General features: G+C 42.7%; 6 protein-coding genes across 9 annotated transcripts in view; 2 read left to right on the forward strand and 4 right to left on the reverse strand.

The window, feature by feature from the left end:
- slc12a5a (solute carrier family 12 member 5a) overlaps positions 1-6,639 on the forward strand; it is a gene marked incomplete at both ends in the record, with an annotated part of 140,143 nt that extends 133,504 nt beyond the window's left edge. For 2 of the 3 annotated variants that reach the window (XM_079741739.1, XM_079741740.1), the window contains 7 exons: positions 365-496; positions 1,862-1,969; positions 3,127-3,252; positions 4,749-4,939; positions 5,130-5,144; positions 5,658-5,791; positions 6,548-6,639. In XM_079741739.1, the coding sequence (XP_079597865.1) occupies positions 365-496; positions 1,862-1,969; positions 3,127-3,252; positions 4,749-4,939; positions 5,130-5,144; positions 5,658-5,791; positions 6,548-6,639 (798 nt within the window). Of the gene's footprint in view, positions 1-364; positions 497-1,861; positions 1,970-3,126; positions 3,253-4,694; positions 4,940-5,129; positions 5,145-5,657; positions 5,792-6,547 lie in introns of all 3 variants that reach the window. The other variant, XM_079741738.1, reaches the window with a different exon arrangement.
- Positions 6,640-12,050: 5,411 nt separating this feature from the next.
- Positions 12,051-36,500, reverse strand: ncoa5 (nuclear receptor coactivator 5). 2 transcript variants are annotated; one of them, XM_079741589.1, is made up of 12 exons: positions 36,429-36,500; positions 34,120-34,186; positions 33,104-33,372; positions 32,505-32,612; positions 31,722-31,785; positions 30,077-30,409; positions 17,408-17,526; positions 16,478-16,607; positions 14,426-14,625; positions 13,991-14,195; positions 13,712-13,803; positions 12,051-13,584 (listed from the first exon to the last, which is right to left on the reverse strand). In XM_079741589.1, exons 3-12 carry the CDS (start codon positions 33,270-33,272, stop codon positions 12,956-12,958), a joined length of 2,049 nt encoding a protein of 682 aa, XP_079597715.1. In that variant the 5' UTR covers positions 33,273-33,372; positions 34,120-34,186; positions 36,429-36,500; the 3' UTR covers positions 12,051-12,955. The 2 variants fall into 2 exon arrangements, with proteins under 2 accessions (XP_079597715.1, XP_079597714.1); XM_079741588.1 differs by having other exon boundaries at positions 14,426-14,628.
- A 603-nt stretch (positions 36,501-37,103) lies between these two features.
- Positions 37,104-40,368, reverse strand: LOC307079000 (uncharacterized protein). The gene is made up of 3 exons (XM_079741047.1): positions 40,022-40,368; positions 38,951-39,182; positions 37,104-38,234 (listed from the first exon to the last, which is right to left on the reverse strand). Exons 1-3 carry the CDS (start codon positions 40,172-40,174, stop codon positions 37,594-37,596), a joined length of 1,026 nt encoding a protein of 341 aa, XP_079597173.1. The 5' UTR covers positions 40,175-40,368; the 3' UTR covers positions 37,104-37,593.
- A 607-nt stretch (positions 40,369-40,975) lies between these two features.
- Positions 40,976-46,029, forward strand: capza1a (capping actin protein of muscle Z-line subunit alpha 1a). Its single transcript, XM_079742083.1, has 10 exons — positions 40,976-41,044; positions 42,450-42,513; positions 42,924-42,975; positions 43,065-43,128; positions 43,243-43,449; positions 44,034-44,113; positions 44,277-44,355; positions 44,435-44,506; positions 44,635-44,697; positions 44,788-46,029. The coding sequence occupies exons 1-10, from the start codon at positions 41,006-41,008 to the stop codon at positions 44,926-44,928; spliced, it is 861 nt and encodes a 286-aa protein (XP_079598209.1). The 5' UTR covers positions 40,976-41,005; the 3' UTR covers positions 44,929-46,029.
- A 2,177-nt stretch (positions 46,030-48,206) lies between these two features.
- On the reverse strand, positions 48,207-57,025 carry rhoca (ras homolog family member Ca). The gene is made up of 5 exons (XM_079742467.1): positions 56,860-57,025; positions 52,514-52,671; positions 50,963-51,083; positions 50,604-50,734; positions 48,207-49,554 (listed from the first exon to the last, which is right to left on the reverse strand). Exons 2-5 carry the CDS (start codon positions 52,667-52,669, stop codon positions 49,384-49,386), a joined length of 579 nt encoding a protein of 192 aa, XP_079598593.1. The 5' UTR covers positions 52,670-52,671; positions 56,860-57,025; the 3' UTR covers positions 48,207-49,383.
- A 1,655-nt stretch (positions 57,026-58,680) lies between these two features.
- ppm1j (protein phosphatase, Mg2+/Mn2+ dependent, 1J) lies at positions 58,681-73,599 on the reverse strand. The gene is made up of 10 exons (XM_079742473.1): positions 73,120-73,599; positions 68,963-69,077; positions 66,219-66,569; positions 63,858-63,970; positions 63,346-63,430; positions 61,961-62,079; positions 61,698-61,761; positions 61,352-61,459; positions 59,828-59,979; positions 58,681-59,140 (listed from the first exon to the last, which is right to left on the reverse strand). Exons 1-10 carry the CDS (start codon positions 73,368-73,370, stop codon positions 58,993-58,995), a joined length of 1,506 nt encoding a protein of 501 aa, XP_079598599.1. The 5' UTR covers positions 73,371-73,599; the 3' UTR covers positions 58,681-58,992.
- Between the last annotated feature and the right edge of the window lie 41,401 nt (positions 73,600-115,000).

The following is a 115,000-nucleotide window of genomic DNA, read 5'->3' on the forward strand; positions in this document are numbered from 1 at the left end:
CATACACATTTAGACACACACATATAGACATACACACATACGTATAAACACACACATATATATATATATATATATATATATATATATATATATATATAGAAACACACACATATAGACACACAAAAATATACACACAGACATACATATAGACACACACACACATTATGACATACATACAGCCTACTGTGTACGCAGAAACATACAGCCAGCCTGCTGTGTATATCTGTATACATACAAGGCCTACTCTCTTCTAGACACCCATTTGCCCCCTACACTTCACTACACTACACAATAGCTCTGCATGTTTCAATTATTACCCCTGGCCGTTATCTGACCCTGCCTGCGTCCACATGTTGGTCCACAGGTGTGGAGGAAATGCAAGATGCGCATCTTCACCGTGGCCCAGCTGGACGACAACAGCATCCAGATGAAGAAGGACCTGACCACCTTCCTGTACCACCTCCGTATCGACGCCATGGTTGAAGTGGTGGAGATGGTAGGGCCGCTGCCTAAAGCTTGCCTAAAGCTGACCCTGCTTTACGTCCACTACATTCGATAAATACAAGAACAAACAGTGATGAGCATCCCAGCCAAAGACCGAGACAGACCCAGAGCCAGAACCAGAGTCAGATCTACACTCAAGGGAGGTGGAAATACAATAGAATCTCAAAGGAGTTTGAAAGAGCTCGTTCTGGAAGGCCATTTATTTTAATGATCGCGTTCGAGAGAGGCTTGGGCTTCTCAGTATAACACTACGGTGTGTATGGATGTGTGGAGCTCTGTCAGAGCAGCGTCTGTGTGAGGTTTAAAGGTCCCATGGCATGAACATTTCTAACATTAATATGAGTTCCCCTAGCTTGCCTATTGTCCCCCAGTAGCTAGAAATGGCGTTAGGTGCAAAACGAGCACTAGGTATCCTGCGCCACCTTTGAAAAAGCAAGGCTCAGATGCGCCGATTTGGAATTTTCCCAGTATGTCGTCATACGGGGACATGTTACCTCCCCTTTCTCTGTTTTGCCCCTTTAATAGCTCCAAGCTTTGTCCGCCCAGAGAATTTGGCCCGCCAATGAGACAATGAGCTACGACCGTGTGAGCGCCACGTGTGTGTGTGTGTGTGTGTGTGTGTGTGTGTGTGTGTGTGCATGTGTGTGCGTGTGTGTGTGTGTGTGTGAATACACACACTAACGCAAGTGTTGTGCACTCCTTTTTGGGGTTTTGGTTATTTGGATAACCGTTCTGTTGTTGGTGTGGGGCATAACACGTCGGGTTCTCTGGCGACAACACAACTCGTAGTGGGGGTTATCTCGGCCATGGTTGAAAAGGAATTGGGGGAAAGGATGTTTGGCTTTGACTCCCTGAAGCACATGAACTGCGACATGGAGGAGAAAGGGATTGTTGCCCTCGATTGTTGACCACGATTGTCTCCCGCCAGAGCCCCCGGGCATGGAGGGCTCCTCCATGCTCGCTGCCCGCTGCCCCTTGCCCGCTGCCGAGACGGCGGTGCCTCGGCAGCGGGAAGCGGGTACTGTATTAGGGGCCCACTAACACCTATATAAAAGCATCCATAAAGTAGCATGCCATGGGACCTTTAAGCTCAGTGTATCCCCAGTGTATTCACCCACCCTCTATAACACACATACACATACAGGCTGAGGAACCATATCATTTGCTATCTTGGTCAAAGTCTACTTCATTTGATCTTGTCATACCTCCGGGAACAGACCACCATGTTCTATCTGACACCTTGTGATTTTATAATGCAAACAAGGCGGTTCCACGAGGAAGAACATGATAAAGAGAATGAGTCATTCACATACATGATAAGTGAAAGTGCTAATAATTTGATTTTTTTTTCCCCAAGCATGACAGCGACATCTCGGCCTACACCTACGAGAAGACCCTGGTCATGGAGCAACGCTCCCAGATCCTCAAGCAGATCAACCTGTCCAAGAACGAGCGGGAGAGAGAGGTAGAACAGGTTTTGAGTTCAATACTGAATCAAAATGGAAATGGATTTAGCTCCTTGCAGACGTGTGTGTGTCAATATGTGGCGATCAATAGAACATCTAGCACCCCCACTGAACAGCAGGTCCACCGTGAGAAATGTAAACCTACCCGGGATCGCCTGTGGCGTACACTACGAAGCGCGCTAAACATACCCAGGCTTTTTTGTGAAAACCTGGATCGGCAAAGACGCAATTCGCAATCAGAGTAAAATATCTCCTATGAGGAGTTCAAGAATCAGATAACAGCTAGGGGCAACACAGTTGCACATAATAAGTCTAGGTAGGCGTGCTGGCAAAAAACAACCGATAGTGTAAATTCGTAAGTGAAAAGATTCTGCATATTGTCTAAAAAAAAACTATGCCAAATGCAGAATTGTAGCGGCGGTGGCATGGTGGATTACTATAAGACCCGAACGCCAGCGACCAGGGTTCATTTCTCGCCTGTCATCATCATTCCTTTTACCCACATAGATGTGGTGCCAGCACGGCCTAGAAAACATTGGTTTAAGTTTGAAATAAGTAAGATAATAATAATTAAAATTCCATAACCTTTAGTGAATAAGTATTCCATATGACATAAGAATTTGGACTTTGTAAACTACACATAAATGCGCATCACTTGAGAGACGAACACCTCACGCAGAATTTCAAGACTGACGCACTACCTTCACTCTACCACTCTCTCACGGAGACTCACTGCGCAACATTCAGCATAAGGTCCAACAAGGAAGATCAAATAGCGAATACCCTCTGATGAGAACCTGTATCTCGCATAAAGAATATTCTCAGGCAATGCCAAGGGATCGGTCCCGAAAGACCCTCTGTCTCCCTAGAGACCCCTGTACGATACCGGCTCCGAGGTCCACAGAAACATCCACAAATGGTTACGCCATTGTCAAAGGAGGGGCTAGGAAGCTGAGCATGCCAATCCAACCCAATAGACTTAGCTGATAACCTCCTCCCGACCAGGTTTGGTTGACAGCATAAGTCACCATGGTGATACAGCGACACTAAAAGAGAGCGACTTACGTGTCACACTTGAGGGGAGGCCAACTCAGTATTTGAGCCAATCAAAAGCCTCCTTTCAGAACTCACTCTCTTTGTTCTGTCCCCATCTCAGATCCAGAGCATCACTGACTCGTCCCGTGGCTCCATCCGCCGCAAGAACCCTGCTGCCGTGACAACCCAGCTCAGCGTGACCGAGGACCAACCAGGAGCCAGCAAGGAGGAGAAGCCAGAGGAGGAGGTCAGACAGACAGGCAGACAGACACACCAGCAGGCAGACAGACAGACAGGCAGACACAGAAGAAGACAGACAGACAGGCCGACAGACCAACTAACAGACAGATAGACAGAAAGTCAGACAAATCATGACTATTGAGTTCTACATGAACTCTAAACCCACCAGACTATACAACATGAAGCCTAAACCCACCAGACTATACAACAGGAGGTCTAAACCCACCAGACTATACAACAGGAGGTCTAAACCCACCAGACTATACAACAGGAGGTCTAAACCCATCAGACTATACAACAGGAGGTCTAAACCCACCAGACTATACAACAGGAGGTCTAAACCCACCAGACTATACAACAGGAGGTCTAAACCCATCAGACTATACAACAGGAGGTCTAAACCCACCAGACTATACAACATGAGGCCTAAACCCACCAGACTATACAACAGGAGGTCTAAACCCACCAGACTATACAACATGAGGTCTAAACCCACCAGACTATACAACATGAGGTCTAAACCCACCAGACTATACAACATGAGGCCTAAACCCACCAGACTATCCAACATGAGGTCTGAACCCACCAGACTATACAACATGAGGTCTAAACCCACCTGACTATACAACATGAGGCCTGAACCCACCTGACTATCCAACATGAGGTCTGAACCCACCAGACTATACAACATGAGGCCTAAACCCACCTGACTATCCAACATGAGGTCTGAACCCACCAGACTATACAACATGAGGTCTAAACCCACCAGACTATCCAACATGAGGTCTGAACCCACCAGACTATACAACATGAGGTCTGAACCCACCAGACTATACAACATGCGGTCTAAACCCACCAGACTATCCAACATGAGGTCTAAACCCACCAGACTATACAACATGAGGCCTGAACCCACCAGACTATACAACAGGAGGTCTAAACCCACCAGACTATACAACATGAAGTCTGAACCCACCTGACTATACAGCAGGAGGTCTGAATCCACCAGACTATCCAACATGAGGTCTAAACCCACCAGACTATACAACATGAGGTCTAAACCCACCAGACTATACAACATGAGGTCTGAACCCACCAGACTATCCAACATGAGGTCTAAACCCACCTGACTAACTGCACCATGGTAACAGCAGCCCCCCCTTCCCCTCCCTCCCCTCTCACATCGTGCTTCCTGTAACCTCTCCATGTTTACCTGTAACTCCGGTCATGTCTCTGAACTGTCATCGATTATGTCCCCACTTTACGTGTGTGAGCTTGTGCGTGTATGAACAAACGCGATTGTGTGCGTGTGTTTGTGCATGTGTGCGTGCGCATTTGTGTGTGTGTGTGTGTGTGTGTGTTTGTGTGTGTGTGTGTGCAACCTCACCTGGGTTTCTCGGGCTGCGTCCCACTCGCTCTCATCGCCCCCCCCCCCCCCCCCCATCGTAGTCAACGCCGGCCTCTCCTCCCGTCTCCCCCCCGCCCCTCGCCCCCTCCGACCAGGTGCAGCTCATCCATGACACCACCACCCCGGTCAGCCCGGCCACGCCCGCCACCCCGCTCACCCCCGAGGCCGTGCAGAGCCCCGGCCAGCAGGTGCAGATGACCTGGAGCGAGAAGTGTGACGGGGAGCCCGCCAAGCCCCCGGGGGCTGCCACCCCCGAAGGAATCAAAGACATCTTCAACATGAAGCCGTGAGTCCCCTCCCCCCGGCCTCCATTTGTCCGTCTTCTGACTGGTCGTGATACATCGTGATTACAATGTTCAAAACACAAAAGGAAACGTGATAATCGTCAGTCTCAGAAAATGCAGGCACGTCCAACGACTACTAAGGTGTGTTAAGCACTCAACCTCCCTGTCTCTCTGTCCCTGTCCGCGCTGCAGGGAGTGGGAGAACCTGTGAGTATCAGTCTCTCTCCGGAGCTCTGCCACATCCCACCTCCATCCACATCCCACACAGCCACCGCCCCAGTCACAGTGCACGCTACTGAGTCATTTACACACAACGCTTGCATGTTTGCTGCTAGCAAAAACATTTCATATCGCATATTGAAAGCAATATGCGATATGAAATGTTACATAATGCTATTATTTGTATGCATGGGTGTTATATAAATATAATACATAAGGAAAAATAAGTGCACTGAGGCGAATATTTGAGACCCCTTATTTAAGACCCACCGCAAACTCATCCTTAATGAGCTCTACGTAGAACTCTATGTAGAGAGAGTGAGCTGGACTGCCACCGCGCCCCCCCAGTGTTCCTGCCCACCGCACAGTAACATCAAGAACCCATCCAGGGAAAGATTCCCACTTGTTCCGATCAGCCGTCCAATTGCCATTCCGCATCGGGACTTCCGGTCGTCCGCTCTTCCGATCCCTCTCGACCGCTATGATTCTTTTGTTCCTCAGGAACCAGTCCAATGTGCGTCGCATGCACACCGCGCTCCGGCTGAACGAGGTGATACTGAAGAAGTCGTCCGAGGCCAAGCTTGTGCTGCTCAACATGCCCGGACCCCCCAAGAACCGCAGCGGGGACGAGAACTGTATCCTTGGTCAAAGCGCCGCACAACGCCAGCATGTCTCACTAACCCCCGCCAACCTCCTCTTAACAGTAGGATCATAGGAGAGTGGTTGTGGAGTCATTTGAATGTTATCCCTGGAGGTGCTGAGCACAGTCTCCACAGTCACACTGATTGGAGTTAAATGTTATATGTTTTAAATTGAATGGAAGCAAATTCAAATTTTACAACACAGCAGAAGACAGCACATAACTCAGTACAGTACGTACACTACGACAGTACAATGTGAAAGTACACTATGACAGAACACTATGACAGTACACTATGATAGTACACTATGACAGAACACTATGACAGTACACTATGACAGAACACTATGACAGTACACTATGACAGTACACTATGACACTACACTATGACACTACACTATGATAGTACACTATGACACGACACTATGACACTACACTATGACACTATGGAACTACGCTATGACACTATGACGCAACACTTTGACACCATGACAGTACACTATGACACAGCAAATTAAAAAACACACAAAAGCCATTAACTCCAGTATAGAAATGATATTTTTGCGTGTATTGTTTAATGTGCTGTACAGCTACTGGTTGTGTAGATGTAAAGAAGTCGTTTCATCTAACAGGGTGGAGGTTAAAACAAAGGCCAGGGGTTGTTCTGGTTGACCCGGAGCCCCATGGCTGCTGGACTGAATCTCCTGAGGTATAGAACCTCTGGTTTGGTCTTTAACCCTTTCCCTCCCAGACATGGAGTTCCTGGAGGTCCTCACAGAGGGCCTCAACCGGGTCCTCCTGGTCCGCGGCGGCGGGCGCGAGGTCATCACCATCTACTCTTGAGAGGGTGCTCCCTCCATTCCCCCAGCTCTCCCCCCGAACTCCCTCCCCATCTGCCATGCCTTCCCAAATCCCCGCATTTTTTTTTTCTGAGTCATTCATGGTCACACAGACTTGTTTTTCTGTTTGTTTGTGTGATCACCCCTCCCTCATGTTGACCTGATTACCAGCGCTGCTTCAGAACCCCCTCCCCCCCTTCTGTTCCCCGCTGTAGACCCGTCAGCTAGAGAAACATTGTTCCCCATCCCCTTTAGAATCATCTAGACACCATCTAGAGCACACTCCTAAATCAACATGTTTTTGTACTTGAAGCTTGTTTCTTTAGCGGTTTGCATCTTGTCATTTATTGATGTATTTATTTATTCAATGATCCGGAGCAGTGGAGCTCACCTGTCTGTGGTGGAGCTCACCTGTCTGGTGGTGGTCTGTGGTGGAACTCACCTGTCTGTGGTGGAGCTCACCTGTCTGGTGGAGCTCACCTGTCTGGTGGTCTGTGGTCGCGTTGTCCCTCCATCTCACGGTTAGCTCTTCTGTTGGGATTTTGATTCTTTGCTGGCATGTTTGCTAGCCTCCTGAGCCCGGAGGGGCGGGGGGGCGATCCGGCTGCCATGATGATGATGATTTCAGCGCATGGAGATTGTGGGATGTTACGCTCTGACTCTAGCATGGAAAAGGTGCTGTACTACCCGCAATATTCCAGTCTTTTGGTTATTATTGATGTTTATTATATATATAAAAATATGTATAATATATGTATCAATATATATTATGCACACTTTTTGACATTATCATCAGCACGGATTCACCCCCCTGTCCTCACCCCCCCGTCTCCATCGTCTCCTTCCTCACATCCGTAGTGGCTATTCACCCCCATGGCCACTGATAGTGCCAAAAAAACAACAACAACCACCAACAACAAGGCTAGCTTGGTCTTTATAGAGATTGATGTGACTAAACTGTGAATTACTGGGGTCTATGGAGGAGAAGTGGTGGTCTGAGCAGCTGGGGGGGGGGGAAACACCTCTATACATCCGGGGGCAGAGATCGTCATATAGTCAGATGCCAGCAGACCCAGTCAGCCCCTCCTCCCCCCTCTCTCTGTGGTCCGCCCCTGGGCCGTGGTGTGGATCACTGTAAATAACGCTCTGACGAGTCCTTCTGAGTGTCGTATCCTATGTGACAAAAAAAGTTGAAGTACATAAGCTTCAAGCTTGGAAACCGTTGGGCCACGCTCTCTCTCGGAGGGACGGCCTGACCACCACTTTGATTTGGGACTGGCTTTGGGCGTGTATCACCATGGTAACTGTCACTGTCACCCTTTGACGAGAGCTACACTGCACTCACTGTCTGCCACTGTGCAAAAAGTGACATTTTTAACGGTCCCATCGAGTTCATTGAGTGAACTTTAAATGTGTTATTTTTTCATCTAGAGAAGAATATATGTATTTGTTATGTTTATAGACAGAGGTGAAACATATTTATGAAATAGTTCTATATCATTTAGATTATCACTTCAATATTAACTTAGTTACTTTTGCCAAACTTAGATGTTATATGTGCCATATCAAAGTATTTTTCAAAGATAACTGCTATACAAATTATATTGATCAAATTGAGGAGAGGAAAGTGAGCTCAATGCCAATTTGTCTACATTGAATATAGAAAAAAGGATAACACTAAAGTTAGTAAGACACCCTATTAGAACATCAATATGTATTGGTTAATTTTGTATAGGGTGTAACTTGTAGTATACTTGTATCTTCTGATGGCAGAGACCTGTGGCGCTAGGAATCACTTTGTTAATAAGGTTGAACTCTATGCAGTAGACTCTGTGGAGATTTTATATCCTCTAGACTGATTTGAGCCAAACATATCCCTGACCATTGGAATGAATCATTAGAACAGAATACTTATGTTTAAAAGTGTTGAAAGGAAGAATGTGCAAAAACTGAAAATCTGGACACATGTTAGCATTTATTTCTAGATTTTTGAAACACACACATATATTTTGTTAAGTAGATTTCATATGTCTTATGCATTAAGGATCATATCACTGACCATTGACCGATGTCCCTATGTATTCATTTATTTAGATCCAAGAAAAAAACTGTTTAAGGTAATTTGCACTCGTAGTAGATCTATAAATATAAATAAATACATATTTATTACATTTATATGTTTATATTTATTTGTATACATATATGAATATTATTTATATACATATATGTATATTTATTTATATATATAAATATATTTAATTTATATATGTATGTATATGTATATATATACACATATATATATACATATATATATATATATATAATAGTAAAGCGAAACACATGAAATTAGTTTCTAGAACTATTTAAAACCAGTATTTAATGTTTTTAGTGTTGTTTGAATGTCAGATCATGTGTTGTGAATGCTGCTAGTATCGATATATCATTTATTTGTACTGTATATAGAGACAAGTGAAGAGATTACCACGCGCAGGAAGACCAATGCGGGCTTTCGCTTGACATACATATCAGGGCTGGTAGATTTATTGGTGTGCGATCTATGGACAGGGTTAACTTTGTTATGTTGGAGATTTACAGTTAATTGAGTAAAGTAAGCCTAATGCAATATTAAACGATTGATGATTTTTTGGTGGGCTGGGTGGAGGGGGTGGGGGACGGTCACAATTAGTAAATGTAAATCTTTCCCCAGTCATTTTCGAAAGCTGCTCTCTGAATTAATCCCGTCAATCGACGGCAACAAAACGCTAAACTCAATCCCTGTGGATGGCGTCACCTCTGTTTGAGCCTTGGTCATCACAATCTCCTCATTTGAACCAATCAGAGCAGTGGTACAGCCCCTGTGTGCGACTGTACCTGGGAGGTGTTAAGTAGCCTTCTAAAGGTTGAGGATCCTGGGAGAGCAAAATGGATCATCAATTTGAACAGAAAAAGTACAACCAACTTGATCCAGAAACAGATTTTGTTATATTTATTCAAATTGCTTGCAGGTTACAGATATGTAGAAAATGTATCCCCACCACATGATTAGAAGATAACATTCATCAACAAGCGTTCCCCATCCCACTCAATAGATGTTCCTGTCTCCTTTAAATGCGATGATAGCACTTGTATTAGGTCAGCGCTGGGGTCCTCGTTTCAAATAACATGGCTATTATATATTCAACCAGAACATTGCCTGCATCAACTGAGCCTTTTTAAACCTCTCCACGCTTAAGATAATGTTGGGGGGCAAGAAAAGTATGTTTATTGAAGAAGAATAACTTATTTATTGAGTTAAAAATGTGTTTTATAATTACTGTTTGCATGGTCTTATGTGGCAATATTTGTTTTAGTGGTTTCTACAGAGTTATGATGTGATTAAAGCAGGAGACTAGGAGGTCAGAGGCACATGAAATGTTACCTCAGTGGAGAGTTTCCCCCCGTGGGAAAATGGCTAGACCTTGAAAACGAGTCTTTTGCTAAAAAAATATATTTCAGAAAAATAAATGAGTTTACTTTATTGTTCCATGTCCTATTTCGATCTTGCTCAAGTAGTGTTATGTAATATCAAAGCAGACTTTGAGTTAAGTATATGAATGGGCTGAGAGATAACATTTCACATTTCATTTCAACTTTTGTAAATATAGCCTATATATCACTGCAGTCAAAGACACTTTAACCTACTATGGTGTTGTCTTTTGTTGTGCACTGTTCTATCACTGTGGAAAAAGTCTTGAGAGTTTTGTATTATGTGCAATTTTGTTCTTGTATGTTTGTTTTGTATTTTCTTTAGCAACTCAGTCAGCAGTGAGTTCTTACATCAGAATGATTGTCACCATATGTTACACACCGTTAAGGATAAAGTGTTTACCCAAATTTTGGCAGAGACAACAAAGCACTTTAAACTACTAAATCAGATGAACAGGGAACAAAACGTCTCTCTCAAAACCGCCCCACGGGGACATCTGGTGGCAGAGAGACGTATTGCAGCCTGCCGTCAAGTCAAATGTACCTGAAATATAAACTTAATTAGTTATTTTGCTGCAGTTATAAACTGCAATGAAACTACCTACCTGTTGCTTTTTTGTTTCCATTTTATGATTTATTTTTAGTCGAGGACACCTTGGAATGCATCATATTTGATTATTTTTCGTGACAAATCAAAAATATATATAGATCATGGTAGTTCATTGTTCATTTCTTAGTGCTTGTTACCCAATTTGTTTGGTGAGGCTCCCCCAAAAAACCCCACCCAGCCCCAACCATCGGCCCACAACCATAGCCTCCTCCCATTCCACTCATAACCCCTCCCACATCTGTACTTATATGTGATTGCAGTATAATTCAGAAAAAATTATCAAAGAATATAAAACAAGCGCTTCCAATTCTGGTACTGGCTCTGCTTGGGCCACAAGCAGATTAAAACAACACAAACAGTCAGCTTCTAGTCCCCATTTGATCCATGAACACAGATCTTCACCTGCACTACTGTAGCATGAGACTTACCTGCCGGTGATCTGACCAAGACTCCATCCTCCAATGGATACAAAGGGCTCTGCAACACATCTGTTAACGGTGAAAGGATGTCAAACTAAAAAGGAAACACAAACAAACCCTACAATCTGAACACAGTCCCACGATCCTGCTTTTAGAGCTAGGCCTGATTCATTTACGAACTCCCTTTCTTTCCCCCGTCAATATCTGCGCTAAAGCAGTTATTGCTGATCAGCGGCTGGTTTTATTTTAGTTAATGATCCAGATGTGATTAACACCCAGAGGCTGTTCCCTGTTCGGCCCAAGCAGAGCCCCAGTCCAGTTATGTTGTGTAACTTAATGCATGCATGCAGAATACCCTCAACAAACTGTAGTATTGACAATATATTGAGTGTTTGTTGTATCCAAAGTATTTTGTTTGTAATGTTTTTTTGGAGTTTTCTTTTTCAGTAGTATGAATCGTTTGCTACCTTTTTCTTTTTGACTGGCCATGTGTATCCAAGATGAATGAGTAGAGCCTAAGTTACAGTACAAGATTCTATTTTTTGGTAGATTTGTTGAAAAGATTAGTTCACATTAAGTGTCGTTTGTGTCAAATTATATATATAGATATATCTGCAGATACATTACCAAAGTATATTTCAATGACCTACATAAGTGATGTGTGCTCCGATAAAGTACTCTGATGAATTAATACAAACTCTGAGGAACGCTAGGTTAAAAGGCATGCCAGAATATTTTGATGTTAAACCCTTTTCTTTATATAGAAAAGCCCACACTGAAATTAATCTACAGTCGGGTGTTTCAGATTAGTCAAGGTTTACCTAAAAATTCTAATGAACAGCAAATCACTAAAATATTGTATTAATCTAAAAAGACAGTCATTCTTAAATGATTCTGAAAAAAAGTCTTGCTTTCCTGGGATCCTGAAACTTAGGGTTTGTCTTTAATTCACTGCAGTTTGGGGTACAATTTTGTACAAACAGTTGAGATGGATGTAGGGTTGATTATATATATATATATTATAACAAACACAACTATAGAAATGCATATATGAATATGACAATTTTTTTTCATTCCAAACCTTTCATTAACCCTCCTGGATTGTGTACCTAGTCTTAGGGTAAAAGATGTAGTTGTTTCCTTTCAGTTCTGTGGGGGTGTATATGTACAAGTGCACTCGTATCTGCTAGGAGGGGTGTGACTGGTTGGGTGGGGGTTTGTGTAAATAAATCAAGTACAGTTAATGTGGAGGTGTTTATTTTTTGTGTCAGTGTAAGTTAAATATTCTAATTAAAAAAAAAGTGTATTCTCTATTGTGTTTCATGGTACATAAAAAAAAAAGGAAAAAAGTAGTTTTATCTTACATTTCAAATGCTTCTATATCTCTATGGCTTCTGGCGATACCGTTCCATTTTATAGATTTGTCAGCACAAAATGCAATAAACCAATACCATTTTATTACACTAATTGTGTTTGAGTCATCAATCATGTTTTGGACAATATCTGGAGAAAAATAATAACTCATGATGTAAAACATAAAAATAACGGCACCGACTACGGTTAATGGTTTGAAAACAACTCAGGATTCCATCTCACATCTTCTGTACACATGTAATTCATCGTGTTCGAATGAGAACAATCACAACTACACAGGCTCCAACACATCAACTGAGCTGAACAAAACAAAGGGTTTAAACTACTAAGGGTAAAAGCATTTACACGTAGGAAAAACACTGGTCTACACACAGCTGGTGAATCAAATCATCATAGTTGTACTTCTTGTGTCCCCCGATCAGTCAGAAGCGACCTGATTGGCTGTGTGGCCCTCAGTAATGGCGGGGGTACATTGACATGGGGGGCGGCTGGCCCATGCCCGGCGGGCCCCTGGGGGCCGGCACCTGCTGCTGCTGCTGCTGCTGTGGGCTGACAAGGTGGTTGAGTGACGGCCCGCTCTGGATCAGAGTGTCCAGCGCCTTCTTGACGCTGGGGCTGTCGAAGTTGATGCCCGAGGCGGAGCAAGGGGGCCGCTGGCTCAGCGGAGGGGCGGGGCCCCGGCCCAGGGGCACGCCGTAGCCGGAGGCCCCGGCGGGCGGAGGGGGCCCCGCGAGGGGCATGGAGGACCGGCCACCTCCCAGCACCTGGGGGTTCTGGGAGGGAGCGGGCAGGCCGGCCGACGAGTGGGACATGCTGGGCAGGCCGTGCTGGGGGACCATGGAGCCGTACGTCTGAGGCTGGGGGGCCATGTTGGGGCCACCGGCCGGCAGGGCCCCCCCGGCGCCGCTGTTGAACAGGCTGAGGATCTTGGCCTGCAGCTCCTGCTGGTTGGGGCTGGCGCTGGGCTGGGGGGCCGAGGGGGGCGGCAGGCCGGTGTGGCTCTGCTGGACGGGGGCGTGGACCGGGTGGCCGTGGGGGGCCGGCGCCACGTGGGGGGCCGCAGCAGGCGGGTGGATAGCCGCTGTGGAGGCAGAAACAGTTCATCCATCAGAGAGGAACAGAGCGGTCGGTTCCCGCGGGGGGAGGGGGCCTCAGCGCCACCTTCCTGCCCAGCTAACGGGGCTGGGCCCGGGGGTGGAGCTACACACCTGCATGTGGGTCTGCACTGGGTCGCACCAAGCGCAGCCTCTTGTCCTTCAAGTAAGCGATTAGACTGTCCAACTCCTCCGGCGTCACAAACCTACCAGGTGGGGAGACGCATGACATTCACATTTAGGGTTTTTTCGTCAGGACCAGTTAGGGTGAGGTGTCTCGCTCATGGACACCTCACCACTCTAAGGGGAGCCAGGGATCGAACTAGCAACCTTCCGGTTAGCAGCCAACCCGCTCTAGCCTCCCAGATTGATGAGCGACCAGGGGTTAGTCACCTGTTCTCGGAGAGCAGAGTGATGGCGGTTAGCAGGGACACGGGGTGGGCCTCTCGGTCCGCCTCTCGGACCAGAACGTCGTCCGCCATTTTGGCGGCCTTCCTGGCGATCTCCTCGCGCTCCTTCTCGCGGTTCTCCACCTTGAAGGTGTCGTAGTTGTGCGCCACCAGCACCATGGCGTCCTGCATGGGCATGTTGCGGTGTTCTGCAACCAGGAAACTACACATTTATATCATGGACATTTACTCTCTGACCATCAAAGCGCCAATTGCATAGAATCGCGGTGGAAAGCTTTTCTGGTGATTTGGAAGGCTCTGTGTCTCGTACTAATACAACAATCAAACTAACGGGAACAAACTAACGGATTAACGGAAACAAACTCATGTCCTAACTAGTGCCCAGCGGGGATGCTTAGGCCGCGTCCGTGGCGCTGACCTTGAGGGGTGCCAAACAGGATGTTGACGGTGCAGGAGCGATGCACCTGGTGCTGCTGGGTGATGATGATGGCGAAGGGCGTGCGGGCGCGCCCCACGTCCTCCAGCGCCTGCGTCAAGGACACCTCCGTGTTGAGGAAGATGAGGTCCACCACCATGCCCAGGTCCCTCACCTTCCTGCCCACCGTCTCGGCATACTCCCTACAGTTGGGTTGCAAACAGAAAGACGCACAGACGGACAGACACACACACGGACACACAGGGGGTATATGAAATGACTACGATCCGTGTAGTGGCGGGAGACCTCCAGGCAGCGTTGGTAAACAGTAGGGGTGTGACAGAATATCTACGCGGCGATATAGCGTCGCCCTTCTTCATGCGATACCAGAATCCATATACTGGCGGCAAATATCAATATATAGATTAGAGATGGGCGATATGGCCTAAAATCCATATTGCGATATACATTGCAGCCTCTTGCGATAACGATGTATATCACGATATAAAATCATAAAATAACCGTTTCAGAACAGGTTACATAGACCCTAAGGAAAGCCAAACTGCTAAATGTATTTAAAAAAAAGAGAAATATAGTATGTCATTTCGAGAACATTTATTGTGAAACACTGTAATCATACAACATAATGTTGCAGATAAATAAAATTAGTATTTGGTTTCTTTTCTTTAGTGCAAACCATTCTAAAAGGCACTACACTTAGTTTAAGTCCTTGGTTCTTAAAGGCCACCCAAGATGCAGAGAACAGGAAAAACAGGTGTCTTTCTAGATAAGGAACAGACACTGTACTGACAATTAGGGATGGGCATGATTAATTGATGATCGATCATTGATTGTTAAGATTTTTGTCGATAACGTGATATTTTTAACCATCAAAAGGAGGTTGACCCAGCCGGAGAGGTGGTATCGGAGACGTTGCTCAACATGGAGCAAAGAGGAGACGGAACATCTTTTGGATATTTGGGTCCGATATCCAAAAGACATTCCGTCTCCTCTTTGCTCCATGTTGAGCCACCACCCGACGGTCCGACAAAAGCAAGTAAAAAGTATGCTGTAAAACATAACTTAAAAATGCCGATGCATTTAACACATTCCGAGTCAGGATGAGGGAGAAGGAGTTGGACCAGTCCGCAGATCAATGAATATCACGCTGGATATCCATGATTGTTTACTTTCACCGGTGCTTCCCCGCCCCCCCTTTTTCTTTAACGCTTTACAACGCCCCAGACCTTTTTGTCCAATGATTTAACCCATTCAGACCGGATCACGCATCTGTGCGTGTTTACCTTTAAGACCGGATTGCGCATCAATGCGTGTTTACCATTAACCCATTTGTATGGCCGCACAGCAGCCATACAAATGGGTTAACGTTCTTTACACATGCAGGTTTGTTGACGAATTCTGGCACTGTTGCGAAAATTGCAATGTGAAAAGGAATTGCACCAAACCAAATATTAAACATTGTATTTTGCGTCATCAACATGCATTATCGCGATAGAGTGATAGAATTAAAATCTCTATCGTAGGTCATTTTTTAATCGTTTATATCGTATATCGTTTATATCGCGCATTACTAATATAGATATATATTTATTTTGCATTTTTATCCTTTATCCTGAAGTGTGGGAAAATAAATATTGCCCCATTATCGACATTTTAATTAATTAATAAAATAAGGCACTCCAAATCGATTTCCCTGCGTCTCCAGGTGGTTCTCAACACATGAATGAAGGAAACTTTAACGGAACGTTAACTCACCAAATCAGAGTAAGTGAAAACTCAAGTTTGGACTGTGAATAAAGACCGAAATCTAGCACTTTTCCTTTTCACATTCATTTTGTATTCATCGTTAAGACTTATATTGTGATGTTTCGTTAAAGGATTGTCTAGCAATATTGATTATTGTGGAATCACTGTATGGCCATATTCTCAGTATGGCGGGCCATGCACCGTGTATGGTAAGGTACCCTGTGATCCCCAACCCTAGTGAACAGGTCCATGGGTCAGACTGGGCCGTAGGCCGGAGAGCGGACATACTTCTGCACTTTGTTGACGACGATGACGGAGCAGTCGACGGGCCGCTCCGTGTCATAGCGCCGCTGCAGCTCCTCAAAGTACTGGCGGTACAGCTCGTTACGCCGCAGGTCCTCGGGCCGCCCGCGCTCACCTAGAGAGACCAGCGTTAACTCTACACATATACACAGGGACACTGAACAATAGGCTCACCTGGAGAGACCAGCGTTAACTCTACACATATACACAGGGATACTGAATAGGCCCACCTAGAGAGACCAGCGTTAACACTACACATATACACAGGGATACTGAACAATAGGCTCTCCTAGAGAGATCAGCGTTAACTCTACACATATACACAGTGATACTGAACAATAGGCTCACCTAGAGAGACCAGCGTTAACTCTACACATATACATATGGGTACTGAACTCCTGATCCTTCATATTGGACAATATTGAGGAATATTCCAGCACGTAAAAAACCCTCTGCACTGCAATCAGGAACATTGATATGCTGATATTAGGGATACTGATATTAGGGATGCAAGAACTTGTTAATTCATTAAACGTTGTTCACTACATGAATACACTGCACCAACAACATCCATTATGGGACATGGTCTGCCTTGGTGTCACGCATCTAAATGAGGAGGTCTGGAAGTTCCATCAAAAGGAGAATGCTAAAAGAGTGGTGGCATCGGGACCAGCATGTTGTGACCACTGCGACGAAGCCTCATATGATGTGGTGCTGAGAAGGGATGGGATTGTAGATAATCGAAGGGATTCAAGTGCTTCATGTCTAAAGAGTTGACCTGGAGACACGGTTTGGATTCAAGTCCATGCGGAACAGGACATCTGGTCCTACATGCCCATAATGCATCATAAATATATTTAAATACAAGGGAATGCGTTTCATTAGGACTGGAAGCCTTGTATTGCCAACACGTACTCTCTGGGTCTCGCCGTCCGTTCCACGGGTCTCTGAACGAGTCTCTGTAGGGATCTTCCTTCTTGCGGTAGAAGTCGTCGGGGGCAGCTGCACCGCGGTAGTATCGGTCATACTCCTCCCTGCAAAACATTGGATTGATCCTTTTATAATAGACCAAGAAAGTTGCTGGCAAAGGGTAACGCCAGCGACCGACGATGCTACAGACCAGCGAGGGGCCACATCGATCGCATCTGCATTCAACATGCATCTGCAATAGCAAACACTCTATAAACTATAAATATTTATACATTTTCAATAATCAAAACCTACAAAAACGTAACAAAAAAATGGTCAAATCACAATTCAAACATAAAATATGTAACATATAAACAAAGAAATAACCTTCCCTATATTCATTACCAACTAGGAGTTCTGACTGACAGGTGAGGGAAGGTCGGATTTGTATTTTTATTTTAAATTACAGATTTGGCGAGTGGGAAATTGGGTACATAATGTCAAATGATGGTCATAGGGGAGAGTTTCAAAGGTGCCAAATGAATCATTTGTAAACCGGTCGCACTCTTGATCTGCATTAGGGATCGACCGATTATCGGCCTGGCCGATTATCGGCGCCGATATTCGGCATTTTGACGCATATCAGCATCAGCCTTTTTTTTTTTGATCCGACGGCCGATAAGAGATCAATTTAAAACTGGGTTATTTTGGCTCTGATGCAGCCGTGCCTCTCTGTCTGCTGTCACTACGCTGTCTCCAGCATTGTCCCACCCACAGCACCATCTGATTGGTTACACACTCTAGTTACACGCAGAGCCATGACGGGTAACAGCCAATCAGCAGTGAAAGCTGTGCATGCACAGTGCTCACACACACGGCGGAGAGGAGAAAAGGTTTTGCCTGGTTTGGTTTCGAGGTAAGTTAAGGCAGCAGACTCTCCCGAAATTGTCATAAACATCCCAGTCCTCTACAACTCACAACTACTAGTAACATTACTGTGAGCCCATTAACGTTATATAAACATAAGCGGCAGCTCTGCTCACTTGCAGTCCGTCCAGGCATGCCTGTTAATCACTCGAAACAAGGTTGCTGATAATATCGATATGGAAATAGTCTGTGATAGTAGAAGTGTGTGAGTGAGTGGGAGGGTAAAAACCAAATAAACTCAATTCAGTGCAGTTTTATTGCAGGGAAGCACGTTAAGCGGTGGTTATACTTCTACAACTGCATAATGCGCTATCCAACTGCGTAACCACGGAGCCCCTCGAGCCCTTAGGCTTTAAGGTGAAGGCTGGACGCTCCGCAGACTAGCGAAACTCTACAACTCACGACTACTAACGTTACTGTGAGGCCCAATACGTTAGCAGCAGTTGTCTGTTCCTATGATAAACACTGATTATTAAAGTGAAGATGCTGTAGGCTATTTAGTGTTTTTTAACGGTTTAATCACTTGAAACAAGGTTGCTGATAATATCGATACGGAAATAGTCAGTGATAAAAGTAAGGTGTGTGAGAGAGAGAGTAAAATTCAGTTTTATTGCAGGGAAGCACGATGTGTGTGTGTGTGTGTGTGTGTGTGTGTGTGTGTGTGTGTGAGCCACATGAGAAGCTGCAGAAACTGATTTCAGTTCAGTTCAGGAAAATTTTAGGGAGCCATTAAACATATGCTTAAAGGCATTTAAATGAAGTTAAGTGTTGGAGTTTGTATTATTCAAAATTTTGACACCAATATTTTCCCTTTTTCTGTAAATTAATATCGGCTCCAAATATCGGTTATCGGCCCCCTTGACTACTAATAATCGGTATCGGCCCTGAAAAAAACATATCGGTCGATCTCTAATCTGCATCAAGGCGACTAGAAATTATATAGAAAAAAAACGTTAGCGATACAAAACTTGACCAAAAAGGTTTTGGAACTTCTGTCCTCAGTAGGGATTTTTTAAACCCCTTCCTAGAACAGTTGAGTTTTAGTTGAGGTTTCAATCCTATAATCCTCAAACCCTCACTAAATGGTTTGAGTAATAGGTCTGAGAGACTTAACATTGTGGTCCTTCACAGATCATTGAAAACCTGTTGGACGTACAGCGCTCCAAATGACAGCCAAACCTGTACAATATGCAATTGAATAGTAATGACAATCTTTTTTTGAATTAAATTAAGTTCACATTCTGTTTCTCTCTGGACATCAGTCTGGCATTGAAAACCTTTTTCAAATGTAGACAGTGATACGATCTTCCAGTTATTGTTTACAAAGTTAATACGCACAATACAGATCAGAAGAGAAAAGTAGAAAGCAAGTACACTCCTTGCTCCTGACTCCTGACTATGTCTATAGAGTCCACCACAAGACCACATTATGTTGCTCAAATTTAATATTACCCTCCACCTTGAGCCTCCAGAAATGTCTTTACACTTTGTTGCTCAAACTTAATATTACTCCCCTTCTTGAGCCTCCCGAAATGTCTTGTGATATTCTGCCTGTCTTGGCCCGGACACTTGAAGAGATGTTTAATCTCAATCATAATTATTATTTTCAACTAACCAATAGTAGTTGCTTAAAATATCAATGCACTTTTCAGCCCTGATTAACAGTAACAACTATTGAATAATTGATTTGCATGCATAGTATACTACACTTTCCATTGAACAATTACCCCTGATACCCATAAATTGATTCATTTTATAATGTAATCAAATGCTCACACACTAGCTGCTTTCAGACACACGTGTAAGTCCTGATTTTGTCCTGCTATACTCCTGATGAGCCGTATGTGTGAACAACATATCCTGACATTTGTACCCTGAAAATCTCCTGAATAATACTACCCCTGAGGTAGTATTTTCTCCATAGGAAATGTAAATTACCTTATATGTGAATGAGGAGTAGAAAGTCTGTATTTCTCAACACACTTCAGTGGGCGTGTTGATGACGCTTCTGCATGTCATTGAGTGGCCCCCTAAATTATAATCAGCCTGTTGCCTTTTGTTCGCTGAATGGTTCTGCCTCCATTTTGTCCATGGTCAAATCAAAACAAACTACAGTGACAGCGGCCACACTTATCCCGCCTCTTGTTAACTTAGACCCTACGTCATATCCCACCCCTTGCAAGCCCAGCCCCCTAAACCCCCCGTTGATTCTACTGATGTCTAAACGACATCGATGTCCGCATAAAAGCATCAAGTGTGAATCACCCTCAGGGTCGAATCTCCTGATAATCAAATGCGGCAAAATGTGTAAAAACGGCTTATAAGTAGAAAATTATTATGCTTGCTTTATAATGTAATAGGTGAACCAAAATGTTGTACGTTGTAACATTATAGGCAAAATGTTATTATATTGTGCACTCAGAAATTTGTTACATTATCGATTGTGGTTTCTACATAATTGCTATGGGTATAATTACAACTAGAGGTCAGACACTCTAGTCTAAATAAATGCAGTACTGATATCACCAAAAAAAGAGTCAGCATTACGGAGTTGGAAGCCTAACCTGCTATCTTCAATGGGCTACGATGTGAAGCACTGCAACTTCTGCTGCATACTTTAAGCATCACGCCCCCCCCCCCTCCTCCTACACGCTCTACACAGTAGTGTTGCCCGGTATACCGATGCTAGAAAGGTATCACGATACCCTCACGCAAAAAAACGATACGATACGCTATTTTTTTTAGTAACGATACTTTTATATAAAAAAAAAAGAATAGTTTTATTTAAAAAAAAAAAAGAGAAAATATGCAGGAAAAAAAATACTTTGAACGAAAGGACTTGCACATACACAAGCAGCATCAACTCTCAGTCATACTCCTTGCACGCAGGGGCTGGTCAGTGGGCGTGCCCATGGACGTTACCCTCGGCTCGCACACAGCAGCAGCAAACAAAACAATATCTTCACAAGGTGTGTCTTTTTACAATTACCATTCAAAAGCCAGAAAAAGGAAATAAATGTCCTGATATAAAGTAATTACCACTTAGTGAATTATTAGTTGGTAGCCTATGCCATAGCACAATATCTGTTCAGTACCTGCAGGATTTTTCCTGCATTGAAAGCGACGGCGGCCCACCCAAGGCATTTCCCTCAACCTAAGCCTTCGAGGAGCAAAATGTGTACAACAATTGTATAACGTATTTATTGCTGCACTATGTTCTACTGACGTCTATTCTTTTCACCAAAATAATCACATTGTGGTCTTGCCAAAGAATTGTTTGCAGTTTAAAGTGTAATCAGGTATGTGTATGAAGTGCATATAGGCAATATTGTTTGTGATGTTCCGATGTTTACGGCTCATGGTCCACACTAGGCAGCTGGGAACAAGCTGGAGTACACACATACGTAGGGAATGTAGGGTAACACATCCACATACGTAGAAAGTCCACCACGTCACATTGTGACATAGGGCTGTCGCAACCAGACGTTTAATTTCAGAAACGGTCAAATTGGTACAAAAACAAGATAAAAACAAGATTTAGGGCACTCAAACACAATAGACTAAAGCTTCAAAAAGAAATACTGCAATATAACTCAGATTCTGCGTGGAGGAATTCAGTGGCTTTCTGATTCGCTCTTGAGCCGAGTTTTCCAGCATACTTTATGTGGGCGTCTGCCCAAATATCCAAAAGACATCCCGTCTTCGCTTAGCTTCATGTTGAGCCACAACTCATTTTCAACCGACGTTCCGACAATGTGCTGTTAATCTTGGAGCTACCGCTAATCAAACAATATTTCCCATAATGCGCGCGGCAACGGGAGCCTGTTATGTTCAAGAGGCGTATGGTTTTAAGAACTGGATCGGACCGAGGTGCGTTCGCTTTCACATTAGTGAGATTGGACGCAGCAGGGTTCGTTTGGAAGCGAACCGAGACCACCTCTCCGGCTGGTTCTCGGCCCGACTGTTGGTCCGCATCAGAGTTCGATGGTTTGTATTCGCTCCAGCCCAAAGGGATTGATGGACTGATTCGCACCAGGGATTTTTTGGATTAGTCTGAACCAAACAAGGCAGGTGTGAATACGCCCTCAATGTAAAGCAGGACGCGCACCAGCAAGCCACGGAGCGCCACGTCAGGCTGGGCGATTTGAGGTCTTGTTCTGTGTTTAATATAATGAGTGGTAATATGATGACTTTAGGTCTTGATCTGTTTGATATAATGAGTGGTGATGTGATGACTTTAGGTCTTGTTCTGTTAAATATTATGAGTGGTAATGTGATGACTTTAGGTCTTGTTCTGTTTAATATTATGAGTGGTAATCTGATGACTTTAGGTCTTGATCTGTTTGATATAATGAGTGGTGATGTGATGACTTTAGATCTTGATCTGTTTGATATGAGTGGTGATGTGATGACTTTAGGTCTTGATCTGTTTGATATAATGAGTGGTGATGTGATGACTTTAGGTCTTGATCTGTTTGATATAATGAGTGCTAATGTGATGGCTTTAGGTCTTTTTCTGTGTTTAATATAATGAGTGGTAATGGCACTGTGATGCGCGCCAAGGGGTTTTGGCGCAAAAAATGTGGTTCGTATCAGCACTAATCGCAATTAAAGAGCAAGAATACATTACCATAACAGCCTGTTATTATTTATTAGAGGTCCTATGAAGAACTTAGGGACCCTATTGTATTTAATCAGTATCATTATAGTTGGGGTCCTATGAAAAACGTAGGAACACTATTGCATTCATTAGTATCCATAGGGCTGGGCGATAAAACGATAACGATATGTATCGCGATAGACACGTAATCAATATCAATGAAAAATGTGTTCGATAGAACGTTTCGATATTGTATTTATTCCTCGTTGTAAGAAACCGGAAAAAAAATTCTATTTCTAGCTCCGCTTTGAACGAGAGGTCGCGAAGCAACGTTGGTTGCACAAACAAAGGCACTCGTACTGGTACTTAGCAACGTATGGGGTGACACGCTAATAGCCAATCATGTAACAGTATCACGTTTGGTTGCGCCCTCTCGTTGTCTCGTGTTTACACTGAAACAGCGTGCTGTCAGATGTGAAAGATGAGTACCGCAACGAGGGAGGAAATTATCGACAAAAATGGAAGTGTCAGCTCGCCAGTATGGCAGTTCTTTGGATTTTTTAAGTCAGACCGTAGTCAGACTAAAGTTGTCTGTAAATTATGTAAAACCGTAGTCCCCACCAAGTCTGGGAATACAACAAACCTATTTTACCACCTTAGCCGCTCTCACCCTTTGGAGCACAGCCGTATAAAAAAACGGCCAACAACGTCTACAAATGCAACGCCGCAAAAGCAGCAGCAGACCACCATGGAGAGGTACTCGGCATCAGTGCCTTATGACAAAGATTCCAAACGCTACAGAGACATAACCCAGGCAGTGGCATATCACATAGCTAAGGATATGCTTCCGCTCAGTACCGTTGAGAAGCCCGGTTATAAAAATCTCCTTCACGTGCTTGACCCACGCTATGTGATTCCAGGGCGAAAGTACTTTTCTAAGACTGCCATTCCCAAACTGAATCTGATGTTTAAAGAATCTGTGCAAAAAGAAATCCTGTTGGCCAGGTACTTTGCCACAACTTCTGACCTGTGGTCAAGCCGTACTTCAGAGCCATACATTAGCTTGACCATTAATTTCATAGACCACGAATGGAATCTGAAAACCCGATGCCTCGAAACGGCATATTTCCCCGACGATCACACAGGAGAAAATATAGCAGAAGGCTTGAAGGAGGCACTGTTGACCTGGTCTCTAAATGAAGAAAAAATGGTGTGCATCACCACAGACAGTGGGGCAAATGTAGTGAAAGCAACTTCACTGAACGACTGGACCCGGCTACAGTGTTTTGGCCATCGTTTGCACTCAGCTATTGGTGAGTACCGTATTTTCAGCACTATAAGGCTCACCGGACGGAGTATAAGCTGCAGCAGCTAAATTGCATGATGTGTACATATATAAGCCTCACTGGACTATAAACCGCAGGTTTTTTTTATGTTTAATTACCATTAGGGCTGGCCCGAGTGCCATTTTTCAGGCTAAGAATACTCGAGCGAATATTCGAATACTCGTTCCAGAAAAAAACAACATTAATAATCCCTATATACTCCCTGGAACCGATTTTGACAGTATCTGCATATTTTGTTGAAGATTTAATAGCTTTTGAACGTTAATAAGTATGCCTAAGTAGGTCGAAGTTCCTTAGTTTTTCCCCGCGAAAGCGAACAGCTGTTGTTCCGTTCCAAATCAGCTGTCCTCTGCCATCTCAGCCCTTACGGGAGCTTTTCAATTCATCCTGGAACGTGCATCTTTCCAGGGAATTTGTACAATAAATCCATAACAAATACCGAAAATCGATTGTCTTATGTGCCCATATTATATCCATTATATTGACCGGGTATTCCCAAGACGCTCACGCTCGGCAGCAAGCCAGTCAGTTGATTGGCGCGGCGCTGTACAGCGAACGTAAACAAACAACTAAGCTAAGGATTGCATTTCGCTAAGTATTACTTTTCCTCCCGAGATCCCGCTAATGTTGTGTTATAAAGTAAAGGGAAACAAGATATCTATTCTTCCTCCACCTCTCTCGCTTCTCTGCTTGGTGTCGCTGACGCTTATAGTTTGCGTCCCTCGCTCTGGTTACGTCAGTACATGAAAAAACAACAACGAAGCTCTGAATACTGATTCAAGCTTCGAATACTAATTTTCCGAGTGGCCGTTAGATGTAAAAATCCATAGATTAGCCGCACCGTTACATAAGCCGCAGAATCGAAAAATGGGAAAAAGGCGCGGCTTATAGTCCAAAAATTACTGTACTACCATTGTCATTTTGATGGTACTCATCCATGTTGGTTCATGTATTGATTTTATTAGCCAATACATTAAGATGATATAATTATTCTTAAGATGATATAATTATTAATATATTGAGTTTTTATTATTATCCATGAAAGCAGCTTTACACTGAATTACTGACTGACTCAACCTCATCTATTATCTGTAATATACGCTGTCATTCTTTTTCTGCAGGTGCCGCAGGAAAGGACAAAAGAGTGGACAGGGCTGTAGGTGTTTGCAAGAAAGTGGTCTCTGCCTTTTCTTACTCATGGAAGAAAAAGAGTGCACTCTCCAAAGCACAGCAACGTCTCAATCTTCCCACACACCAGCTGATCACAGAGTCACCAACCAGGTGGGGCTCGAGACAAAAGATGGTGGCAAGGGTCCTAGAGCAACAAAAGGCCATCATTGACGTTCTGTCTGCTGACAAAAACAACAGGCACCTGATCCCAACGTGGCAGGACATTGAGGTCCTTGAGTCCATGAATGCGGCCTTAACTCCTCTCCTGGAGTTCACAGACTCCCTTTCTGGGGAGTCATATGTGACAGTGTCTTACGTGAAGTCTGTGCTCCACCTGTTCCGCACCAATTTGCTTAAATTAAACAAGGAAGACACTCAGCTCACAAAAGAGATGAAAACAAAAATAATGACCTATCTTGATGAGAAGTATGCTGGCCCTGACACAGACGATCTCCTTGACATGGCTACCTTGATGGACCCCAGGTTTAAAGTCCAATACATTAGACCAGAGAGGGTAAGGGCCATTAAAATGAGAGCAGTGTCTGAGGCATTGAATGAAGGCCAGTCAGAGGCAGGGGCTTCTGAGGGAGCAGCAGACCAAGGTGCAGAAGGAGGAGCTGCGGCTGCCACTGAACCACCTCTACCACTGGGCGTGAAGAAGCAACGCAGGTCATTGGGGAGCTTCTTCAAAAAGCAGAGTCAAGATGAAGATGACTTGCCTCTCACTGAAGAACAAAAAGTGGAGAGTGAGCTAGAAAGGTACCTGATGTGCCCTGATGCAGACAGTGAGTCTGAACCCCTGGACTGGTGGAGGCTCCATGGATACAACTTCCCAAGATTATCTCAGCTGGCAAAAAAGTATTTATGCATCCCAGCCACCAGTAGCCCCTCAGAAAGAATTTTTAGTACTGGGGGTAATATTGTTACATGCACCAGGTCAGCTTTAAAACCAGAGAAGGTCAACCAGCTGGTGTTCCTAGCACAAAACCTTGAGTGAAATATATATTAGTAGTTCAGATGTTAGTTCCGACGTTAGTTCCGACGTTAGTTCCGATGTTAAGGTTAAGTCTACCTCAGTTTTTCTTGAAGTTCTTCTTTGTTTACTAAACACTGCATATATTTAAAAAAAAAAATGTTATTCACCAGAGGGTAAACTTTTTTGCACTAAATTTGCAGTAAAAAATATATATGTAGATAGTTCTTCTCGGGTCTCAGGTTTCTATATGTTTACATTTTACACTTTGCACATGTTTTTGTAACACTTTATTTTTGTTAAGCACTTTGTTATTGATAATTGTTAAGTTTTCATTGTGATGGTATTTATTTGAGTGTTTTCCATAGCTGTGTTGTTTACATTCATTTCCATTGTCTGCCTACAACCAGAGTAAGGTCAAGATTAAAATTAAAATAATAATAAAATAAAATTGTATGTTTTTCTCCTGGTCCTTATTTTAAATACCGTATTTTCCGCACTATAAGGCGCACCGGAGTATAAAGCGCAGCAGCTAAATTGAATGATGTGTGTATATATATAAGCCGCGCTGGAGCCCGCCGCTTAAAGGTCGGGGGGCGCTGACTGGTCATAGAGCCCATAGAGTTAAAGTTGGTGGACGGTAACCTGTAAAATCCATAGATCTAGGAGGTCGCTTAGTGGCCGTTAGCTATAAAGTTCAAAGATTAGCCGCACCGTTATATAAACCGGAGGATCGCAAAATGGGAAAAAAGGCGCGGCTTATAGTCCGAAAATTACGGTAGGTCATACAAATTATCGATAATTATCGATATCGACCGATATGAAACACTTATATCGTGATACAGTTTTCAGCCATATCGCCCAGCCCTAAGTATCCATATTATTTTCTTTCTGATCAATCTGGTTTGTAGAACTCGTTAAAGATAAAAAGGATGGGCCAGAATAATCCAAGTGGCGGTATAATAAGGCATGGTAGTTCAACATTCCAACAGGCTGCTATTACCACTAGGAAGGTGCAATATCCATGAAACTTGGTACACATGCACCACTCGTCATGAACAACTTTCAATTGTCACCCATATGGTCAGAACATTTAGAAATAGTGCAGTGACCACAACCAAATACCCACACTCAAACTGATTTGGTGCCAGAGGTGGTAAAAGCTGCCAACTCGCACTGGGGTTGGGTATCGTTTGGGTTTTATCTGATACCGGTGCCTACTCGGGTACTTTTTAAACGGTTCCGGTGCTAAAACAGTTCTCGAACCGGTACGTAAAAAACGAAACCCCCCACACTTGCATACATGCACTACTTGTTATGAGTTTCACATTAAGCAGAAAGTCGGGTTGGGTATCGTTTGGGTTTTAACCGATACTGGTGCCTACTCGGGTACTTTTTAAACGGTTCCAGTGCTAAAACGGTTCTCGAACCGGTACTTAAAAAAGCGAAACCGCACACACTTGCATACATGCACTACTTGTTATGAGTTTCACATTAAGCAGAAAGTCAGCGGACACTGAGTTGAATGGCAACGGCGTTTGCTAGCCTACTTGATATGATAAGATTTAGCATTGGTTGGCATTAAATTACTTGATTTACCCGAAGAGAAAAGGCTGCTGTGAGTGCTGTGACTGATGATATATATTTTTTAAATAATAAAAATTACAAATAATAATAATTACATGTTGAAAGCAGGCAGGCACGCAGCTATGCTGCTCGCGTTTACACTTGTGTGCATGGCGCAACATTAGGCTACTTCCAAAGACATATTAAGTATATAACGCAGGTGCGCAAGGCCACAGGAGACGCCAACATTGTTTTCAACCGCTCGGTACCACGCCGTATTAGTTCCCAAGTTTTGAAAATAAAATAAAGTATTTGTAGCGAATAAGCGACTCTGTTTTTGATTTGTTTATTTGGTTTTGAACAGATAGTTTTGGATGCATGCATCGGCTTTGAGTTTGTTTAATTGTTTGTTACTTTGAAATTACGTTCGCTCGCAACACACACACACACACACACACACACACGTGCACCCACTACAACCTGCCAATCTTCAATCAAAAGAACATCAAGTAAGTGGTGCCGTTGACAAGTCTGTCCCGAGTCTCGAGGCACCCATAGGCTTTATGGTTTATATGTTTGAAAGCCGTGACACACTCCAGTTGGCCTGAAATACCACGCCTCGCAGTCATGGACCTACAAATAATATCGCAGTCATAGTCGTACCATGCGTGTTTAGCTCAACATTGAAAAGGGTCCCGTTTGAAACAGGGTCGCGGCGCTGCGTTCCGAACGTTGTGTAATCAAATACACCGGTATGGCGGTATATAAAAAAAATCATATCCTAATGAAAATACACACCGTTATTCGGTGTGAACCGGTATACCGCCCAGCACGAACGCAAGTTGACGCCGCAACACCATGGGGGCGGGGCAGGGGGGCGTTAAAAAAAGTCAGGCACCGTTATGAGGCACCGAAATGTGCGTTCTTATTCGATCTCGTAACAACTGTTTACGTCGGAACCGGTTCCCTACTGGAACCGAGTTTCGGTGCTCAACCCTACTCGCCACACATGTACCAGGTGACAGTCAGACAAAATGGTCTTAATCTCATAATGATAATGCCAAAGATGGCAGAGATATACAATTTAAAGTGAAATCTATGCATTTGTAAACTGCTTTACAACACATTTAAACAGCTATAACATTGCATCATAACAATGTAGGCTCAGTTATCGAAGATGGCTACTAAGAGGAGATTCCAGAGTATACTGGGCCATACCAAATTTATGTCCGAAGTCTATATCTGAAATAGAAATAAATAAACAATTGTTTTAAGTTCACCGATCTGAACCGCGGCCTCTCAATCGATCGGCCGATATTAGCAAAAAAATTGCTTGTTCAGAGAACCCCAAGAGCACCGATCAAAAAAGTCGCTCACGTGATTACTCGCAAAACTTTTTTTTTCTCTGCATGCCGAGTGCGCACATCTAAGCGGAACTTACCAGTGGCAGCATGAGTTCTCCAGACCAATGTGCCACTGAAGGAGATTTGATCCATGATGAATTAGTCGAGCTGGCGGTGACTGAACATAGTTCAAGTGGCTGTGTCCCTGCACACATGCGTGTGTGTAACGTAAAAGTTAGTTAGTCAATTAGGTTGCATTCAGGTGTTTATTGTGCTCACCATTGGTCTTATACATGCCTTTTAGTTTGTTGTGTGTAATGTCATCTCATTGACGAAAGACCCATTTTCTGCTGCTTTCAGTGTGTTCTTTACACAGACCTTATGGGAATTGTGTGCATGAGTAGATGAGGTTCCTTGGATACCATATAAAGTCATAGTTAATAATCAGGTTGCGTTCAGGTGTGTATTTGTATGTGATGAATCGGTTTTCTGGCAATACAGGTTTTTGGTTGATTGGGTGGTTTTTAGTCTATAGTTGGGCTGGAAATTGCCAATCCGATACACATCCAATACACATGCTATCTACACAAACTATATGCCATATGAAAGCTGAGACTCAAAACAGTCATAGTCTAAGCCAGTGACATCTGGAAGTCGGGGAGGGAAGCACCATAGCATATGTATAAAAAACTAATTAGAGTCAAGTTGTACTCCAATTTCAAAGCAACCGTTCCAATTAAAAACACTTACCTGAATGAAGGGTCTCCCCTCGGGTCTCCCCTCGGGTCTCCCCTCGGGTCTCCTCTGGGGTCTCCTCTGGGGTCTCCTCTGGGGTCTCCCCTGGGGTCTCCCCTGGGGTCTCCCCTGGGGTCTCCTCTTGGGTCTGCCCTATGGTCGCTTCTTGGGTCCTTCTCGCGGCTCTCGGAGCCCCGGTAGCGGTCATCGTGGTCCCGTGGGGGACCCCCAGGCCTGGGCTCCCGTGCTTCTCTGCTGTCCCGGGGTTCTCGGGCGTCTCGGCCGTATATGGGAGAGCGAGAGCGTGGGCGGCTGTCCCTGCCATCTCCGTAACCTCCGTACGGTCCTCTGCAAACATCAACACAATAAGACCAAGACAACTACCCAATGAACCACCATCGGTTTATGAAATGGGGAAAAAAAATACTAAAGAAAGGTTAGGATGCAACTGCACCGTTCTTCTTTTTGTGGTCCGGTGTTTTGGTTGGTTTTAAGCACAACAATAACTGCGCCCTCAGGTATACAGATGTCTTTGTTTGCCCGAAAGGACAAAAGTGAGGCGGCCTTGTGTGTATTTGTGTGACAAGACAGAAAAAAAACACAAAGGACAAAAGGAGAACATAAATGTTGATTTTGAATTCCCAGACGTAACGTATTGAGCACTGGCTTTTTTCTTTCCTTGTGAACGCACTCATTTGCAGCAATAGCTTTATAACTTTTAGACACCATTAATAAAAAGAGGATTGCCGATGCCAACTCACTTTTAGTTGAGGTCTTGAACCTGTTTAGGAACATCTGCCAAAAAGCGCATTTTATTTTACGTTAAAATCGAAAAATCTTGTCGAGTCATTTTGGAATGATCCAATCTAACCTTTATGGAACTAATCGCATTTCTCCATTCCAGTTTTTTTTTTCTCAAATGCAGTTGAGAGAGACTGGTGCAATACGAATGCCAGGTTTCTTTGTCTTTAAGGATTTTTAAACACACAAGACTGTGGTTAAATCACATATGCATGAATCATTAGAGATGCTGCCATTGAAGACGGTCACTTCCAACACATGTGGTCTTTGTAGCGCAGCTCCTCGACCGATTCTACTGATGCCATCGTAAAGTTAAGTGATAATTCCACGCATTCAATCTGTTGGCTACATTCGGTGATCCATAAACCAACACAAGTTGACGTCGTTGAAAAACCTAGTAGGCACGGAAAACTGACATCATAGTTCAGACTTCGTTGTTCCTGATGTATAGATTTTGTTTTTGCAAAACACCATTGTTATTACACTCAGTTAAAATCCAACTGATACTTCATGTTTAAAAGAAAAAAAAACTTTGCAAAGAAGAAAAAACTGTTCAAGTCAAACATCAACTTTGAAGATTTTTGTGAAGCAAGTTATTTTTAAATTAGAGAAATTTGGGGCCAACTCTGATCGCAAAAAAAATAAGAAAACTGGAAAGCAAACATCTTTGGAGACAAAGACACTTGGAATTACTTCTTGATTTTCTTTGCTTTATTTCAACACCTCTAAAAACGCAAAGATAAATAAAATGTCGACATGGCCCATATACTGTCCTAGCCACAGAGCGCTTTCCGGACACTTTCTTCTTATTTGATACTACCAGAGCTCCGAGCTAGTTCTTCTTTTTGCGTTACTTTACCTTCGTGGAGGGCTCGGCCGGGATTGCGGTTTAGGTTGACGTCCCTCCACGGCCATATTTACATCTGAAAATAAACCAATCCAAACTTTACATAGCAACAATTACCATGCCTGCTTTTCACCTAAAATGGGACTGGCGACGGGAAACACTTCCATGATCCAAAAGGAAAATCAGCTTGAGAATTCCATGTCCGAAAAATCCAAAATTGTACGATTGAAATTTCTGAAAGTTTGCAGGCATATCTGCTTGTAACTCATGACTGCAATCGAGAAGAAAAATATTTTCTGTCGTCAACGGCGACTTTCCAATTGTTACTTTATAAAAGACAAAAATGGATGTATTGTTGGAGCTAATGGCACAGTACTTGGATTTAATATCGAGGTTTTACGCCAAATTTTGTGTTACTAAAGAATTCCACGTTTAATTTCAATTTTTTTTGCATAATTCTCTCACACACACGCACACACACATACACACACACACACACACACACACACACACACACACACACAAAAACAATCAAGATACAACTTTTTTGGAACAGCTTGTTACGGTTTCTATTTATTGCATATGAAATACTGGGTGAAACATTCAAAGATACTTGTTTCGCAATCACATTTAAGAAGGTATAAATGTTCCTGTATGCATATAGGCCTGAATAATTGTACATCTGTTCTACAGTGTTTCCTTTCGCTATTTATTTGCTGCTCTGCCATACCTTGATTATACCAATAAGGATTGCTTCTTCTTGAGCCAGTCACATCTATGATTGTTTGGTCTTACCTATTTTATAACCTTTAAATATTCGACCTTTATGGCCCGCCTTTGCAGCTTCCGCTTCCTCTACACGTTCAAATTGCACAAATCCAAACCCACGGAACATGGACACCCCTGTAAAAGGACGAGTTCAGTTGGACACTTTCCAGGTCATACTTTAGGTTTGCAAGGCCTTAAACCAATTAAAACAGTCTGAAAAAGCATAAGTGTTTCCTCTGCATTCACCCACCACTACCAAAAGAAAAATAACTTGAAGGACAAAAGTGGTGCGGGTGATCAAACCATCATACGCCCGTTTTCACAACTCTATTCTCAACCAGGTAAATAGATTATATAATGATTATATGCTATACAACGTTATTTGTTCTATTAAAGTCGAATGTGGTGTGATTAAATGAATATGAATCCACAGAAAACCATTTAAAATTGTATTGAATAAATGGCCACAGAGGAAACACTGATGCATACAATAGAGATATACAAAGCAAATACAAAAAACAAAAGTTGAAATATTCTATTAACAACCAAGCAATATCCTACCAGACATAGATAAGTCAAAAATAAAAATGTATGTACTCTTCACCAACATTGCCCCAAATACTGACCGATTATTTTTCCATATTGGCTGAAAATGTCTTCTAATTCCTTTTTCTCCATGTCCGATGTGGGCAGATTCCCAACAAAAATCCTCCTCTCCATATCTCTGGGATCTTTACTGCTGCAGGAGCGGGAGAAGTTTCCTGGAGACGAGCTGTGGCTTCTCCGGCGAGACATGACTAATTCCACGGGATTCCTTTAAGGTTTCGGTTTTTAAATGTTTTAAAAATGCTTGCTCAAACGTACGTGTTACGTCTGTAAAATGCCGTCCACAATCCTGCAAAGTATCAGCGGGGCAACAGAAACATATAATAATTCCATGGATGGACAAATTAAAACTTGAGCAGAACTTCCAGATGGCTAGAGTTGTGAAAATCGCGAAATTCAGAGTGCGAAATTTTCGAGTTTTCGATAGGTTGAATCGCAAATTATTTTTAGACAGGGTCAGCAGTTAAGTGTTGAAATACGTCATATTCAAACACATTTGATTTGTTCAAATATTAATTGTTAGTTGTGTTCATAAATAAAAGTTTGTTCTGCAACATTCTTTGATGCAAAAATACTGGCCATTGAGATTCTCAATCAAACAGATCCAGATGAAATTTGTTCTTCTGTGGCCTTTTTCTTCGTAGCCATAGCCAAGTTCTAAAGGTTACCACAATTTGATGTAAATTATTTTCGAAACTTAAGAAATGGATAACTTAAACAAGGAATGTCTTGCAAAGTTAAAAGAAAACTCCAGAAAGGTTTCCGTAAACAATTTAGCAGCATAAAACGTTATAATTCTGCAGTTCCATTAATATAATACAACATGAAAATGGTCAAAGAAAAAGAAGCAATTGTCAATAATGCAGCCTTTTAAAATATAAGGCTTATTATGTTGCCTTTATGTGTGCTGGGTTTCATAGTATCGACATTTTATATTTAGTGGATAGATTACATTATGAAAATAGGAATGTGCATTTGCACCTTTGTATTGATACGTTTCACAGTTCAGGGAGTAGCCTGATGCATAGTAGCATACCTTGTTTTCTCTCTGGCTGTCCTGTGTGTTGCTCCCGCATAATAATGAAACTGGTGTCTTGATAACTCTGTAAGATAAAAAATATATAAATCAACTTGATGGATAAGAATACCGGCTTTATTTCAAGATTATTCCCATTCACAGTTTGGCCATTTTCTTCAATTAAATAAGAATGACTTTTGTTGATGTAAGATTAATTAGGGTTATAGGGTTCCTACTAAAACCGTAGGAACCCTATTTTAATTGTCAGTATTATTAGGGGTCCTACAAAATCCGTAGGAACCTAATTGTAATCGTTAGTATTATTTTATTTTTTTCCAGAAAAAATCTGCCATATTTCAAAAACTACATGGTCAAAAGTTATAACACGTGAAATTAGTTAGGGATAACAAGGAGGGGCCAGAATGAACAATAAGTGTCGCTATAACAAGCCTTTGAAGTGCAACATACTCAAAAGGCTGCCATTTCCACTAGGAAAGTACAATATGTATGAAACTTGTTGAACATGCACCATTCGTCATGATGAACAACTTTCAGAGCCTGACCCATATGGTCAGATCATCAAGACTTAATGCAATGGCTACAACTTGACCAAACACCCACACATTAACTGCTTTGGTGCCTAAAGTGGGAAAAGCTTCAAACTAGGCACACATGTACGAGGTGACTGTGGGATTATATGGTGGGAAATTCATAGTAATAAGGCCAAAGACGGCAGAGATGTTATTTCCTTTATTTCACACAAGTGAAATAATTGAATATCTCCGATATTAAAACATCTCTAAAATTGTATCAAAAACTTAGGCTCGGCTGTCGAATATGGCTACAAAGAGTAGATTCCATAGTGTAGCCATGCCAAATTCCAAGTCTATATCTGAAAAAAAAAAAATTGATTCTACATTTTTTTTGAAGTTGCCTTTCTGATTCGCGTACCGTCTCCAAAGCAGGCTGGGCCTTAAAGCGGTACACACGTAATTTCGTAAATGTCGGTTTGACAGTGGGCTTTGACACAGTATGCTTTAGAAACACGGTTGGTGATTGTTTTGATATGTCTACCTCCGTTAAACCAGTTTTTAGGGCATACTAATGCCATATTACCTGAACAACCAGGCTCACCAGAACTCCAACAACGAAATACTTATATTTCTCAAAATACCCTTAGCACTCGACACGTCCACATAGTGTAGTGGTATTGCTTCGGATTCATGACCATAGGGTCGCTGGTTCACGTACAACCTCAACCAAACAATTCTGTGAGACCTGGCATGGAATGATATCAAATAATGTTTACATTCGTTAGGCAACCGTCATGTCATGGTTGCACGAAAATACATTTATATATATTGTAATATATGCAGTTGTCATATCAGGTTTAAGATTAATATCTAAAGTGGCCAAATCTGGGTGAGCTTTTGCATTTGTTTCAACTAATCGTGTTGGCTGTTGACATCTGTTAGCGTGTAATTAGCGAACACAATGTCACCCAACAGTAGTCAATTCGTGAAATGTGTCTAATGTTTTCCAATCAACACCCTGTAGGACTGGCAACTGTAGAATTGGAGTCAGCAACCCCTTCTGAAATCTTAATTCACTCGAGCAATTTAATTTATTTATGTGAAATATCTCTGTAAATAAACAGGACGTAACACCGCCCCCTTTAGTTGATAGCTTCCGCCCCAGGCTCTATGCTGCCTCCCCAAAAAATTCTGCAAAAACATACGATTGTTTACATTGTGAAATTATAAATGAAGCCATACATTTACAGCTGGTCATTCTTTATACAAACATGTTTTCCTAGGAATAGGTAACAAACTTAAATTATGTTTAGACGGCCACATTTTGTATCCGAAATGAACACGGCATATTTCAGTACAGGTATTACATTGCCCACTTCTTCTCGAAACCTACACAAAGGGGAACTCAGCTTGGTGAAGGCGGTTTAGTCAGAGTTGGTTATGGTGAGCTCACCTTGATGTAGGGTTAACTTCACCAAGGCGCCGTCAGCTGGGCGCCAGGATGAGGAATGACAGGTTTAATTATACCTATTGATACTAGATATTTGGTAACCTTACCGCTTTTAAGTTAGAAACACGACAGTCATCTCTCCAGTGTCTTTTTAAACCGGTCTTTTTAAAGCGGGTCCTCGTGTTTTGGTCGTTTTAAGAGCTACGATGAGCTAACCTGTTAGCCGTCAGCTAACTCAACTAAAATGGCACAATTCCCCACCTTCAATTTAATTTGCCTAAAAACGTGCTCGAATATCGCTTACCCGTATTGTGTGTGTGTTGATTTGGAACCGACGTATTTACCTTGAATTTTCCTTTATCCTTTAGTTTAGATTATGTCAAAGCAGACATGTAGCTCATCGCCTCTTTCCCGGCGCAGGCACAATGCTCTTCTTCTGTCGGAATCCAAACGGCCAACCCTGGTGTTCTGAGAGGACTACTGCCATTTAGTGGTCGACCATCGTGCTCTGAGGGGACTTCTGCCGCCTAGTGGCCGATCCTTGTGCTTTGAGGGGACTACTGCCACATAGCGGTCAACCCTGGTGCTCTGAGGGGACTACTGGTTCTGAGGGGACTACTGCCGCCTAGTGGTCGTCCCTAGTGCCCTGAGGGGACTACTGGTTTTGAGGGGACTGCTGCCGCCTAGTGGCCAACCCTGGTGCTCTGAGGGGATTAGTGGCCATCCCTGGTGCTCTGAGGGGACTGCTGCCGACCCTGGTGCTCTGAGGGGAATACTGCCGCATAGTAGCAGGTCCAATTACACATTTCATGATTTCTTCCACAACGTAATCAAGCATAATTTTGTATTGTATTATTAACGAGTGTCATCTGTCTTCAAATACAGTATAAAATACAGTTTGATTTACTGCAAAAGTATAGGCAACATTTTATTCTAAGGCAAAAATGACATCCAACATTTGATCCACAATGCATATCTGTTCATCTTAATTCACCTTAATATATTGCCTATGGGATATTGCCAAGAAAAGTGAGGAAACTTATACTAACCCCAACAAAATGTAACTTGCGTCTTGGTGTGGACATGTATCTTTCGGCTAGGCACACACCCCATGGTTTAGGGACAAGGGAAAGTCTTGCACTGTAAGGCAGCTATTTTCTGATTAAGGGCTAGGCTATTATTTTATATTATCTTTCCATATTTGATTGGCATCATACAGACCCAAACTAACAATGATGATATACATTTTTACAGTACATTTTGATGAGAGTTATGTTAAACTCCTAATTAATTTAAAAATCAGTCATCGGATATTATACCACATTCTTATTGCAAACTTGAATTTAATTATTTACGATGGGATACGTTTTTTATTTTCAAGAGCAGCTATTCAGATATGCTGAAACCATGTGAAATGCTAGAATTCTTTTCAATGATAAATACTTCATTTTGCCCAGCCCTAATCCGTTTGTAACGGGAAAGCCCCATCACCCCTACGACGGAGCCATTCTATGGCGTTGACTTTGCAGCATAGGCACCCTTTGCACCAATGGTGGCTTGTAAACTGTCCCCCCCTCCTGTGGTCCGCTGTGGCCCCCTGTCCAGTCCGTTCCTCCTCAGGGGGGTCAGCTTCCTGAGGCAGCGTAACGACGGCAGAGGCTGATTCTGTGCCCTGAGCATCATGTACCCCTTGACCCCGCACGCCGCCCTGAGCTGCCGTGCCTTTTCCATGGTCTCACTCGACCACTTGACGCCTCGGCCACTCTTCCGGCCGAGCCTGGCCAGCTGATTGGTGTTGAACACCTTCTCAATGTTCTGCACCAGGTTCTGCTTCTCCCGCTCCAGCCTGTGTTTCTCCCGCCGCTCGGTCACCACTGCCCTGAGGAGAATCCCGATTCGCTCGTCCTTCTTTCTCATGGCGTCCTTCAAATGTGCTATCTCACAACCCGGCAAATAAGTGTTTGTGTTTGCTGTGGATTGGCTGTTCTCCTTTGGTTGTTCTGATGGCTGCTCTGGTAAAGGCTCGCACAGGGCTGGGGGTAGGTCCTCGTTGTCGAGTGGTCGTAGAAAAACACAATGTAGAGGCAGTCCAAAGTTCTCTGGTTTTAGTATTGCATCACCTTGGCCATCGTCCGTATTGAAATGGTACCCTACAATAATGGGGACAATCTACAATTAATAATGATATGGTTGTCATTGATCTACATGTGGTACCAAATGTAAAGTATCGATTGATTACATTGACCAAAGCAACAGGCTGCTTTGCTGTCTGCTGTGAGCAATAAGTAAAAGTCAGCATAAGAAAAGAATAAATTGATTAATTGATTAACTGTATAGTGTCTGTATAGTTGTCATCCGGTCGTATTGAAATTTGGTCACTACAATTTATTGTTGGCCAAAGTGTTTTGGGTCACAAGTCGGGCTGTGATTGGATTTTGCACTAAAGAAAGGCAGATGGAATGCAGACAACATCTAGCCAGTTGGCCTTTTTAGGGAAAGCCCATACAGAAGAATGCAAACACACCTTTTGGAAAACCGGGGAAATCTGACATAGAAATAACTAAAAGGACATGGTCATTTGAAATGATCAAACTTGGCTATTTTCTATTATAACAGCGTGGTATAATAAGAATGTTGTGAAAACATTGGAGTCTGCAACATCTACTTTATTTCTACAAAAAACGCGATTAGTAGTTATCTTAGGTAATATTTCCAAATGGGATGAATGGAGTACACAAATCCCGGACCAATTACGTCAATGGTCCAACTTCCAACTTGGTCCAACACGTGTACGAAGCAGTACTCTCATATATTAGCAAGCAATAGGACGCTTTACATTGGACATTTCATCAACAGCTGTTCTTACCATTATCTTCTTTCTCTGTGGGCCCCTTCTCTGAACTCTGGCTATAGGAGTGTTCAACACTGTGTCTTTCTGGCAGAGGGGAGTGAACTAGTGTTTTCGTCAGATTCTCCACTATTTGTCGTAGCGTCTTGTTTTTCTTAAAGTGGTTGAACTTGGTTGGAATTGCATTGGGCTTCAACTTCCTTAAGTTGTCCATGCGCCTGGACTCGTACTGCGACTCCTCAAAGTGGTCCTAAGCAGGGTAGCAGAATAAAAATAAATTTAGAACAAACAGATTATAAAGCAAAGAGATCATTGACAAAAGGCAGATGAGGCAGTTAATCAAAATGTAACGATTTAATCTTTTAGGTTGCTTTTCTGGACTGTTCATGGGTTACCTATTCAATCTTCTCTAGATACCAAACATTTCAATGATCAGCTGTTGAGGCACCAGTTGCTTAGCAACAGACCCACTGCATAATTAATAGGATTGAGTGGGTGGGAGAACGGAAATGTATACATCTGTTTTTCTCAAACAAATCAAAAGTAAATTTTCTAGATATTAATTAATAATTAGAGTATTGTAAATCATAATTAACATACTTTGTTTATTTTGAGCATAATGATTTATGAACTTCAATTGTTAATTTTTGACAATCCGCATATCAGAATAATACAATATAGCCTTATAATTCGATGTAAATACTGCATTAGGCATGTCATGCCTGTTATATGATCACCTGGCATTTACTATGACTTATCTCAAAATTATGTAGCAAGACAACTAAAGCAAACATTTTGCATGATGTATTTTAGGTTCAAAATAAAGTGCAGCAACGTTACCCAAGGGGGGCATACTTTCCAATAGATTTTAATAATATCTGTAAAATGAAAAGGGTTTGTAACGATCGGCCCAATGATTAGTCCAGTCAAACGTAATGGACTAATTATTGACTCAATAAACCACTGCAGAGAGGTGTGGGTCGGACTCGGGACCCACAGAGAGGTGTGGGTCGGGACCCACAGAGAGGTGTGTGTCGGGACCCACAGAGAGTGTGGGTCGGGACCAGGGAGTCTGTAGAGACAGATCACCTCGCAGAGCCTCGACCTGTCGTGGGCTTTCCAGTTGCGCCTTCCAACCATTTTCTCCCATATCTCTCTTCTGACAGGATCTCGGGGAAAACAATGCAGTTTCTTCCCCTTCTCGTTGCGACTGGAACAGCCTGTGGCCGAGCAGCCTCCCATGTTGACAGCCCTCACGAGGAGCCAACACACGCGGATCACTGGCGTTAAACGACCAATGCGATTTAGGTCTCCAACACGTTATGTAATTTGGTCTCCCAGCTTGTATTCGCTTTTTTTTAACCAGGAGGAAACTCATTAAAACACGTGTTATGAGATTGCTGAAGGTTAACTCCACCATCCCGTCACATTGTTGGTTTGTTGCTGCTGTGGTGGCCCGTCGTGAAAGTGTTGCCAGATTGGGCCAGATTTCCCGCCCAATCTGGCAACACTGGCTGTAGGGCGCTGCATCCAGTGTTGCCATCAGTGTTGCCCAATCTGGCAACGCTGCTTTCGTCACGTGACCACTGGGCTCTTCCTGCCTCAGGAATCAGGGTTGCCAGATAAGGACAATATGTGGGTTAGAAACATAAGCTTTTTTAAATGACAGTAAAACGGTTAAACTCAATTCCAGTTTAATTTCAGTTATTTTCCCCAAATATAAAACATGAACAGGCATTAGTATAATATTCATTTGATACTGGTATTAGGTTGGAAATGTTGCAACCACGTGAATATATGACATTGTATTCCTCTTAATGTATCCACTAAGCTGTATTCATTAACAGACACCACTCAATGGTATCTATCGTTTGTCGGATGCATGTTTATGGTATGTGATGCACTATATGATATATAATATATAAATATAATGATAGATAATATATATAATATACCTAATATATTATAGATAATAATATGTAAATAAATAAATAAATAAATATTATATATGAACAGGATATATCCTACCTGGCAACCCCAGCGCCTGCTCTGTTAACAGTTCAATGAGCCAAGATGGCGGACTGCGAAGACCAGCTCACCGATGAAGAGAAGGTATTCGTTTAACATTTAACAATGCACATTACGATATCTTTACCCTAACGTGGCCATGTCAGTGCTGTTTTCTAAACGATCCCGATGCATGAGGGCGAAGAGGATAAAGTAATAACATGAATCCGGGCTGGCTATCGAGCTAAGCTAACATGGCAGTGTTACGTTTCAGAGTTGACAGTGTGCATCTGGATAAATTTCGGTGTTCACATCAAAGGGCCGGGTTATAGTGCACCTAGCTCTCAGTCGTTTGCTAAACACCAGGATGGTCCACATGGTTGATAAGTAGAGGACGAATGTTTAATGTTTAGAATGTGTACATGAGGGAAGTGGAGCTACTTCCTGCACTGATCGGCGAGTAGTGACCTGAAACCAACTCTACTCATCTAACCAGAGAATTGTGTGTGTGTGTGTGTGTGTGTGTGTGTGTGTGTGTGTGTGTGTGTGTGTGTGTGTGTGTATATATATACTCTCTCTGGCTGACATATTTTCGTTGTCTTATAACGTTACTGCTATTGTTTATAATGGTCATATCACAATATCTTGGTTCAATACGGGGCGTCACTGGGTGATGCTGCTCCCTCCTGCAGGAACTTGTTTAATAGTTAAGTCTACATTCCTCACCTCAACCACAGTCTGACAGCATTGATTCGGGGACCACAGCCTGACACTAGTGATACCGGGACCACAGCCTGACTCTAGTGATACTGGGACCACAGCCTGACTCTAGTGATACTGGGACCACAGCCTGACTCTAGTGATACTGGGACCACAGCCTGACTCTAGTGATACTGGTACCACAGTCTGACAGAATTGATACAGTGATGGCCCTTCTGTTGGGTACATATTTGTATAAGATTTCTTGTTGATTTGTTCGTAATGCACGTTCAGCTGAGCATGGATTTATACAGTTTCAAAATGGCTTTGTGTTTTAAAAGGTTTCTTTATGGGACAGATTTTCTACATTCTAACTTGATTATCAACTATCAGTTCAGTGCTACTACCTGTCCTGGTGTACCATGGAGAAGCCCTATTTACATAGCTGCTGAACTACAACGTAGTACATACAACTCTACATGCTTACACACACAGAACGGGTGCTAAGAAAAGACCTGCTCGGCCACAGATCCTGTTGGCCATTTAAGGAGTGGTCAAAGTAGAGCTAACAAGCTGGGGGCTAACAGCTAGCCCACGGCACCCCTGTGGGCCACAGGTGTCACGGTAGTCGCCTGGATCCTAAAAAGAATCTTTACCATTGATCAAATGCAGAGTAAAAGGGATTGTGACAATGAGAGCATTATGCTACTCATAGATCCTCTTCCCTGAGGAAGTGTTTTTGACAATTTGTTTTTGACAATGAGCCAAATAAGGCATACTAGTAGAAAACTAATGATAATATCCTTTTTAGGTGCGAATTGCAGCCAATTTTGTTATCCATGCCCCTCCTGGAGAGTTTAATGAGGTCTTTAATGGTAAGTCTTGGTCCTTTAAACTTCCCTAGGCTTCTGCACTGGAATAATAATAATTAGTTTGTAACTGAGGGTATCGAAATTGAAAGCCTGTTTCAATCACTGAGCACACAGGCTCGAAGCCAATCCATGCATAGAAAACAGTCCACTCTATGCAATCCCTGACACATTTCCCTGAAGAGAAACCAATGCTACAAAAGACCGCAAATAAGTTTTGGGTTGCAAAGCCCATTTGAAATTGTAACAAGGCTTCATTGTGGGCTTGCGTTATAGGCAATAGGCAAACATGTGTCTCCAACGGTGGATTAGGAAAGCCAAGTGTTTTGATTTGATTTTTATGACCTTTAGAAAATTTAGAATTGCTTTGTTCAAGCAATAACAGCTATTATTGATTACTATGCACTCTTTTTCAGATGTGCGACTGCTGCTCAATAATGACAACCTTCTCCGAGAGGGCGCAGCCAAGTAAGCAAGATTTATTATACATCCAGAGTAAAATAATGTTGGTACACCAATGCATCCAATTGATTCACAACATTTCTGTTTGAACACAGTGCGTTTGCCCAGTACAACATGGATCAGTTCACCTTGGCCAAAATCGATGGCTATGAAGATCAGGCAAGTCATTTCCAAAAGACAAGATAGTCCGATTATAACATAATACAAGCGGTCATCATGGAACAAGATACTACTCACATACAGAGGTCCTCACCATCCTCCGACCCTCTGTAGGTTCTGATCACAGAGCACGGCGACCTGGGGAACGGACGCTTCTTCGACCCCCACAACAAGGTGTCCTTCAAGTTCGACCATCTGAGGAAGGAGGCCAGCGGCCCGCAGCCCCATGAGGGTGAAGCTTCGCTGCGACCCTGGACAGAGGCCTGCGACGACGCGCTGCGGGCCTACGTCAAGGAGCACTACCCCAGCGGAGTCTGCACTGTAAGGCCCGTCTGGGGATCCATGCGGTGCACATAATGCCCTACAGGCACTCCATGAACAGCAACAGTACAGTACAATAAAGAGGGGGGCTTAGCTCAGGAGGTAGAGCAGTTGCCTCGTAACCGAAAGGTCGCTAGTTCGATCCCCAGCTCCTCCTAGCTGATTGTTGATGTGTCCCTGAGCAAGACACTTAACCCTAACTGCTCCTGATGAGCTGGCTGTCGCCTTGCATGGTTGACTCTGCCGTCGGTGTGTCAATGTGTATATTAACCGATGTAAGTCGCTTTGGATAAAAAGCGTCTGCTAAATATTGTAATTGTAAACCCAGGTCTGGGTTGAGGGCTGGTTGAAAGCAGCTTAAGGCTTCACTGCTCCTATTTTGGGATGGTATGTTTGTATTTCAAACTGCAGACGCATGAAAGAATGCTTTATCGTAAAGATTGGAGAACACTACATTTCCAAAAGGTCAACGGAAGTGTTTAATTGGGAGAGATTATGTTGACATGGCAAGAATATTTTCAAAGGGCTCCTTGATCCACAAATAGAAAGAAGCATTCACCTTACTGTGTTGTGATCTGTCTCAGGTTTATGGGAAAACCATAGATGGCCAGCAGACCATCATTGCTTGTATTGAAGGACACCAGTTTCAACCCAAAAACTTCTGGTCAGTTGACATGTGAAATAAAATGATTGTGTACAGTGTTATTCCTACAAATGTACTTGAAGAACTTTTTTTTTTTCTGCTAAAGTTAAGCGGATGAATTTCAATTTTTTATTGTTTTTATGTATATTCAGCAAGTCGCAATTTGAGCCCTTCTCGTTTGTAGGAACGGCCGCTGCCGCTCTGAGTGGAAGTTCAGCATCTCCCAGTCAACCGCCCAGGTGGTCGGCGTCCTGAAGATACAGGTACAATCACATGGAAGCTCTCGTTACAACGATGCCAGTGGTTATGTCTTCTGGGTTAAACATTCTGCTTTTGATCCAGGTGCATTACTATGAGGATGGAAACGTCCAGCTTGTCAGTCATAAAGACATTCAAGAAGTACTCACAGTGTCTGTAAGTATGGCCCACTCAATTGTTTAAGGTCCAAAGTTCGATAATATCTTGCATTTTACTATTAAACTCCCATTCGATAACTATCAAAAATTGAATGCAATACTTAATGCAGACCTTGTTTTGAGCAGAACGAAGTGCAGACCGCAAAGGAGTTTGTTAAGATCATCGAGGACGCGGAGAACGAATACCAGGTAGGCGTCCTCTCATAAGGGGAGCCCTCAGTGGACCTTTTCCAGCTGTTATTCAGAAATGTTGATCTGCCTCCCTCTGTTAACCTGCAGACGGCCATCAGCGAGAACTACCAGACCATGTCGGACACCACGTTCAAAGCTCTACGCAGACAACTCCCGGTCACGCGTACCAAGATCGACTGGAACAAAATCCTTAGCTACAAGATTGGCAAGGAGATGCAGAATGCTTAGAATGCAGTGCCTGTGACGGCTGTGCTTGTTGTGTGTTCAAAGACATAACAGGGAGCGGGGCGGGGGGGGATCGTAAATGGGGGCGTAATTAATTTAAATGTCAATGAAAGATGCTTGACATCTCATAAGAAAGTTAATTTTTTCTTTTGTTTTTGTTTTGTTTTTCTTTTTGGACTTCTGCCAGGGAATGAGCTTCACTTTAAGGACCTTGAGCGGTCTTATTTGCAAACAACTTATCTTGGAACAATTGATGCCTTCGGTGACACTGTGAAGGCTTGGGTTAGTTCCCTGCCACAAACACACACACACTCTGTCTGACACCCCCCCTGTATAGTATGGTGTCATACTGTCACACCACACCTCATGTAGCAAACATTTTAGATGGTGTATCGTAAAATGACATCCTTAATGGAGCTTCCATCACCACCATCATATAAAAAGACTGGTTGGTTGGTATAATGCCTGATATTTAATGACCCAGCTACCAACTGCGTTGCATGATTTCCTCTTTTTATATGAGAAATAACTGCAGTGTTTGTCAGCCAAAAGCCTCATTGGCTGACTGGATTTCATTATTTGTGGAGCTCAAGGTGCAGGCTGGTTCTGGCTGCTCTCCTATGCAGAGTAAGGTCTCAGATATTGAGTCTGAAAAACGTACACTCCCCTTGGCTTAAAAAGTATTCCCTGCCCACTGTTTGCCTTCAGCTTTTGCTATATTTTTTTATACAAAATATAAGTACATACATTTAATATTCAAAAGGAATAAGTAATTAAACCAAATATTATCTTGTATCTATTGGGTTATGCGAATTGTGTCCTAGTGTAACCATGTAGGAGCTGAAGATTTTGGGTGCCAAATGTTAACTGTTAATTGGCATAACTTTTTTTTCTTTAAATGGCAAAACAAAAGATCATCCCATATCTATTAATGCAAATAATCAGTAAATGAAGAAAATTCAATCGGATGCAATTTTGTTACAATGAAGCACACATATAGATGAATATGAACACTTTGCATTTGTATAATATATCGTCTGTATGTGGGATATATATTTCTTGTGTCCAAAAATGTCAAAACATGAATAAAATATTCTGCCATCAGTGTTTTGGTTTTGACACGTTTGTAGACTAGTGCCAGTTTTTTTAAGGATTTAATTGCTAATGGTCTTTATGAGTATTCAAATATGTATATATATTTATATATAACTAATTATTTTACATTCTTATCAAAACGTATAATTTCAATAACTATAGTTATTGATTTCTGATGTTTGATTTATTTAACATTTAGCCTAATCATCAGAGCAGACGTGAACAAGCAGATAAATAAACAAAAAACTACATCAATTTTTATTTTCTAAACTATTCAATTTTCTTCTCTAGTTAATAATGAAGAATTATGTATAGTATTTGTATTTTATATATTTCACAATCATCTTTTGAATTGCCTTCAACGTTTGACCACTTGGGAATTACTTAAATACTGGGGCTGGTATGGAATCATGAGGAATTGTAGTCTTTCTGGTTGAGCCACCCACAATGAAGTTATTTATAGAAAGTACTTAACTCCCCCATTATTATGCGATACCTCTGTGTTTTTGTTTGTATTAATTAATCTCATTACTTGTATACATACTAATACTAATTATTTGTATTACTCATTGTTTTCTCGTAGTCCTTAAACAAATATTGAAAGTCACCTATGTATAGACAATACAATATCCCGACAATTCATAATAGTGCTTAAACAACACAAGGAAGAAGCAGTTTGGAATGTAATGAGTCAGTGCTACGATATCTAAACTGTACTGTAAGGAATAATGCATACATTTGACTGTCATGAGGGCAACTTTTAATAAGGCATGAAATGGGTATGAATACAGTAGACATGCCCTAGTTATATGCCCAAAGACCATAGACCTCCTTTGTTTTGGAAATGCCTTCATTCATATTTTTTCGTTTTCTTATAAACAGTGAACCCATATAAAAGTATGGTCTGCTTCTAACTTCTGCCATCGTCAGTGTTTCTACACCACCCACGTTATCTAGTTGGTTACGGTACATCTACTTGACCACTAGAGGGCATGTCTTTGCGTACCAATGGGAGTATGTTCATCCCAAATGTAGACCCAAAAGACCACTCTTTAATTTATTGTTTGAGTCCTCTAGCTCTATATAACTATATCTATATTCACAAATATATATATATATATATACATATATACATATATATGCACACATAAATATGTATAAACACGTATATATGCATATATATATATGCATATGTTTGTCAGTTTGTTGTAACTAAGACACTAAAGAAAATCAACCAAACCACTAATCTCAAGCTCATGCTATTAGTTGAGATGGTTTGTTATATTTATGAATAAAAATGATTGTATCCCCTATTCACAATATCTAAGCAAATCAAGTATTAAAAACATCAAAAGACATTCATTTTTTGCAAGTGAACCTAAAGAAAGTAGAAAATGCAGAGTTGTTCCCCTGTGTGTTTTCCACATTTTGCTTAATAACATTCTCAATATGCATCTAGGTGTATCAGAGAGGAACCGATACCATATATCCGCTACATGCCTGTTGAAGGCCCCACACACACCAACCCCCACACTTTTAAACCTTGTCGAAGATGTTTGCTCTGGTTAACCCAAAAGAGACGGGTGCTTAGAAATCCACAGGCTCAGCTAAAGGCACAGCGACCCAGAGTCTGAAGTGAAGGGCTCTGGACTGGGAGAACACGCTCTTCAGAGAAAATAATCAAGAAGGAATCAGTCATGAATGTTGCCCCACTGGAACGACGACCAGTTAAACAAGATGTGACTCCTGAGAGTGCACCATTACTTCACAGATAATAACAACTGTTGATGCATGTGAGCATGAAAGCCTTTCATTTATAGACCAGTTGTACTACGCCCTGCTTCTGAAGAAACTTGCTTGTATATGTATTTATATACAATTTTTTTTATTTGTGTGTACATAAACCGTATTTCATAACTGAGTGGCCTGCATCCTGACATTAAGCCTCCTAATAGGCTGTCATCACAGAGGTGGAATAGGGGGAAGAACTTCACTAATGAAGCTCATTTGGCTAATTATTTGCCTGTAAGCCAGTGTCCATTATTAACATCATGAGATACACCTGTGTTCATAACTTCCATTACACCTGATTGATTGAGGCCTCATGAACCATATTGGGTTTTAATGTTGGTCAGTCAGAGGATATTTAACGTTCTCCATCCCTCCTTTAATTCAGCGTCCAGGTCTCATTTCTGCTCAGTGTTTCTTTTAATAATGACAATTATCCATGATCCCTTGAATCCCACAACAATCATCTTTCCTTAAAAACAAACAAAGTCCATGTTCGGTTGCCATTGCACAATACATTGTAATAGCAGGATTTAAATGTTAAGAGACAAATACTTCAAATGTAAAATCTCCTATGCCATTTTTTTAAATGTGTTTAAATGATTGAAACATCTTGTAAAACCCCAAATACTTTGGCTTTCTTGCATGCATCTGGGGGCTCTATCCCAAATCTGTTCCTGCATCGGTGCACACACACACACAAACACACAAACACACTCACACAGCCATTACCTGTGACTCACCAACCTCCCTCCGAGCCAGCTTTGGAATGTTGTTTCATATCATATTCTTCATAAACGCATTCTTGTAAAGAATATGTTTCAAATAGGGGGCCCACCGTTGTAGCTTTTAGCATGAAGTAGCTTTTAGTGCAAGTTTAAAAGCGAGTAATGGGGCAGAGCGCCACTGGGGGAGCTATAAGGTATAGCTATAAGGTAGGGACCTGACAGTAAACCAGGGTACACTGGGGGAGCTATAAGGTAGGGACCTGACACAAACCAGGGTGTAGTAGGCCACCCCTGGTGACTTTCAGCAAATGGAATTTGTGATATAATATAATGAGCTGTTGTTGCTATGGATACAAAATAAAACAAAAAGAATAATGAAAAAGGCACCGGCAAAGCCAAGAAGGTGTCTTCAGTAGGCTCCCTCCTCGGACCACACCTACTGGGATTATTAAAACGAAATCTGGAGAGCGTGAGCGTGTGTACAGATATATGTATCTTCAGCAAGCAAGGATAAATGCACATGGAAAACAATTTTAGAATACAAACGTGGACATTTGTGTTGCATTTTCAAAATGGCGAAGCAAAAGAAATACATGGGGAGACAGCTTGTGCTATAAAAGGAAGGAAAAACAAAGTCCAGAATTTTCACTTCTAACTGATGCTATAAACAACGTCCGTGGTATTGGTCCGCTCTGCTCTTCTCCCATCCACCCGACCTGACACTGTGAAATGGGAGATACGGTACAAGGATGCAATCTGTAAGGTCAGTCCACGTGGTTCTCAGGATGTTTTCTTGGGTCACTTGACTTCCATCTCTAGCCTAGCCTAGCCTAGCCTAGCTACATGATCACAGCAGCAGGCAGCCGCTCTTCTTGCGTTTGCGAACTTGCAGCGCCGCCCTAGTGGCCATCTCAAACACCTCCCGCACGCCGTCCTTGGTCTTGGCGGAACACTCGAGGTAGCCGAAGGCGTTGATCCGGTTCGCCATCTCTCTCCCTTCGTCTGGCTTAACCGGCTCCTGTCCAAACCATAGTCACACAAATCACATACAGCCTGGTTTTAGGACACATTGGAAAGTCTCATGGTTACAGGTTCAAGACACAGCCCAAGGGGATGGTAATAGTAGGGGAAAGAAGATGAGTTCATAAGGAAGACAGAATAACTTGACCTGCATTATCCATACACTTTCACTGAAGCCGTCACTTTTCATAGAATTGTGAAATGACTTTTTGCTGAACTCTAGAAAATAATATGCCTCCTCAAAGAAAACTGGGAAACATTTTATCAGTAGCTGTGAAAAGATTTCATACATAAAAAACTAAAATCTGGTTTTGAGAGATATCACACTAACATCATGCATGTTGGGGCATTTGAAACATTTGAAAGGCGATAAAACGCCGATGAGTCCGGTGAGTCACTGACCGCTGCCAGGCCACAAAGAGAAAGGAAAAGCTGACGGGGGCGGCTTGGAAAAAGATCCTGGGCTTTGTCTCCATGTTCCTATTATTATGACCAGCTACACCAGAGAATGTTGGGAAATGACAGGTTGGTCCACTCTGACAAATGATGAGGGCACATGCTCAATGTGCCATTTAAAAAGTTAAACAAAGCTTAATATAGTCCTTCCAGGGTGTGTGTGTGTCATTAGTGTCCTTAAGGGGTTGACATTTGGCAGATCCCGACTTTGAGCGGTAGTTTTGGTTTTGCCTTGACCTAAATAATGATATGAATATTATATTATTATGAACATATTCTCTGAAAACCTAAACTCTCTCTCTCTCTCTCTCTCTCTCTCTCTCTCTCTCTCTCTCTCTCTCTCTCTCTCTCTCTCTCTCTCTCTCTCTCTCTCTCTCTCTCTCTCTCTCTCTCTCTCTCTCTCTCTCTCTCTCTCTCTCTCTCTCTCTCCCTCTCTCTCTCTCTCTCCCTCTCCCTCTCTCTCTCCCTTTGGTTTGGCCAGGACTTCTGGTTTGTTTGCATATTTTCGCCCCCTCGGCCCCAGCTGTTAACAGTGCTTCAACAAAACGCGTCAGCCAGCCATGGCCGGCTTGAGGACTTCAGTAGGTGTACCTGTTTCATCTTGGCTAGTTCTCGCCGCGTGTGCTCATCGTTGCGCAGGTCCTTCTTGTTGCCCACCAGGATGATGGGCACGTTGGGACAGAAGTGCTTAACCTCAGGGGTCCACTTTTCAGGGATATTTTCTGAGAAGAGGAGAATAAAACAAGAGAAATACTAGTGGTTATAAATATGACAGACAACACTGAAATAGTCTCTGGAGAAAAACTATGAACAGGCCAAACACAATTCCTGCTGTGACTGCAGCAGACTAAGCCCTGAGGCAAAGACGTTTATAGCAACATTATTTCTCTCTCATCAAAGACCATTTCCTCCTCAAGGGCCCGGAGACGGACGGCTGGCCGGTCAATCACCTAGACTGTCGGGGCTGTCGATGGAAAAGCACATGAGGATGACGTCTGTGTCGGGGTAGGAGAGCGGCCTCAGTCTGTCGTAGTCCTCTTGGCCCGCAGTGTCCCATAGAGCCAGCTCCACCTGGGGTCAGACCAGAAAGAGAGAGAGAGAGAGAGAGAGAGTAGGAGGATGAGGAAGGAAAACAGGCAATCCACCTCTTATCTCAAACAGTTGACACACACACACACACACACACACACACACACACACACGTATGATAACAAAACATTTGTGAAAAGAATTTGAAAAAAAAACTCCAGAATAACCGATCATCAGCCTGAAGCCGGTGTAATAAAAGACTGGCACCCAGAGCTGGATGAAGCAACTGGCTTTTGTCACGATTGTTTAGAAAGTGTTAAAATATCAAAGTGTAACAACATCCGGTCCTTAGGCGGCTGACGTTTGTTTTTCCTCTGGAAGAGCAACACTCAGCATGTCTCTGGTGCGTTTATCTGACAGAAAAGTCTCACGCAGCCAGGAGAGGCTGCTCTAGCTAGAGTCCCTTCCCAACCGGTCAAGGTGTTCTAATTAGATTTGGTTTACACTGCTTGCTTCACACATGTTTTTCATGCAAAATAACTTCAATTAAGTTTTACTTTACTGATAAGATATAATTCTACCAAATCAGTATTCATAGTTCAGCCGGGTATTTGAAGCGGGGTGCGGGCGTGGTACAACAGCAGATCACATCCCACAATAACCACCCCAAAATGGATTTGATTCTCTATTCAGACTCTCATTAGTGCTTCTGATTGGAATGCATTCATTGTTCATCACTTTAATTCTGTTATCAGAGTTCTGGAAGCAAACGCAGTGACAGAGTCTTATCCAATCATGATATAGATTAATTCAATCAGTGCAAATCTGAGATTAGGGACCGTGCCTTTCCTTCCAAATGGGAGCACAATCCATTGGCAATCCTGAGGCGGTGAATCATGGTCCAGAAAAAAACTAAGAAGAACAACCCCCCCCCCCCCAAAAAAAACAAAAACAATTAGCAGGCTGTTTGCGGGCTGTTTGCAGGCTTTAGCAGGGCTGTTAGCATGGCTATTAGCGGCACTGTTATTGGGCTGCGATGCCGACATGAGGAATGAGCACAGTGGCGTTCCCTCTGGACCTGCTGCAGGACACCAACTGTTTTGGGAGGAAAAGGACAAACTATTTTTAGTAAGTCCTTACAAGTCACCCAAGACAAGAATGCCATAAGAACTGCCCTGTGCTGTACTGTGGGATAAATAATAAATAAATAATAAAATAATATGATCTACAGGAGGAGGGAGGGTCTTTAGAGCTCGGTGGTTACTTCCCTGGACATCCCTGCTCGCTGTCTGTACAGGAAGCGAGGGAAGTTGAGTCACTTCCTGTTTTGCCAAGTGCTGGACACGAAGGAGTTGGTCAGCAGAGGCCAATGACAAAAGGCTTTTGTCAGGCCCCCAAGGGAGCACACACAATCACACACACACGCACACGCACGCACGCACGCGCACACGCACACGCACACACACACACACCTGTTTTCCGTCCACTTCGATGTCAGCGATGTAGTTCTCAAACACGGTGGGCACGTAGACTTCGGGGAACTGGTCTTTACTGAACACGATGAGCAGGCAGGTCTTACCACACGCTCCATCCCCAACAATCACCAGCTTCTTCCGAATGGCGGCCATCACTGAAGGGGAAAGCACAGGAAGAGGCGTTATATCTCTACTTGATGTCGCTGGCTCGGTGAGCAATAATACAATTAGCCACACGAATCACACAAGACGTTGTTCTAGCTACACGTCTGCCGTGTGAGCGAACTATAGAAGTAAAAGGAACCATCTACACATACAGATGGTGGATTCACATACATTTACTCTTCATTGAAAGTTGAATGAATTGCAGCTTGAACGAATGAATCAACATGCGGTTCCAGGGTTCTCCGCTGTTAAAATAATGACCAATTGATGCACGGCAAAGACTTCACCTGACCAGCTGAACGCAGGGGCCAAGGGTGAGTGTGTGAGAGAGGGCAGAGTGCTGCATTAGAAGACCTTGAGTCTCCATCAAGTGGAGGGCAGAAACTCCCTGCAGAGAGCAAATTGAACTCAATTCCTTGTTCACTATAAATAATAGAAACAACCAATCCCACTGAGTCTCTGGAATCTTAAGTGATGTGGTGTGAAAAACAATAACTCCACTCTGGCTTTTTGTCTCCGTGGATTGACTGTTTGTGTTGAGTCTATGGAGTACCACAACACAGACAGCACCTGCCAGCCAGGCAGTCAGTCGTCGCCTCCCATTGTTCAGCAAACACAATGACTGAAGCCAAACATGGAACCATGGTCGGCAACTAATATATTTTAATATAAAACAAATTAATTAAACCGAACAAATACGACCTCCAGCAGGGATGAGTGACCGAGCCGTTACTGTCTCCCTGTAAACACAGGACGATTCAGCGGAACAATCCTAACACTGGCGACCAACCCCACACCGGGCTTCACCAACAATAATACTGATCATAATGGAGAGCTTCACCAGGGGGCCAGGTGCTCATATAATGAGCAGGGCGGCCACAGGGTGAGCCAGGAGATGATCTATAGGGGCCGCCATGCAGATTGTGCAAGGCTGCACAGCGACTCAGCCTCCCACTCAGTCACTTCCTGACAGGCACACTCCAGACACTCCAGTTCCTCCCCTGCTCTGTTCCTCTTCCTGTCACCAGACACTCCTCTCACCCTTCTTTGGATGTTAGACCTTTAGGTTGTTTTCTTGCAATTTCAGGAACTTCCCTAACTTTGTGACAACTAATTTTTGTGTAAGATTATCGAGCCATGACGGTTGCTGTACAAATGTTGAATCAAATACCTTTTAAATTTCAATAATTACATTTTCCAAAGATGTTGGCTTTTTGGACATCCTAAAATGTATGTCTATTTTCTAAAATCCCCTATCCCCGATACTTCAGTACTTATTGTTTAACCAGGTCAAACTTTAGTGACATGCCATCAGTAACTTACCATACAAGGTTATTCTCTTCTTGTTAAAGTCTAACCATTAACTACTGCTTTACAGTCCCAATACACATATAAAGCCATGGCGTTGGTGTGGTAAATATTTAGCTGAGATTAGTTCTCAGTATTATCGTATGACACATTGTGACACACACAACACAACCAGAAATAAACCTTCAGTAACCTACTTGAGAACATGGAAACCTATCACCACCTCTAGGGACTACAGGTGGACAATAGCAATTTGCTAAAACCTGGTACAATGCATCTCTCCTTGCTCTAAACAAGGTTAATGTTTCTTTTGTACATTGTCCCTGTTTAAATAAAGTTACATTACAATGAAATAAATTCTTATCTGAGAACTGTGAGAAGGCTTAACTATGGTTGGGCACTCAGGTTTAAAGCCAAACAAGTGGGAGCCAGAAACAGTATCAAGACTCCTAGAGAACGGCCCTGTGAAACAAAACAGTCCACTTCCTGTTCTCTGGAATCTGCTCTTTTTGGCCGCCGTTCTGTTTGAATGAGCCTCAGTAGAGGCTGGTCGACGTGTGTGTGTGTGTGTGTGTGTGTGTGTGTGTGTGTGTGTGTGTGTGTGTGTGTGTGTGTGTGTGTGTGTGTGTGTGTGTGTGTGTGTGTGTGTGTGTGTGTGTGTGTGTGTGTGTGTCTTAGTCTTAGGATGCAGGCCAGCTTTGCTACCACATATCGTTAGGTCTCATTTGGCCTGTTGCAAAAAGGCGATCACAGACCTGCCATTAGACTCTATAGGGATTGCATACTTGGACACTTTGTGTTTTAAGAAAACAAACACCACCACCAACAACAGAAAATACAGGCAGGTAAGCAATTCTGCGGTAGATTATGTAACAGTTCAAGTCAATTGGGTTAATAAATGACGACCTCCCAAACCACCCATCGGCCCCTCAAGAGGTCTTACTGGACTCAGGGGCGACAGGAAGATAATCAACAGGCTGTATAGCGCAGCGAGAATGAACCTCTTTACACTCTCAGCGTTGGTCATACCTGACAGGACGCACGTCTGGGGCTTCATACAGAAACAATCCTAACTTCTCACCCTAATTTAAATTAGGGACTCAAAGATAGGAAAAATCCTAATTTCCTATTACAGAAGCAGTCCCTAAGCTGTTGGCAGTTTCCTATCTTATTTTAACTTAGGTAATTCTAACTGTTCTTTCAATCCGATTTTTCGATTGGCAACCGTCAGGTTATGTCTGTTTCTGCACTCAGAGTGTGCATGAGATTGATAGAACGAGTTACTTTTAACTTTAACAGAGACTGTTGAGGATCTTTGTTAATACGGCAAGCTAGTAGCACTAGTACTACGGTCATGGCGGGTATTGGTGCAGAGAACAAGAAGAGGTAGTAATAAAGTAGTAAAGTAATTCTTCCACCAAATTCAAAATTAAATGTATTTGCAGGCGATAAGATGAAATTAAAATATGGTCAGAAAAATGTAACAAATCATTATGCGGTCTCGGTAGCCTTTCCGCCATCACATTTCTGTTGGGATGTTCCTCGTCTTCATTGTCATACAGACCTACAGGCAGTGCTGCTACCATTTTTTTCAGTTATTTTGAATTTAGGACAGGGTGTGTGACCACCTAACTTAGGGATGCTAACTTAAGAAATCCCTAAAATAGGATAGTTCTGTAATGGCTAAATTCCTATCTTAAAATAAGATAGGATTTCTTCCTAAGTTAAGTTAGGCAACCTCCTTCTGTAATATCAAAACCCCTAAATGCCGGTTTTGGTTTACATGCAATAGGAAGAGGATGAAGAGGATGGAGTCATTGCAGGAGAGCTAATATAGTAGTATATATCAACATAATGTAAGGTCAGGTGATGTTCTCCCAGCCAGCTTCTGATTGGACAGCCTAGTTTTGTTATTTGCCCTATTTTCCAAAATATGCAGTGCATGCCAGCAAGTCATTCCTTGTGAAGGCATGCAGGCACAGACCTACACTGTAGTCACAATAGCATATTCAATAGAAGATCTTGGAATTTCCCCGTCCTTTGCCTTGTTGCTAATGTTCATCGCCACATCCGTACCCCACTTTGTGCTTGGTTAATAAAGCATGTCAGACAAGCAGTGACTTAAACCCAGACCAATCTACATCCAGGACTACAGCAATGACGTATGTGAGACTCTGAGAGGGTGAACAAGGGGACAGAGTTCAGAAGCAGGGCTGGGCTGAGAGCTGAGAGGTGAGAGAGCAGAGAGGTTAGAGCCTAAACCGAGAATTAAACATCTTACAGTGAAACTGTAAAATAGTTTGTTCAAAATAGTTTATAGACTAAATGAGGCCTTCATAGCATTCCTTATAAGGACACCACAACATTAAAGCTGTGTTTTTGAACTTTGACCCAAAAGTTGTTGGGTCATGTTGGGCCACATTAACACGTCATTGGATCGACACGATAAGAGGCTTTTTTAATATATATATATATATATATATAAATTGCCAACTCTTTTAGCCGTGTATTGCTTCTGCTTCTTCTCTGTATGGTAATAGGTACTTTCAATTCATAGGAGGAAGTATTCTGCCTATAGGCGGAGATGCGTTCAGTAAAGACACACAGTGCTTTTACTTTGAAACACCATATCAACAGTTGAAATACGCCCAGCAGTGGACTGCAGTCAGAGGGGATTCGACCAAAACCTTAGGTTGGGCGACCCAAAGAGGAAAAGAAATAAGACATGCGAACGTTTTTAAGTAGGGCCAAAACCACAGTTGTTTCACCGAAGTAATCCGAAGCTTCCTGATCGCCCTAAGTGAGCCATGTCCAAAGGCAGGCGCGTTAAAACCACAGAGGAGGATTAGTTCACATGTACTTCGCCTTACCTTTCGTCCTACGGCGAATGTGCGTTTAGGAGATGCTAACTTCCCACTCGATGTTCCTCTGGATGGTGACACGCACTCACTTGGTGCAGTATGGTGTAATTGATCGAGGATAGAAGAAAAACGGGAAAGGCGAACAGGATCGTCCCACAGAGCTGCAACTACCTCCCCTCCTCTAGCAGGATCCTCCCACTGAGAGCTCTCCCAGTACCTCCCCTCCTCTCCCAGTACCTCCCCTCCTCTCCCAGGATCCTCCCTCTGAGAGCTGCCTTTACCGCCCCTCCTCTCCCATTCCGAGATGACATCATACCTATTCGTGGTGGTGTGTCGCACCCCGCTGCAGGCAGAAACACAGCCAAACAATTTGGTGTTCACTTTGCCGTGTTAGTTATAAAAAAGCATTATCGGTGTATTCATGTCTTTAAATAGCAACAATATTATTAATGGAATCAAATATAAGTTCATTTATTTGTTGAATGTGGTTTATTTCGTTAACTAGAGAAATAATATAAGCAATGCGTCCAGGTACTCATTGTACATTTGTTAAGTTGTTGTGTGATGAAAAAAATATAAATGGGGGGAAAAAAAATCGTATTTATTTCCAAATTGGTACACATTCTCCTTGTACCGCTTTCCTCCTTCTCTTCAGCTTTTGTCCAAACAATTAATTGTGGAAAAATTATGTGTTTTCAAGTATTGAAACACATAAAACAAATGTTATAAAATAAATGATGGCAAGACAAAATTATTGTTAAAAATGAAGAGGTATACATTTAAGGGCATACAGTTTAATTGTATCTTCTAAAAACGTAAGTGCATTTGAAACTCAGCAGAAACGTATCCTTAATTTCTTAATCATAATAAGGCATATCTGTGACAAACATCACTTCTAAAAATACCAACCGTTTTTGGGACGTTTTCAGGCCAGAAAAAAGAAAAGCCAAACTAAAGCAATGTTCACATTCTACCATTTATGAAGATCAAAACGCCTTCATTTACCTGTGCGGGAACGGTCATAAAGTCATCAATTTACCTGTGCGGGAACGGTCATAAAGTCACAAAACAGGATCATTATTACATTCAACACCAAAATTGTAAATCTCAGTTACCAAAAGATGAACCAATTGATCATGTAGGACAGTCTTAAAGTGCTTCAGGCCTACAGCTCCCATCATTCATCTGGGCCTGGAGGGAGCCTACTGAGTTACTGACTGAAACTGTAACGTACTTGTCACAGCCTCATGGTTACCTCATGAGCCAAACTCCAGTTGTATCCAATGTACAGGAACTGAGGTCTCGCAGGGCCTTTTCTTCACACTATTGCTGTCCCGATACACCAATATTCCCACACAAACTTTTGGTTGTTATCTCTCTTTCTAGTTTGCAAAGGGCTCATACAATGAATATAACGCTGTAAAACAACGCTTTAAACTTTTCTTTTGGAAGAGACTGAAATCCAGCTGGGATTGCTTTGAAGTTTGGGCTCCAAAAGGACAAATAAAAATATACTTGGATTTAATTCTCATTGGCAACGGTCACATTAAGCAGGCTTTAAAGAGGGAGTGTAACATTCATCGGCATTGAAAGGTTCTCATTGTTTTTTAGTTTTGAGTCACATGTGGGGAAATCAGACTACATGGGTTCTGTACAGGGTCCTGGTCCTGGGTCCTGGTCCAGTGGTTGGGGTCCTGGTCCAGTGGTTATTGTCCTGGTCCAGTGGTTGGGGTCCTGGTCCAGTGGTTATTGTCCTGGTCCAGTGGTTGGGGTCCTGGTCCAGTGGTTGGGGTCCTGGTCCAGTGGTTGGGGTCCTGATCCAGTGGTTGGGGTCCTGGTCCAGTGGTTGGTCTAGGGTCCTGGTCCAGTGGTTGGGGTCCTGATCCAGTGGTTGGGGTCCTGGTCCAGTGGTTGGTCTAGGGTCCTGGTCCAGTGGTTGGGGTCCTGGTCCAGTGGTTGGGGTCCTGGTCCAGTGGTTGGTGTCTAGGAATCTTCACAGACCTACTCATCCTCTCCATAAAGGAGAACAGTTATTTTGAGCTCTTCTTCCTCTCTCCTTTCCTCTGAATAGTCTTGACGTCAGGGACCATTGGGGACGTGGGGACGGAACGGGGAGGGTCCAGGGGGTCAGGCTGGGGGGAGTCATGTCTCTCCCTCATGGCCCGCCAGCGGGATCACAAACACAGTGATGTCATCGCCGGAGCCCAACCTATCGCTGGGTAACCGCCAGCCGCGCTCCTTCAGCACGCCTCGTGACCTCATCAGCAGGTCCTGGGCGGCCAGCGTATACCTGTGTGTGTGTGTGGGGGGAGGGTTAACCAACACATGTAGAACCTTTGTAAACCTTTATATTACCCTGATATTATATATTAGCACAGATGGGAAATGTAAGTCAACTGGAATTTGACCACAGTTGGGTAAAGAATGGCGTGCTGCATGTTACAATCGATATGCAACACACCAAAATGATACAACGTGTTCGTCTGCATGGTGCCGTAATATCTCCAGACCAATCAGGGCGTACATCTTGCCTGTGTACATCTTGCCGTGGGTGCGTGAGGTGCAAAACTTTAGGGCGGAGCAGGGGGATTGGACCTTTCTTGGTTGTTTCAAAATCAGACTCTTCTGCTCTTTTCTGCTATCTCTCCTTACAACTCTGGAATATCACCAACAGCAGCTTTAATGCTCAAACTGATATAAACTGTCTCATAAACTTTCTATAGAGAAGTCCCCGCTACAGCCTGCATGGGGGGGGGGAGTTGACCCAAACATGACCTGCTATGTTCCAGGAAGCTCAGGAACTCTCCAAATTCTTTCTGGAAAATGAGCCCCATCTTGGAAACACAGTTTTCTGAATCAGGTCCCATGTTTACAAATGGAAACTGTAAACTATGGCTAAAGGGTGTCCCCTAGTGGACATAACACAACGGAAGACCAGTATCCTAACCAGGACCAGTGCAGAGATGGTGACCTGTACCTCATGGGATCGGAGGGGTCACAGCCAGACAGAAAGGTTGATACAGCATCCGCCACTTCCTGGTCGGTGGTCACGTCCCACAGTCCATCTGTACCCATGACCAGGACATCATCTGGGCCGTGCTTATTCTCAGACAGATCGTACACCTTCACCTGGAAATGCAATGCAGTCAGAGAAACACAGATTCCACCATTATTGTTAGAGGTTGACATTGTAAATGCTCCTTATTTTTGTGTCATTTGTGATATCGGTGCACTAAAGCCGACAATGTTTATCTAGCAGATGCTGGATCAGATTGAGACTGAAGGGTGAAGGAGACCAGTGCGAACAGCAGGGGGCAGCAGAGGGCCTGAACTATATTCATTACATATCAACAGGCATGCTCAGAAACATTATTGTGCTTATGATTGCACCAATGCTTGTTTTCTCTCAACCAATGACAGCTGGTAGTAGTAGTAGTAGTAGTAGTAGTCAAGTATAATATAACTAATAGCATCCCCAAGTATTGACATTTAACACCTTTTTTCTAGGGCTGGAAATCTCTTCGATTCGATTCAGATTCAGAGGTCAACGATTTAATTCTAAAATGACTATCGATGCATCTCGATGCAAAAAATGTTTTTATGAACATTTCCATGCCGGATTTTCAAAAACATATATACACATCTTAGTTTGCTACTCAGAGTTTGCTAATCACTTCCTACTTTTGTGATGATAATTAAAGACATCAACAGATGAATTACCTTATCTAATATTATATTAGAAAAAAAGCTTTAGTCACAAATATGACTTTCTATGAACAATGCAATAATCATATGCAGTTCATGCAGCTTGCATTATAGCAAGCTGCATATGGAAGTATGTAAAAAATAAACAGATTCAGTTATCTTTTCTTTCTAATCTTTCTTTTCTGTCATTAAAGAAAAAGCTGCTCTTAGTCAATTCTAAGAATAAGAACTTGTTTGTCGTTCTTGTGTCTTGCTGTGAGTTTGCTTGCACACTATGCGTAGGCTGAATCGCAATTGCGTCAATACAAATCTGATTGGCCAATACACATTGAAGAAATTTTTGAAATGACTAAAATGATCCCTCTCTGGCGAACATAATGTTGCAGCAGACGAACAAATGTAATAAAACAAATTAAAAAAAAGAAAATTATAAATTATAATTTTTCTAATTAAAATTACGATTATTAACTTATCTGCATCGAGACAGAATCGTTCTAGAGAGAATCGCGACGCATTGAAGAATCGATTATTTTTCCACCCCCTACTTTTTTCTAATAACTATGGTCTCACTACAGTAACACTACAGCATCACTATAAAAAGCTGAAAATTATAAAATATTACAATTATTGTAATAACACAGATATTTCCGTTGCAATCAAACAAATGTAGCCTGCCGTTGGACCGATATACAATATGATTATCATTGTATATCGGTGATTGGTTACCATCGTTGGCAATAAAAGTTGTCCATAAAAAGCTGAGCTGTCAATCATCTCCTACGTGTCTGGCCCTCACCTCCGGACAGCATGAGAGGAAGGGCTTGATGTGGATGTTGGAGTTGTACACCTTGAGGTCGTGGTCCCCCAGACCGCGAGTCACCCCAATAGTCGCCATGACGCGGGCCTACCGTAGAGAGTCAAAGGCAGAGGGCAAACCCCTTTGTAAGCGCACAAGCAATTAAGGGTGCATGCACAAAACAAATATGGTTACCAGGTGGAAAGACAGACAGTCAGTAAGAAAAAAGACGTTTCAGCAACATCGTGATCTTTTGATGCTAGAAGAGAGTGAAACTAAGTAATAATTATCATAACCAGTGAGACATGAAAACCCATTTGAAGACTTTAGTACGATTTCCTTTTACCTTTTTGCCCTCTCCGTAGATCAGGGGGAATTTCAGATCGTCTTCAACAATAGTCCTATAAGCCCTAGGACGCAGACACCAAACAAATTGTTGGGATTAAAGCACTGTCAAAATCCAGCTGCATTTTGGGTACATTCACGACCATTGGTCGAGCCAGTATCGTTCTTTACAGTCCCGAACGGCTTGAAAAGTCAGCCATTCACATCATGTTCTCCTTCACAGGAAATAATGTAGAGGAGTGATGGTTTGGAGCAGGTCATTACCAGCCTGTCATGGTGTGGTCTCTGAAGAGCATCTTCTTGCCTAGCTCACTGTGTTGGATCCTGCGAGGGAACTCCATGTGAGTGAACTCATTCCCCAGCAGCTCTGGCCTCAGGAAGCCCTAGAGGGACAAAGAACAGGAACATGCATTACTCAGAATGACATTCTAACAACAAAACCACACACAAAACATGGGAGTCATTCTCATCTTCTTCCTCTGATACATTCTATTTCAAAAAAATATTTACAAGAAACAAACTAAAATGTTTGCTTGTCCATGAGCTTAGTAGTTGCAGAAGTGGGTATAGGGACTTCCTTCTTGTCATCCCAGAGCAATGTGGAATGTTCTGGTGTGAGGCACAGCATTGGCAAAAGATGACAGAACCAATTGTGTATATCGGTAGTAATGAATGAATTGTGAAAGCAGGTGGAACACAGAGGGCATTAACCAATGGTGGATGTGGAACACCAAATCAACCCAAACTAAATAGAAACAAATAAAATAGATACCTCAATGAATATTGAAATTACGAGTTAATAAATGGTATTTATTTGTTTGAGTTGGTTAAAGCTAAAAATAAAAGAACTGTCGGATCATCACCAAATTAAGGAATTTAAAATCAAATTCAAAACATTCCAGGTAATGTTTGCAAACCTCAGCTCCATAAAAGTCCTTTATTGGACCACATCAACAGTAATACTTCAAACCAAGAGAGAGAATGTAGAAACTATATCCAATTGCATATCTAGTTACAAAACTCCTCTGGCATATCCACTCCACTGTTTGAGCTGCAGTACTTTAACCCTCCACCCTCTATGACTCAGAAAGACAGTTTACATAACTGCACATCCCACTAGCATTTATTGGAAGTGGTTCAATGTTTTCCTTACAATAATTCTAAAGGATTTTTAAAGATGGATGATATGGATCTCAAATAAATATACAGAATGAGCCATTTAATAAAATGTACACCTATTTAACGTTAAACTCCAATGACCTAAATCTCCTCTAAAACAGAAAGTTGTTTTGATCGGCTTGCAAGCAGAGGGGCGTCACATTACTGTCACCAATCAAATTATGAAAGATTCAACCACATCCCCATATTGTACTAAAAAATACCTTATATTATGGAAGATACCCCCTTTCATGTGGTCTTAACACTTAAGCACATGCCTTTATAGTCAGAATATTTTCATCAAACAACATAAAAAAAAAAAATGATGCTATCCCTAAAAGGTGGTCATGCATTTGACATGTAACAAGGGGAAAACGTAATAGTATGAAATGGAACTAAATATAATTTTCCTGTAACCGGAAAAATAAAGATCCTTTCTTTTAAATATAGGACAGTTTCAGATGTTCAACATAGAATGTTTAAGATAATACCAGATACTGTAGCCGCTGCCTCTCTGATTCAGGAGTGAATTCATTAGACATTGGAATAACCTCATCGTTTCGTATAATTATGGCCCTGGAATATGAGAGAGAAACAGAGACAGACGAAGAGAAAGAGAGGTAGACCAATAGAGAAAGAAAGACAAGACAGACAGAGCACAACAGTGGGGTCACATAGACAGGAGGACGACAGCCAGTGGGTATTACAATCGCCAAACTAGGACGTTCAAAACATTTCATGGACACTGCAGTGCACTAAACAGAACCCAGATGGCGCCAGATACTGTTGTCTGACGTCATCACGATGGGTTGGCAATGTTATGAACATTTTTATTTTTATGTTTTCAGAACACTATGTCACAAAATAAATATGAGATAAGCTAATTAAGGGACGAAGATATAGCATGAACCTTATAGCAATAATGTTTTATACTTAATCTTAATTTATGCATCAACATTTACGATCAGAGCAACATCGCAAGGAGAACTTCCTGTTGCCTTACCTGCTATCTCCAGCATTTGCCACATAAAGTTTCCCCAACATTTGGACCGCAGCTAAGGCACAACATCCACCAGAGATTGTGTAGGATGCCTTCTCCTTTTCAATAAGCTCATCCTGGAACCAAGAGAAGAAGAGAATCAAAAGAGTAGCATGCAGCCTCCACCTCTTTCTCTGGGCAGCGTGGAGCCTTTTATACTCCTTTTATTAAGACTATAGAGCAGCAATTTATGCAAAGTGATGCCATGATACTGACCAAACAAACTCAAAACAATGTATGTGTATGTGATAATAGCTTGGATGGGCTAGTTTAGCTATTGATAAGTGGAATGTTGTACAAGGGTCATGGTGAGGGGATGGCCTCAAGGCCCTGACACACCAAGCCCACGGTTGGCTGTGGGCTGATGTCTGCCCATCAGTAGCCCTAGGTCTGAGTTGTGTCCCCTAGTTCTGAGTGGGGCTGGGCGATTAATTAATTAATTGATTAATTCATTTTGATCTCGATTTAGATTTTAGCGTCAAACGATCACAAAACTAATATAATCGAGTTTTCAATTTTTTTTATTTTTTATTATTAAATGTTTTATAGAAAGTGCAAGAACAGCTGGATACATATCTGTACATCGTTTTAGATTTGAACATTTTTCTTTTTGACCATTTTGTGTATTTTCTTAAGTCGAAATTTCAAAGTACTCAGTTACAAAGTGTTTTTTGGGAGAGGAATGCTGAATAAATACATCATGTTTTCGAACTCAAAAATAATCGTTTGAATAATCATGATTTCAATATTGGCCAAAATAATCGTGATTATGATTTTCCCATAATCGAGCTGCCCTAGTCCTGAGGTGTGTCCCCTAGTCCTGAGGTGTGTCTCCTAGGTGTGTCCCCTAGGTGTGTCCCCTAGTTCTGAGGTGTGTCCCCTGGTCCTGATTTTCAGCTTAAGTGAATCAGCACACGAGAAGAGAAGTGGAAGTTATCAAAGCAGCAAATGACCTCATCAAGAGGGCACACGCAACAATATAGTCACATTTTCCACTTCCCCTTATCTAATCATTCGTCATTTTCATATGTTGCCGATATGATATCAGATCGACAGTGGTATGAAATGGTAGGCTTACCCTGCTTTGTTTCACGTTTGTATATCTCTGCAGTCCTAGTTCTGCTTTCCCATTTTGAATGAAGAATACAGACTAGTGCCACCTGCTGGTAGGGAGGGTCATTTCCTCTCCAGCAGGCGAACAAGACCGTGCTAGTTGGCCATTAGCTGTGGTATTTTCGGTGTGTTCAAGTGCAAACTTTTGGCAATGTTTGATTCCACTAGCATTATTTACTTGAGTTGGCCAAAGTGCTGTTCAGTAAAATAATTACAAATGCATATCAACCAAACATCTGCACTGTAGAATTCAGTTAACTATCACAGGCGATGTGAGGCGACACAACATTCATGGCTAGTTCTTTGACGTCACTTTGGTGTGTCAAGGCCTCAGTTTGGTGTGTCAAGGCAATGCATTTGTTTCAGCTAGTCTGATCCAAACAGCCAAATAAAATACCACAATCACTTAACAATAATTAAGCATTAAACAAAAGGAAAAGCAATACAGCCTCAAAACTATATTGTGAACGTAGAATTCCAAACCACATCACCGTATTCATATATCATACTTACGACAATGGACAAAGCAACCAAAGTGTACTGCAAACATTGAGCATGTTTGCATAAACAAAAGTGCCACAATACAACAATATTGCCTGCACCTGAACGGATTAATGGAACAGGGAGGGCACTTGTCCCAACAAATCACGTCTCCTCTCCACTGGCATCACACTGTAATTGCTTTAACAGTCAGCAGCAGGTCAAAGGTCGACTTGGTTAATCTTTCCGCAGTGCGCTACAAGATGTGTTTTAGGCGCTGTGCAACTCCAGACCTCATCAGAATCAATCAACCTATGAAGCTTTGACCCTGTGTTTGTCTGTCTGTCCATGTGTGTGTGTGTGTGTGTGTGTGTGTGTGTGTGTGTGCGCGTGTAGATGCGCGCATGCCTGTGTGCACTTGGGTCATTAAAGGACAGGGCATGGGCATGACGACATTGTTTTTCACCTGACCAGACTTTGCAGTATACATTTTGCGCACAAACGCCACTATGTACATAGTCACACCTGCTTCACACTGGCTGAACGCAGAAAGCTCCTCGTATGTTCAGAACGTCAAAAAGCAAGTATTGCGAGTACCAAAGCAGCAGCAGGCCTTGTTCTGTCATGTTTGCTGGAAGCCTGCATGGACCACGGTGGCTGGCTGCCTCCACACATACAGGGCTAGGGTTAGAGAGGGAGGTTGGCTTGGGACGTACGTCTGCTCTTACTCACCATCTGTCGAAAGGCGTTCTCCAGCACGCCCATGACCAGGCTCTCCATGCTCACCACCTTCTCCATGTGGTAACGGATGGTGGGGTCGCTGATGGCGTCCGGCTCCTCCGCTGCGGCGCCTTCCACCTGCTGCTGGGCGGCACCCTTCTTGCTCTCCGTGGCCTGGTAGGGGCTGCCGTTCTTGGCCAGGCAGATGGGTGGAGGGCTGGCCGGGTTCTCCAGCAGGTGGGCCACCTCGCCCAGGCGGTCCCGGATCAGCCGGTGCAGCAGCTTGGAGGCGGCGATGGCGGCGCCCGACCCGGCGTGGCCGTCGTACACGCCCCAGAAGTGGAGAGGGATGCCCGTGGTGTCCTAAGGCCGCGGAGACGTTGTCCGTGGTTAAGAAGGTCATGATGCAGGGTTGATGTACATGCATATAGTGCTGTATGAGTATCATATATATATCTGTTATCACAGCTTCCCTGCCATCAATAGTATCATTGGAATGTTCACTGAATGGTTTGAAACCATTTCCTATCTCCCAGTGTCCAAGTCGAAAGCATGTTGGACATCTCTTGGTCTCTCTTTCACAAAACATAAATGATCTCAATGAGACCAACCTGGTTAAACAAAGATTAGTTTACAATATATTATTAATATTAAATACAGTTCTAGTTCTAAGTTATAGTGGTATTCAATATTTCCCGGCATAATAAACCACTTATTCATGTTTATAAATAGGGCAAATGTTATTGAAGCAATTAACAAAAGGTAATTATTGTGGATACCTGCACTGCTAATAAGGTTGGCATAACCCAGGGCAGTGAGATGTCCAACTCTACTTATCCAAAACGAGGTTACGCAATGCATCAAATAAAAGCGCCTCACCAAACTTGTTTAAGCGACAAGCTGGCCTTGGAACAGGTGATTTACACCGGACATCTGTGTGCGCGAGTGTGCGTGCGTTGCATGTGAAACTGCCTACGTTTTTCGTTTTAGGGCAAGTAGACGCAGATTCAGTGTATACGTGTGTGGGGGATGGTAGTTTCCTCAAAAGACAATCCTGATATTGATCAGGATTGTCTTATTTATGGATGTTGATGAGAGCTGCTTTCAATCCTCAGACGATAAAAAGGCCAAAGTGGAAGAAAAAAGTCAAATCAATCACAGTCCCAATAAAAACATCCTTGTGTCAGGAAGAAGGATGCAGTTCAGTGAATCCTGGAGCTTTCCACTTCCCACATTGGAGAAACTCAGATGGAATACTAAATGACATGAGGTATGAACGTTTCATCATTGTTATCCTTGACTTGGGTCTCAGCCGTAGGGACATAGTACAGGCTAGACAAGAATGTATTTTTGTGGATGATTAACAAACAATAATACATGACAAATTTGATAGCTGGAATTTCAGTTTACACTGGGCAAATAATCAAATGTTGTTACCTAACCGTGATGGTATAAATCAGGTAAAAATCAAAACTTAAAAAAATTCACCCAGCTCTCCAACCGAGTTGGAGAAGGAGAAAATCTGGGGGGAGATGGCATGGGACTTAAACGAAAAACACAACGAGGTTTCCGGCTTCACCATAAGGGACGCTATGCTGTGTTCTCTGTTATGTTATAGGGATATTCTTAAATACCCACTCAAGTGGCTTAGGCTTCCAGAAAGGGATTTAAATAACATGTATTTATAAAGTGGCAAATCTACACTGTGTTGATTTGTAAAGGTTCTAAGACTGGGTCCAGATAAGAGGTTTTAGCTTGCCTTCCCACTGGGAAATGTGTGATAATTCTGTCCGAGTTTGTGTTTACTGTAAGCCAATTCTGCACTTACAAATCTCTGCCTCCAGCAACATGACTGATCTAAACTAATGTGAAGTGAAAGAAAGTGAAGTAAGTTGGACTTCTATCAGACAGAGTATTAATCTTACATCCGATTTGTGGGACGAGGTGAAAGTAAAACACAAGGTCCAGTTTCATGAAAACAAACAATGTCCATTCTAAGATTGATTGTAATTGGCATGGTACCTTATGCTTAGGGCCTTATCTTCTCCTAACCGTGGTTATCTGCTGAATGCCTTATCTCAAGGTCCTACAATGTAACGCAGAACAGAGAGCATAGAGCCTTGGAAGGAAACCAAAAAACTAAAAGGTGCAGGGTTATGCCTTGCTTCCTGTTTTGCTACTGAAATATTCAACCACGAGTGGATGAATGTTTTATTTCAGATTTTTTAAGTAAACTAGTGAATATTGGTAATGATTGGTTGGAATAAATATGAAGCAAAGAAAAAAACAGGCCTGTTCACCCCACATATGAGATCGTCTGCTATTTAAGAATTAAGATGAATAATCTTCAGTCTGATTTTTGGGACTACTGGATGCCTAACATTAACCGTGAGCAGTAGACTGTTAGCTGCCCAAAGTGCTAGATCAGACACGGTAGATTGGGCTTCAACATTTAAGGTTTTTCTCTTTTGTTTTTACTGACCACACTATAGCTAGGTTAATAACAGCCTACCATCAGCCTCTTAAAGGGTTCATTCACTCTTTCCTAATATAAGGGAGTACTGCTTCCTATTCATGGTCAAAATTCTCTACAAATTTCTTTCACAGAAACGGGGAGCTGATGTTGCATATGAAGCAGTACCATATAAACAAACAGCTGAGCCCAGTGGCTCCAACTTTACACTGCGGCCCTACACAGGGCTCTCTGAGGCGAGGGGAACCACAGGAGGTGTGTCGGCCCCCCACTGGCCCCTTACCCCAGTGTCCTCCTGGAGAGGGGAGCTGCGGTGCTTCCCCGAGGGCTTCTTTACGAACAGCATCTCGCAGGAGGCCTGGTCCTCATTCAGCATGCTCTTGCCCGCATTGATCACCCTGGAGCACAAGTAAAGAAGGGGGGGTGGAGAGGAGAGGGCAGAAGGGAGTTAGACTGTGAACCATGTTTGTTCACACCGCACTCCGCTTACTTCATTCTGTGGAACCAATACAACAAAATAAAGAAAGGGAGAAGAAGAGGGTAATAGAGAGAAATAAGAAAGATGGAGGGAGCTAGACCGCAGGAGAGACAGGCAGGCTAGCATACAGACGGCTCGAGACAAAGGGTGAAAGCGTGGGCAGGAAGCAGACATAGCCCATAGGGGAATTGATTGAAGGGATGCAGTGGTTTTTGTTATGAGCCACGGCCCGTGGAAGATAATAGCCGTACAGTAATGCATCGCTCTAGGTGCTCTGCTGATGGCGCGGTATTCACTCTAATACTAAACGCTAATCTCTAGTGTGGCAAACCTAGACCCACCTGACAGGAAGCCACTCTTCAATTCCTCTTTCAAAGGTAACCTCGCCCAAATGGTGGAATTCACGTATTAGGTTAACGTAATTATACCTGGGTGGAAAAGGTACGATTCTGATGTTATGATTTAATAGTTAACTGAATTCTGCAGTGCAGATGTTTGTTTGATATGCATTTGAAATTATTTTACCCAACGGCACTTTGGCCAACTCAAGTGAATAATGCTAGTGGAATCAAAGTTTCAAAAAGGAAACAAAGCACGTTTTCACATCCGGATACGAAGCAGCCCTTGCACAGTGACTGTATCCTGCACCATGCTAAGTAGCATAGGGCTTAAAAGACCTAGGCTAAGAGAAGCAGGAGGTTTTAACTTTGAAATGACGATGGGATAATGGCAAAATGCTATGTAGACTAATTATTTGGCTCTTCCTAGCCTAGGACTTGTTGTTTGTCCTAAAGGCAACTTGTACTTAAATCATTGGAGGAATTTGAAAAGATAATACACACACACACACACACACACACACTCACACACATATATATATATACAAACATACATATATCTTCTTGTATGCTAGAAGTTGACGTAGCAACCGACCGAACTGTAAGAGTGCGTGCATCCAAACTATTATTACAATGCAACTAAGTAGCTGTTTTTTTTAATGAGTAACAGCTGGTTCAAGCCCTGCTGTGACTGCTGGCATAGTGCGTAAGTCACATGACCTATGATGAAAGTAATGCTGGACGTGAGGCAGAAGGGGATTCCTTCAGCAGCAGTTTAGCCCTTACTTGAATGTGACTTATTTTGGGATTCATTCAGAAAGGAACATACGAAAATAATGCAGATTACATTCCACCACTAGTCATATGTGGTTAGTGTATGCCTCAAGAGTGGCATTGACAGTTTCAGAAAATAGCCCTAATAAAACAGCCCAAACCTTTAGGGATGAATTATGACAAATCTCTATGTGTAAGAAAGATGTGTTGTTACGAAATTGTTGTAATGAAATCCTTTGAATTGACACATACAATTCACTTGAATGCTTATGATTTTCTTACCTTGAGTACATGCTGTAACAGATATGTTTTTTAAGCTACATGGCAAACTTGCAGATAATTTTTAAGTCAAAATTCTATTTAGAAAAGAGATGCCCTACATGCAAGCCATTGCTAATGTATCAGCATGCTACTTGTTCAAAACTTGGAAATTGATTCATGAAGTTCATGAGTCGTTTTGACCCATTTGTGGAGGTTTATCACCTTCCAAAGCGGCCAATTAATTTGAAACTGCATTAACGGAATGGATAGTTTATCAAATTAAATCTGAAAAAGGAACATCAATTTCCAGGTTGCTGCTCGTTAAAAATATAGATAACTAACAAATCAAGTGGAGAACTGCAGATGGAAAAAATACTGACAGGCCTTACGCATAAACCTTCATATGCTGCATCATGGCAAACATAAAGGCTTTTTTTTTGGTCAAATTACATATTATAGAATCCTGACATTATGCAACACATGATTAAAGTGCCCTTCATCCACCACTGCAGCATCAGTGGGAAACCACGCGCATCCGCCGGACCTTCAATACAAAGTGAGGTCTGGGAAATATTTTGGCGTGTCAGACCCGTCTCTCGTCATATGTGCTTTAAAGCCCTAAATAAAGGCGATTACTATTTCTTAAAAGCCTAAGGGCCGCTTACCGTAAGCACACTCAAACGTGAAAGCTGACATAATGCTGTGCAGCTGCATTCTAATATCGATGGGAGCATTGTCTTTTTCATCGTTTTTCTACAGCGCACTGACAAAATGGCAGACTTTTGTAATCTCAGCCTTATTATGGTAGAGAGGGTAAATACATTGACATGCAAAAAATCGAATAGGAGCAAACTCAGAACTTGTTTTCCTCTTGTTTCGGCATCCAAAGGTATCTGAGGGGTTTCAAAGAAAGAGGAGGTGAAGCTCAGTGGGACTAACCTGGGAACTCACATTAAAACTGGTATGAATCACATGTTGTCGTCAGATGCACTGATGTGTCCATCAGTGTGCTGAATGGTTGAACTTTGGTTGACATTTGGAGGAACATATATTTCAAGAGATGGGTCCTTGTATATTGGTTACAATTATCAAGACAAAAATTTAATTGCATGTGCAAAGGGACATGAAAATTAGAATGAAACGGATGTGTTGGAACATAGATAGCTAAAACGCTGTAAAACGGTACAAGGAAATGGTTGCTGCCACTAGGGAATGAGGGATAGAGTGTATCCCTGGCCAAGAGTATGTGGAGCCAAGCCAACAGACTCCAGCTGGACAGCTTCCACCTACTGGTGTCAGGCCATCATGGTACCTACCTAGTATAGCCAACACATACTAGGTAGAGGAGAAGGAGAGGGTTTTGCAGGCATGTTCCGGTACAGAACAGGCCTTAAGAAACAATAAAGTGGAATATCACATCTCTAGGGGTGCATCAAGTGTTGTTTTTCTTTATTATGATGGATAAATGACTTAGTCCAACATATGTTCATTGGACCACAGGTATCATGGCCCAAAGCCTTAAATTTGCTTGCTTTTAGACATTTACCTTTATTCATAAAAGCTATAATCTCAGACAAATATCTACATTTCTGAAGATCTGTTAAGCATCTGTTAATCATCTCAAACCGATAAACTAATTGTTCACGCATCCTCATTTCAATCCACCATCCCTCTCGCTATCTCCTGAAAACCTCCCCTTGATAGAGGCCCTGGAACCCCCGTCACAAGGAAGAGTTATTCTGCCTTTGGTTGTTCCTGCTTCAGGGCTTGGTCCAGGGGCCGTGGGCCATGAAGAATTAAACAGGACTAGCTTGGTCTTATTGTAGCTTGATAAAAAACACCAACCTTTATTTAATGTGGAATTAACTGAGCTGAACATTCTGGTCAATTCAATCTATTGCTCTACCTTGTTGGACTGTGTTGCTTTCACCCTAATAAGTATACAGACGCAGGAGTATAGTATAGAATATAATTTAGCATCTTTAATGCATGGAGCTTTCTTATGCAGTTTGCTAAATTAACAGGGACATATTGTCATGTTATTGTAGCGTTATTGTGTTGCTCATACTGGTTGCCTATGTTGTAAAAGTAAAAGACAGTCAGCATCCGCTAAATAATTCAAGTAAGGACAAAATCGGGATTTTAATTCCCTTGGTTATTTTGGTATATTGAGAGAATACTCAATACCAGGAAATGTAGGCATATAAAGCCATTGCACAAATATGTTTCAGGAAGTAGGCCATCCATATCTGGATCACTGGATCAGTATCATTCCGTCACGTGTGGAGATACTTAAACATATACCGTGGAGCATAATCATAGGGCAGCCACACGTACAACGCCACCGACTTGGGGGGATGGCTGTGAAGGCATCCTAGGAACTAGAAGAGGGCCAGACTCGCCGTCACCTGGGCTGCTGCAGTGAGGAACTGCTGAGGCTGCTGTCACACTAATCATGTGATGATGGTTTCAAGACGGGGAATCCCAACGCACGACAATCTCCATGTATCTTTTGCTGAACTTGCACCCAATAAAAACACGTTCCTCTGCGCTCAGCAATGAAATGTAAACAAAATGCTCATCGCTCACTCTGCGTATCCCGTGCGCCATGGCAGCCTGCTGTCCCTCCTCAGCATCAGCACCGGGCGCGAGGCGTGCTCGGTGGAGTACTGGAGCAGCTCCGGGGTCAGGTCCAAGAAGTCCGGTCGACCGTAAGGGAACCGCAGTGGTAAGCCCTCCGAGTAGCCGCTTTTCTGCCCGGTACCGGAAGGGTGGTGTTGGCCGTGGGGGATCATTCCTCCCACCAGGGTAGACATCGCATTTTTAACTTTGCTGATCATTGTGTTTGTAATGATCGGTGAACCGTGTGAGCGAATTAACGAGGATCAATGTGACGATGGCCGAACAGAAAATGAAGATGCAACGTCGACGATCATTTCAGGAAACGGTTTTCCGAGCCCCATGTGACGCGTGATGGACGGCAGTGTTCCTCATTCAGAAGACCAGCTGCAGCCTGCAGCGTGTCGGTCGGAGCGTAAGACCCAGCTCTGCTGGGAGGAAGGCTTCACTCACTTCTGCATTGTATGCACTTTACGTCCGGACAAGCATTGCAAGGGGCGGCAGTAGATCAGGAGGAAGCGCGGGTTGACTGTTAACCGAAACGTTGATGGTTCGATCCCGGTTCCACCTAGCTGACTGTCGAGGTGTCTCTGAGCAAGACGCCTCACCCTTATTGCTGTCGAAAAGCTGCCTATCACCCTGCGTGGTTGACTCCGCGGTCGTTGTGAATCGTTTTAAATCGCTTTGGATTAAAGCGTCATCAAAATCCCCTAAATGTAAATGAAACGTCAAAAAATGTATGAAATTGATAAGCCCAAATCTTTATTTTAAAACATGGTGGTCACAGTGCACAGAACAGTCTATAAAATACTGTAAACAAGTCCACCTGGCTCTGACTCACAGCAAAACGCACTGGGTTCGTTGGATCATCCCGGTGGTTAACCCTAAATAACCCTAACCCATTTCTCAGCACACCAGAGAATGCTGAGCGAACATGAATAGACACATTGCAACAAAAGTTCTTTTTTTTACTCACAGATATTTCCTCCCATAATAAGCACTGTTAGAATATCCTGCAGTTTTAGACATGAAGGTTGTATTACTGCAGGATAATATTTTGGAGACTTCTAATGTTTGTAAGCGGTTACCATATCCAAATCAAACATTACTGTATGCATAAGAGATGCATACATTATCATGGGCATCAAGTCAATGCATCGCATTTTAATTGGATCTAATTCGTGTCTTCTTTGAAAATGAAATTCTAGAGTATATGCCTTTCAATGTAAAGATTGTGTTGCTGAATCATTATTTAATGTTTATTTTTATTTAGCAGATTGTTTTTCACTTTTTTTATTATTTGAAACAGGAAAACGTTGCTATGTTTTTAGAATTGGTGTTGTTAGAAATTGTATTCTTATAATCACCCTCCTTTTTCATCATCAGTACAAGCTAAGCTTAGACCTAGCTTTATGGTGTGTCAGGGCCATAATGACCCTGACGCGCCATTCCGACTGCCGATCGCCGGCAGAAAGGGCAGTCGGCCCGATTTGGTCATGGCAGATTCAACATGTGCATTTGGCGGGACAGACTATGGTCACCGAGCTCACCAGACTGTCCAACAACCGATAAACTGGCTGGTGTGCCAGGGCCTGACACAAACAGAGAGTAACACTGCCATCTAGCGGGTAAGTAAGACTTGATACTTAAAATGTTTGCCGCAAAATTGTTATTTAATTGAACCATTGAACCAAATGATTCAATGTGTTGATTTGTGTTCCCTACCCTTTTCCCCAGGTGTCAAGCACAGGGCCTGACCTTAAGCGAGACAAGACAGAAGACAGCGACCAACTGAATACCGCCTGACCCCTGATTAGCCAAGTGACAGGCAATGAGGTTCATTGATTTATATTTTGCATTTAGTTATTTTGTCCAAAAATACAGATCATAGATTTGACGTAAGATAGCGATTAGGATACAAAATAAAAAGTGTGTTGTTTCTACACTAGAGCCATTTGTGTTGGACAAATGGCTTCTGAGAGGACAAATATTTTATTGTAGCAACATGGCGGGCCGCTCCTTATGTAAGGGCTCATTCTAAGGCACCAATCACGACCATTCTTACTTTCATGGGATTCATAAAAACATACTTCTCCTCTTTACCAAAGGATCTACCATCCTGAACAAGAGAAACAGAACTCAGGCCTGTCCTTCCCCCTTTTAACCGAGCTAATGGAGAAAACAACTACGGTACAATTATGAATTATTTCTAACTATAGTCGTAAAGATACAGTAACAAACAATTCACAAAATGAATGTACAAAATAACATATATTTTTCTCTATAATATGAAAAAAGCCAAGACACTAATTTCAAAGATGACATACTTAGCTTCTTAAAAATTATGAATAATAGCTATGATAGAATAGTTCTATAATTCGCTCTGTGTGTGTGCCTCTGCGTAGGGCTCCGTCCTGGGCTCTCATGCTTTGCCCTCATGCTGGCCTAGATTCCTGGGCTTCAGTGCTCACAGGTCCGCCTTCGGGGGGACTTCCGTGTCAATCTTGTTTTGGTTAATCTTTATCAACATTAAACAACAAAGCGTGAGTAGCATCGCCTTAACACAGTTTTCCCTTGCCTGCAACAGGATCTCAGAGCCTTCAAGGGCCCAGAAGAACAGCCAGCTTTCCTGGTGGTGTGTTTGGTGTTATCCACCAAGGAAATAGGGCACCACTGTGGGAGTCAAGGGCAAGGGCAACAGGGGTCTTGGAAACAGGTGTGTGGGAGCAATAGAAGTCCTTGAACACACACTCTTCAAGGCAGACTTCAAAAAGGTCCACATGGGGCAAACAATCGATGCCTCTGTACAGGTGAGGGACTACGTGCGATATGGAAGAATGTCCATGAGGTGATAATGAGCTGCAGACTTCACAGACTCTGTGGTAGTTCCAAGTCAATACAACCTCATTAACTTCTTCATAGGAGGCAAATCATATTCAGTCAAAAAGAGTTTTCACAAATATTGGGCAATGGTGGTGACTGCCTTAGTCAAGTTGTCCTAAGCCACGGGTTGTTTAATTTCTGGGATTTCACTTCTGAACACAGCGCCTTAGACCGATCGGCCATTCTGACGGGATTTCACGTCTGGTCGTAGTATGATGGGTTGGCACAATATTATTAATACCAAAATGCAAAATGTTATTTGCTTAAGTAGAACTAATTTTGTAATTAGTGGTATATCACAATGGCTGCTTGGGGTGACGGTGAAGGCACCAATGTAGCAAGCAGCACGGGAATAAGGACCTGGAGCCCAGGTTCAGCAGTTTGCAACTCTTGTGCCCCTTACACCCAACCCAGTCTCACGGAAATACGTGACACTGTCACGTCATTTAATCTATTCATCCGTGATGTGGGACACGTAATTTCGATTTTTTTCGTGCCAAAAAGCACAAATTTCGAACAATATGACAGCTTTTGACCACCCGTTTCTACTTTCACTTTTGATTCTGAGAAATTGTGACAATTCACGGATATATTTAATGCAGGTGCGCTGCTCTGTAGGCAAACCGCAACGGGAAAAAAAAAGGTAGCTGCTTCATCTCTTCCTTTTAGAATGAGTTGTGCTTTTGGCACGAAAAAATTTAAATTACGTGCCCCAGATCACGAATGTATAGATAAAATGAGGTGACGTGACAGTGTTACGTATTTCCGTGAGACTGGGTTGTTACACCGCACATCCCCGAGAGCTGCCTTTATTTACGCAAACCCACACAGCACAACCGACTCTATTTTACTCACCCACCATGAGCATCTCAGTGACAGTGTCAATGCTTGCCAACTCCACCGTCCGAGAGGTGGAGTTAAATAGATCCCGCATAGTGTCAATGCCGCAAAGGACCCTTTCGGGCCCCAAAGGTCCAACTAGCGATACTCCAAACCTTCCAAGGATCCTCTGCGATCACACCCCGTGGTCACCACATCATTGTCTTTGCCAACCAGGAACAATCATTTATGTATTATTCATTCTCTGCACAGTACACAGGCAATGACCCTTTTACACATGTTAATTTGTGGCTCTTAAAAATTTGATTGGGCAATTCTGTATCTAATAATGTGTCAATTACCTGTATTGTTTGAAGAAACCATGCGGCATAAGCATTGGTCACAGCATCCATAAAGCAGCTAGCAATGATCTTTGGTGTCAGAACCTCTGTTTGGACTCAGCGACTCTGTGGCCTCCTGCTGGATGTTCTGTGTTTGTCCACCATCTATTTTTGTTGTGCCTCGGAGTCTGCTTTCACCTGTACCTCCTGCCATTGTCTGATTCTCGCCTTTTTCCCTGCTCACTTGTTCCTCATTCTGTGTGTATTACTCAGCCTATTTATATCCTGTTCTGTTATTGTCAACTGTTAGGGCTCTGAACCTTTCCTGACCCTGGACCACACCTCGGACGGTGACCTGGCATTTCTTTATTTTTTCAGCAGCCGCCTTGTGCCCTTTAATTGTGCTTTTTGCATTTTTTGCATTTTAGGTTTGTTATTGAAAGAGCTGGAGCCCTGCCCTGTCTCAAATAAATGTTTAATCTGCTTTGGGTTCAGATGTCATACACCCCTGACATTACAATGCTCCATGCATGTTGGAAAAAAAAAATCTGTCAGCTAGACTATGTTTTTCCACAAGACTGGATACAATTGCTGCTTGCATGTGGCGTACATTAATTAGTACCATGGCATATTAGACCACACAATATTAAAGCTAACATTAGCTTTAATAAATTTGTAGTGCTAATACTAGCTCTGACTAGTTTCTGCTTCTACACATAGCGTGGTTAAAACAACACTATACATAGTCGTATAGGTCTGAGATAGGTCGGACCCTGTAGGCTTGGCTTCTTTACCATTCCGCCCATGCACTGAATCTTTACCTGGATCTGGCAAATGCTTCATGAGCAACCACCAGCGTGCATTGAAACGCGACATGGAGGAGAAAGGGATTGTTGCGCGCCATTGTTGACCGCGATTGTCTCCCGCCGGAGCTCGCTGTCCGGTACCGAGGCACCAACGCCTCGGAAGCGGGAAGCGGGCAGCGCTGAGGCGCTGGTGCCTCGCGGGCAGCGGGCAGCGGGGCTCCGGCGGGAGACAATCGCGGGCAACATTCCCTTTCTCCTCAATGTCGCGGTTCATGTACTTCAGGGAGACAAAGCCAAAGTTCCTTTCCCCCAATTTGTTCTCTACCATGGCTGAGATAGCCCGTACTTCTATCGCCGCATCTGAGCATTGTTTTTTCAAAGACAGAGCACGATAGTTAGTGCTCGTTTTACACCTAACGCCATTTGTAGCTACTGGGGGACCATAGGCAGGCTAGGGGAACTCCTATTAATGTTAGAAAACATCATTAAGTGAAATTTTCATGCCATGGGACCTTTCAAATCCTTTCAAGTTGTAACTTCATCTGTTGTGAAGTATTTCATCTGTTTTAGCGCAACGTTTGAAGTTATCCTCAATGTACTCTCCATCCATTTGCTTGTCAACCTGAATAGGAGAACTCACATCTCATAATTTCGACTTTTTATATTTATCTTTGTCTTAAACTTTATCTCAATATGTTATTTCGAATATTTAGCTCATAATTATGACTAACCATGGGGATATCTTTTTCTTTAATGGCCCTTCCATAAAAATGTGTATTTGCGTATCATAAAATATCAGTGTGGATGCTGTCATGCTTGGAAGTTGTCTTCCATTAGAAGGAGCCAAATCATCAGACATACACAAGAAAAAGAAATAAAGAGAACTAGAGAATATATATATATATATATATATATATATATATATATATATTCATGGTCAGTGTGGTACACAGTCCAGACTGCTGACTGTTGCTCCCTTGAGACAGCAGTACACGATAAGCAACTCCTCCATTCTTCACAGCAAATGATGAATTTTTTAAACTTATTTTCTCTCCCAAGATAAAGTACTCCCAGCACCCAGCAGGAGTTGATCAAAGATGTAATCTATGGACTGATGAACGACCCACTAGTTGTTTGTCAGCTGGAACTGCCAGGGGCATAGTGTTGTAGACCCCAAGACTACAAATATTTGAATTGTTTTGAGTGTTTGTGTGTGCGTGTGTGTGTGTGTGTGTGTGTGTGTGTGTGTGTGTGTGTGTGTGTGTGTGTGTGTGCGTGCGTGCGTGCGTGTGTGTGTGTGTGTGTGTGTGCGTGCGTCCGTGTGTGTGTGTACTGCCTCTGTTAGTAAAGTACATTGTTAGTCAGTAAATCCTGGATGCGCAATATATAATGTAATAAGATATATAAGATGAATAAGAAGACAAATGAGATGCATGCTGCATTCCCACAGAAGTAAATATGACCAGCAATGATATTACATATAGAACAGATAAAACATTCATACCTGCATGAGCCAAAAGAAAAGTGTCGCTGAGCATCTAGTCCACCGTACACGGGTCAGCTCGGATGCACGTGCAATAAAACTCTTAAAATGTGCCTCTTCAAAATTGTAGGTTGAAATGATAGCGCTGCTGCATGTTCACAGCCTTAATTCTAACAACTTAAGTTGCACATTATACATTTTCATTGTCTACAAAGCAAATTACATGCTCAAATGTGACGAAATAAACCAACTGAGCTTTGCGCATTATAGACGTGGAAAACGCAGACTTTTCTTAAAGCGACAGTACAGGTATAGTATTAAAAATCCCATGGCATGAAAATTTCACTTTATGAGGTTTTCTAACCTTAATATGAGTTCCCCTAGTCTGCCTATGGTCCCCCAGTAGCTAGAAATGGTGTTAAGTGTAAAACGAGCACTAGCTTTTCTGCTCTGCCTTTGTAAAAACAAAGGTCAGACTGATTTAGATTTTTCCCCGTATGTCGTCCTGCAGGGAAATGTTTCCTCCCTTCTTTGCTTTGCCCAATGAGCTACGGCCGTGCGAGCGCCACGTGTGTGTGTATGTGTGTGTGTGTGTGTGTGTGTGTGTGTGTGTGTGTGTGTGTGTGTGTGTGTGTGTGTGTGTGTGAATAAACATACTGTAACGCAAGTGTTGTATACTTCTTTGTTATTTGGATAACCGTTCTGCAGTGGGTGTTATGGCGCATAACACGTCGAGTTCTCTGACGTCTCTGGTATTTCCACAACAAGACTGTAGTGGGGGTTATCTCAGCCATGGTTGAGAAGGAATTGGGGGAAAGGAACTTTGGCTTTGACGAAGTACATGAACCGCCCCATCGAAGAGAAAGGGATTTTATCCCGCGATTGTCTCTCGCTGGAGCCCCGATGCCCCATGCCCGCTGCCGAGGCGGTGGTCCCTCGGCAGCGGTCAGCGAGGCTCCGGCGGGAGACAATCGCGGTCAACAATTGCGGGTAACAATACCTTTCTCCTCCATGTCACCTGTTCAGTCTACTTTAGATTGATGAGGAAGTGGAAGAACCAGAGACGTCGGAGAACCCGACGCAGTCGTTTGAGATTCACAATATCGTCTGGAGACGCACACAGCTTTTGTCCGTGATAATATGTATTATATGATATAGATATCTATATATAATATGTTACTATTTAGATATAGAGCTCCAGGACTGTTTAATTGTTGTCAATGTGTCTTGAATCAACATTATAGCATAATATATATATATATATATATATTAGGGCTGTCAAGCGATTAAAATATTTAATGCAATTAATTGCATTAATGTCATAGTTAACTCGCGATTAATCACGATTAATCACACTTTTTTTTCTATTCTAAATATACCTTGATTTCGTGCTGCTAGCCTTTTAGTGAGATCAAAGAGTGTTGAGAAGGACAGTAAGAAGAGAGACCCGCAGTGAATTCAACTAGTTCATTTTTAAATTTGTGAACTGAACTTTGAACTAGTTCACGTAGAAAGTGAACTTTCCCAACACTGCACACACACACACACACGGTGGCGGAGTGGTAATCGGGAGAGTCGGGAGAATTCCCGGTGGGCCGTTAACGTTTCGGGGCTGTCGGGCTGATTACTGCGGGATAACAATATTGCGTTTATAAAAGTTCCTTGCAGCGCCGTCCAGCAGCCTGAGCTGTCAACGTCGCAACCAGGTCGATTTTTTTTCTAGAGGGGAGTAACTGAGCGGCCCCTCCCGAAGTGGTACAGCCCAGGTGGGCCTTGAACTGCGATTGGTCTGAAAGACGTAACAGCATTGAGCTCTCGTGCAGGCTCGACCAGAGTGACACACAAACACAAACACACACTTTTAAGGAGTTTTTCATCCGCTCCGTATCCTTGCTTGCCCCAACAAGTTTGTGCGGCGTGCTTGTTGTTTTGTTTCCGGTGTAGCTAGATCCGGTATGGTGTTGTAGTTTTTCTAACGTGACTAGTTATTGCTAGACAGCAGGTGAAAAAACTACAATGTTTGCCAAGCCAAAAGAGCGTTAATCGCGCGATAAAAAAATTAACGCTGTTAAAATTGGTTTGCGTTAACACCGTTAATAATGCGTTAAACTGATAGCACTAATATATATATCAATATATTGTTCCCCAGGAGAACCTGGGGAACTGAAATAGAATGGACACAGGTAAACGAAACACAGCCTTCTATAATCATAGTGAACACAGGGAAAATCCCTGGGTGTAACTTAAAACTAGAGCTGAAGCATCTCCTGTTGTTCAGAGCTGTGTGTGTTTGTGTGTGTGTGTGTGTGTGTGTGTGTGTGTGTGTGTGTGTGTGTGTGTGTGTGTGTGTGTGTGTGTGTGTGTGTTTGAGCTTCACCGCAGAAGTTAATGACAGCACCACCTTTATCTTCTCTCCCGCAGCTTGACACAGCCTACGTCACGCACCACCTCATCCTGTCAGATGGCTTAATGGGCAGAGCGGCGTGTCACAGGCCGCACCGTCAGGAGAGGTACGGCACAGGCTGCCCAGGGTGTGCACCGCAGGGGATTAATGAGGTCATCCCTCTCTCTCTCTCTTGCTCTTCACATTTATCACTCCTCTTCCTCTCTCTCTCTCTCTCTCTCTCTCTCTCTCTACTCATTCATCGTTCCTCTCTCCCTGTCTTTCTCCCTCTTGTTCTTCCCTGCCTTTAACTTAACAGAGAGAGAGAGAGAGGGAGAGAGAGAGAGAGAGAGAGAGAGAGAGAGAGAGAGAGAGAGAGAGAGAGAGAGAGAGAGAGAGAGAGAGAGAGAAAGAGAGAGAGAGAGAGAGAGAACTAACTGGCGGAACGTGGTGCATTATAGTGAATATATTATGACTGCTATACAGGTCAATAGGGTCATTATAGGGTCACTATAGGGCCATTCTAGGGTCAATATATAGGGTCACTATAGGGTGTATAATCAAGAATATGAGGTTAGTACGATGGTTTGGTAAACAAATTGGTTGCCCTCTCTCTACAGTAAGCAGTATAGGCCCCTTTACAGCTGGTCCCACAATGCTCATTCAGTGATAATGGGCTGATATATTTAGTGCTTCTGTTCAGAATATGTTTGTGTCTGTGTCTGTGTGTGTGTGTGTGTGTGTGTGTGTATGTGTGTGTGTGTGTGTGTGTGTGTGTATGTGTGTGTGTGTGTGTGTGTGTGTGTGTGTGTGTGTGTGAGATGAATATAATGTGTGTGTCAGTATGCGTGTGTTGTGCATGTGTGTGTGAGAGAGTGGGAGTCTGAGTTAGTTTGTTTGTGTGTGTGTGTGTGTGTGTGTGTGTGTGTGTGTGTGTGTGTGTGTGTGTGTTCATGTGTGTGCTTGCCCGTGCAGGCGTGTATTTACCGTACGGCCGGCCTGTGCGGTAGATGACTTTAGGTTTATGATGATAACACCCAGAGGGTGTCCAGAAGCAATCAAATCCAAATCCAAATGTTTGCCTTCCGTCTCCGCAGGCGTTTCCAGAGCTCGTATTGATTATTCCTGCACCGCTGTTCTCTGCTCACCAAGGAGACCACAGCATGAGAAGTAGAGATCATAATGCAATTATGGGATGGGTGGGGCGCCTCTTTAGACAGGACGGTAATGCTTCAGCGGGGAGGAGGTCTGCAGACGGAAAGTGTTGCGGCGTATAATGCTCAGCTTAGCGCATTGTGTGGTCTTACAATATCACTCTTTCGATGCCCACTCAGCCCAGAACAAACCAGACTTTCTATTTTTTAAACCACACAAATCGCTCATTTATATTTAATGACCAGCTGTCTGGGGTGGTTTTCATAACATTACCACATGAATAGGTGACTTAATTAAAATTGAAGGATTTATTCATCTAGGCTATATCGGTGGCCTAGTTATGGATATTGTAAGGCAATGGCTTAGAAGTGACACCTGCCATATTGTAGATGAAGAGCGTTTCTGACTATATAGTACTAATAGTATTGCTATACTACCATTTAGCACATAAATGGACCGGATGTGGCTCACAGTTCATTCCTCTTCCCAGGCTCTGCTGCCGGTCGGGTTACGCTGACGTGCTGCCGTCGGGGAAACGGTACGAAAGCCTCCGGGCCAAAACCCAGAGGATGACCAACAGTTTTTCCCCATAGCATCCAGGCTCCTGGAGGAATCCACGACCCCTGAAACAACAACACACACAACAACACACTATTTGAATACATGTATTTTTTTTTTTCTCTAAATTTCACAGCATTTTTGCACTAGAATCAACCGGTTCTGGTACCACTACCACTGGAACACTTTACACTACACTTTACTACACCTCATTACTTATTATTACTACTATCTTAGTTGCTCTTATTATTGCTTAAATTATTTATTATTATCATTAGGTGACTTCTGCATGCAGCCCTCACTTTGGGACCTATCTCCTTCCTCAATTTTTCAACTAGAGACTCCATTCCGATTTAAAAATGTTCAGATTAGCTTGGAATCACGTGCTTCTTTGCATATTTTTTACGTATTTTATATTTTTTAAGATATTCTACTTTTAAAATATTATTTCTCATTTTCTGGCACTTCAACTACTTCAGACTTCGTAAATTGGTCAATTTATCGTTTTTTAACCGTTCAAACATTTAATAAATGAACACACTTGTATAACAGAATTTCAATATCATTTATACTTTTTTCAGAATCACAGTATATTTTCATTGAGTAACGTTGAGGCTCGAGGACGTTCAGGCAGTGTTGCCAGATTGGGCGGTGAGGCCAATATGGCATGTCAATATTTAACCTAGAAACACGATGTCAAGCTTCAACGGTTACGTTATTTCATGTTAGTGGCCCTAAAATAATTAATCAATTAGAAATATGATTGTTATATATCTGGTTTGCTAAAGAGGCTAATATAGTTAGTTAGGTGTGTGTGTGTGTGAGAGATAGATGAGAGGTTTCCTTACATAACCTCATAGTTACAAATCTGGTTGCATTTAGGTGTGTATTCGTGTATTTGCCATTGAAGTATATGATTTATCGGATTTCTGGCAAAATACATTTTGGGCGGGTTTTTGGTTGATTGGGCGGTTTTTAGTCTATAGTTGAGTTGGAAATTGCCAACAGAACAGCTCAGCTATTCTATATTTGATCTCAAATATATTCAAACTTGATCACATTAGCTATTTGTTTAACGCTTCACTTTATTTGTTTCCAACCATTTTAAATGTTTTAAATGGTGTGCATGTTTACATTGTTTACTCCATTTAGACTGTGTTCAAATCCCATCACTCGATTTAAGCCATTTAACATTTCTTTACGTCTTAAACTATGTGGCTTTACTAAATAATATTTTCAACCTCATTTTGCAGCACTCAGCACTCACCGCATTTTCTCCAGGAAATGCATTTTCTAGTTTATTATTGTGATCTATGCTTCTACTTATTTTTACTTAATTTAACATATTTATATTTTTACTTATCTTTATTTACTTCATCTTTTATTGTTGCTGCTAGCTGGCTGTTGAGGAACCAAGCCTATGAATTTTACTCTTGTGTGCTTTTACAATAAGATGTAATTAAAGTAATTCTGATTCTGATTCTGATTCTGATTCTGGTAACAGCCATTGAACTACCGGGTCTATCCCCTGGATGCCGCTAAAACACCGTCTTTACGCGCTTGGAGACGGCGCGGCGGCACGGGGAGACGCGCCTCGCTGAGCAACGCGCTCCTCAGTCTGATGTCCTGGTACCAATCGGACACTACAGGCGGCGTTTTGAGTATTTTTGAATGAATTCAGCTTCTTTCCATAAGGGTCGTGTGTTGGCTTGATTCGAATCGTCTAACAATTTGATTTTAAAGCTGTGATTGGGAGTCATGCACGTTTTTGATCTCTGAACGGGAGTTCTCACATAGAGCCTCTGATCAGGAACTTTGGGACTTGGAGTGGTCCGCTGCATCTGCATCATCCTACTGGTTCATCTCAACTTCTTTCAATCAGGGATCGTGGGGAGCCTTCATACCAGCCCCCCTTTTAAGTGATGCATTATCGTGGGCATCCTAAAGAGCCGAGGAAATGGTATTTCTTTAAAGAATCGCTGCTCCTGTCGCTGGCCATGGAGCGCACATGAGAGGATTGAGTCTCCTCGGGATTAACTGACAGCACATCGACAGGTAGGGAGACGCTTTAATGTTAATGCGTTAATGTGTTATTGTACAATGTCAGCTCAAAGGAATGCCGGATTTCAAATCAAACATCAAGCATCGCAAGTAGTATCCTAGATAGTAGGATATAGAGTGTGCGTTGTCTAATCAAAACCCAAAATGAGTCTAAACAACATAATAACAATGGATCCATTCGTTTAGGCTATAAATACCATAGTTATTTTATGCTCATCGGCACAGAAACTAATTATTGTGCTGATTGGCATTTCAATGACATGTTTTCCCGTAATAAGCCTGCTGTTTTAGCAGCTACATCTTAAAATATTAAGGCTTTGAAAAAATAACAAGTGCTTAGCTTTGGTATTGGCTTCTACATTTATGTATAAATGCCCACAACTTTCTACAAATAGATTTTTACAGTGATAAGAAAAAATTTGATTTATCAACCCTATCATCGATCAGCATTGTTGGAATACTGATGCATTGGCATCTATATATCTATAGCTATCGATCTAGAGTTGTCTTAGTATAGCCAGTTTATATTTCACTCCCCATCAGCGTTGTTTAGTTGACAGCAAGCGCCTTATCAATGGATCTAAGGTCAAGAAAACAATGCCCAACTTAGAGTGGAGTAGAACCACCACCCTGTGTGTCCTCATCCATCAGATCCCCCATCAGACCCACCACCAGCTCAAGCTCAGCATCATGTCTATGACTACAGAAATGTATTTATGGATTATGCTTAGAAAAGACCGGCAGAGTCCCACACACTTACCGTAGATTCTCATGATTTAGCTTACACACCAGGTGGTGTGTACACCGCTTTTGCGCATTGTATTTGTCTTCTTTTGTACTTTTCAGAGACCCATAGCTTGACCTACCTCTTTCTCTTTATCAGTTTTTATTTACTTCATTCATTCAGGTCACCCTCTGTCCCCTTGACAAACACCGTGTGGTCAGCTGTTTCTATTGCACTCTCTCTGTCTCTGTCTCTGTCTCTGTCTCTGTCTCTGTCTCTGTCTCTCTCTCTCTCTCTCTCTCTCTCTCTCTCTCTCTCTCTCTTCTCTCTCTCTCTCTCTCTCTCTCTCCCTCTCTCTCTCTTTCAATCACTCTCTCTTTTTTTTTGGCAATTAGTGCTATCATCGCATTTCATCCTGCGGAACACCGGGATGGCGGTAACCTTCCAGCGGCTCCTATTGCTCCACGGTGATACCGTTCTGCCGTGATTAATTGAAGTCCCCTCAGAGAGGCCGAGGAGGCGTCCGTCTTCTCTTTCACGCCCGCTGACAGCCGGGCCATTACAGTGTTTTATAGATTACCGTCGGTAGCCCTTGAAGGCTATCCTCCGCCCCCGCTGTTGTTGTGCAGGCTTTTATTGTGTCGTGTTATGGGTAGGTATAGCTGACAGGTGGCCAAAGGCCACCCTGGGATTATTGAAGATGGAACTTGTCCCACAGCTCCAGTGCATTGGAAACACACATTATGGATTAGTGTGCTCGGCAGTAGCTGTCATTGTTGTTGTCGATGCTTTTGTTGTGGGGAACTTGTGAAGATGATTGGTTGTGGAAGCTGAAACCCCCTGTTGAGAAGAGGTTGGCCTTCAATGCCGTACGGCGGCATTCGAACCGTGCCAGAGGTGGTGCTGCGTATCTTAAACTTGGTGTTGCCTAGCGAGTAGCACAGGGAACATGGCTAACGGTTCACATTGTTTGAAAGAAGCCCAGAGACAGCGAGCTGCTTTGGAAAACAAATGACATTGTCTGCTCGTTTCTGCGGTTTGTAGAGGGCGGATGGATCTGCTCACAACAATACAGCTGTGAGTTGTAAGCCATCATCTCACAGACAGACAGAGAGAGAGAGAGAGAGAGAGAGAGAGAGAGAGAGAGAGAGAGAGAGAGAGAGAGAGAGAGAGAGAGAGAGAGCGAGAGAGAGAGAGAGAGAGGAGAGAGAGAGAGAGTTAGAGAGAGAGAGAGAGAGAGAATTTAGTAGGGAGAGTTTGTTGGTCCTTGAGAGTTAGGCCCTACTTATTGAAGGTGGTTTTTAAACACAATCATAACCTTTGTTTACAGATAGAGAGAGAGACTCAATGTGCAGGCTCACTCAGGTGATTTCCAGGGGAAGGGAGCATCATGGATCATCAAGGGGCTTGTCTCTAGTTTCTAGTTTTAGTTGGCACCGCAGGCAGTATTTGTGTTCTCTGCCAGCACTCGGCACTCCTGCAGATCAATACCACGCCAGCAAACAACAGTAGGACAAAAAAAACGCCATTTTTCACTTGGTCTCGGATGTTTAGTCCAACAAGTGATATGCAAAAGTTCCCACTTGATGTTGTTTGTCTTCAGGACAAGTTCTGTGTCAGCGACATCCATGCGGAGTGCCCTGGCAGTCTGTGAGCAGTACACCATACAGAAGGACGCTACACTGAGGTGGCTTTGACACATGTGTCACCTACAGCATTTGCAGCGCGGCACTGGGAGGTGAAGCGTAGAGCGCAGGTTTTGAAATCTTTAAAGACGGACGTCTTGCAGGAATCCTGTACGGCAACATGCTATCTCAGCCAACCGTGGGTCCTCTTCCCTACTCCCTGGGTGTGTTTAAAATAAAACCTTATGGTTGACTTCGCACAACAGAGACAGCTTAGAGTTTCAACATGGGTCCGATGGGTGTTTTAGGAGGGAGTCTCTGAGCGGCCAAAGTAGGAGGAGGAGGAGGGGGTGGTGGTGGGGAATGAGGAGGGCAGGCTGGAGGGGAAGCCATCCATCCCATGTTTTATAGATGCCATTTAAAGGAGCATGCCTGAGATAAGGGCGGCTGTAGTGACTGTAACCACAACAGCGTCGTGTCAGTCGGAACACCGGGACAGCAAACACAAACCCACGGGTTTCCTTGAAGCGAGCAGTGTGCCGTTCAGTGGGCCTAGCTGATCAGGGGCTTCTGCAGTGAGCACAGCGTCCCGGGACCCCCCCTCAGAGAGAGACACACAACTCCATCAGTCTATGTGGGTTCTAGATTTGTGATTACATTGTGTGGGTTCAAGGGTGCAGAGGGTTGTATGTGTCCGAATGGGGAACTATCATGGAAGGTAGCGTACTGTAGTGTGTGCACTTTAGGGTAGTGGACTGTAGTGTGGACTAATCTTTGCCCACTGTCTGCAAGATTATTGAACAGGGTGAGGTTTGGAGGGTCAAACGCTAAGCCCAAGTCAGTCAATAATTAAAGTAACGATAAAGTAATTTACTTGTCGTTATGTTATTAAGGGCTATCAAGGTGTGCATTGAAATGGCGATCCCATTTTGCTTCTGTGGTGTTGCCTACGACGCACGACAGTCCGCCGCCACACTCCAGTGGGTTGGAGAGCGAGTGTGTTGTGGGAGCACTCTAGCAGAACTGGGGATGGAAGACGCGTCAAACGCTGCGCGGCTCACATGGATGCACGGCGGGATGTGGTCACTGACACCCAGTTCGTGACATTCATAATGCTGCAAATGCAAGGGCTTCCATTAGTGGGCCATAGCCACAATCACTGTTGTGTCATTTGGCCGTACATAGTGAATTAACTTACAGTTATTTTAATGAAAATATTTGGGAATCTTCAAGATTGTTACTTTAAGCATCAGAAAATGATGCTCCGTGAAATCCATTGCAATTTCATGTACTGTGTTTGTAAAGTTGATATCTTTCCTTATATTCTATGAGAGCAATAGCCGTCTTTTTTTTTGAGTTTATTATTAGTCTGTAAGATATATATGAACATCATTTTTTACATTTTTCAAGATATTAGGTAAGTGTTTGGTAGATAAAATTCCTGTCATATGGTATTGTAATTTTCATGTTTTCTTTGATCCTGTAGTCCTTCACTTTATTAGTAACCTCAATCCTCTCATGTCAACCCATTTGCAAGCAGATTGGGCTTCAAGAAGCGAACTGTGAGCGAAAGCCCATCTACTCCCTGTTGTTTAGGGATGTATTGATCCTATGTGCCAGATAGGTAGAAGGCCGCTTGGAGAAAATCAGGGGAAAACTAATGGATTCATGCATCATGCATGCAGGGCTTTCAGGTCCATTATGGGTCACAACTTTTCAACTATGTTATGATTAATGTAATGTGATAATGTCATAAAGTCAATTAATTGTAAATATTTAAGGTTCGGAAATTAAATGTAATGAGGCCAATCCAAAAATAGCTAAGGAAGATGTTAATGCCTGTATGTTCAGGCAGGCTCGGGGAGGCCTGCTGAGGTCTGGTTTCAAACCTTCAGCCCCCAACATCTGAGAAAGACTACGGTGCTGTTGTGTTGAACATCTGTGGATTACAGCTCTGTATATATCCTGCAGTGGGCCTGATTGGGCTGCAGATTGTGGGCCAGCAGACGGCCAACACACAAGTTTTTATGGATTTGTCCTGAAACGAGGGACGCGCTGAACAGCTTTGACCGCTCATTGTGCAACGATACAGCCATGGATCGGACAAATGGGGATGGCACTTGGTACTCAAATGCAATTTCAAACTACCACACACACCCTATGCCACAAAAGATCAGACTTAAATAAATCCATGCAAGGGAAAGTGTATTAAAACGAAAATGGTCTTTCTATGATATAATTCATAATAAAAATTCTAATTAACATATTCATTACATAACATAATTTAGCTGACGCTTTAATCCAAAGCGACTTCAAATAAGTGCATTCTACCATGAAGACACAACCAAGAAAGTGCAAGAATCATGCAAGTACATTCAATTAATCAAATTAGCAAACTACTTGAAGCGCTACATTTTAGAAAGGAGATATCCAGTGTACAGTGTACACTTCTTTTACTTATATTCTTTTGAATAAAGTTGCTGTTCAGATCCACTCAACCACCAGAGAGCTTCCTTCCCCTTCTCCCGTTTTGTGGCGCTGAATAAGGTGGTTTCTGACCACCTTTTCTCCAAATATATTGGGCCATGCACCAATTTTTTACCAACCTATGTCAAAGCAGACAGATCTCCAGTCTCTGGGTGGATTCTTTCAAGAGTTCAATCACTCTCAACCTCTGGGATAACAAGCACCAGGAATTGCAGATTTCAAGGAGGAAAGTTCCAACCTCAATCTGATGTGTCAGAAAAGTAATCATTGATAGATTTGGAAAAATCTAGTTTTGGGTGTCTCAAGTTCTAGCCTCTTCTATTAGGTTAAGAAGGTTAGTTTCTTATTGTCTTACAGAATTGCATTTTGTGCTGCAGTAATGTTGTATGTGGAACTGCAAATAGTTATTTGTGTAGTAGTCTCATGTTTTTAATAATTAACTCAAAGAAGTCCAACTGAATTGCCAGAGTTATACACAGTAATACACGGTAATGATGTTACTCTTCAAGGAAGAGATTACTCTATTTCTATTCAAATGCATTAATTGATTTTGTTTCCACCAGTATTATTTTATTTCCAACAGTTTATTGCATTGTTTCAAGCTTCACATCATCCTGTAATCATTAGACTTCAATTTGGGGAAAAATAATTGTAATGATGAAGCTTTTAGAAACGAAGCTGTTATTTTCCATTGCGGTTATTTCTTGATTAAGCCAGATGGAGGAAAAGGCAAACAAAGCTCTGATTATAATTAAAGGAACGGGGACCCAAAATAGTGTTGAATTATATACCAATGTTCTTTTTCATCTGGCTTCCTGAAAGAGGCCTACTGATGTTACTGTTGTGAATGACGGCCATCTCTGGGGGATTCTCTGCTTTCTTTTGTCCCATACGAGGCTACTGACCCGCTGACCCCAACCATGCTCACAATGGAGAGGAAGGCCATCTTCGTCATCCTCACCCTCATGATCATCATCTTCATTGTCATCAGAAGTCACAAGGAAATTGATCTTCAAAGGGAAGGTCCGGTCTTGAAAATAATGTAACCATCGTCCGTAAATTTCATGGTGAAAAAGAATATCTGGCAACCCAAGCCTAGGATGTTGTGATGTTCATGACAGGAATTGGAAAGAGAAGTCTTTCCGTTGATACGGTTTGCTTTGCTCGCTCATGGTCGGTGCTTTGTGCTGTTGGCCTTGTATAACTTAACAGATGCGTATCAAATGTGTCCGGGCCATGTATTGAGAAGACTATATTCAATCCAATTGTTTTAATTATGACTTAAAGCTCACATGTTAACCCTCTTTGTATTAAATTAAAAGTCAAATTTTAAGATCTTGGGTGACATTAACTAGTATAAAACCTGACACTTGCTTGATCACAATGTCCACATAACTTACTACTAAAATTTCTTGAATATCGATCACTTTGAATATGAATGGAACAGCTTTAAGGAATCCAAACTTTTGTATCACAACTTATTAAGAACATGGCTTCCTTTTCTTTGGAATACAAGCAACAATAACTTCCCTTCTATGGCAACAAGAACTGGTTTGTTACCAATAAGGCACCAATCCGATCATTCTGATTAGGATGGTGCATCATTTGACATTCAAGGCATCCATGTTCCACGTTTTAACTCTGTGTTTTCTCTGTGTATCCTAGCAGAACACACACATATTTTCTCTGGCGAGTGGTTATTTGGGGGAAGTCCTTCTTTTCTCCTCTGCATGCGAGACCTTTCCGATAAAGCATACATTTTCCGCTTTCATAAAGGGAGCAATCGCAATCCTTGGGATAGAAGACACCTTATTTTCTCCCCCTCTCTTGTGTGCTCTTTTTCTCCTCCCAATGTGTTTCATTCTCTCTTGTTTTTGTTAACAGTGCAGACACGCACGCACACTTGCCTGTGAGTGCCTACATACTCCCAAAACAATGTGCAGAGTGACTAATTTCTCCTAGGCATTGGACTGGTGGTGTAGGGGAGGATGTCTGGGAGAGGGAGAATGAAAGAGGGAGATTCTGAGAGAGAGAGAGAGAGAGAGAGAGAGAGAGAGAGAGAGAAAGAGAAAGAGAGAGAGAGGGAGGGAGGGAGGGAGGTAGGGAGGGAGGGGGGGAGAGAGAGAGAGAGAGAGAGAGAGAGAGAGAGAGAGAGGCACTGCACTGGCAGCTTAGAGGAGGACGCCCACACGGAAGCGAGGGCTGATACTTCCTCTCCTCCTCCTCCCTCTCTCCTCTCTGCAGTGAGCCACTGACAGTTTGATCAATTAAGCTGACCCTTTGCATACATACACACACACACTCACACAGGCGCACACCCATACGCACGCACACCCACACACAACCCATTAAGATCTACAAAGCAAAGCCCAGTGAGTTTTCTGCTAACCAACTATCGTTGCCCCGATAACACTGACTGTCACTGCAGTGTTTTACTGACTGGAGCATAAAAATAGTTGTGCACCTTGCATCTTTTACCACTATGAAATAGTTGTTATTATTACCCAAATTAAACGTATATAAACTACAGATAAATGAACTGGACCAAAGCACCACCAATATGTATGTCCAGTACTGTATGCCTGTTTTGAAACAATTGTGTTCAGCACTAAGCCTGTACCACCTAGAAACTTGACAATTTAACTTCTATGAGGAAAATGACTGCAAGCCAGAGTGTAAGACATAACCACACAATGACGTAAGAAAGTGAAATACTAATTGCATGGCTTTTAATGAGCAGTCCCTCCAGAAAAATGCGGCGTTTTTTTGTGATTGTTGCGGCCAAAAATCCTTGATTTAGCGGCACGTTTTTTTAAAAAATGCAATGAAATATGCGGCATATTTATGCAATTTTATGCGATGAAATTGCGGGAACTTGCAAAAATTGCGGGAACTTGTGAAAAAATGCGGGAACTTGTGAAAAATGCAGCTTTTCGATTACGTTCACGTCGCGTAATTACGTCACCTCATAATGTTCCCATGGCAACAGGGGGAAATGGCTGATCTTGTGTGAAGTAAACGCAACATTTTTCAACTTTCTGCTAAGATATATGTGACTTTTTTGCAACGAAAATGCGGGGATTATGAAATCATGCAAGCCCCGCATATTTTGCGCGGAAATCTGCAATTTATGCGGTGAAAGTGCGGCATATTTGAAAAGATGCGACCCCTGCATGAATATGCAGACTTTGGCTGATTATGCGTTGAATTATGCGATCGCATAATCGCGTTTTTCTGGAGGGACTGAATGAGATAAGTATCGTTAGGGTGATGTCATATACATTCACGTTAGAGTTTTGCATTGTGCATTGGTTGTTGTAGAATAAAGGTAGATAGATGGAACATATCACAGCTCAGAGAGGTGGCATGCTGTTTTACAAGCAACATCTCACGAACAGCACCTAGCTGAATCTTATGTTAAGTAATAACACCTAGTACTAGGGTCCGGATTATGGGGTAGCCGGGGGAAATGAGCTCTCCTGAATTAGCCAGAGCTCTCCTGAGAACAGTCGTTTGGAAAGGCTGGGGATCTCTTTAAAATTGGATTATTTACACATTTCAGCGTATCAACCTAAAAATATAACAAATAGTTTGGTCATATTTATAGAGATACTGGTAGTTTTTTCTGGTCATTTATTTAAATAATCCCACCCAATAAAATACGCTTCTTGTGTATTCACAAGAAGCCGGTTCATATCTTTGTTTTCTAATATTGGCCAATTCTGTTAGTGTTAAGTATATAATTTCCTCATATAAATCTGCAGTACACCACTGTCTACACAGTTAAAGATGCAGATATTGGAAATTGGGCCATTGCCCGGGTAAAATACAAGTTTATTATATCTGACGATAATCATAAAAAAAACACTTCATACTGAATGTGAAACGACAAGTCTATAAAGGAAATAATATATCTTATTATTTTATATGATGTGTAATGACAATAATCGGCTCGCCTTTTTCGCTTTTAGTAAAAAAGTTGCAACCTGATGCGTGACCTCTGCAATCATTTGACACCAACACTCATGCAGGGGCACTTATCCACCTCTTGATTCATAACATATGAAGCCTCCCCCAACACACACACACACAAACACACCCACACACGCACACACACACACACACACACACACACACACACACACACACGCACACACACACAAGCACACACACACCTGCTGATGGTCCTTTCTTAACAGCCCTTTCCCATGGCCCTAATTCAGTTGAAACTTTTAAAGAAGGGACCTCCATTATTCATGTCCCCCAGCTGTCTGAGGGCCCGGTCGGGGCCTTCAGCAGCACCCCGGGCAGAGTGGGTCTGGATGGACACGCTCCCGCTCATTAATTGATGCCTCAGGTTGGTGCCAGGGGTCTAATGCATCGTCCTGTCTCTCTCTCTCTCTCTCTCTCTCCCACTCTCTCTCTCTCTGCTTATGCTCAGGGTGCACCTCTTGTCTTATTGGGCTCTCTGAGTGAGAAGGGGGGCAGAGGCTGCTCAGAGTGGCATGATGTCATTGGGAGTTCTGGGAAAAGATCTTGAGTTTTATTTTTTTAACCCATCCTCGCAAACCTCCGTCCATCCAAACACACACCCTCATACACATCGTACTCCCACTCACACTGTCACTTCTCAAACACACACATCCACACACAACACACACACACACACACACACATAGATCATAACAGGTCATGTTATATACATTCAGAGGTCTGTTTTTTAAGCTACTTTCCCAGCTCTTTTTGTTTTCTCTCCGGCTCCTCCTTTCTCCTCTTCCTTCTCCACCAACCTCCTCTCGCTTTTATCCTCATTCTTCTTCCTCTCCACTAAGTCCCCTACCGAGGCCAATACACCTCATCTGAAGGTAAAGGGGTCTGAGATTGGAGCGAGTTCAGAGGGTTCATTATGTGGAACCTTCACCAAGGGGAAACCAAGCAGAATGAAAAGTGTGCTCATTAATCTGATTGTATGGAGAAAAAAAAGAAAACATAAAAAGAGATCTCTTTTAAGTGTAAGGCAATTAGCAGTATATCTGTCCCTTTATAGCAGGAATGTGTCGTTTGTATTAGCGCCATCGGAGGGACATTGAACAGGTCCAGGATCACAATGTTCTTCCCCCAGTGCCACAACTTGTCATTCGCGTTTCAGAAGTAAATATTTAAGTGATGGTAGTCAATCTTGCAATAAGATAACACCAAATGATTGTTGTTCTTCACTGTAATGATGCTTTGAAGCCCAGAAAAACAACAAAAATGCCCCAAACTTGATAATAAATCTATAAACCCACATAACTCAAATAGTATGAATATTGTGTTAGTAGTGCTCTGGTATTGCTCTGCTCCTTCACATTTGAGTATTTTAATGTTAAGGTCAACGCTGTAGCAACCTGCAAGTACTGAATGTGCTTGTGTTCACCACCGTGACGTTGCACTGGTCTCTCCCGCCATATAACGAGAAGCTAATAGGCCCTGTGCCTCAAGGACTTTTTTTTTTAGTTTGCTAAAGCATGGTCACAGATAACAAGGCATGGTACAAAAAAAAGCGTGGTCTTGACTTTCAAGTGTTCTGTTCCACTATATAAAGGCTGCAGCGTAAAGCCTGTCATGGACCCCGAGTGTTGGCCTGACCAGTGTACGAGGAAATCAATTCAGGAAATATAGAGGCAATTATTTAGACCTCAGAACGGCTGACAATGTGAGAGCAGCTAACCGAGCCATGGCCAAAGTGCAGAATTAAGGAAGAAAGAAAGAAAATGATGATTTGTTTCTGGTTAGAGTATTGAGGGACTGTATTCACATAGGTGTGCAGGTATTTTAAACCCTTTGTAAGTTGGCAAGGGAGCAGATATAAATAGAGACTGTGAATGCATTGATTGGATGAAAGTCAGGGTTGATCTTTTACCACCGTTGTTCTGTAAGTACACTCTAGAGGGGGTTTGTTCAGGTCAGGTTGTATAATTTGACAAATTAAAGTAAAAGCTTCAAATTATAATGGCATTGGTGTTTTAATCACATATTAAATAGGTAGCTACCAACTTTAAATTTGCATGTTTTTTCACTCAAGGGTTACTTATTTCTCATGCGTTATGTCAACATAAAAGTTTTAACTGTATGCGCTGTGTTTGTAAAACTGAAAAGGGAATAATAAAGTTGCCGTCTTGTTTCGGACTACGAAACCTCTGTGTTGTTGTTATATAATCATTATAAGTTCACCTCATAACCCTCGGTTAAAGTTATTTGACTGTATTTAGACTGTATGTAATTGTTAACCACACAATGTAGACATTGATATGAGTTGACTAGAGAGATAAAAAGTAAGTTGTTGATTGTTGAACTTGATTGACGTCTTTGTAACGTTACTGCTACTAATTTCAATCTCTTTTCCAGATGTATTTGATTGACGAATATTCCAGCTCATGATATAATTCCTGTTCATCTAGTTTGGGAGACTGATCTGATTGGTCAAGACAGGAAAGGTTGATCCATTTTACAAGTTGACTTGCTGCTACATTAATACCAAAAAGAAAAAGTTTTAAAATTGTAAAATGTTGTAAATAACTAAATGACTGAAATGATTTGCAGTTATATGGCACAACTCTATCTTTTTTACGATTATAACAGTTTTGTACGATTACAGAATTCAACTTCATTCATTTACAGATACACAAAATACTTGACCAAGAAAAAAATTGTTTACAAGCACAATCTTATTGGCATTAAAACAAGTCCATAGGTCATGTTGATATTGAAGACGCCGGGATGCGTTGTTTCGTGCTGCAGTTGCCATAGCATGTCCCAGCCTTAAGGGGAATGGTGATTGGTAATTGTGAGATAGCCTTTGACATTACGATTTAAAAAGCAGAGGTGTTTGCTGAGCATGAAAGGTAGGCTTTCCTTTTGCTATAAATGATTTCAAATAGGGATGCACCGATATCGATACCGATACCGGTTCTAAGAATCGGGCTTAATACTGTTCTCCTGTATTCTTGCTCGTGCTCGAAAAAACATACCTACATTCAATCACCGGATACTGCTTTACTCAACTATAACTTCCGGTTTGAGTTCAGCTTTGCTGCCTCGATGGCTGAAAAGTTCTGAAACTTGGTGTACCTGCCTTATTTTGCATGCTGAAAATTTTGTCTGTGGCAATTTTTTTTCCCAAAAAAATCATGGGCATGCCCTAATCAGAATTCTAATGGAATTTTGAAAATTTTCAAATTGCAGATTTATGTGAAAAAATATCATTCTTAATTCATAGTTACACTTGAGAAGGAGTCAGGGACTGCAAACTACTTAGGTCACATAGAGGCTGTTCTCATGAACACGTGTGTGTCGTTAGCTAAAGTCACAGCGTATTTTGATAGCAAGTCTGAGTCAGAAGGAGGCGGGAACTTTAAACTTGAACGATTTCGAACACAGCTACTGTGTTCTCTCCTCGGATTGATGCCCTTCCCCCCCTTTCTGATTGCAACCCTAGCAATCAGGAAATTGAGTGCACCTGTGCTCACCTGATGGGTATATAAGCTGGGAGCAGACAGGCGCACAGGGCCTTTGAGCCATTAAGCAGTCGTGTTGCGATTGCGCGTGTGAGAGCTATTGAACGAAGTGCCTTTTTGCTATCCGTTACCTCTCTCTGCGTCTCCTCCTTGTCCCCCGGAAACAATATATTCTTTGTTACTCCCCTGATCCCCCTGGATACTAATTGGGGTCGTAACAGTTACGCAACACTTCACCAGCAGGTAGCCTGTGTGTGTGTGTGTGTGTGTGTGTGCGTGTGTGTGTGCTTCCCTGCCGGAAGCGTATTTGCGTCTGGGAGTAATGATTACACCCGTGAATCCCTTAAATGGCGGCGCTGGGATAGGCGCTGCATCAGGCCCAAGCCCCCAGGAACAGTGCATACTTCCGCAATCCACCAGTGCTCAGCGGCCAAGCCTGGTATTGCAGCTGTTTAAGCGGGCTGTGGACGGGTCCCTCGATTCAAGGGGCCCAGAAGTAGATATCTCCGTTCACTCCAATACAAGTGGGGAACAGGAATGTGTCTCCGCAAGAAATGTCTGGATATCAATCAAAGGCTCATAATTATCTTTATGCCATGAACTAAAAAAAATAAGTTTTCTCTTTTCAAAATGCCACCTCAAGCGTTTTATCAGCCGTTTTGTTATTTTTTGCTGGAGAAGGAGGGGTAGGCAGCTGAAAGGAGTCGTCGTGAAACAAATGTTGTTTCGGCCCGGCATTTGAGAGGACTTAGTGCACGCCTCCGTCAACTTCTCGTGTCCGAGGTTATTCCTTTTACTTAACATGAATGACGTTGATGGTTTTTAGTCACTGTGGTGACTTTTTATCACTATAAGTGTTTTAGTGATCTGACTCTCACGTTCCTCTGCTTGCGATCATTGCGATTCACCATGTATTGATCCATTTATTCAAAAGATCCAAAGACAAAGAAAGGGTGCATTACGGTATCATTTTCATAAAATTTTTAATAGCCAAAAACATTTCAGTTGCGTTAGTATTTAATTTTTCATTTGCATGTTTAGCTGTGTGACAGTTAACAATGTTGGTGTATTACAATTATTTATGTGGGAAGGCTACTCCAACCTCGTTGCTGATTGATGTGTAACCATTTATTTGTATATAAATTATTGATTGCATTTTTTATAAATAGTTGGAAGGAATCTGTCTCTTAAGCAATACCATTAAACTGTATATTTTTTCCAGGCCTACATACATTTACTATGTTGTTGGTGTTATATGGAGCAATCTTTCATATTTATGAAGTAAACTTATACTTCCATGGTCGGTAAACAATGCGACTGCGCTTATGATGCTACAATGCTAACAATGCTAGAAAACAATGAATATTTCTGAATCCGGTGCGTCATGACCTAGGGCGTGGCTAGGCTCCCATGATGCGGAAGCAAATCTCTCTTGATGTTGCCCTGCGACATTGAGCAGTTTTCATAGGAAGGAATTGGCGGCCATTTTTCAGTCCGTGGTCCATTCTTTTTATGTCCATGCGCTGCATGGGCGGTGAATACCTTGTGTAACTGCTTGCAGTCCTAGTTTGTCTTAAATGATCAACATAGTACTCGATGCCATTTTATTACTGTTACTAGAATTAATACACAATTTAGAGAAAAAAGTGATAAAATCCTGTGTTTTAAAACTCAATGTTGATGTTCCACTCTTCTGCGAACGCAGGTGGCGCATTTTATTTACAAAATTGCTCATTATAAGGCTCATACACAACGATGGCACGTACCCACCCACGCATCACAACATTCAAGGTGGCCATAACCATGGGGATAACAGGCCCCCCTGTTTCCTAGAACTCTCAGCCCAAAACACAGTTTTTTAAATCTCATAGTGTTCGAATTCCTGCTGAAAACGTCGGTCAATGGCTCTTTAAACTGTAATGTTATTAAGTACTCATATCGGTACTCGGCATCTGCGAGTTCCCAAATGTACGTACTTAAATCCCTATTTCAAATGAAAAATGTTATGTTAATTTACAACCGGACATTGTATCGGTTTTTTTTACTTTAATGAATACTTGTACATTCTCACAATTTAGTTATGTAATTAGAACCAATGATCACCACCTTATAACATGATTTCAGATCCTTGTTACCATCATGCACACGCGCACCCACACACACACACACACACACACACACACGAAATGTGTGTGTGCATTTCACAAACACGTGGAATGCTTTGGTTTAGCTATCAGATGAGGTGTATCAGTGATCAGCTGTTTGTCATTAGCAACAAAGGCCTTATGGAAGGTAATGCCCTTGTTCCTGTGCAAGGACCTACAGCCTGAATTTCTCGCCTTCTGTGTGGCATTGAGGAACGACCGCCAGCCTCATTATCTGGACCATAGGATCATTAAAAAAAGGTGTATGGCTTTTAATCTTTAAATCTGTTTATTTGGAAAGATAAAGTGTGATTTTTGGGGAGAAAGACAGAGAGGCGGAGAGCGACATCCTGACACCGTCTGAGACTTGACAGTTTGACAGTTAAGTTTGCAGAGGCTTCATGGAATTAATGGACTTTCACGCCAGATATGGTGATATCCAGATCCGGATATGCTATATCTTGCCCTTAAGGTCTCCCAGGCACCACTTGATCTACAGAGTTGGACCACAGAGTTGGACATTTGCATTATGCATACACTTAAAACCACAGCTCCCCCCTGCTTTGAAGCCAGGGGAGAAGAATAGGCCAAGGCTGTATATTTCAGGACCTTTCCAAAGAGCATGTTCAGTGACACAACTGTAAGAACGAGACAGATAAAGAATTGCGGCCCTTCCCACTGCTGTGAGAAGAATCAGAATAAATCTTCTCTGAAAGGGGAGCATAATGGAATAGCTCTGGTTCAATGCTAATGAACAGAGCACAGTTAAATGTGATCTGTTCTGGATTGCCCTTGCCCTTGGTGTGGGTTATTCAGGTATAATGGCAATGAAGAGAAACAGAAAAGACTAACTAACAAACATAATAGCTTGTACATTCTCAGCAAATGGAACCTGCTTTTTTATGTCTATTTTCGAGACAAAGTTTATCAGTTTAAATGCTTTTCGATAACGTCTTACACACATGTAATATGATTGGGCTTCTATTCCAACGAGCCATAGAAGTAGATTTTTCGATTATTCTCATTGTAGATTCATCTAGCTCACATTTTTATGGATCATTCAGTCGAGAAAATATCCTAAATAACGGAAAATGCCCATAGCAAGTTACCAGAGCACAGAATAATGTCACATAAATGCTACTCTGCCTAGAAATGTAACAAAAGTATTCACTTAATAATATAAAGCAACCAAATGTATGCTATTTCATGTTAAAGATATTGTAAAGATTTTTGTAAAGATATTGTAACGATTTTTGTAAAGATTTTGTAAAGATATGAGCATACATTGAAGGAGACATATTATGGCGTTTTCACAACAAGTAAACATAGTATTTGAGTTCCAGAAAACATGTTTTTGAAGCTGTTGGAAATAGCTTTTAGGAAAAAAATCTCGCCTACCGCTATTCCCCTCTGCTACAGTCCCTTCAGAATGCGCTGTTTCTGGTGTCTGTAACTCTAATGCAAATGGACTGCTACCATAGGCGTCGATTACGCCGGGGACACCGATTACGTCTTGACGACTTTTGTAGTGCTGTGTGTAGCCACACGTTTGGCCCTTCTGAACTTAAACACACAGTTGATTTCCTTTCCTAGCTCCTGTTTATGTTGTTAGCTTAGCCATATCATGTCACGTTGTCAACATTGGATACATGGAGCAGAACATAGTGGGTAATTTGTCAGATGCTTTTTGGAAACGTTTTCTTCATAAAACGTGCCAGACAGATTTTGCATACATTTTATTCCTTAGTAATTAGCTACATGGCTATGCCGTCTTTCAAAACCTTCCATTACCGGCACTAAAGAGAGAAAAAAGAGTGCATCCTCACTGTTCCCAGCACTTCTGAAAATGCACTTCCGAATGTGTCTCTGTCCCCATCACATTTCAAACAAAACTGACGCCCATGTACAGACTTTTTCCAAAGTTTGTATGCCTGTGGGAGCAGCAGAGACCCATAACAACACCCCAAATCCCAGGAAAAGTGTTGTTTTCATAATATGTCCCATTTAAGGGTTTTTTAAAATGAGGTAGAGGTGGAACACAGGAAATATAGCCATTGGCCCAACAAAGCCACTTTGCATGAAACAAATGGACCAATTAAGGAAATATGAACAATGATAAGCACACAGATTAGCCTCATCACCAAACAAACCCAATACAACAGCCCGCACAAACACACAATACCTGGGGATTTCGAGCTGGCTAAACTCTAGACTCAAGGAGACGGCTTGAGCAAGTGACTCAGTTTCTTGCAGACAAATATAGTCTTAACTAGGCAACACAAGTCGGACGGTATATACATGAAGGATAAATGGGGATAATCTTACAGGTATTGTTGATGCACATGTATACAGACCAGGTGAGACTGATATAGATAATTCAGAGAGAATTCTGTGCATCAGAGTTTTGACGCCTGACTTGGCTTATGAGTACAGTTGTTAGAAGACATTCAAACACAAAAAGCCAAATGAATGGAGCCATTTCTAATAAAACTGATGGGTTGTAACATTGGTTTACACAAATTGGAAATGTTTGGATGTCAAAGGAAAAAAATTCACCTGTTTGAACAGCAAGGCAATATTAGGTTGCAGTCTGAGACATTCCTACTGTAGGGAACAAAGTAGCATGGAGGAAACTCCTTGATGGAAATGGTCGCTTCATGTCTATTTTGGCAGCGCCTTTCCAAGTGCAATGGGCTGATTACGATACAGCGCCACCACATCAGCGATCCCGCAAGGGCATTTACAAATGACAGAAATACACAAGTGTAAAAATATTTTTTCAATGAAGACACCTGTCAGTTTTGAGGAGAGATGGAGGCGGCACAAAATTTTACGGAGGCGGCCGCCTCGTAATTGTCTATGCAGGAAAAAGCCTGCATACACACAGGGCTGTACATTGTGACCATTTGGATGGCATATGCTTTTAAGCATGATCGTGTGCGAAGCGAAATATTTATAAACTTGCATGTATACCAGTGTAATGCGCATCCCTAAAATTTGGCAAAAAAACATATTTTTACTTTTCATGCCTCGGACAAGTGGCTGCAACTCATTGGGGCAATTCTTCATGGGAAACGCGCTTTGGAAGGGACTACTATCTGGTCCAATGCAACTACTAAAAATCGATTTTTTTCTGGTCATCAAGTTAACCATACACTACTGCAAACAGCAAGCACATATGCGACAAGAAATTGAAAGAGTCAGACCTCAAACCAAACTGAAAAGGCTATTTTTGGTAGTTAGTAACTTTGCCTCAACCAGTCAGAATCATGACAACGGATTAAAAAGTCGTAAGGGATTTAGCTTTCTCTTCAACAGAAATTCACCCTCTGGATTATTGTTGCAACGTGGTGGACTAAAGACAAGATGGCTGGTCTGAGTCCCATGTGTCTAGCGGTGTCTACCTGCCCAGCAGCACTGCTCACTATAGAGCCATCGTTTGGTTCATATTTCTATGCCATCGGCCAAATAAAAAGTACCCTGACCTAAACAAAAGCCTAAAGAAAACGCAATTCAACTGGATAGGTTGGCTCATTGAATACCAAAATTCTGTGAGCAAACTTGTTGGACAGCAATGACTTCATCAGACTAATGCAATTGTTTAGTCAATTTAACGCACAAGTTATTATTAATAATTATGGACCATGAAGTTAAACATGACAATTATATTTACATATTGTTCCCTGACATGCCCGTTGCTGATATCCTATTTGACCTGTATATTGTTTTTCCTGGATTACCCTTTGTGTTTCTTCAAGTTCTTAGGCTAGGATCCCAGCTAAAAGCTCATAAGTTCAAGGATATTTTTTAAAGCACCATAGTGTGCTCATTACATATCACAGTCAAGTCAAGTTAAGTCAAATGTAAAACCCCTAATAAAAGTTACAGTCTCTGATTTGCAGATCATGAAATAGATAGATAATGGTTAATGTGTACATATTTATGGTGCGGGCGTTGTGCTATAAATCATTAGGTTACTGGTTATTTAAAGTAACCAAGCCTGTTCATGTGTTTATCTTTGGATGCTGGGATATGTGGCTGTGTGTGTGATTGTCTGTGTTTGTTTGAGTCCATGCATGTTAATAGATGAATGTGGATTTGTGTTTCTATTTGTGTGTGTGTGTTGCTATGGGACATTTATTTCCTAAAAGATGTGATGAGTATGAACATGTGTGTGAATGTGTGCGTGGTTGTGTTTGTGTGTGTGTGTACCTGTGTCTGTGTGTCCACACACACACGTGATGTGTGCTCTGTGCGCATTACTATGCCTGCGATGTGTATGCCTGTGTGTGGGTTCACCTGGCTGTGTGCGAGTGTGCGCGCCGTGCCCCTGGTGATGTGGTTAAGGTCCTCTACTCCTCCAAGGCCTCCTCCAAGGGGCGGTGCAGACGCCGGGTACAGACAATCCTATTCATCAAAGTGAAGAAGGGAGTTCATTAAAATAGGCCTGCCATGCTCCTCTGTGGCACTGCATCCCCCTGTCACACCCACACACACACCCAGACACCACACAACACACCCACACATCCAAGCACCCACGCCAACAAATTCCACAACAACACACCCACATCAACACACACCCACACCAACAAACCCTGATCAACACGCCTTCACACCCACACCAACACACCCGCACGCACACACATGAGCCACACCTCCGAGGCCACAGTGCTACTGCCCAGAACACACTGCAGCAGTACAGAGATGAGTGGGACATAAAGGAGTCAGGAGTAGAGCCAGGGATATCACGATAAGCCATGGATTCAAAGCACCGTGCTAGAGAGTTGAACAAAAGAGCCGAACTTCATCGCAGTATATTGACATTTAGAGGATCCTCGCTTTTTTTTCTTCTGATGTTTCAAAGCTCAGATTTGATCATTTGGAGGGCGTGCCTTCCTGTCGTAATGAATTAGACGACGTAACTTGATTTAAGGATAGGTTGATATCTTGATTTCATGACTATTCAATACCCTTCATAGATAATAAGAAATGAATTCAGTTTCCAAATTTGTTTCTGGAGCGGTTAGGATTAGGTGCCTTGCTCAAGGACACCTCGACACTCGGAGGAGGCTAGGAGGTCGGGGCTCGAACCAGCAACCTCCAGTTTCCAGCCAACCCACTCTACCTCCTGAGCAACTGCCGCCCATAAATCTGTCTTTTTCTCTGTCTTGTTGTTCTATCTCTGTCTCTCTCTGTCTGTCTTTCTCTCTGTCTCATCTTTCTCCATCCGTCTCTCTCTGTCTCCGTCCCTCTCACAGTGTCTTGTCTTCGGTTTCTTGTGGTACTCTCTGTCAGTCTCTTGTTCTGTCCACTCTGTCTGTCCTTCTATGTCTGTATGTCTGCAGATCTAACTCTGTGTTTTTTCTCTCTCTCTCTCTCTCTCTCTCTCTCTCTCTCCGTCGCTGTCCTTCTGTCTCTCTTCTATCCATCTCTCTGTCTGTCTGTCTGTCTGTCTGTCTGTCTGTCTGTCTGTCTGTCTGTCTGTCTGTCTCTCTCTCTTCTCTCCTTCTCTTTCTCAATCTGGACTCCCTTGTAATAGAGATACTGAATCTCAATGGGATTATTCCTGGTAAAATAAAGGTAAAAAAATAAAATAAAATCTGTCTCTGTCCGTCTCTCTCTCTCTCTCTCTCTCTCTCTCTCTCTCTCTCTCTCTCTCTCTATCTCTCTTTTTCTCTCCCTCTCTCTCTGTCTCTCTCTCTGTCTCTCTCTCTCTCTCTTGCTATTGACTAAGTCTATGTCATTTACAAGTAGTAATTCCATGCCAATCCGAGTGGACAGAACCTTTATTTAAATAGTAGTATTTAGAAGTATTTAATAGTGTTAAAAGTTCATATAACTATAAATACTATTGGTATAGTATTTATTCAATATTTGATGCTTCAAAATTCCCAGTCTGGTGTATGTGCGGGTATGTATTTGTAGTATATTTTAAAGGTGCATCATTTTTTTTCGTTTGAGTGTGTGTGTGTGTGTGTGTGTGTGTGTGTGTGTGTGTGTGTGTGTGTGCGTGTGTGTGCGTGTGTTTGTGCAAATGTGTGCAAATGTATGTCAAAGTTGGTGGATTGTGCTGCAACAGAACAGTTGTGGCATTTAAATGGCCTGTTTTTTGGAAGGCAGGTGGCTGAGTGTGATAGATCATAGATGTCATCTGTGCCTCTGCTCTGCTCTTTATTAGCAATACCACAATGAATTTCTTTCCGCACCGCTTCAGAGGTGCGATTGCACACACACACACACACACACACACGCGCATATGCACCCACGCACGCACGCACACACACACACACACACACACACACACACACACACACACAGTCACACACTCAGACACATACATTGTTTCAAACCCTCCCACTCAGACAGACACACATGCACACACACCCACACACACACACACATGCACACACACACACACACACACACACACACACACACACACACACATATACACACAGAGAAGGGCCTGCAAGGGATGGGTCGGGTGGGGGGAGCAGATATGATGAAGGAGTCTTTTCAGGCTCCAACTCCCAGCTGCCCTGAGTGCGAGACCTTCCCCCCTTCCCCCCCTATGTCTAATGACCTGTAAAAGCACAGCAGCATAGACAACCTGGCAAAGGTGAGACTTTTTCTCCCCCCTCCACCACCGCTTTACACAAAAAGCCAGGTAGATGGATGCTCTGTACCATCTTTGACTCCTACACCTCCAACCGGATCATACCATCCTACACCTCCAGCGGGATCATACCATCCTACACCTCCAGCGGGATCATACCATCCTACACCTCCAGCGGGATCATACCATCCTACACCTCCAGCGGGATCATACCATCCTACACCTCCAACTGGATCATACCATCCTACACCTCCAACCGGATCATACCATCCTACACCTCCAGCGGGATCATACCATCCTACACCTCCAGCGGGATCATACCATCCTACACCTCCAACCGGATCATACCATCCTACACCTCCAACCGGATCATACCATCCTACACCTCCAGCGGGATCATACCATCCTACACCTCCAGCGGGATCATACCATCCTACACCTCCAGCGGGATCATACCATCCTACACCTCCAGCGGGATCATACCATCCTACACCTCCAGCGGGATCATACCATCCTACACCTCCAACCGGATCATACCATCCTACACCTCCAACCGGATCATACCATCCTACACCTCCAGCGGGATCATACCATCCTACACCTCCAACCGGATCATACCATCCTACACCTCCAACCGGATCATACCATCCTACACCTCCAACCGGATCATACCATCCTACACCTCCAGCGGGATCATACCATCCTACACCTCCAACCGGATCATACCATCCTACACCTCCAGAGGGATCATACCATCCTACACCTCCAGCGGGATCATACCATCCTACACCTCCAACCGGATCATACCATCCTACACCTCCAGCGGGATCATACCATCCTACACCTCAAACCGGATCATACCATCCTACACCTCTAACTGGATCATACTATCCTACACCTCCAGCGGGATCATACCATCCTACACCTCCAGCGGGATCATACCATCCTACACCTCCAGCGGGATCATACCATCGTACACCTCCAACCGGATCATACCATCCTACACCTCCAACCGGATCATACCATCCTACACCTCCAGCGGGATCATACCATCCTACACCTCCAACCGGATCATACCATCCTACACCTCCAGCGGGATCATACCATCCTACACCTCCAGCGAGATCATACCATCCGACACACAGCTGCAGTATGTCACTGTAGGACACAGCGTCACGGCCATTTCTCTTAATGACAGAATTTGAGTCTCATAAACATAGTTATTTCCTTAAAGGAGACATATCTCTCTCTCTCTCTCTCTCTCCCTCTCTCTCTCTCTCTCTCAAATTCAAATTCAAAGTGCTTTATTAGCATGACTGTTTGAGTACAGTATTGCCGAAGCAATATTCAAGTTAAACAAGAATAATTGTACAAAAAACAGATTGGTTACAAATAATCAATGTGGATATACGTTGGTGTCATAGAAAATAAAGAAAATGAGTGTTTACACACCAACAAAGTTATAACAAAATATATAAATATATATATATATATATATATATATAAATAAATATAATAATAAATAAATAAATAAAAAGCCAGACTGAATATTTCAGGTTATGACATTTCAGGACATATTGTTCTGCCAGGGCAGCAGAAGGACCTTCAACAAGAAGAATTGCAATTGTGTCCTTTCACTCCATGTCTGCAAAATTCGGAATATAGATTTGTAATTTGGTGAAGTATATCTGTCTTAAAATTCCTATATTTTTTACAATGTAAAAGGAAGTGCTCCTCTGTCTCAACCTTCTCTGCCTGACAGTGACCATATACACTGTGTTCCCTCGGCAGCCTGGTCTTTCTGTGTCTGCCTGTTTCCACTGCAAGATTGTGGTCGCTGAGCCTGTAGGAATTCATTCTACTTTGGTTTGAGGTTTGGTTGGTCCAATGTTCCAAATATTCTTCTTTTGCTTGATTAATCATTTTGTTGACTCTACTTGGTGTCTGGGAAGCAGTGCTGGACTGAGCTTGATGTGTGTTAGTTAGCCTCAGCACCAGCTGGCCCAGGGGACTCTTGTCAGGGTTCAGTTCCTGGGTTTCTTGTGCTTCAAAATTAAGTGTATTCTTGTGATTAGATTTTAAGTGCATCCAGAATTTTAGTGCTCGTTTTTGGATAGGTATAGCCAATGTGTAACAACCTAATTCTGTCCTACATACGTTATTTGGTGTTTTTGTTTGGACTTTCAATATGGATCGGCAGAATTCAGCATGTAGGGCCTCTATTTGATGCTTATCCCATGTAGTGTAGTCATGTGCACTGATTGGACCCCAGACCTCACTTCCATACAACGTGATAGGCTGTATTATACTGTCAAATAATTTGCACCAGATTGAGATAGGTGTGTTTATGTTGTAAAATTTAGATTTTATTGCATAAAGGGCTCTGCAGGCTTTTTCTTTAAGTGCATTCACTGCCATGCTGAAACTTCCAGATGCAGTAATATCCAGACCAAGGTAGGTATACTTCATTGTGTGTTCTAGGACGGTGCTTCCTAGAGTGAACATGTCTTTGTTTTCCTGACATCTGGGCTTCTTTTGGAAAATCATGAATTTTAGTTTTCGTTTGGTTTACTGTCAGGGCCCAGTTCTGGTAGATTTTCGCAAGCAGGTCCAGGTGCTGCTGTAGGCCCTGTTCAGAGGGAGACAGGAGCACCAGATCATTGGCAAATAGGAGGAATTTTACCTCTGTGCTTTGAAGGTTGAGTCCAGGAGCTGCAGACCATTCCAAATGCACCACTAACTCATTTATGTAGATGTTGAAAAGCGTTGGATTCAGCGTTGAACCCTCTCTCTCTCTCTCTCTCTCTCTCTCTCTTTCTCCCTCTCTCTCTCTCTCTTTCTCTCTCTCTCTCTCTCTTTCTCTCTCTCAGCACCATTTCCCTCTCTTTCCCCCATCTCTATTTCTCTCTCTCTCTCGCCACCATCTCCCTCTCTATCTCCCAGGACCCTCACCACCTACTTTACCACAACCAGCAACACCATCATCCCCACTAAAACCACCACCTCCATCTCAACCCCCACAATCACCTCAAACCAACGCCTCCAACACCACCACCACTATCACCACCATCACTTCAACCACCAACAAAGCTGCTGCTGCCCCTTGTGCAATGGCTCTGAGTACTGGGTCCTCAAACATATTTTATTCATTGGGCCTCCGCCCATCAGCCTCACATGTCTGTTGTGGCAACCCGTCTCCCCAAGTGTCAGATACCCGGCAGGAATTACACGGAAAGCAGGGGTTAAAGCCGCAGTCGGCGTTTATTTCAACAGAATGAATAGTCTGTATACTCGTGCTAGGGTCTCCGTGAGCCTCTAGATCGCCGGCGTGGTGCGGAATCCCTCCGTGTCGCTTCGCCCTTCTCCCGGTCTAGCGAGTACTCCCGCCGTGTCACTTGCCCGGCGCTGTGTGGAATCCCTCCGCGTCCCTTGCCGTTCGCCCGGTCTGGTGCTTTCTCCCTCCGTGTCACTCTTCCTGTGGTGCGGACTCTCTCCGTGGCACTCTCCCGTTCGCCCGGTCTGGTGCGCCTTTTAAGCCCGGCTCCTGGTCCTTTCCCTTCCTCCGGCCAGGTGCCTCCGATTGCGCTGATTGGGGGGAGAGACGTGGTGCTCTCTGTCGCCGGCTGGAGGGTGGCGACGGTAAACCCCCGTCTACTGCGTGTCCTCGGACCCGCCCGGTCCGAGGTCCGGCGGCGGGATGCCACACTGTCCACTGTCTTACTTTGTAACTCCGCTAATGGCCTGCATACAGGCACACGTTAGCACAGCTGTTTATGAAAGCTGTGCGCATCGCATACACTGTGTGTGATTGTGCTGCCATCAAGTTTGGTTTATTTGTAGTGTACCCACTGAGGATGACATTCACACACACACGACACACACCAACACACAGACACACACACAAACACACACACTCACACATATACACACACACGAGAGAGAGCTCAAGGTGACAGACAAGAGAAAACGTGCAAGATTACGTGTTATTCTTAGACCATAAATGACATCATCCTCTCCTTGAGGATCTTGGGTGTTGAAGCCTAACTTGGTTCCAAGGATCTTGGAAGCCTAACTTGGTTCCCCCCCATCCCCCGTGCCACACACATACACACACACACAACCATTGCCACGCACATGAATTATAATCAAATATTTGTGATGCACAATCACACAGCGTGTACTAATGATGCAAAATGAAAGTTTGTTTCAAACCACTGTGACTAATTACCACTCAGAGCAAGGTGATGTATATACAAGCTGTCCAATCACAGGAGGGAAACAATAATCTCACCCTGCCATTGATCACATAATTCTTTGTCTTGTATTGAGCCTCACCCATTCCTCTTCTACACCTATCTGTCTGTCTGTCTGTCTGTCTGTCTGTCTGTCTGTCTTTCTTCATCCATCTCTACATCCATGTCTTCCCTACTCTTTTCACTCCACCCATTTTCCATGATCTATTTGATGATGACGCCAGTCCCTCCACACGTCTGTCCCTCCGTCTACCTCCTTCTGTCCTGCCTGTTGCGTATGACTGCGACACAACCTTTCCACAGCGCATTGATGAAGGGCTAACCCTCTCCTGTTCCTCCTCCCCAGCCCCTTGCTTAAAGTGTGTTCACACACAATCTCCCTTAGGGAAGGCACAAATCTCCACCTCTTAAACATACTTATTTTCCTTTTTTTCTTGGTCTTGTTGGGATCTGGACTGTCTGCAATGGGCCAACAGTCTTGCCTTGTTTTGGCTCCCTTTTTGATCCAGCATTGGCATCAGTAGCTAATACAAATGATGGAGGCTGAAACAGCAGCACTAAGGTGGAGTAGTCTGTACCACCATCCCCACGATGTGTGGATGCTCTGTTTTAAGTGTTTTACTAAAGGCGAAACATTTGTGCCTTCATCTCAGGGTTACCCAACCTCTTCGATCTGATATACAGCGACATCAAAATGGCTCAAGTTCCTCTTCATCCACACGCCTCACAAGAAAGGCATTCCTTTACACTGTTATTATACGATTATCACTTTACATTATCGGGGGTCAAGCAGCGAAGCTGCGAGACAATCATTATTATTCTACGTTTTCCTATTATTATTATTTTTACTATTATTATTATTTTCCTTCCTTGAAATTTGGCACACTGAATCAGGACAGTCCCATGATCCCTCACAGCAAATTTGTTGTCACGAGGTCATGAGCTCTAGCGCCACCATCAGGTCAAAGATGGACATGCGTTCACGTTTATAACTTTTGACTTATTCATCCAATATTCACAAACAAGGTATCATTGGAATCCTTTGGCCAAGCCGAGTTCAACGCAACCTATATCGTCATTTTATCGCCATCTTGGTTTATATCAAAAACCTTCATAATGCATCTTCCATCACAAATGTTGTCTAATCATCTCTAAACTTAGCACAGATGATGGTCAGACCATGCGTCACAAAAGTTATAGAATAGATTTTTCAAATTCAAAACCGTTTGGCCGTGACAGCGAATCACACTTGACGGCAGATCCGCCCAACAGGAAGTAAGCCTGTTCTAAGCAACCAAACAATTTGGTGACCTTTGACCTCAGGGGGACGTCAAATAGAAAGTGAGCTCTTATTTCTGCAAGGCCTTCATGTATCCAAACCAATCTTGGCTCATAGTTTTCTGACCCTATCCTGACGATGCCTAAATAATTGGGAATCATCAATGCCTAAGGGGCCGTTGTTAACAGCAAGTCTATTCTGGCCCTTAGAAAGCAACTTCAAGGATTTTTCATTGTCATAACCATTTGCAAATAGCTTTTTTTGTAGGTGAAATTACTGAGACGGTCATCATGTAGCCATCTAACCGATTGTCCGTCTGTCCACCAAAATTAGTTTGTGGAGTCCTATTCTGCTTGACCCCCACATTGCTCGCAGCTATATTTAATATTCAAGTTGCCTTGAAGTTTTATGGAATTGTCGAGGCATACTTGTGTTTGCTATATATTTTTAAATATTAATCAAAACTTTTGTTATTGAGGTGCATCAGGACAAAATAGCGAAAGTGTCCTCAGAGGAACGCGGCAGCATGAAGCTGTGCTGTACACTATTGATTGGCTGATTGTTGTATAAGCCTTGTTGAAAGCTGAGCCGGCTGAGCCTTGACTGGTGGGAGGTTAATTGAATGCGTACACTAATGGGGGCTGAATGGACTGAGCAATTTAGCTTTTGGTCAAACGCAATTGCAGCAGCTACAAACAAAACAGGTCCTATGCTGTTGGAAACACACATTGTGCGTCTTGGTGCTCTGATGCGCCGATGCAGAGTGAGTGAGGAGAAATCAACACCTCTCATCACGATTGCACAACGCAAAATAGGATTCAATCTGCAGATAAGGTTTGGGCAGCCAATCTTTTTCCTCCGCACCCTCACACCAGCTGAGTTGGGCCTCCTCCTCAGTTTAGAAGAACTTAAACAACAAAAGGCAGAAAATGTTTTGTCTATGATAAAAGCGTGTGTGAGCTGTATAAGAACGGCAAGCTCCATTTTCTTCTCCACTTCCAATTGGCTCTCTAAATGGCACTCCACTGTGTGTGTGTGTGTGTGTGTGTGTGTGTGTGTGTGTGTGTGTTCATGTGTGTGTTTGGTAGAGGATTGCTCCAAGGTAATTCGAAGACCCAGATATTGTCTAAGAAACAAATCAACAAAAAATGAGTGTGAAGAAGTGACATTAATAAATAATTTATTTTAACATATCAAAGGGGGAATGAGGCAGCCCTAGACCCTCCTGGCAAAGAAGCAGATGTCTGAGCTCTAGTGTTGACTGTCAGGTCTGGCAGGAAGGACAGGGGGGTCGTTGCCAATTCATGAAGCAGCCATCACAGACCCAGAACAGTGCTCCTCCTGTCTTCAGTGTCTACATGTTTGGTTTCCAATGATGTTTTACTTATTTTACGGGTATTTATCTGTCTTTTGTAGTTGTGTGTTTGTGTGTGTGTTTTTGTTTGCATGTGTGTTTATAACAATGCCATGAATTGGATTTTGCCCTTTTACTGATTTCTTCTGTTGTAGCAAAAGGTTCACTCCTTCAACCTAAATCTAATTATAGATAAAATGTACCAATATACCGCCGTCCTTTTTTCATCACATTATTCCTGCTTTCTTCTTTTATTTTTACTCAACAAAGTTATCCAACAACTAGCAGCTCTGTTGGAAATAAGGAGCGTCTGAAAGTTAAATCACACCACCTTTCCTTTCACCGTGGCATAATGCATGCCACGGTGAAAGAAAATAAAAAAACACAGATAGACAGGTTAAAATGTATATCAGTCTGGAAGCTTGGTAAAGCTTGTAAGGCTCCGGGGTTGGCTTGATCCCGGTGAAACCCACAATCTCCAAACAAACAGCCCTCTGAACATTGATCAATGTGCCCAGGAGTGGCCCACATACTGAAATCTCTCCCACTGTGTGAAAACCATCAACAAAGGATGAATAAAAAGAACAGCAACATACAAATAACAATAATCTATCGCTAGCAATCCTTAAGCCTTTCTTAATAATCATAGTCGGAATGAGATGTGAGAGAAGCAAGGCCGGAAATTATACCAATAAACGGTCAAAAGTCAAAGTGGGGTGACATTGCTTTTCCATTAGGCATGAGGCAAACAAAGAAGACCTCATCATGCCAGGAATTCTGCAAAAGAGTTAAATTATTATGGACAATTGTCATTAACCGGTGTGCTGTGCACACATGGGGAATCATGAACAAACAAACAAAAAAAGCAATGATCAAAAAAAAAGAGAGTGGCGTTTGGAATGACATTAAACATCTGAGTCTGTGTCTGTCAAGGTCGGCGCATGGGTGTGTGTGTACCAACGCAGCATATGCACATCTCAGTTTGTTCTATTGCACTTGACAGACATGGACATGATCCTGTTTACAAGCATCTCCACATCTCCAGCATTTTCCCCCGTGGAGACCCAGGAAGACTGCTGGGGGGGAACTGACATTCTGGGCTGTGTTTTTAGGAGAAGCTGCCAGCGACAACGTTTTGTGGGATATTCTTTTTATGTGGAATAGAGTTTGGAAAAGGAGTCATGCTAGAAAATACCTAGGAATTGTTTTACATTGCAACTGTCATATTATAGATGAATTTAATGTCACACCAGAAGCGCCAATCTTGGATATGAGATTTATATTATGTTCTAAAAATATAGTTTTTATTTTTATTATTATTATAACTAGAGTTTTCGTGCGCGCAACCTCTTGTTGTAATTAACAGGGGTTATTGTTCAATGGA

The sequence above is a fragment of the Pollachius pollachius genome, assembly GCF_949987615.1.
Source record: "Pollachius pollachius genome assembly, chromosome: 8".
In the NCBI taxonomy this organism is placed as follows: domain Eukaryota; kingdom Metazoa; phylum Chordata; class Actinopteri; order Gadiformes; family Gadidae; genus Pollachius; species Pollachius pollachius.

Bases quoted from the DNA above. Each gene is read 5' to 3' on its own strand.
- ncoa5 (XM_079741588.1), bottom strand. From the start codon at position 33,272: ATGTCTCGCCGGAGAAGCCACAGCTCGTCTCCAGGAAACTTCTCCCGC. The intron at 30,410-31,721 runs GTAAAGTAACGC...TGATGTTTGCAG, and splicing joins CGGCCGAGCCCTCCACGAAG to AGGACCGTACGGAGGTTACG. The intron at 14,196-14,425 runs GTCAGCGCCACG...TCCTGGTTGCAG, and splicing joins CCTGTTTGGCACCCCTCAAG to AACACCGCAACATGCCCATG.
- LOC307079000 (XM_079741047.1), bottom strand. From the start codon at position 40,174: ATGGGAGGCTGCTCGGCCACAGGCTGTTCCAGTCGCAACGAGAAGGGG. The intron at 39,183-40,021 runs GTGATCTGTCTC...TACCCTGCTTAG, and splicing joins ACAGGTCGAGGCTCTGCGAG to GACCACTTTGAGGAGTCGCA. The intron at 38,235-38,950 runs GTAAGAACAGCT...CCATTATTGTAG, and splicing joins CACAGAGAAAGAAGATAATG to GGTACCATTTCAATACGGAC.
- capza1a (XM_079742083.1), top strand. From the start codon at position 41,006: ATGGCGGACTGCGAAGACCAGCTCACCGATGAAGAGAAG. The intron at 44,114-44,276 runs GTCAGTTGACAT...TCTCGTTTGTAG, and splicing joins TTTCAACCCAAAAACTTCTG to GAACGGCCGCTGCCGCTCTG. The intron at 44,356-44,434 runs GTACAATCACAT...CTTTTGATCCAG, and splicing joins TCGGCGTCCTGAAGATACAG to GTGCATTACTATGAGGATGG.
- rhoca (XM_079742467.1), bottom strand. From the start codon at position 52,669: ATGGCCGCCATTCGGAAGAAGCTGGTGATTGTTGGGGATGGAGCGTGT. The intron at 51,084-52,513 runs GTGTGTGTGTGT...GTCTGACCCCAG, and splicing joins TCGAAGTGGACGGAAAACAG to GTGGAGCTGGCTCTATGGGA. The intron at 49,555-50,603 runs GTACACCTACTG...TGGTTTGGACAG, and splicing joins AACTAGCCAAGATGAAACAG to GAGCCGGTTAAGCCAGACGA.
- ppm1j (XM_079742473.1), bottom strand. From the start codon at position 73,370: ATGATCAGCAAAGTTAAAAATGCGATGTCTACCCTGGTGGGAGGAATG. The intron at 63,431-63,857 runs GTAAGGCAACAG...CTCATATTCCAG, and splicing joins GCAAATGCTGGAGATAGCAG to GGCCATAATTATACGAAACG. The intron at 61,460-61,697 runs GTAAAAGGAAAT...TCTCTACGGTAG, and splicing joins TCTACGGAGAGGGCAAAAAG to GCCCGCGTCATGGCGACTAT.